The following is a 135,955-nucleotide window of genomic DNA, read 5'->3' as shown; positions in this document are numbered from 1 at the left end:
CATTGAAAGCTCACCACAAACATTTCCTTCTGCTGATTCTGCTAAACAAACATTGGGAGTCCTAGCTGGTGACACAGCATGATATTTAGCTATTGCAGAAACAAAACAGGTAAGCTTCTTTGTTGGCTCATTAAACAAGCAAACCTAGTTGCCTCATTGGATAGATCCTAGACCATTCACCAACTATCTGTGATTTCCTCAGGCTTCGGATGATTATTACCAAGCCCTGTATGTGATGACACTCCTCTCCATGTGGAGGCAATGCAGGGCTTTGTTTCCAACCTTTTCATGAGACGCTTTCCTTTTGACAAAGTAAACCCTGACAATCTCTATCAGAGCTACAGGGTTAGCGAGAGGACTGGCCATCAAGGAGTCAGGGAAAACGACCAATCCCAATGTCTTCCCAGTGGACCTGTTTCAAGCACCTTTGCAATTAGTTAATCCCACATTTTCTTGCACTGTTCAAGATCGCAGTGGCAGATTTTTGGCAATACTCCAACCTGCAAAAGGATGAGTCGGCAGTGATCCAAAAGCCCGGCAGGCTAATTGACTCCTGAGGCTCATACAGACCCAACTCCCTATTAAATATCAAAATTCTTACTAAGGTCCTGACAAACTGCCTTACTCTTGTGATTAGTCACCTTGTGCACACAGATCCAAATGGGTTCATGCTGAACCTGTCTACAAGGCATAACATTCATAATGTATTGGCACTGGCACACTGCTTCAATGGTACCTTGCTTAAGAAAGACTTTAGGGAAAGCTTTTTAACTCCAAAAACTGGGAGTTTCTCTTTGATATCCTTAAAAATATTAATTTCCGCCCAATCTTTATCCAGTACATCCAGCTCCTCTCCACCCAACTCACAAATGGAGTCTATATTAACAGAACACCATCCTCTCCTTTTCCAGTGGAGTGGGGGAATGAGGCAGGGATGTCTCTTATCCAAGCTCCTATTTGTCTTAGCCATATATCCTCTGAAGGAATTATTCCATCAAGGCGTCCAAATTATGGGCTTTGACTGGACCAGAGATGAGGAGGAGGGAGAACCGTTCTATACCCAGGTTCACATGTTTTTCCTCCCGTCCTCAAGTACTTAAAATGTTGCATATATGAGGCAATTTTTTGTACCTCTTGGTTAATACAGGCAAATTAATTTTCTACCTGAGCAAGGGCAATACAGTCATGGTGCTCTGGATTTCAGACCATAAAGCTGTGACTGATGGTTTTAGAGGTCTTGGCATCTATGTATTAAGAGATTAGATGAGTGGGTAACAGGAAAATGAGGCTTCGCCACTGGATGGTCTCCAAAAAGTCTTTCTATACTTATCTGCATTTGCCTATCTTTAATTTGGGGAGTACCTATAATTCAAATGATGCCACTCCCTCAAACACTGTACCAATACCACAATTACACCTGCTTTATCCTGTGACTTTTTTACATGGCGTAATGCCATGTAAAGGATTTTAAATGGGATGGGCGCTATCGCAGGATGGCCATGAGTAAATACATGAAGTCCCTGTATGATGGAGGCATGGTCATGGCTGACATGCTATTATATGGCCTCTGTTCCCAACTGCTGGTCTGTATATTCTGCCCCACCTTAGTCCCAACTTACATAACTGAGTGGTGGTCCATAGATGATTCATACCCACTGCATATTTTATACAAAGACAACCCCTCATTGAACTCCAAGACAATTTGGTTGTGGAATGATAGGCTAACCCACTTGAAGCCAAACTACTGACAGGTGCAGTAGGTTGGCATAGAATATCTCACCTATGCTAATCACTCATATTGAATACTCCCAATTAATTTTCCATGTCGTGGGAGGCCTAGAATAGAGACGGTAGCCCACTCAATTAAAACTTGTGATACGAATGTTGAGATCCTGTTATGCATGGCCCAGGGCTGCCCCAACAAGTCCAAGAAAATATGGGATACCTGTGAATTATTATTTCTGCGATTCCAGAGAAATCATACTGTGACATATCGCTCCCCAGCTCTGCGCTGTCATCAACAGTTCCTTCAACACTGCAACCTTCCCAGACGTTTGGAAGCACTCCGAAGTCAATGCGCTCCTCACAAAACCCAAAGCAGACCCGGAAGACCTCACGAACTACAGTCCCATCTCTCTTCTCCCCTTCCCCGCAAAGATCGCTGAGAAGATCGTCAATGCCCAACTGTCTCACTTCTTAGAAAAAAACAACATTCTTGACGCCTCCCAGTCAGGATTCCGCAAGAGCCACCGCACTGAGACCGCCCTCATTGCCTGCACAGACAACATCAGGACCAGAGTGGACAAGGGCGAGACCGTCGCCCTCATCCTCCTAGACCTCTCCGCAGCATTCAACACTGTATGCCACCAGACCCTCAGGGCATGCCTTTTTGACGCCGGAATTCGACACAAGGCCCTGGACTGGCTCACCCCCTTCCTCGCCGAAAGAACCCAAAGAGTTTGCCTTCCTCCCATCCGGTCTCCAGCCACCAAGATCATCTGCGGGGTCCCCCAAGGATCCTCCCTCAGCCCCACCCTCTTCAACATCTACATGGCCCCTCTCGCCAAAATCCTCTGCCCCCACGGAATCCCCATCAGCTCTTACACAGACGACACCCAGCTCATCATCTCCCTCACCAGGAACCCAGCCACCGCCAAGATAAACCTGCACGCCGGACTCCTCGACATCGCCAAATGGATGACAGCAAGCCACCTCAAACTTAACTCAAACAAAACAGAAATCATCATCTTCGGCCCCAACAAGACAGCATGGGATGTCTCCTGGTGGTCCACCACCCTCGGACCACCCCCAACACCCACCAGGAACGCAACCTTGGCATCGTTCTAGACTCATCTCTCTCCATGGCCCAGCAAATCAACACCATATCGTCCACCTGCTTCAACACCCTTTGCATGCTACGCAAGACTTTCAAATGGATTTATTTAGAAACAAGAAGAACGGTCACCCATGCCCTCATCAGCAGCAGACTGGACTACGGCAACGCCCTCTACACAGGGACCACAGCCAAGCTTCACAGAAAACTCCAGCGAATTCAAAACACAGCCGCACGTCTCATCCTCAACCTCCCTCGCCACGAACACATATCCACCCACCTCAGATCCCTACACTGGCTGCCCATCAGCAAAAGGATCATCTTCAAAGTCCTTGTCCACTCTCACAAAGCCCTCCATGACACTGGACGGGCCTAACTCAACGAACGAGTAAACTTCCACATACCAACTCAACAGCTCTTCTCCGCTGACCTCGCCCTCGCTCCAGTCACCCGCATCCAATGCACCACCTCCGGCGGCAGATCCTTCTGCCACCTCGCCGCCAAGACATGAAACTCCCTCCCCACCAACCTACGCAAGACCCAGGACCTCCTAACTTTCAGAAAGCATCTCAAGACATGGCTTTTTGAGCAGTAACTGGGAATTCCCCCCCCCCCCCCCCACACCGCCTTGAGACCCTAACGGGTGAGTAGTGCACTTAAGACATTTTTTGATTGATTGATTAATTGATGAGGAACCAACACTTGTGGGAAGGGCTTACTGAGAGGATGGCCAACAAAAAAGTATTTGTGACTGCCAATTGTTTTTGCGTTGCCACTATCAGCAGTGATTTGTCTACATCAAGCTTCTCCAACGAGTAGCTTGTGAGATACTGGTAGCTCTCCAGCTACGTGTGAGTAACTCTCCTGTGTGAAGCACAGCCTACTAAATTAGAAACTTTTGTTTGGTTGAGATAATAAGTGTATCCCATAATTGAAAATAAGAGCCCATTTGATATTAAAATATGGGATCCCATAATTTCCTAAATATATTTAAAGCTGATATGTAAATAATAAATCATGCAGCACTGGGAGAACTATTACTAATAATATCACCTTGATGCCAGAATGAATTGCTACTGTGGTTGGTGTGTAGTAACCTAAGTCAGATGCATTCCAAATTGAATGAGTCTTTTTTACATTACTGCTGGCAATCCTGCACTTAGGTGACCACAGCTGGTATCTTGCATAATGTTGCCACTAATGTAATTTTGTCTTATGTGTGCAACACTAATACTATTAGTAATTTGGGGTGATGTTTATTGAACATAAGCATCACTTGCTAATGAAAAGGTTTGAGACCCTTAATCTACATGTATACTCAGATGAAGAAGATAAACTGAGTGCTGATGCAAGGGCATGTGCTTCTTTCTAACAATGCTCCAATAAAGTTTATAGTTAAAAAAGAGTTTGTTCATACCTATCCATCCATACATGTAACTGTTCATGCACACACTCATATCTATCCATCCATGCACCCACCAAGATCCATCCATCCACCCAGACTCCTCAATCCATGAATACACCCTACTACCAATCCATGCACCAACCGGGATCCATCCACCCAAACAAATCAGTTCATCCATCTATCCATGCACCCTCTGTCCAGTCACCCATCCATCAACTCATCCATCAATGTGCCAATCCATCCAGCTATCATCCATGCTCCCACCCACATCAACATATCCACCCAGATTTATCCATCCATCCATCCATCTTTCTGACCAATGCAGCATCCATTCATCCATGAACCTATGTCCCCTCTCTCTTCATCCATCCATTTCTCCCTCTTCATTCATCCATTTGTCCATCTGTTCTCCCAACCGCCCATCGGTCTCACAGTCCAACATAAAGAATAACAATAGCATCCACATTATTAAATATGCTCAAGATAACTACAACAGTTGCTTAAAAACTTTGGGCCACTTTATAAGACAGGAATGTGGGAAATAATTATAATATATTTGAAAACCATAATGATAAAAAAACAACATGCACCAGCCCAGAGCTTTTCAAGTATTTCACAATGTTACTGAAACATTCTTCTCTGTTCTTTTAAGTGATTTTTAACTCATCAACATCTCTTACTGCACTTGAAGCCAGTTCTAATTTCTGTCCAGCAAAGCGGGTTAACATACCATCACTGCAGCTGTTAGCTGCACAGTGTGACACAAACCTGCAAAATGGAGTCCCTAAAATTACGGGCAAATGCGGTTATGACCTCAATAACGGACAACGGACACTGCCTTCAAAATACGGATAGTCCGTGCAATTAACGAACAGGTGGTCACCTCCAGTGGGTGACCACGACTATTGTCTGTAATGCATCGCATTCGGTCTCAGTGACAGGGGCCGCCAGCGGACAGTATCTGTTTCTGAAAAGGCCTAGGAGAGGGCCCAGTCCCGACATCATATTCTGCAGCCAGCCAAGGAAACAATTGAGCTGGCCCGACCAGCCTGTCAGGTTTGGCATGTTACCCGACTGAAAGAAAACATTGGGACACCCCACACCCCCACCGAAAGATACCCCACGGAACAGATGCACTCTGAAGAGTCTGACAAACACAAGCGTTACCTTCCTACTCTTTTGGTTTATAATACATGATAGTATCCAAATAGTTACTGAAATGGGTGTTTCTCAATTTAGCCCGTTCCCTGTAAACACTGAACAACTCTCTTATTGCTCTCCCCTCTCTTCCGAGTCATGTTTCTCACTCCCTTTTCCTCTCTCTCTCGCTCCCATCTACTCTCAAATACACACTTAACATTTTCTGTGTTTTTTTGTCTTTTTCTCTGTTATTTTTCCAACTTCTGGTTACTCTCTAACCAGTGAGTTAAATGCGATCAAACCTGTCAGTTTACCCAGTATTGGGACCTCTTCTTTTTGTACAAATCATCAGACATGACATAGAGTCCAAATAATATCCTCCCAGGCTCCCACCAGGCTAAAGGAAGCCAAATTCAATGAAATCGCTGCCCGTGAACATTTAAAGCATTTTCGCAAATCATCTTGTGCAATAGATACAAGATTCGCTATTGGCAATGCAACCCCTTGCTGACCTTCGCTTATTTCACGGAGAGGCAGAAGAGTAAAGGGTAGACGTGACACTTCAGTGCCTTTTGAGCAGTTTGTGCAGTATCTTTATTTCACTGGACGCCAACATATTGCTTTATTGTTTTCAGAACCACAGGACTGTTTTTTTTTTCTTTTCAGTAGAGCTGAGCATCTCCTGCCGTGGACACCGACTGAGACAATGCAAAACAAGCAGGTCAAGTTAAGAGCAAAATGCTGCTTTATGATGACCAGAATGCAGCTGACACTTTATATTCATTGCAAAATATAAACAACCACACCTCACTAATACAATAAATCAGCCATCTCCCTCTTACCCTTAAACCCCACACGCAAGTTGCACAAACCCCTAACAAAACATCCCAACATTCAGCACGATCCCCCTTTCATTTCATTCAACATTCTTTTATAACTGCCCCACGTGTCCCTCCCCTGTACTCCCTCTGCCACCCCCCCCCCCCACACCCCAGCAGGGGCCCAGCCCTTCTTACCTAACTCATGAGCCTTAAGCTTGCCTGCCACCTTTCCTAACAAGTGACAACTAAAGCTTAACCCCAGCCTGCATTACAGCCCTCTTAAACATGGGGCTGCTACAAATAAATGTGAGAGCACGGAATGCTGAGGCAGCCTAATCCTGAATCCATCTCGGGCCTCTTCAATCCGTTTAAAGCCACTCGCTGCCCCTTCAGCTCACTCTTGCAGTGTTAGAAATGGGGTCTTTGTTTGACAGTCAGGTTACCCTCTGTTCAAGCAAGGACTCTCACTATAGTCAGGGTAAAAGAGAATCACCCTCAGCTACCCCTGCTTACCCCCTTGGTAGCTAGGCAGAGCAGTAGTAGGCTTAACTTCAGAGTGCTGGGCCTAAAGTATTTGTACCAACACACACAGTAACTTAATGAAAACACTACAAAATGACACAACACCAGTTTAGAAAAATAGGAAATATTTATCCAAACAAAACAAGACCAAAATGACAAAAATCCACAATACACAAGTCAAGTTATCAATTAAAAATCAAAGAGTCTAAGTAGTTTCAAACACACACTAACGCTGTCAGCGTGAAAAAGTACCTTGGGTGCGTCAAAAATAACCCCGCACAGGCAAGTGCGCCTCAAAAAGGGCTTGCGATGCGTTGATTCCACTCACGAGCTGGACCTTGCGTCATTTCTCCTTTCGCCAGGTAGGGCAGGAGAGCGATGCGTCGCTCCGGTCCGCACTCTCGGGTCCGGGCAGGCCTTGTGTTGTTTTTCCATGCCAGGCAGTACTTGAGTCGGAAATCCAGCCGCACGATGATCCGAAAACCCCGCAGCACGGGTGGTGATCCCCCAGCCTCCGTCAGCGATGCTGCGCGTTCTTTCCCCTGCTCCGTGCGTCGATTCTTCAGTCGTGTTTCCTGCAAGCTTCGATTCTCAGCTGTGGAGCCGGTGGCACATCGTTTCTTCACCCACAGATCAGAGTTGCGTCGATCTTTTCCCCGCACGGCGCTCTGTGCGTGGATTTCCTTGTCTTTAGGCTACCAGCTTCTCCTTTCAGGGTCCCAGGAACTGGATGGGCACCACAGGGCAGAGTCTCTCTCTAGAGACTCCAGGTGCTGACAGAGAGAAGTCTTTGCTGTCCCTGAGACATCAAACAACAGGAGGCAAGCTCTAAATCAAGCCCTTGGAGATTTCTTCTCAAGATGGAAGGCACGCAAAGTCCAGTCTTTGCCCTCTTACTCTGGTAGAAGCAGCAACTGCAGGAGAGCTCCACAAAGCACAGTCACAGGCAGGGCAGCTCTTCTTCCTCAGCTCTTCAGCTCTTCTCCAGGCAGAGGTTCTTCTTGTTTCCAGAAGTGTTTCTAAAGTCTGTGGTTTTGGGTGCCCTTCTTATACCCAATTTCTCCTTTGAAGTAGGCCTACTTCGAAGTAAAGTCTCTTTTGAATGTGAAATCCTGCCTTGCCCAGGCCAGGCCCCAGACACTCACCAGGGGGTCGGAGACTGCATTGTGTGAGGACAGGCACAGCCCTTTCAGGTGTAAGTGACCACTCTTCCCCTCTCTCCTAGCACAGATGGCTCATCAGGAAATGCAGACTACACCTCAGCTCCCTTTGTGTCACTGTCTAGTGTGAGGTGCAACCAGCCTATCTGTCAAACTGACCCAGACAGGTAATCCACAGACAGGCAGAGTCACAGAAATTGTATAAGCAAGAACATGCTCACTTTCTAAAAGTGGCATTTTCAAACACACAATCTTAAAATCAACTTTACTAAAAGATGTATTTTTAAATTGTGAGCTCAGAGGCCCCAAACGCCACATGTTCATCCGCTCCCAAAGGGAATCTACACTTTAATCAGTTTTAAAGGTAGCCCCCATGTTAACCTATTAGAGGGATAGGCCTTGCAACAGTAAAAAACAAATTTAGCAATATTTCACTGTCAGGACATATAAAACACATTACTATGGGCCTGATTCTAACTTTGGAGGACGGTGTTAAACCGTCACAAAAGTGGCGGATATACCACCTACCGTATTACGAGTTCCATAGGATATAATGGACTCGTAATACGGTAGGTGGTATATCCGCCACTTTTGGGACGGTTTAACACCGTCCTCCAAAGTTAGAATCAGGCCCTATATGTCCTACCTTAACTGTACACTGCACCCTACCCTTGGGGCTACCTAGAGCCTACTTTAGGGGTGTCTGACATGTAAGAAAAGGGAAGGTTTAGGCCTGGCAAGTGGGTACACTTGCCAAGTAGAATTTACAGTTAAAACTGCACACACAGACACTGCAGTGGCAGGTCTGAGACATAATTACAGAGCTACTTATGTGAGTGGCGCAACCAGTGCTGCTGGCCCACTAGTAGCATTTGATTTACAGGCCCTGGGCACCTCTAGTGAACTTTACTAGGGACTTACTAGTAAATCAAATATGCCAATCATGGATAAACCAATCAACATACACATTTTGTAAAGGAGCCCTTGCACTTTAGCACTGGTTAGCAGTGGTAAAGTGCCCAGAGTAACAAAAACGGTAAAGACAGAGTCCAGCACACATCAACAACCTGGGGAACAGAGGCAAAAAGTTAAGGGAGACCACGCCAAGGATGAAAAGTCTAACAAGTGTCCCCCCCAGCTGAAAGTGGGGAGCAACTACCCAACCTCATGGTGGTTCTCATCACTAAGGCGGAAGAACCAGGACAGACCATCAGCATTGGTGTGCTGTGTACCAGGACGGTGTTCCAACATAAAGTTCTTCCCCTGTAGAGAAATGGACCACCTCAACAGTTTTGGATTCTCACCCCTCATTTGCATTAACCATCTGAGGGGCCTGTGGTCGGTCTGAACTCGGAAGTGAGTGCCAAACAAGTAGGATCTTAGCTTCTTCAGTGCCCAGACCACAGCAAATGCTTCACGTTCTATGGCACTCCAACTACGTTCCCTGGGTAGTAGCCTCCTGCTAATGAAGGCTACGGGTTGATCTAGGCCCTCTTCATTAAGCTTTGAGAGTACTGCTCCAATATGATGCTCTGAGGCGTCTGTTTGCACAACAAACTCCTTGGAGTAGTCCGGTGCCTTCAGCACAGGTGCTGTGCACATGACAGCCTTCAGGGCATCAAAAGCGTTCTGGCAAGCCTCTGTCCAGATCACTTGCCTGGGTTGCTTCTTAGAAGTCAACTCAGTTAAGGGGGTAGCAATGGTACCATATCCCTTAACAAACCTCCTGTAGTATCCTGTGGGACCTAAAAAGGCTCTCACTTCAGTCTGGGTCTTGAGATGGTCCCAAGCCACAATTGTATCAATCTTAGGCTGTAGGGGTGCCTCCTGGCCACTCCCCACCTGGTGTCCTAAGTACACCACAGAACCCTGCCCTATTTGGCCCTTCCTCGCCTTAATAGTGAGGCCTGCCTTCTCCAGGGCCTCTAACACTCTCCAAAGGTGTTGCAGGTGTTCCTCCCATGTGGAACTAAACACAGCAATGTTATCCAGGTAGGCAGCATTGAAATCATCCAGTCCTGCCAACACCTGGTTGACCAACCTCTGAAAGGTGGTAGGGGCATTTTTCATCCCAGATGGCATCACTTTAAATTGAAAGTGGCTATCTGGTGTAGAGAATGCTGACCTCTCCTTGCCCCCCTCAGTTCAATCTGCCAGTACCCAGATGTTAAATCAAACGTACTGAGGTACTTGGCAGCGCCTAACCGGTCAATGAGCTCATCAGTTCAGGGGATGGGGTGTGCGTCAGTCTTGCTGACTGCATTTAATCACCGGTAGTCCACACAGAACCTGAGTTCTGGAGTGCCACCAGGTGAGCAGCCTTTGGGACCAATACCACTAGGCTGGCCCAAGGACTACTGGAGATCTCAATAACCCCTAGGGCAGTGGTTCCCAACCTGTGGTCCGGGGACCCGTGGGGGTCCGCAAAGCCTCCTCAAGGGGTCCCCGACTGCTTAGAAAATTAAATAATATTAACAGATTAAGGGCCTGATTCCAACTTTGGAGGACGGTGTTAAACCGTCCCAAAAGTGACGGATATACCACCTACCGTATTACGAGTTCCATAGGATATAATGGACTCGTAATACGGTAGGTGGTATATCCGCCACTTTTGGGCCGGTTTAACACCGTCCTCCAAAGTTGGAATCAGGCCCTAAGTCTCAGCAGTCATTGTAGGGGGGTCCTCGGATTCTAATAATGATTCAACGGGGGTCCCCAGGTTCCAGTAATGATAAAGTGGGGGTCCACAGAAGTCAAAAGGTTGGGAACCACTGCCCTAGGGTAAGCATTTTGGATACCTCATCCTTAATGCATGCCCTGACCCTGTCAGTCACACTGTAAACCTTCTGTTTAATGGGTGTACTGTCCCCAGTGTCCACATCATGTGTGCACAAGTGTGTGACTCATGGGATCAGGGAAAACAGTGAGAAAAACTGTCCCAGCACGTGGCGACAGTCACTTTGCTGCTCCTCAGTCAGGGAGGGGGAGAGGATCACTCCCTCCACTGACCCATCTTTTTCTCCTGCAGACAGGAGGTCAGGAAGAGGCTCATTCTCCTCCTCTACCCCATCATCTGTTGCAAGGAGCATGGACAGTTCAGTCTGCTCAAAGTGAGGTTTGGGGCGGTTGACATGCAGGACCCTTAAAGTGTGCCTTGGAGACCGCAAGTCCACCAGGTAGGTGACTTCACTTTTGCGCTCCACCACCTCAAATGGCCCAGTTCACGTATTCTGGAGCGCCCTAGGCCCCACTTGTGCCATCACCCACACTTTTTGTCCAGGTTGAAACTCGACCAGAGTAGCATTCTGGTCATACCAGACTTTCATGTCCTCCTGGCTTGCTTCCAGGTTCTCCTGAGCGAGACTCCTGAAGTGCGCAGTCTGGTTTCTCAAAGCCAGCATGTAAGTGAATACATCCTGGGAGTGTTTACTAGGAGCTTTCTCCAAAGCTTCCTTAACCCGACTCAAAGGTCCCCTCACATGGTGGCCATAAATCAGCTCAAAGGTGAGATTCTGAACATTCCCTAAGGCTGTCAGTGTATCCCTCCCCTCTGCCTCAAAGTGCTTCCATAGACTCGCCACCCAATGAGCTTCAGGGCCAGAGTCATGTGGAGAGCAGACTCATACCCCTTGAAACACAAGTATATGTCATCTTCCCTCTTGTAATCATTCATAAGGTCTTTAGGAATGTGCACCCTCTTCTCAGGCTGCACTATAGGGTTGCTGCCACCATCTCTACTGGACTGGCTTCTATGATCCATCTCTCTCAAGCTAATCTCATGAGCCATCGCTAACTTCGCCTCCTTAAGGGCTAGCCTTCTCTGCTCCAATTGGTACTCCCTTTGTGCCTGTCTGTCCTGTAACTCCTCAGGTGTCAGACCCTTAGATGAGACACTGCTACCTGCCCTGGAGACTTTCTCCCTGGACATAACAGGCCCACCCACAATACCATTGTGTACGGAACACTCTTCCTCCTCCTCCTCATCTCCCTCATCCTCTGTGTGCCCTTCAGTGCTCTTGGCTGTCACCCAGGCCCTCAGCGCCTTTTGCAGCTCCTCCTTCCTGGATGAGCTCTTAATGGGACAGTCAAAACTTTTACAGAACTGCTTCAACTGAGCCTTGGTATAACTCTCCAATTTCTCAAGGTCAAAGTCAGCTCCAAGTGATGCACCTCCAGCTTGGGACATGATGAAGATTCAAAAACAAGTGCAAAGTTCCAAAGGCAGAAAAACAAGTTCCCAAATGAAGTTCCAAAGAAAGTCAATCAAGGAATCAGCGAAAAAATGGAAGTAAAACAAAAACAGTCCCAAAGAGAAAAAAATCAAAAGATGACCAAACAATTAGTATGTGGTCACGTGGTGGTCTGAACTCAAAATAGTAGTGTACACATAATCACTGTATGTCAAGTACAACTACAAGTCCAAATCCCAACCGCTGATCACCAATGTTAGAAATGAGGTCTTTGGTTGACAGTCAGGTTACCCCCTGTTCAAGCAAGGACCCTCACTTTAGTCAGGGTAAAAGAGAATCACCCTCAGCTAACCACTGCTTGCCCCCTTGGTAGCTTGGCAGAGCAGTAGGCTTAACTTCAGAGTGCTGGGTGTAAAGTATTTGTACCAACACACACAGTAACTTAATGAAAACACTACAAAATGACACAACACCAGTTTAGAAAAATAAATATTTATCTAAACAAAACAAGACCAAAACGACCAAAATCCATAATACACAAGTCATCAATTAAAAATCAAAAATAGTCTTTAAGTAGTTTCAAACACAAACTAACGCTGTCAGCGTGAAAAAGTACCTTGGATGCATCAAAAATAACCCCGCATGGGCGTGTGTGCGTCAAAAAGGGCTTGTGATGCGTTGATTCCACTCACGAGCGGGACCTTGCGTCGTTTCTCCTTTCGCCGGGTCCGGGCGCTTAATTTCTCCTCTCCGCAGGAGAGCGATGCGTCGATCCGGTCTGCACTCTCGGGTCCGGGCAGGCCTTGCGTTGTTTTTCCACGCCCAGCAGTACTTGAGTCGGAAATCCAGCCGCACGATGATCCGAAAACCCCGCAGCGCGGGTGGCGATCCCCCAGCTTCCGTCAGCGAAGATGCACGTTGCTCTGCTCCGCTGCTCCGTGCATCAATTCTTCGGTCGCATTTCCTGCGAGTGTAGATTCTCAGCTGTGGAGCCGGCAGCGCATCGTTTCTTCAACTGCATTAACAGAGTCACTTCGATCTTTTCCCCGCACGGCGCTCTGTGCGTGGATTTCCTTGTCTTTAGGCTACCCAAGTCCCTTTTGAGGCACCTCCCTGTAGGCGAACAAAAAGCAGGGCAAGAGGACGTCTCACTTCCGCCTCAAGGGCTCTGACAGGCCCATGATCATGCCTTTTAAGGTGCGGTTGAATCTCTCAACCAGACCGTTACTTTGGGGGTGGTAAGAGGTGGTGAACTTGTAGATTACCCCACACTCCTTCCACAGAAACTTCATATACGTGGATATGAAGTTGGTACCTCTATAAGACACCACTTCCTTGGGGAACCCCATGCGGGTAAAAACCCCCATCAAAGCATGACCCACCACAGGGGAAGTGATTGATCTCAATGGAATGGCTTCTGGGTACTGGGTGGCATGGTCCACCAAGACCAGGATAAACCTGTTGCCCATGGCTGTCTTGGGATCCAGAGGCCCCACGATGTCAATGCCTACCCTCTCAAAGGGAGTACTGACAACAGGCAAAGGATGGAGCGGAGCTCTACATTTCCTCCCACTCTTGCCACTTGCCTGACAATTTTGACAAGACCTGCAATGTGCACCTGAGTGCCTGCACATTAGGGCAGTGCTTAATTTGTGCTTGTTGTTTCCGGTGCGGAGCGCCAGCACTTATTTTTGCGGGCCAGAGCTTATTTTTCTGCCTCATGCATTTACTGCGAGCAAAAGACACAAATGGGAAAGATGGAGGAAGAGAAAAATGAAAAAGCGTCACAATGGGAGAAAGCAGAAAGCTGCAAGAGTGAGGTGAAGGGACAGAGAGTGCCTTTAAATGGATTGAGGAGGCCCGAGATGGCTTCAGAATAACTCGGCCTCCGTATTCCATGTTTGCACATTTAATTGCAGCAGCTGCGCTTTTAAGAGGTGGGGCTTTGAGCACCGGCACCTTTTTATTTACAAATTAAGCACTGCATTAGGGGCCAGTAAAAGTGGGTGACAAGCCTCTCAAAGGTCTTGTCCTGCCCCAAATGTCCAGCTGAAGGCACATCATGAGCCAACCCCAGTAGGAAGGCCCTGAAAGACTGGGGTACCACCAGCACACGGGCTGACCCAGGCTCAGGAACCCTAGGCTCGCTATACAGGAGGTCATCCTCCGAAGAGATAAGGTGTGATCCTGGCTCCTTGCTAGCCTCCTGGTCTGGAGCCTGCTGTCGCAAACTCTCCAAAGTAGAGCATGTCTTCTGTGCTGCACAGAATGCTTCCCTGGTGGGCCCCCCTTCCTGCTGCCACTGCAACAGCTCAGGGACCTCCCCCAGTTCAGCCACCTGTTCCCCTGTAGGCTCCGGGGCGTCACCCTCAGGTTCTGCTTCCTCACAGACCATGGGAACTTCTGGGGCCGGTTTCCCGCACCCCCTGCCCTTCCTCTTCTTGGCGGTCCCCTGGGCCACTGTTTCAGGTAGCTTGGCAGAGCAGTAGGCTTAACTTCAGAGTGCTGGGTGTAAAGTATTTGTACCAACACACACAGTAACTTAATGAAAACACTACAAAATTACACAACACCAGTTTAGAAAAATAAATATTTTTCTAAACAAAACAATACCAAAAAAACAAAAAATCCATAATACACAAGTCATCAATTAAAAATCAAAAAGAGTCTTTAAGTAGTTTCAAACACAAACTAACGCTGTCAGCGTGAAAAAGTACCTTGGATGCGTCAAAAATAACCCCGCACGAGCGAGTGTGTGTCAAAAAGGGCTTGTGATGCGTTGATTCCACTCACGAGCGGGACCTTGCATCATTTCTCCTTTCACCGGGTCCGGGCGCGTAATTTCTTCTCTCCGCAGGAGAGCGATGCGTCGATCCGGTCTGCACTCTCGGGTCCGGGCAGGCCTTGCGTTGTTTTTCCATGCCCAGCAGTACTTGAGTCGGAAATCCAGCCGCACGATGATCCAAAAACCCTGCAGCGTGGGTGGCAATCCCCCAGCTTCCGTCAGCGAAGATGCACGTTGTTTACTCTGCTCCATGCATTGATTCTTCCGTCGCATTTCCTGCGAGCGTCGATTCTCAGCTGTGGAGCCGGCGGCGCATCGTTTCTTCAGCTGCATATCAGAGTCACGTCGATCTTTTCCCCACACGGCGCTCTGTGCGTGGATTTCCTTGTCTTTAGGCTACCAGCTTCTCCTTTCAGGGTCCCAGGAACTGGATGGGCACCACATGGCAGAGTAGGAGTCTATCCAGAGACTCCAGGTGCTGGCAGAGAGAAGTCTTTGCTGTCCCTGAGACTTCAAACAACAGGAGGCAAGCTCTAAATCAAGCCCTTGGAGATTTCTTCTCAAGATGGAAGACACACAAAGTCCAGTCTTTGCCCTCTTACTCTGGTAGAAGCAGCAACTGCAGGATAGCTCCACAAAGCACCGTCACAGGCAGGGCAGCTCTTCTTCCTCAGCTCTTCAGCTCTTCTCCAGGCAGAGGTTCCTCTTGTTTCCAGAAGTGTTTCTAAAGTCTGTGGTTTTGGGTGCCATTCTTATTCCCAATTTCCCCTTTGAAGTAGGCCTACTTCAAAGTAAAGTCTCTTTAGAATGTGAAATCCTGCCTTGCCCAGGCCAGGCCCCAGACACTCACCAGGGGGTCAGAGACTGCATTGTGTGAGGACAGGCACAGCCCTTTCAGGTGTAAGTTACCACTCTTCCCCTCTCTCCTAGCACAGATGACTCATCAGGAAATGCAGACTACACCTCAGCTCCCTTTGTGTCACTGTCTAGTGTGAGGTGCAACCAGCCCAACTGTCAAACTGACCCAGACAGCGAATCCACAAACAGGCAGAGTCACAGAAATGGTACAAGCAAGAACATGCTCACTTTCTAAAAGTGGCATTTTCAAACACACAATCTTAAAACCAACTTTACTAAAGATGTATTTTTAAATTGTGAGCTCAGAGGCCCCAAACTCCACATGTTCATCCGCTCCCAAAGGGAATCTAAACTTTAATCAGTTTTAAAGGTAGCCCCCATGTTAACCTATGAGAGGGATAGGCCTTGCAACAGTAAAAAACGAATTTAGCAATATTTCACTGTCAGGACATATAAAACACATTACTATATGTCCTACCTTAACCATACACTGCACCCTACCCTTGGTTCTACCTAGAGCCTACTTTAGTGGTGTCTGACATGTAAGAAAAGGGAAGGTTTAGGCCTGGCAAGTGGGTACACTTGCCAAGTCAAATTTACAGTTAAAACTGCACACACGGATACTGCAGTGGCCGGTCTGAGACATGATTACAGAGCTACTTATGTAGGTGGCACAACCAGTGCTGCAGGCCCACTAGTAGCATTTAATTTACAGGCCCTGGGCACCTCTAGTGCACTTTACTAGGGACTGCCTAGTAAATCAAATATGCCAATCATGGATAAACCAATAAACATACACATTTTGTAAAGGAGCACTTGCACTTTAGCACTGGTTAGCAGTGGTAAAGTGCCCAGAGTAACAAAAACAGTAAAATCAGAGTCCAGCACACGTCAACAACCTGGGGAACAGAGGCTAAATTTTAAGGGAGACCACGCCAAGGATGAAAAGTCTAACATGCAGCTTTCTGCTTTCTCCCATTGTGATACTTTTTCGTGTTTCTCTTCCACCGTCTTTCCCATAAGTGTCTTTTGTGCCCAGTAAATGCTTGAGACAGAAAAATAAGTGCCGACCCTCAAAAATAAGTGCCAGCACTGCTTCATTACCAATAAAGTAGACACAGAAAGACCCTGGAAAAGAAACAATGAGCCACCATCTAGCCAGGAAAACATGAGTGGAGTACAGGAACAAAGGAGAAATTGCACCTACACTGCCTGCAGTATCACAGCATACCCTACAATGCGCTATACAGCTGTGAGCTGTGGGTATCCTTGACTACCACTAAACCCCACCCCTGCTCCCAAGTGGGAAATTGCTTACTACCCTGGGCCTGGACTACCCCACTCGCCCAAAGCATCCCAGGTATGGACACCCTGATAGGTGCCAATCCTGGGAGCTCACATTTGCCCAATTAAAATGCCAGGGTTAGCAGAAGTACAATTACTCACCCTTTGACACATCAGTGATGACACAGGGGTGCCGTGATTACTTTCTGTCCAGTTGCTTCCAACCAAACCACAAAGAACACTGATAACTAGGGCAGTAAGTCAAAGTCTGTCTACTACAACATGAACACAATGGGTAAATCTGTGGAGTTGATATATTCATACTACCCAAACCTGCCTACTGGCACTTTTAAATACATGCTGGTGGCAAAACTACCACAAAAACAGGTCACCACATAATCTGACAGAAGCTGGAAAAGTAAGACTATGCAAAGGCCTGGGTGGTCCTACACATATTATTCCTTTAAATAAATAATATCTGTGCTGCAGATTTAGTTTAGAAAGTCAAACCCTACTTTATGAGACAAAAATAGAAATCAGGTTGACCAAATTATACCTGAAAAGCCATTTTGCAATGACTCAGCTCATTCTCATTTCTTTTTGCTGCAATCCATCTAAATAGGACTTATTGTTTCCCTTTAACTAACACAGTATTATACTTACATTTGCGTGCAAAACCTTTAAGAGTTCTGGGGTGACAAAGCTGAGTTGTGATAAAGATATGCCTTTGAGTTTTTCTTTTATTGAATGACGTTTTCTGGCGTTCAAGTCGTCGAAGTACCTGAGAAAGAAATTTATTTTAGAGCTTTTCTATATGCAAATCTAAATTTTTATAAGTTTTATTTTAAATGATTCCAATTCAGAAAGTGTTGTGCCTAAGAGTTTTTATTTTACCCAAGAGTTCACGCTCCTAGTTCAATAAACAAACTATAGTTTTATTTTTCAGGAACATTAAAGCAGTTTAATCTCTAATGAAAAAGATCAGTAAATTGACTGCCAAAGAAATGCTATCATCCAAATCCGAATCTGACAAAGATAGTGTGTATTTAGTAATACTTTCACCTAATCCTACCTTAAAGCATTCTTTATAACGCTGCCATTTCACCCCTGCTGTTAAACCTCAAAATGAGGCCTTGTTGATCAATGTTAAGGTCATTATTAATAGCATAGCGGCCAACATTTCAGAACAGAGAAGAAGGGGATCTTGAGAAGAAAATATATTGACTTCTATTGAAGCAGAGGCAATTTCAGGCGGGAGCCACCAAAAATAAAGACATTTTTGGCTTACAAAATGAGTCTTCTACCTGAATCGGGTATCTTGGCACGTGATTAATATCATCTTATCAGGTACTTATTTTAGGATAGGTTCTTCCTAATTTGTATACATCGCTTGATGGCCAATTATGTAGCTGTATTCAATGCATGGTATTTGACTTGAAAAGTGGTAGAACATATACAAAATGAAATAACAGAGTCCTGTCACAAAGCTCAGAGAAGCACCATTAAATGTCAGCTGTGTGCCCATGCCAGTCAATTCCTATTATTTGGGAAAATGATTATTGTTATCCGGGGATACCAAGAGGAAGATTTTCAAAGTGTTCATGCAACATAGAGCAGCATGTGAAGTTGCTGCGGTGCATTGTGTGAATGGGAGAGAGCAGAACTGAGCCATATCTTCACAGAAATGGTGCAGTGCCGGCTTTCCATGCACTTTCTGCTGCTTAGCGTCAACCCAGGCACCCATGCACCATCGGTCAAGGGTGCCTGTGTTAAAGTCAGGATGGTTTCTCTGCAGGCTATTTTCTCTTTGTATGTGTGCTCCAGAATGCAAAAGAGGAAATAACAAGGAGAAATACAGATCTTTCTTGGTACACGATGCTCGGGCTAGATGCATCATTTTTACGCATGCCCATGTCTACAAGTCTTTGTAGATTTGGATTTGTTTCAAACTCCCTGGGTGGATTCACAGGAATGGCCATGCACACCCCATGAATACCTACCTGTCACAAAGTCAAATGACACAAAGATAAATCAACTCCAGTTACCATTTGCATTGCTTAGTAAATACCACAAATGATTTTATATTGGATCGGCATCAAAAAAAGCGACAAAAACTTGACAAAAAATCTCTAAAAATATTTCTACTGTGAAAGAGCAGAAAAATAATGGGCCAGATGTCAAAAGTATTTTGTGGTCACAAACTCTGCTAATCACAAAATCACAGGATTTTCAACAGCAATACATATTTGTGCAATGTACAAAAGCTCTTTTGTGAATTGGAAAAGTTTGGGTGGCATTTCTGTGTTAAACGAAGACTGAGGGGGTCATTCTGACCCTGGCGGCCGGTGACCGCCAGGGTCACCGACCACGGGAGCACCGCCAACAGGCTGGCGGTGCTCCCTCGAGCATTCGGACCGCGGCGGTTCAGCCGCGGTCAGAAACGGAAAGTCGGCGGTCTCCCGCCGACTTTCCGCTGCTCGGGGGAATCCTCCATGGCGGCGGAGCGCGCTCCGCCGCCATGGGGATTCTGACACCCCCTACCGCCATCCTGTTCCTGGTGGGTCTCCCGCCAGGAACAGGATGGCGGTAGGGGGTGCCTCGGGGCCCCTGGGGGCCCCTGCAGTGCCCATGCCAATGGCATGGGCACTGCAGGGGGCCCCCGTAAGAGGGCCCCGCAAAGTATTTCAGTGTCTGCAAAGCAGACACTGAAATACGCGACGGGTGCAACTGCACCCGTCGCACCTTCCCACTACGCCGGCTCCATTCGGAGCCGGCGTCCTCGTGGGAAGGTAGATTTGCCCTGGGCTGGCGGGCGGCCTTTTGGCGGCCGCCCGCCAGCCCAGGGCAAATCTCAAAATACCCTCAGCGGTCTTGTGACCGCGGAGCGGTATTTTGTCGGGGGAACATTGTCGGGCGGCCTCCGCCGCCCGCCAATCTTAGAATCACCCCCTGAGTGTCTAAAACTGCATCACCTCCTTGAATAAGTATTGGACTGATCTGCCTTGCTAGATTGAGAAAGTCAAGCAACAGAACACTTGCTTGCTGTCCCAGAACCCCCAGAACCCAGATCTTACTTTGGAGGCCATGGTGTTGAAATATTAAAAACACAGTTTAAGGAAACTCTGACACCATGTAATAACATGATTTATTATACAAAGGCTATATATAAAATAGCTGATGGCATTTTAGAACCGACTGCAGTGCAGGCATTGACAGTTGGGAGGCTGAGGAAGATGTGTGATGCTATTGGAATATAGCCTTATGACCATGAACGTCAATTCACCAAAATGCCAGGGGTAGCAAAAGTGACATTACACGCCATTTGACCTTTACTTTCACTCACACGCATGCCTGCCAAGGGTAGCGAAAGTGACATCACACTCCATTTGACCTTTTCTTTCACTCACACACATGCCTACACATACCCAGACATTCACACATACATACACTCTCTCACACAAACATATTCACACACCAACAAGCACTCAACATACATTTAAAACAATTTTACTTACCTCCGCTGCTAGGGAGGGTCATATTTCAGCTAAATGTACTCCATTCTTTAGTACACTAATAGTGAATAATATAATATTATTCCCTACTAGTGTGATTAAAAAAAATTGACAGAAACCAAAAAAGGGGAGCCCCCACTAAAGTCCATAAGGATGAACTGTCCCCGTGTTCCTGACACTTACTTTGCCAACTCTGAGGCCAGGGGTCGCAAAGGTAGTGTCAGAAGTAGGAAAAGGTTCAGCAGGGGTCACAGCTACCACCTTGGCCCTGTGATAATTTCTCGGAGCAATGCACTTTACACCTATGTATTTTGTGTGGTTTTTATTCAACATCGAGAAAAAACGTAATTAGATCTTTGCTAAAACATTTACATTGTACACAATGCAGGCTAGTCCTAGAGTTCTTCCCGCAGCTGTATTCCTATTGTATTTGTTTTCTGTAGCTAACTTTTTTTTTATGTGAAGTAAAACAATTAGAAGACACTTTGTGGAGGCCTAGATTGTTTTCATGTCATTTCATAGGTTAATGTATAGACTGAATATGTTTTAATTATATTTATATATTGTGCTACGAGTGTTAATATTTGGTAAAATGCGTTATATATTGATAATGGTATGACATGTTTTGGGTGAAGATTACATATTATCTATGACATGATCTGGCCAGAAGCAAGTGAGATGAAAATTAAATATTGCTCCCCTCCTTTAGTGTTCGGTATAGGCGATTATTAGAAATGGGGAATCTAGTTGGCAAAGGTATACACCTTTGTCCAAATAGGGGTCACAATCCTAGTCAGGGTAAGTCACACACAATCCAAATTTGATAATCACACGTTCTTAAAAGCAACAGTTGTCTCTTGCAAGCACAAAGTACCTGGTTTTCGTCAAAATTACATGCACGAGGATCGCAGAGGAGGAGATGCGTGAAAAAAGGTAGGTGTGCGTCGGATTTCCAGGCACACACAGACGATATGTTGATTCTTTTCCACATGGCGAGGGCTGTGCTTCAAATACCGGCATACAGGCTTCAATCCTCTTTTGCGAAGCAGGCTCTTTTGATGCCCAGGGACGATGCGTAGAAATCCTGGGTGTGTTGGGCAAAGTCACAGTTGCTGTGTCAATCCGGTGGGCGAAGCGTCAGAGTTTCTGTCGCATGGCAGGCGCTGCATCGATTCCTCACGCAGAAGTTGAGCTGCGTCGATTCGGTGGGCCTTGCGATGAATTTCCGGTTGCAACGCTGGCGCTGCGTCGATCTCCACTCAGTGACCCAGACTGAGTCATTCAGGTTCGGTGATGCAGTGACTTTCTCACCGCTTGGCAGGCTCTGTGTCGATTCCGGCAGGCTGTGCGTCAATTTTCACCGCACAAGGAGTTTCTTTGTAGAGACAAAGTCTTTTTGGCCCAGAGACCTCTGGAAACAGGAGGCAAACTCAATCCAAGCCCTTGGAGAGCACTTCTCAGCAGAGGCCAGCAAGGCAGCAGGGCAACATCAAGGCAGCAGTCCTTTACAGTAAAGCAGTCTAGGTGAGTCCTTTGGGCAGCCAGCTTCTCTTGGCAGGTTTCAGGTTCTGGTGCAGAGTGTCTGTCTCAAGAAGTGTCTAAATTGGTAGGGTCAGGGACCCAGTTTATATATCGAAAAGTGCCTTTGAAGTAGGGGAGACTTCAAAGAGTGGTTTTAAAGTGCACAAGGTCCCCTTTCAGTACAACCCTGTCTGCCAGGGCACCCAGTAGGGGGGTTTGGCAGTCCATTGTGTGAGGGCAGGCCACTGTCCTTTGAAATGTAAGTGTCAGGCCCTCCCCCCCTTCCAGCCCAGGAAGACCCATTCAGTATGCAGATGTGTGCAAGTGTCACTGAGCATCCTGTGTTTGTGGTTGTCTGAGTGAAATGCACAAGGAAGTTGTCAACCAGCCCAGCCCAGGTGTGGATTGGAGAAAGGCTGTACGACACAGAAGGATTTTAAGTGCAGAAAAATGCTCACTTTCAAAGTGGCATTTCTAAAATAGTAATATAAAATTCAACCTCACCAGTCAGCAGGATTTTGTATTACTATTCTGGCCATACTAAATATGAGCTGTCTACTCCTTTCTGATCAGAACCTACCACTCAAACAGTATATGAGGGTAGCCCTAACGTTAGTCTATGAAAGGAGCAGGCCTCACAGCAGTGGAAAACAAATCTAGGTTTTCCACTACCAAGACACATAAAACACATAGGTATATGTCCTGCCTTTTATCTACACAGCACCCAGTCCTATTGGTTACCAAGGGCCTACCTTAGGGTGACTTTTATGTAGAAAAAGGGGAGTTTAAGGCTTGGCAAGTACTTTTAAATACCAAGTCGAAGTGGCAGTGAAACTGCACACACAGACCTTGCATTGGCAGGCCTGAGACATGGTTAAGGGGCTACTTATGTGGGTGGCACAATCAGTACTGCAGGCCCACTAGTAGCAATTAATTTACAGGCCCTGAGCACATGCAGTGCACTTTACTAGGGACTTACAAGTAAATTAAATATGTCAAATGGGTAGGAGCCAATGTCACCATGTTTTAAGGGAGAGAGCATGTGCACTTTAGCACTGGTTAACAGTGGTAAAGTGTGCAGAGTCCTAAAACCATCAAAACAGTGTCAAAAACTGGAGGGAGGTAAGCAAAAAGTTGGGGGTGACCACCCTACGGCTCTCGGGTATTACAGGGATGTTTGATGTGAACCATGTATTTTGATTACTTGTCCTTATTGGTGTGTGATCTGACGTTTTTGACTTTTATAGCTTAAGTTAGTCCTAGAAAGTTTGTATTGATTTACTTGACATGCCTAACCCATCAACAGTCAAATACTTTAGATGCAACCAAGATGGGCAATGAAAGAAAGGCTGCCCAGAAGAAGACCCCTTGCTGGCACTTCGATAGCAAATGTGTTGACTTATAGGAACATACCAGAGATGATCCAGTGCAGCTAAGAATGGCGAAGAAGAAGGCAAGGACAGATGCTTATGGGACACTAGTGAAAGTGCCAGTGACACTGGCTTCAAACAGAGCGGAGAAGTTGAGCACCCTGAGGTACACTGTGCTTTGCAATGTGCATTCCAGATAGAGTAACAGGAGCCGTTAAATGATGTTGGAGAGTTCCAGGAAGAATTATGCAAGGTTTAGACAGAATGCTCTAACTTTGGGGTGCCTGGGAGGTAGGTAGGATTAGTCCGCAACAGCAGGAAAATTCAGTAAGTTCAATGTGGCTTAGGAAAATGTACTTTTACAAAGTGAGAACACCATTTTATGTAGGCAAGGCTATTAACAATAACAATTAATAATAGTTTTTTATAGCTGCTGTTAGAAATGAGGTCTCAAGCTAGCAGGGGCATGCCCTAATCCAAGTAGGGACCACCACTCTAGTCAGGGTAAGTCAGGGCAGGAGGCGTAGCATACATAGCCTGCTGCTAGCATTCTCTCACGACTCCTCCCCCTCGTGTGCTTCCCCGTCCGCTGTGTAGTGGAGCAGACACGCCGCATTAGAATGGCAGCAGAAATGTGGTTCTTCTTGGAGTCCAAAGGCAGACAGATGCAGGAGAAGTAGCAGCCGCATAGGTAACGCGGCCCCCAGCCGGCTTGTGCTGAAGCACAGATATTGACAGGCACTGGCTGGCACTCTGTGGTCGCTGCAGCCATTGTGGAGGAGGCATTCTCATTGGGAGCATTGACAGACAGAGAGATGGAGCTCCAAAGTAAAGTTCTGGCATCAGGCAGCAAAGCGGGCTCCAACAGTCAACCCGGTTTCCGGAGGTAAGTGAGCACCAGCCACGAGGAGCCGTGGAGGGGGGTTCCTTACAGGGATAAGCTGAACCTGGGTAATGCCTCTATGAACCACGCCAGATCAAACTTCCAAAGATATGGCAACACACTAAGGCTTCCGGAGCAGCCACTGCTCATAGTTCGCCTGCAGTGAGAAATAAGCAATGTGTGCTTCAGGGGTGCCTCGCTTGAACAACACGAAAAAATGGGTGCAGAGGAACACCATTACAGGAGATATGGCAGAGAAAGGTTTGTTACTCAGCCAAGAAGACCAGCAAGTACAAGGACAACTGCATCTGGCTGATACCATTGTCCCTCTTGAGGACACTGCTGGTCCTGCTGCCAGCAGTGCACCTGTGATTCAGGGCAGCCATTTTCAGGTGGGTGATACAAATTAAGGGTCATCGGTGCAGTCACACGTAAGCAAGGTTAGAGGATCAGGATTTACTGCTATGGCTAGTTTCAATACCAATATAGTTGTTAAAATTAAGGAATACCCCCTGTTTCATAAGTCCGTATCTAGTCGGCCTGATAAGGAGGGGCAATTGCTGCCGAAGCAAAATAATGGGTGACCTAATGGGACTTCTACCGACCTGCATGTAGAGAATACATCTATGAGGGAAGCACCAGCTCAGCCTTTGGAAGAGATAGTCATGGCAAGTCAAATGATAAATCCAGAGCCCAGAAACAGTTTACAGGAGGAGGTCACTAATCAAGAAAGCCCCCTCCCAGTTACAGGGCCAGCAAAGGGCACCAAAGGGAGCTATGATAATTGGACCTCTTCAGTGCAGCCAGAGATCCTTAAAACTTTGTTCAAGACAATTCTGTTGGAGATTAGAAAGTCGAAGCAACAACAAGTCAGTGAGATAGAATTGCTGGATCATAGGAAATTGAGTAGAGCCTGTCACAAATATCACAGAGACTGGGGGAGGCAGAGCAGAGAATTTCCGACCTACAGGATAAGTTGCTTTCTATAGACAAAGAGGATTCAACTAGCCAAAGGAAGGCACAACAACTAGAAACTAAGTTAGATAAAATGGAAAATTACGCAAGAAGCTCTAACCTCAGATTCACGGGCATTCCAGAAGGAAGAGAGGCACAGGGAGATGCCCAGAATGTAGTGCAATTAATGGACTGTCTGATTCATGAACATATTCTTCCAGATGCACCAGTCTATTTGACAATGAAGCGGGCACACAGAATCCCTGGTCATCGGCCTGCACATGAGCCCGACTGTAGACTGTAGATTAAGAGAATGGATACTGTCAGCAGCTATCCAAAAAAAGTTGTTTCTGTTGGCAGATAAATACCAGATGAGAGTTTTTTCTGATTTATCAGTTGCAGCTGCTCAAAGACAGAAAATCTTGCAAGGGATGATTCCGGAATTTAAATCAATAGGGGCTCAAGCCTCCTTGGTTCAGCAGTCAAAGCTAAAGGTTCTCGCTGACGGCTAGCTTAATTTGATTGTGGTAGTGGAAGAGGCGCAGGCCCTCCTGGCAAAAAAGTCTAAGCAGTCGCCAATGTCAAGGGTGTAATGAAGTTTGGATTTTGACTTTCATTTGATTGACGGAGTAGTTTTGTATTCCAGTGGGAGCTTCGAGGGGGGTGTGTTCACACAAGAGGCAGAGGGTGCAAAGAGATGGCATCTTTTGAGGGGGAACACCTTGGGGGGGATGGTGGGTAAATCCCATTACCAAGGTCTGGGAGGGAGTAGAGGGAAGCAGAGGGTGGAGGGTGAGGGGGTAGCTGAAGGGAATGGCAGGCATTAAAAATGTGCAGGATGTGGGGATGGGCTTTTTGTTTTTTTTCTTCTTCTGTTGTCACAAGCAGCAAGAAAAAGGTGGGTAGAAGTCTGAGTTCAAAAGGGAATGTATACCCATCAAGATGGATAAGATTTATCAGCAGAGATGCAGTCTCACCATATAGCTGAGCAAATGAACCAGCAAATTAAAATTATCATGTGTAACGTGAATGGGCTGTTAAATAAGCAGAAGGTTAGGGCTTTACTGAAATGGCTCACTTTATTCACCCTGAGGTGATCTATCTTCATGAAACACATTTCAAAAGCAACATGCCTAGACTGCATATTCCTAGGAAATACTCATTGGCCTTCTATGCCTTGGCAGGGGTGTCAATGCCTGGGGTGGTCATACTGTTTTCTAGTTCAATCGCCAGGGAGATTAAGTCAGTTTCGACGGATCATAAGAGCAGATGGATCTGGGTTAAACGGAGTGTGTTAGGTGAGGTTTTAAATTTCTGCAATTATTATGGCCCCCAAATTAGATGATACAATTGCAATTTGCAATTAAAAACCGAGGGTGCATTGGTAATGGGGGGGACTTCAATTTTATTCAAAACCTGAGTCTTGATACGCCTAATAGGGACAGGGGACAAATGAAACCAAAAACCGCCAAGATCCTTAGTTTAATTAAGCAGGGTCCTGCATTGGTGGATCCCTGACAACGGTCTATCCTAACTTTTCTCAATATATGTACTATTCTTCAAGATTTCAGTTGGCTTCAAGTTTAGATTTTTTTCTTGTAGCACCATTGTTAAGAAAGGGCATCATTGAGATAGGAGCCAATCCTTTTTCAGATCATTCAATAGTCTCCTTAACTATAAATTTAGGTATTAAGTAGAGGGTAAAGCCAAGATGGCAATTTGACAAGGTGCTGCTGACAGACCAAATCTGGGTGGAGGGTACTTGACAATTTATTCGTGAATTTATCACAATAAATATGAATTCTGCTCCACCTTTTAAAGTCTGGAAAGCTTCTAAAACCACATTTAGGGGACAGGTTATGTTCTATGAAGCCAAACTAAGTCAGGCTACGGCAGATAGGACCCAGGGGCTCCAGGCAGCATTCGAAGATGCCCATGGTCACCTATGAGGATCGATGGGGAGTCCCCCTCTTTCATTAAACTGCCAGGTTCTTCAGGATCAGATTCCAAGGCAGTGCAAGAACCAAGTGATTTTTTTCTTCAAAATAAACAACTGATAATAAAAATAGAAATCCCCCAACAAGTACTTTGGAGATGGAAAACAAAGAAATAGCTGAGGTCTTTTTTTTAAAACATTATAGATCTATTTATGAGGTTTCAGAATATGACATAGAACAGTACTTTGAAAGGCTGCATCTTCCGCAATGTTTGGATACTCATAGAGCTAGCCTAAATAGAGAAATAAAGTCCTGGGTTATTGCCACAGCCTTAAAGATTATGGCCAATGCAAAGGCTACCAGAGGAGATGGAATCCCTACAGAAGTGCATAAAATATTTTTAGAGGAACTTCTCCCATTTCTTTCAATTCTTTTTATTAGGAAAAACAGGAGATGCAATGCCAACAAATTTAACAGAATCAGTTGTGAATAGCTTTCTAAAGAAAGGTAAGGATCCCACAAATCCCAGTTCATACCGTTTCATAAGTTTACTGAATACGAACTACAAATAAAGGATGAAAATCTGGGCAGATAGGCTTGCTTCTTGCGCACAATCTTTCGTCCATTCAGATCGAAGCGGTTTTCTGCCTTGAAGGTCAAAGGCAACTAATACCCATTAATTGATGCAACCCATCAATTATTTTTCTGTTAATAAAGAAAAAAGCAGTTATTCTTCTGATGGACTTGGAAAAGGTATTTGACCTGGTTAATTGGTCAGCCCTTTTTTTTATTTTGGGTAGGTATGGCATCCCCCCATCTATTATAGATATGATTAGGTGGTTTTATCAGGGGGCTGAGGCTAAGATTATTATCAATACCCAGGAGTCGTAGTTATGAAGGTCAAACAGGGCACCCGTCAGGGTTGCCCTCTTTCACCACTTCTTTTTACTTTTCTTTTTAATAGAGCCCTTGGCTTCCAGGATTTGTTTTAATTAAACCATTTCACCACCAATTGAGGGGCTGGCTAAATTTAAGCTGTTTGCAGATATATGATTTTATATTGAAGGGCGGACAATACTAATATCTCGCAATCCATGAACTAAATTCACCATTTTACGCGAATAGGTGGCTATAAAGTTAACCACGCCAAGACTGAACTTTTGTTGTTTAATTTGCCTCGTTCTAAGCTTCCTCCTCTCTTGAGGAAGGTCTCACAGCATCCCATGAGATATTTAGGAATTTGTGTGATAAATCATTTTACACCATTATTTCCCTTAAATTTCCACGCAACTCTTGCCAAAACAAAAGAGTTATTGGAAAAGTGGGCTTTATTGCCCCTTTCTTTGGTTAGCAGAGTCGCGTTGATTGAAATGTTTATTCTCCCTCTGTTTATATTTCTCTGCTTAAATCTTCCTTTAAATATCCTGAGTGCCTACTTTAAAGAACTTGATGCTATAATCAGAAGTTTTGTTTGGATGAAGAAACAGCCCCAGGTTAGAATGCGTTTTTTCAAATGGACACTACTCAGGGAGACCTTGCCACATTTCAAAACATATTATCAACCACCCTTATTAGGTCTTGTGGTTGATTTGCTAGCAGATGCCTCAGTCCTGTGACAATTTCCTATTAGATTGCATGGCGGGAGATAGTCGGGTACGTTTACCTGTTTTTCTCCGAACCGCCAAACTACCCAAGAAACTGTTGTATAAAACACTGCTGCTTTTGTCTCCTCATTTACAGACTTTTTTTAAATCTTGGGAAATCCCTCAATGTCATGCATACATAGCGCTGCTGGACTGTGAAGTCTGGGGGGTGGTTTTATCTAAAAAGATGGCTCAGTCATGGCAAGCTTTAGATTTTCTACAGTTAGGGGATTTTTATAATGGGCCAAACTTGATTACATAGGAATTATTAATCCAACAATTCGGTAATCAGGATAGGGTTCATGATTTAGTTTTATTCAGATAATTACTTTTTTAAGAAAATAACTATGTTGTAATGAAGCAGGAGATGCGCTACATGGTTTCTCATTTATATGAAACCAGGTTTGGGGAGTAGATAATTGTTATCACCAACAAAGTAGAAAGGCTACACTTCCCAATCTTTTGCTTAAGGTCCATCAGATAACAAATTGTAGATATAATATCAAGGAGTGGCAGCCCCTCTCTGAGATAGGTTATAGATCTCTTTGGCAGCCTATTTTAAGAGAATGGAGTTTCTATTTTGATGGTCAGCATATTATACACCAGCAAGGCTGAATAAGATGATCCCTTCGCATCCAGACAAGTTCTAGATAAATGGGGGGGGGGGGTCCACAGAAGTCAAAAGGTTAGGAACCACTGATTTAAAACACAAAAATGATTTTGTTTCACTATATAGCTCTTTCTTTTGAAAGCCTGTGGGTTTGATTTTCTGATTAAGTACAAACTGTTGAAAATTAATTGATTTGATTCTTTTTACGCAATGTATTGTATGCTTTCTACATCCTGCTCCAATAAAAATATTTTTAAAAAATAGTAAGGGTAAGTCTGATGCACAATAAAAGCTAACCTGTGCTCACAATCTGGTCATTTAGCACAGCGCGTAGCGCTTTTCTAAAGAGGCAATGTGCAAAGTTTTTGTGCAACACACTCACACAGCAATGCAATAAAAACACCACAAAAAGAGATCAGGTTAGGAAAATAGATTATTATTTTATAAATAAATCAAGACTAGAACAACAAAAATCCTTTGAGTAGAAGTGAAGATATGGATGTTAGAAGAATAAAAGAGTTTTAGTGCTTAGAAGCATATATCGCTTTAGCGGTTCCTTGCGGTTGTGCTGGACCAGGGCAAAGTCAGATGTTCAGGCCCATCTTCAATGAAGCACAGGCCGGCTACTGGACACACGCAGGGTCCACTGAGCTTAATTCTGCGAGGATCTTCCTTCAAGAGTGGGGACGAGGTGATGGTTCCGATGCAGAATTGATGCGTTGGTTCCGAAGCCGATGCACAGGGTTTCTCCGCGCAGAGGAGAAATGCACTGACCTTCCTTCAGCAGTGGTGGGCAATGCAATGGTTCCAGTGTGGTGACAATGCGATGGCGCAGTGCTGGTTCAAAATGCGATGCACTGGTTCAGCTCCTGAACAGCAGCAAGGTGTTGGTTTTGCCTCTTGAAGTAGGCGGCGTGTCGATGCTTGCTGGAGCAAGTATCTTGGTCCACTTCCAGTGAACCAGGCACAGGAGCAGGGGTACAGACTTTGATATCCCTGAGTTTCATGCAGCAGGAGGCAAGCCAACAAACCTGTGGTTTTGCAAGGCAGAGTCCTTTTCTCCCTCAGCAGGATCAGAGAGCAGCAGGCAGCAGGACAGCACAACAGAAAAGCAGTCCTTCCTGGTCAGCAGTCCAGCAGAGTAACACTCCTTAATGTAGCAGAGCAGTTCTTCTGGCAGAGTCCAGTTGTAGGTCTAGAAGTGTCTGCTTTTGTGGGGTCATGGACCCAGTAATCATACCCAAATGTGCCTTTGAACTGGGGGTGACTTCAAATAAGGACCTTTGAAGTGTACAAGTATCCTTTCTTCCTCAGCACTGGCTCCAGACTTCAGTAGGAGGTAATCAGTCCTTTTTGTGGGGGAGCGGCACTACCTATTCAAATGAAAGTGTCAGCCTCTCCCGCCCTTCCTGCCCCAGAAGAGCCATCAGAATGGAGATGAGCACTCAGACACACCTAATTGTCCTACGTTTGTGGCTGTCTAGAGAGAATGCACAAAGTGTAGCTGTCACCCATCCCAGATGTGTATTGGAGACAAGCTGCAGGCACACAGATCTGTAAGAGCAGAGAAATGTCCACTTTCTAAAAGTGGCATTTCAAAAATAGTAATGTTAAATCCACCTTTACCTGTAATGAGGAAGGATCATTAGCATTCCAAAGATATGAAACATGACATAGCTGCTCGTTCTCAATCTGGAATTACATTTTAAAAGTGTATTAAGGAATTCCTAATGTTATCTCATCAGAGGGGTAGGCCTCACAGTAGTAAAAAATGACTTTGGGGTTTTTCACTACTAGAGCAAATAAAATGTAAAAGTACATGTCCTACCTTTTAGTTACATAGCACCCTGCCCTATGGGCTACTTAGGGCCTACCTTAGGGGTGACATATGTAATAAAAGGGGAGGTTATGGCTTGGCAAGGTGTTTTAAATGGCAAGTCGAAGTTGCAGTCAAACTGTTCACACAGGCACTAGCAGGCCTAAGACATGTGTAAAGGGCTACTTCAGTGGGGGACACAATTAGTGATGCAGGCACACTAGTAGCAATTAATTTGCAGGCTCTGGGTATATGGCGTACCACTTTACAAGGGACTTACAAGTAACTTAAATATGACAATAGGGCATACACCAATGTTGCCATGTTTATGGGAGAAGAACATGCATTTTAGCACTGGTGAACAGTGGTAAAGTGCTCAGAGTCCTAGGAATCAGCAAAAATATGAGGTGAGCAGGTAAAAAGTTTGGAGGAAAACCACCCTAAGGCTGATAGGTCTAACACCCACTTAAAGCGATACTAGAGCCTCTGTTTTATTGCACAATTACATGTATTTTAAATGCACTGCCACCTTGTTATCCAGTGTTGTACATTGCCCATTTAGTCGAACTGTTCAAGTAGGCATAGCCTTGTTCTGAAGCTGCCAGAACTGCATATTTAGTGAAGTCAGCTTTTTACTACAGATTGTATCTTTATTTCAATGCTTTCTCTCATTCTTCCCACAAGAGCCTGGACTAGCAAGCACCTGATCGTTAGTGTCTCTCTAAAGTTTCTGTTTGATGAAGTACCCTGTCCTCCACTTATTACATTGAGAACAAGTTGTATAAAGATGGTGCATACAATGGATAGAATCTAGCATTATGTGTTCTATCTGATCAGGCATAAAGTGCTGGTCATTTAAAATTGAAATCAAACAGAATAATTTGATGCTTGCTTTCTATTTTTGTTTTAAATATGTCTTAGAATTCTATGAGCTTCCCAAAAGCCGGATAATTTTCACATTAGTGAGCCCGCTGACCCAGTGCCAGAAGCCAGCAAGAAGCTGCTCATTCCTCAGCACACAGGATGCAGTTGACTCATTATCAGTAGCAACCCAAACATAAGGGTATTGGGATCTGCCATCCCTATTTGCTGCCTTCTCTTTTGTCAACATCATTCTGATAATGACAGATACTAGGATATGATTAAGATTGACAGTGCCTGGTGGGCTGTTAGTCTTGCACAGGAAGGGTCACATTGGCTGAAATATGTAATTGAACTGTCGGGATTAAATGAAATTACGTCCTACAAAGAATTAGGTTTTTATGTATAAACTAATGATCCACCTCTGGGCAAAGGATTAGTGATTTAGGACTGAGGACTCCCCCGTGAGAGGCCTCTTTTGATAAAAATGTGGATGTGTACTAAGGGCACGCTCTTTCTTTCACACAATGGGAGTAAATATAATTAGTTCATTCAGCTGATCCATGCAGAGGGCCCTTAATCAAAAGTTTCAATTTCCAAAGTTTAGTAATCATGGCAGTGTTTCTATCCAGGACTATACTAGACATTCCTTATTATTAGTTGAACAGGTGACAATGAATTCAAGTCAGTAGTGCATAGACTACAGTTTCCCTTCCCAAAAGGACCCTTAATGGCTGGCTGGGGGGCACAGAAGCATTTTACACTACACACTAAGGCCAAGTAGTATTTCTCTTAATTCAGAAGCTTTACCTTTTAATCTGACAGGAACACCCCACTTCACGGAGCCTCTGCTAGGGAACACTCTCCACAAATTAGGAACTGTAGACAATGAGGCCAAGCTTTCTTGGTCACCAATGTTTGGTTCTGCAATAAACTACCTTGAGTCATTCGTACTTTAAAAGGTCATCTACAGTTCTGCAAGACTACCAAGATTAATATCTACCGATACGACTATCTCACTACATGGTTTTTACTACCATTCACAATCATGTCAGTGAAACAGTATGTGGTCAAACAGTATCAACGTGACAAAAGTGTGTCTAAGATTTAATTAAGGAATTTAATAATGAAATGTAATTACCTAACAAAACCACGTGTTAAAAAAGTTAAACTTACGTCTTTGTCCACTTGAGCAGGTCATCGGGTTGAGCTTTAATTGCACAGCTACTAAACTTTTCAAGAAGCGCTGAAAGCTCTGGCGGAGCAGATATTCCCCTCCTTGCTTTTGCTCTTATTGATGTCTGCAGAAGGAAATAATATATCAGTAACATTTTTAAAAATACACAATTATTCAACGTAGTAGGTGATAACTGCTCTACAACAGGAAAACTTTTCATGCAGGATGATTTGAAAGAAGAAATATACCTTGTCAATGCAAGCCTTTTTAGAAATAGGTTTTGGTGACCTTCCAGTTTAGATTTAGGGCTTCATTTATAGGTGGAGTATTCACTGTAAATCGACAGATGTCCCACCTACTTCCTGCCTTCCCTCACTCATTATGAGGTGAGGAAACCACTATTGAGGTGAGGAAACCACTATTGAGGTGAGGAAACCACTATTTCTATTTGCTGTTGGCAATTCCTTTATAATAGGCTTCCTGCAAAACTTCTGGCTCAATGGCATCGGAAGATCTGTCCTTTTTAAGGTGGAGCACAGGTGCTGAAAGTAAGGGTGCAGCGGTGCTACAGCACCCCCAAAATAACCATGCTGGGGTTCTGAAGGTGAATGAGCATTAAAGGTTACTTTAAATTTTGTTTTTATCTTGTGACATTTGCTGTGAGTTCAGAGACAGAGGTCAAATTCATGCAAGTTTTCTGACAAATTGTTGCTTACTGTTGTAATATTGAGAAAGGTGTTTGCTTTTCTTTCTCTCACTGCAAAGTTTGACAATTCAAAATTAGAGCACTTTTGTAAGTTAACATATCCCACAACCTTGCTTGGGTACAGACAGTGTGAAATGAAAGGCTGTAGGATGTCAGTTTTACTAACAGACAACAACATTTACATACGTGCAAATTTACTGTGCAAATATTTCAAACTATATCAGCAGTAAAGAAAGCCCAAAAGAAGCACTTTTTCGTGTATTTCTAATGTGTGATGGGAACAAAGATTTTAATAGTATCAAAATGAATCAAGACACTTTACTTGGTGATGTGTGAATCTCTTTTTCCACACATTATTTGTGTGCTATAAAGTTTTATAATTAAAATTGTATGTCAGTGCGGACTTTGTGGCAATTTCAATGAAAAATATGCTGTCTGTAAATGACAGTGCCTTTGCGCACCATGTTTTAGTTATAGTTTTGCCACAGTGTCCTTTAACACTTACCACTCTGCTGCTTAATGGGCATGGATCATTTGCTAAGCGTGTTCTTTGTGTGGCACTTGAACCCCTATAACCTTAAAGATGTAACACTGAAGCAACACCTCCATTCTGAAAATTGTTTCAGCACCAGTGTATGGAGACAGAGGTGGACTTTGCTCAGAGAGAGCCCTGGGCGAAATCACATTTGGCACCCCCTCTAACTCCTAATTGTCAATTTACTGAAAATGTGGGAGAGTAGGAGTGCAAGGTGCCAAGATTTAAAAATAGCATTAAAAAAACAAAGAAAAGGCTGACAAGGATCCCAGCAGTGTTCAGAAAAAGTATTTAAACACATTTTCTTTGGAGCTAAGACACAAAAAGACTGCTGCAGGGAGCTCCAGTGCCTCTCTTGAGGTCAGCTCTTCAGGAGTGGGTCCAGCTCACACATGCAAAAGGCTGGCCCTGGATAGAGCCTCCGGTGCTATGTTTTTTTCATGCCCAGGTCTGCCAAAGATGGCATGGTGGACCCAGGCATGAAAAAACAATCACTGTCAACCCCATTGGCTGGGAGAAAACCTGTAAGGCGTCAGGAACGTTAAGTGATACATTTTCAAAAGTAAACTGCTACTTTGAGAGTTTGTTTTCGAAAAATATGAAAAATGCTCTCTGGTTTGTAATGCTGCTGTGATGATGCAGGCTGGTTGATAGTCACTGGGCAACTTTAACAAAGGTTATCCAGCAGTCTTGATGCATACAAATGGGGAATTCATCTTAAGGCTCTCCGGTCCCTGCAGGGCAAGCATTGTGAGCTTCCTGGTGGCCAGCACCCCTTAATATACATGTGCCCTGAGTTAGTGCCCAGCAAGACAATACAGACAGTGCTGCGATTATTATGAACATTATCACATCGAGGATAAGTTGTTAAGACCCACTGAAATGAAGTGCTGATCTAACCCAAACTATTGAAATAGATTGTCCAAGCTGGAAGAATATTCCATAGGAAGGTGGACAGCTTTCGGTTTTCAACTTAGCTTTCATATCATGAAAGAAATATGTGTATCCACATATCTCAACACATAAACACATGCTCTTTGATTAACAACAAAATTGATCATGGGTTAAACATTAATTCTGGAGCTGCCAATGTTTGGTTGCAGTACATATTAAATGAACAAATGATGTCTGGGCCAGTAAGCTATTGTTACTCACAGAAAACAACATTACTGCAACTAGTCCCCTTCTCAAAACTAACATCATAACAAATAATTAAAAGATAATCTTAGAGATAGGGATGAACACATTATTTCGAATTTGTGTTAGCAAACAAAAACAGAACTGATGGCCAGATGTATGAATATCTGGTCACAAAATACTTGTCGCAAGCTATATATTATAATGTCAGTTCTTAAAATACAAATTGTAGAGGTTTAAAATCTGATCTCGCACATGAATATTATTGAGATAGGTCACAAATTGTGACTCACCAATATTGGATGCCATCACAAGGATGTTGGCCAGCTGAGGTCAGCAGATCACCATGTATATATTTGCATTAAATAAAGTAAACTTTTTTCAGTACAGCCAGGTTTCCTTAAATGAAACTGGGCTGCATTTAATAAGAAAAGTTTCTTTTTTTAAATTTATTTAGGAGTTTGCAGGGGTCCCATTGACCACTGCTTTCTCCGAAACATGCCTTTAACATCCAGAAAGGGGAAGGGGTCCTCAAGAGACACCCCACCCTTGTGCGAAGGGGTTACCAGCCAAATCTGGGTGTTGTTAACTTTTCAATGGTTTACAACCGCTAATTTCATCCTAAACCTCTAATGCATAGAGATAAAGAATGGTGTTTGGAAGGGACACCTACAACAACCCCCCTCCAAATAGCAATTCCTTATCCATTTCTAAACCCACATTATGGGACTTCTTACGACTTTGTAGCTGTCCCTCTGTGGGCCCTATTATGAGTTACCCACTGGACCGGCAGGCGTAAACAGCATTTCTGCCCTCCGGCCCAGCGGGAAACTCATCACAACATTGACGCCAGCTCGTAATCAAGGCGGCGGCAATGTTGCGGTGCGTTGGGTGTGACAGCACCTGTCGTGCTTTTCACTGCCTGTAATGTGGGCAGTGAAAAGCGCAACAGGCTATCCATGGGGTTCCAAGTGCATGGGCAGTGTAGGCCTATCCATGTGGCCTCCGATACCACCTTCCGCCAGCCTTTGCATGGCGTCCCGAAAGGCAGAAAGGCTGGCAGAAAGGGGGCTCGTAATCCGGACGCGCTGCCCTAGTGGATTACAACCGCCGAGACCTGCCAGGCTGTTGACTGGCCGCAATATGGCGGTGCCGGCGGTCGGAGCATGGCGGCTCTGCCACAATCGTAATGTGGCAGTCAGACCACCACTATGGCTGCGGTCTGACAGCCACTGAGAGTGTTGCAGTCTTAAGACCACCACACTCGTAATGAGGGCCTAGGTGTCTGTATGCAAAAAGCTATTGACTCCTAAAATTAGTTTTGTACATTGCTAAAAGCAGTTTGATCTGATTGGCTGGTTCTAACCCTGAAGACAATGGTGCGGTCATCATTACAGGGCTTGTGGATTCATCCCTGTGTTTTGAAAAACTTTGTGAAAAAGGGCATAAGGGGCAGGGTAAGGAAACCACACCATACCTAACTATGACATCACTTTAACCTTTACTTTATTCTTTGAACTCCTGTGTTTTTTAACATGAGGGAAGAACCCAACTATAACATAATTTTAACCACTGTGTTTTTTCAGTGAATTTCTCTGGAAGGGAAGATGTTACTACCATATCGAACTATAACATCACCATAACCTTTGGTTTCTTTAGTGAATTTCTGTTTCTTTAACATAAAGGAAAGTCGTATTTCCACATCTAACCCTAAGGTAACTACAATTTGTGCCCTCACCACGCACAGTTTTCTCATCAATTATTTCATTGCAATGTCGCAGTGATATTATTTGTGATATCATAGAACATATCATGAGTGATGTAATATGTGCTGTAATTAGCAGTGCTTGGAATGGGCACAAGTTACAGTTAACCTAGAGCATGGGTTATAATTACATAAAATAAGTATAACCGGTGAATTTTAGTAGTTTTGACATTTTCATTTAACTAAACATATAAGATATTTTTACCATACCTAACTAAAATATCACTGTAACCTTTGTTTTTTTCAGTGAATTTCTAGGTTTTAAAAAAAAATGTAAAGTAATATGTAATCAGCATATATAGGGGGTCATTCCGACCCTGGTTGGAGGATGCACCGCCAACAGGCTGGCGGTGGATCAAGGGCAATTCTGACCGCGGCGGTAAAGCCGCGGTCAGAAAAGGGAAACCGGCGGTTTCCCGCCGGTTTTCCCCTGCCCCTGTGAATCCTCCATGGCGGCGCTGCAAGCAGCGCCGCCATGGGGATTCCGACCCCCTTCCCGCCAGCCTGGTTCTGGCGGTTTTCACCGCCAGAACCAGGCTGGCGGGAACGGGTGTCGTGGGGCCCCACATTGATTTTCAGTGTCCGCCTAGCAGACACTGAAAATCGCGACGGGTGCAACTGCACCCGTCGCACACCAGCAACTCCGCCGGCTCCATTCGGAGCCCGCTTCCTCGTTGCTGGTGCTTTCCCGCTGGGCGGGCGTGCGGCCTTTTGGCGGTCGCCCGCCAGCCCAGCGGGAAAGTCAGAATGACCGCCGCGGTCTTTTGACCGCGGTACGGTCTTCTGGCGGTTCCCGCCAGGCGGGCGGCTTCCGCCGCCGGTGGGGGTCAGAATGACCCCCATAATGCCAAGCCTATGCTGCAGCCAGGCTGGGCATCAAGCCCCGCAGGCAGCAAATTCCACGTTGCGTATGGCCTTTGGCCAGGCCAGCCCCAGTGCCCAACACCCTCTGCACACAAACTATTCACAGAGGATGGTGGGGCACAGGCCCTGGGTGTCCTTTTAAGTAAGACAGTCCTACTACCTTTGTCGCAGGGTCAAAACACCAAAATATGAAACATAGGCCTATTGGCTTTACGAAGGGGTCAGGATATCAAAACATATAAAGCACATGTATTGTCTTTGTTAAAAAAAAGGACTAATAATTATAATGAAATGCATTTTCATTCATTGACACAATGCAAGGTTTAAGAAAAATAATTGTCATTTAAAATTAGTACAGTTTTATTTAAAAAGGTATCAACCTCTGAGTTTTTGGTGGCATTTTTCAAGCTACAAAGCGCAGCCATAAAATCCACCACAAGGTGACTCTGCACTCCAGCTGAAGAGCACAGAGCTCCAGTGACGAGTGAAATAAAAAAATGCAAAAAGTTCTATTAATGACCCAGGAGACTTAGGCCCTCATTCTGACCCTGGCGGTCGGTGATAAAGCGGCGGCCAAGCCGCCAACAGGCCGGCGGTCTAAAATATGCAATTCTGACCCTGGCGGGAACCGCCAGCACAGCCCGCCAACTTAACACTCCGACCGCCACAGCGGTACAAACAAACAGCGCGGCGGTTCCCGCCAACAGCCCGGCGGCAGACAAAGTACCGCCCGCCCTATTACGACCCACCAATCTGCCACCTTTTCCGGGGCGGGAGCACCGCCGATAAGAACACGGCGGAAACAGACTACGAACGGGAAAACGCTCACCTCTACGCACTCCACGCGAGATTCCGGCAGTATGGAGCCGGAGTTGCAGGTCATTCCCGCACTCCTATTCCTGCTCATATACCAGGAGCACGCCCGGCGGCGCGGAAGACATCGGTGAGTACGGCACCTACGACACAGGGGAGGGAAAAGATTACCGGCACACACCCACCCACCCACACCCACTACAACACACACATCAATGCATTCCCACAGATCACTGTCACAACCCACAAACCACCCCCCTCCGAAATAATGCAAAGACCAAAAGAAGAGATCATAAACGGGCAGATATATTGAAATATGTACACCAGTAATCCCAATAAATAAATAAACTATGTACAAAATATATACAGCTACTAAATGTAGTCCAACCACTGTCCGTGGATCACAGGGGTCCTGTGCAAAGGGGCAAGGCCCAGTCCCACGACAAGAACTCCACGGAGAGAACACTGCAGGGGCATCAGAAAGAAAATAGGACAGGCACCTCAGGGGGAAGGGAAGGGGGGGCACCTCAGCCACTTGAGTACACGACGCCAGATCCACGAGGGGACTCCATGACCACTGGCCCATCCTGGGGAGAGCAAAGCCACAGTCCATACAGTCCATACAGTGGGTGGCCTGCCCACTGGGCCATCCTGGGGAGAGCAAAGCCACAGTCCAAACAGTCCATACAGTGGGTGGCCTGCCCACTGGGCCATCCTGGGGAGAGCAAAGCCACAGTCCATACAGTCCATACAGTGGGTGGCCTGCCCACTGGGCCATCCTGGGGAGAGCAAAGCCACAGTCCATACAGTCCATACAGTGGGTGGCCTGCCCACTGGGCCATCCTGGGGAGAGCAAAGCCACAGTCCATACAGTCCATACAGTGGGTGGCCTGCCCACTGGGCCATCCTGGGGAGAGCAAAGCCACAGTCCATACAGTCCATACAGTGGGTGGCCTGCCCACTGGGCCATCCTGGGGAGAGCAAAGCCACAGTCCATACAGTCCATACAGTGGGTGGCCTGCCCACTGGGCCATCCTGGGGAGAGCAAAGCCACAGTCCATACAGTCCATACAGTGGGTGGCCTGCCCACTGGGCCATCCTGGGGAGAGCAAAGCCACAGTCCATACAGTCCATAACAGACCCCACTGCCACTGGAGGAGGCAAGTTGGCCAGAGGACATCCTGCAGCCCTGCCCGAGATAGATCCTGCCCTGCCACGTCTGCCAAAGGGCCAGCGGTTCTTGCCCTGAAGGGCCCAGTTCAGCGGTTCTTGAGACGGCGGGGCCCAGTTCAGCGCTCCTTGCCTTGAAGGGCCCAGTTCAGCGGTTCTTGAGACGGCGGGGCCCAGTTCAGCGCTCCTTGCCTTGAAGGGCCCAGTTCAGCGGTTCTTGAGACGGCGGGGCCCAGTTCAGCGGTTCTTGAGACGGCGGGGCCCAGTTCAGCGCTCCTTGCCTTGAAGGGCCCAGTTCAGCGGTTCTTGAGACGGCGGGGCCCAGTTCAGCGGTTCTTGAGACGGCGGGGCCCAGTTCAGCGGTTCTTGCCCTGAAGGGCCCAGTTCAGCGGTTCTTGAGACGGCGGGGCCCAGTTCAGCGCTCCTTGCCTTGAAGGGCCCAGTTCAGCGGTTCTTGAGACGGCGGGTCCCAGTTCAGCGGTTCTTGAGACGGCGGGGCCCAGTTCAGCGGTTCTTGAGACGGCGGGGCCCAGTTCAGCGGTTCTTGCCCTGAAGGGCCCAGTTCAGCGGTTCTTGAGACGGCGGGGCCCAGTTCAGCGCTCCTTGCCTTGAAGGGCCCAGTTCAGCGGTTCTTGAGACGGCGGGGCCCAGTTCAGCGGTTCTTGAGACGGCGGGGCCCAGTTCAGCGGTTCTGGAGACGGCGGCCGGTCTATGGCCAACTGCTAATTGCCTGGTGGTGCCCTCCTGGGCAGCGGGGATGGTGCTCCTTCACTGCCCACCTGGGCTGTGGGTGGTGGGGCCCTCCTGGCCAGCTGGGCTGGGTCCTCCCTGGGCAGCGGCTATGGGGGTGGTGGGCTCTCCCGGGGCAGCTGTGCCGGTTCCTCCCGGGGCAGCGGCTATGGGGGTTGTGGGCTCCTCCTGGGCAGCAGGCCTGCTGCCTGACCTCTCCGACTTGCTGCCCTTGCCCTCCTTAGTCGTGGGCCTGTGGCCCTTTCCTCCCTTTGGAGCTGTGGCTGGTGACTGTCTCTGGGTGGTGTCCGGGGGGGATGTAGAAGGCGGGCTCCTGCGGCGACCCTTCCGCCTTCTGCTTCTCTTCCCAGGGGGTGGGCTGGCTGTCCCCTTGCTGCTGGGCGAAGATCCAGACATGCGGGCTGGCGGGCTCCAATACCCCTGCACCCTTGTCAAGGGGGCTGCAGGGCTGGTGGTGGCTGAGGTGCTCTTCTTACCCCGACGAGAAGGAGGGGGGGGCTCAGGGTCAGGAAAGAAGTTAGTAGTGGCGAGGAAGAGCTTCTTGGGACAATGGAGAGTGGTAGGTACAGTGGGAATGGGAGTGGAGGGAGAGGATGTGGTTGTAGGTGAGTCACGTTTGCTGTCTTTGGGTGCAGGTGCAGGAGGGATAGGCTGTCGTGAGGTGGATGGCTGTTGGGTGGGTGGGTGGCTGCGTTTGTGTGGTGTGGAAGAGGGGGTGACAGACACAGTGGGAGAGGACACAGGGGACGTGTAAATGGCAGTGGGGGTGGTGACTGCACGTGTGCGGACTGGAGTGGAGGGTGTGCTGGTGATGGAAACATTGGCTGATGGTGAGGTGAATGGAGGTGTGAGTGTAGACGTCACAGGGAGGGAGGAGGGAGACGAGGAGGTGGGGGTCACAGAGGTGGTAGTGACTGTTGGCATGTCTGCATCGGAATGTTGCGTGTGTGAATGTCTGCGTGATCTGTGGTGCTTATGTTTGCATGAGCTTCTCTTGGGTGTTGAGGTGTGTGCAGGCTGGTCTGATGGTGTGGGTGGGACAGGCAGAGGAACAGGAGACTGGGAGGAGGGAGTTAGTAGAGGCAGGCAGGAGACAGGGACAATGGCTGCCGTCAGTGCTGAGGCCAGAGCCTGGAACGATCGCTGATGGGCAGCCTGACCCGAATGAATGCCCTCCAGGTACGCATTGCTGCGATGAACCTCCCTCTCCACCCCCTGGATGGCATTCAAAAGGGTAGTCTGCCCAACAATGAGCGTTCGGAGGAGGTCAATGACCTCCTCACTGAGGGCAGCGGGGGTAACAGGGGCAGGGCCTGAGGTGCCTGGGGCGAAGGAGATGCCCGGCTTCCTGGCAGAGCGGGCACGGGGCGAACGCTGAGGGGCTGCTGGGAGGGCGGAGATGGTGCGCTGGGTGGCGGCTGTACCTGTAATGGCGGGGGGCACGGATGGTGCCACCCCCGCAAGGGAGCCCCCTTCCGAGGACGTGTCCGTGTCGCTGCAGGGTCCAGTCGTCCCCGTCGTGGAGCTCCCCTCGCCCTCCGTCTCACTGGTCCAGTCTGACTCTGTGGCATGGCCCTCCTGGGCCATGTGAGATGCAGCTCCCTCCTGCCCCGATGCCACTTCTCCTCCGCCTGATGATGCTGATGCACACAAGCACAGAAAGACAAACAAAAAGGGGGGGGGAGAGAGAAATAAAGGGATATTGAGTACATGGATCTCCGGTACAGTTAGCGGACATGACAGACACAGATGCCCCCTGCACTAACTTGCGCACTTGGGGTACGCTACGCATTCCGTGGAACATGCCCTACACGCCTAGAGTTGACAACTGCACCCATGGATGACACGGCCCAGGGATGGCTGTACTGACAAACTACTGAGGGTGGTGGCTGGGGACACAGGGGCTTACGGGGGTGCCCAGCCTACAGATATCGCCCTGGCCTAGGGGGACCCCCAGCCCTCCTCCCCCACCCAGACACCTCCACTGCGCGACAACAGAGTAGATAATGCTTGTACTCACCCCCTTGTGTCTGCTGTGCTGCCCTCACGCGCCCATCCAATTCAGGGTAGGCCACCGCCAGGATCCGGAACATCAGGGGGCTCAGTTGACGGCAGGCACCCCGCCTACGTTGGGAGGCCATCCCCAGCAGAGACTCGGCGGTCTTCTTGGTCCCGCGGCGGATGTCCTCCCACCTCTTGCGGCAGTGGGTGCCCCGTCGATGGTGGACCCCCAGGGCCCGGACTTCCTTGGCGATGGCACGCCAAATCCCGATCTTCTCATGGGCGCGGACCTATGTGACACGTACAGGGAGGGAGAAATACCACGTTCAAGTTTCTCAGCATTTTCCTTTCCTGTGGCCCAACGCCCCCCATCCCCGCCAGGCCCCCGCCATGCCCCCCGCCATGCCCAACATGCCCCCCATCCCCGCCATGCCCCCCGCCATGCCCAACATGCCCCCCATCCCCGCCAGGCCCCCCGCCATGCCCCCCGCCATGCCCAACATGCCCCCCATCCCCGCCATGCCCCCCGCCATGCCCAACATGCCCCCCATCCCCGCCAGGCCCCCCGCCATGCCCCCCGCCATGCCCAACATGCCCCCCATCCCCGCCATGCCCCCGCCATGCCCAACATGCCCCCCATCCCCGCCAGGCCCCCCGCCATGCCCAACATGCCCCCCATCCCCGCCAGGCCCCCCGCCATGCCCAACATGCCCCCCATCCCCGCCATGCCCCCCGCCATGCCCAACATGCCCCCCATCCCCGCCAGGCCCCCCGCCATGCCCAACATGGCCCCCATCCCCGCCAGGCCCCCCGCCAGCCCCAACATGCCCCCCATCCCCGCCAGGCCCCCAAGCCAGCCAGTGGCCCCAAATCCATATTGAATTAAACTCACTTGTTGGTCTGGAGGACCGTAGAGTAGCGCATACTGGGGGAGGACCCCATCCACAAGTTTCTCCAACTCCTCTCCAGTGAAGGCAGGGGCCCTTTCCCCAGTCGCAGCAGCCATTGTCCCTTCCAGACCGAGGTCACAGCAACACTTGCAGTATAGGTCCTCTCCTGTGAAAGTTCAAGTCGCAAGTGGATAAGTAGATAGAAAATGGCGGTCACGTCCGCGGCGGTGCGTACCGCGGCGGTGCGTCCCGCCACCGCCGGCGCCCTTCGCCATTGGCTCCTGAAACCCATAGGCTTCAATGTTAACCAATGCGGCTTCGCGCCGCGGTCTTCGCCCGCCGCCCGCCGCGGTGTGCCACGCCAGCGCATTGACCTCACATCCCATTGTCACACTTCACAGGTCAGGCAGCCGCCATTTCCAGGGCCCACATGGCTCAATTTCAACTGCGTCACACAGGCCTAGGCCTTGCATAGCCACTCAGACACGCCATTCACTGCATAGAGAATCGTTTACTGTGCTAGCTGTGAGTACGTACCTGTGGGTTGCTTGACTGTGTGCTCCATGTTGTCCTTCCTAGGCACCGTCCGCTGGGTTGGGCGAGGAGACGGATGAATCCTCCCGTGTACCGACCGCTGGTGGACCTGTCGACAATGGAAGAACGCCACATTATCCTGACCTACCGTCTTAACCGTGCCACTATCCATGAACTGTGTGCCCAGCTGGAGCCCGACCTGATGTCCCCCATCCGCCAACCCACAGGGATTCCCCCTCTGGTGCAGGTCATGTCAGTACTACATTTCTTGGCAAGTGGGTCATTTCAGACAACCGTGGGAATTGCTTCCGGGATGTCTCAGCCCATGTTTTCGAAGGTGTTATCCAGAGTGTTGTCTGCCCTGATGAAATCCGTGAGGAACTACATCATTTTCCCTGAGGTGGGCGAATTGGCTACAGTGAAGGGTGATTTCTACGCCCTTGGACATATTCCCAACGTAATTGGTGCCATTGATGGGACCCATGTGGCTTTGGTTCCCCCAAGAGACAGGGAGCAGGTGTACAGGAACAGAAAAAATTACCATTCAATGAACATCCAGGTGGTGTGTTTGGCTGACCAGTACATCTCGCATGTAAATGCCAAATTCCCAGGGTCAGTGCATGACGCCTACATCCTCAGGAATAGCAGCATCCCTTACGTGATGGAACAGCTACAGAGACACCGTGTATGGCTAGTGGGGGACTCTGGGTACCCCAACCTGTCGTGGCTACTGACCCCAGTAAGGAATCCCCGGACCAGGGCAGAGGAACGGTACAATGAGGCCCATGGGCGTACTAGGAGGGTGATCGAACGCACCTTTGGCCTCCTAAAGGCCAGGTTTCGCTGCCTGCATATGACAGGTGGATCCCTAATGTACTCACCTAAGAAGGTGTGTCACATCATCGTGGCCTGCTGCATGCTTCACAACCTGGCTTTGCGCCGCCAGGTGCCTTTCCTGCAGGAGGATGGTCGAGACGGTGGTGTTGTGGCAGCGGTGGAACCTGAGGAGAGTGACGAGGAGGAAGACGACGGGACTGAAACAGACAACAGGGACAGAATCATTGAACAGTACTTCCAATAGGACACAGGTAACATTTCAAAGATAATTTAGTAAATGTTAACTACTCTCCAGCATCTCTGCTGCCTGTCTATTTGCCCCAGTGTATGATGACTGAGTTTTGGCTTTTCCCTCCCTATTTCAGATCTGGGGTCCCCACTACGAGTCCTGTGCTTCGTTTCCCCATGGACTACAGCTTTGTGGCAGCTGTTTGTTGACTTCACCATGTACAAGGACATATTTGCACTGTCATGTCAATTACAATCTATTGAAATCACAGCCAGACTCCTGATATTTTGGTGCAAAATAGGTGTTTATTTCAGTGCTCAAAATGGGATGGGTGCTTTCAAGTGGGTGGGGGCTATGGTGAAGGAATGTCCATGGCAGAGTCCAGAGTAACAGTCACACAGGTGCATTGTCCAGAGGCCTGTGGAGAGATGGAGCATGGGCAGTTCAAGGATGGACAGGGTGACAATGTGGGACAGTGGGATGACATCAGGTGGTATCCTTTGCTGGCGGGGGTCTTGACATCCTACTCTGTCTTCTTGCGAGATCTCAGGGCCCTCTTGCGGGGTGGTTCTTCTCCTGCAGGAGGTGGGGGTCTGGTGGGCTGCTGCTGTGCGGGGGCCTCCTGTCCACTAGCGCCGGCGGAGGTGGATGGCTGTTCTTGGTCCAGGCTAGTGGCAGGGGCCCTTGGGTGTTGTTCAGTGTCCGCCCTGCTGTTTACGAGGTCCTGCAGCAGCCCTACCATGGTAACCAGGGTGGTGTTGATGGCTCTGATGTCCTCCCTGTACCCCCGATAGTGTTCCTCCTGCAGCACCTGGATCTCCTGGAACCGGGCCAGTACCGTCGCCATCGTCTCCTGGGAGCGGTTGTATGCTCCCATGATGGTGGTGAGGACCTCGTGGAGAGTGGGTTCCCTGGGCCTCTCCTCCCCCCCCTGTCGCACAGCTGCCCGCCGAGTTCCCCTGTTTCCCTGGGCCTCTGCCCCCTGGCCGGTTTGCCCACTACCACTGCCCCCAGGTCCCTGTTGTTGTTGGGGTGGTGGGTTATCCTGGGTGCCCTGTAGTGGTAGACACACCGCAGATTGACGCGCCCTGGAGACAGAGGCATGGGCCCGCTGGGTGGGAGCTGTGCTGGTGTTCCCAGAGGGGTTTGGGTCTGTAGTGGCCTGGGCCTGTGTGAGGGGAACCGACTGTCCAGAGGTCCCCGATGGTCCGGGCTGGTCATCGGTGTCCAGGTCGACGGAGCTGCTGTCATCGCTGACGGCCTCTTGGGTGGGGGGTGTGGAGAATTCTGGCCCCTCCGCCGCGGTGTGTTGACGGTCGGGTCCTGCAGGGGTATAGAGGTATGGTTATAGTTTAAATGTGTCGCATATGGGTGTATCTGTGGGTTCTCGTGTCCCCAAGTGCTGGCATTCGTGTGTGGGGGCTTTGGTGAGGGTGGCTTGTGGGGGGGATGTGTATATGCATTGGGCATGCTTTGGTGATGGGTGTCCATGCTTAGTGGACGCATGCAGGCCTAGGTTTTGGGATGTGTGGGTTGTGATGGTGAGACATTGGCGGGGAATAGGTGTGCTGGGGGTGGGGGTGAGGATGGTGGTGGGGGTGAGGATGGTGGTGGGGGTGAGGGTGGGGGTGAGGATGGGGGTGGGGGTGAGGGTGGGGTTCGAGGATGGGGGTGAGGGTTGGGGTCTGATTTGGCATGCAGGTGGGGGGGAAGCAGTATTGAAGCTTCAACTTACCAGTATCCATTCCTCCGCCGACTCCTGCGAGGCCGTCAGGATGCAGGATGTTCAAGACTTCCTCCTCCCATGATGTGAATTGTGGGGGTTGAGGTGGGGGTCCTCCGCCAGTCTTCTGCACGGCGATGTTGTGCCTGGATACCATGGAACGCACCTTCCCCCGTAGGTCGTTCCATCGCTTCCTGATGTCTTCCCGATTTCTGGGGTGCTGTCCCACTGCGTTCACCCTGTCGACAATCCTCTGCCATAGCTCCGTCCTCCGGGCAATGCTGGTGTATTGTATCTGTGTGCCGAACAGCTGGGGCTCTACCCGAACGATTTCCTCCACCATGACCCTGAGTTCTTCGTCTGTGAAGCGGGGTTGTCTTTGGGGTGCCATGGGGTGGTGTGTATGATGTGTGGGGTGGAGTATGTGTATTTAAGTGAGTTGAGTGTGGTGGTGTGTGTTGTTTTGTGTGTGGATAGTGTGTGGGTGATGGTGTTGAGTGGCTGTGGCTGTTATTTTTTGGATGCTGGTGTCTCGCTCTTGCCTTCTTTCCGAATTTTTTAGCGTAGGGGTTTGTGGGTGATGTGGGTGTGTGTTTTATATTGTATTGTGTGTGTGGGAGTGGTGTGTGTATGTGTATCAGGTGTGTGGGATTCAAATCGTCCAATGTGGCTGAGTTTTGTTCGTTTGTGTGTATTCTGACCGCGGCGGTGTGTCCCGCCAATGGAATACCGCGTTTGAATGACCGCCGCGTGGATTCGTGGGTCGTAATGGGATGGGCGTATTTCTGTTGGCGTGGCGGTGGAGGTTTGGTCACCTCCACCTTTCCGCCGACCGCTGGTCTGGCGGTCTGTTGTGGCGGTCGGATTTTCGGAGGTTTGCCTTCTGCGGGTCAGAATGACCGTGGCGGGTTTCCGCGACCGCGGCGGGATTATGGAGGATTTCTGACCGGCGGTAGGCGCCTTTTACCGCCGAGGTCAGAATGACCACCTTACTGTTTTATTTATTAATGTTGTTGGGGGGCTGGTGCGGTCCCTCCTTGGTGGTGCCCTTGCCTCTTCCAGAGGCAACACTAGTAACAAATTATATTCTTTCAAAATGTCCTGAGGCATTTTGGGGTGCTCTTTGGTAGGAATGACCCCTCATTTATTATTCACTTTTTCGTTTTAAAAAAAAAGAAAAGGTTTTTGGGTGTCTCTGTTCCAACGGGGACACTTGCAGATTTATTTTTGGTTGGGGCTGCAGGGGAGCCCCAGGACCCCTGTGGCCCCACAAGCTCCTTGTAAGCGACCCCATTTGAAAAGGTAGCGCAGAAGCCAGCAATTTAAAATAAGAAATAATCTAGGGTGCCGGTTCCCAGTGAAGGCATCCCATAGCATATTCAATATTGGGAGCTGCGTGGGAGACCCAAGGTCCCTGCAGCCCCTCTGGCTCCCCCGCTTGCACCCATCCCGGGTGCGGCAGAAGCCAGCATTGCTCTCACCCCATGGAAGCAGCTTTCGTTTGTTCCCACCAGGTTTTTTTCCCTACCCATGAGTGAGGATAGGGAAACAAATGTCTGTTCCTGCCAGGTGGCAGCACATTACACTTTCCCTGCCCGGGCCCTCGGGTAGGTAAAAGACAGTGTTCCTGGAACTGGGGCTCCTGGAACACCGTCATGGAGCCAACTCCGGTGGATGGGGTCCCTGGGACCACAGAATGGCTCTGGTAGGGAGCTGCGAACTTCTTCCCCTTTCATTAAAATATTGGTCCCGAGGATAGGGTCCCCAGGACCTTAAGAGGCTCGAGGAAGGTGGCTGCATGCCCCTCCACTTTATTTAATCTATTGCCCCAGTGAATGAGGTCCCTTGGGCCTCCGTGAGGTTCAAGGAGGGGAGCCATAAGCCTCTCTTCCCTTTATTTGCGTATCGTCCCTGGGGATGGGATACTGAGGGCCTGAGAAAGGTGTGTGCCCCCTCCCCTAAAAATTATTTGCACCCCCTCCCAGCCCTGGCACACCCCAGGAGGTTGTTTTTTTTACAAGCACGGGAGCCCGTGCTTTTAAAAAAAAGATTTACCATGGATTCACGGATCTGCCACAAATTGGCAGCAAATTATTATTTTATTTTTAAAAACGTTTTTGGCCCCAGTGGGGATGGTCACTCTGGGACCAGAGGAGCATGGTATCCATACCCTGCTCTATTTTATCTATTTTTTAAAACATTTTCCTAGGACTCAGGACTGAGTCTCAGGTCCTAAGATGGCAGCTGCCACATCGCAGCCAGTCAGATCTCATCATGAAATCTGTTGGCTCTTTAGATCCTCAGAGGCTTAAGATATACAAAGTATTTGAGGCTTAATTTCTCAAAAAATACTGCCGGATTTACACCAAATTACAAAAGCACACTTTTGTCTCCAAAATCTAGCATTCTACCACATTTGGTGTAAATCCATTCAGCTTTTTGCTGAAAAGTGAATGGGGGAAATGTGTTTTGGGACAGTCACATTTTATCAGCCCCCATTTGACTGATCATCCCGAAACTTTCCAGGAAGGAGCAGAGATGGAAGAAATTAGTTGTTGGAAAGTTTTGTGAAGATTTGTCAAATGGCACCAAAGATATTAGGAAAACAAAAAATGTTTTTCTATGAAAACACGATCCTAACTATAACTTCCCAGGATGGGAGACTGGGTAAGATAGTGTAAAGAACTTCACTTCAATCTGTGGTTTATGAATTGTGAGTTTTGATCCTTGGCCTTACCCCAAGGAAGGCCCAGGTATTATTATTGTTTATTTATGTCATGAACGTCTGTGAGTTAATTATGTTTTTATAAACCTGCATAGGTTAAAGAAGCATAGTCGAGCCTCTGTAGTTAATGTTTGCAGCTCACTTTATGGGGAATTTGGTTTTGGTATCCTTTATGACTTTTCTTTCACTTGACTAATTTGCATCAGTCTCGGAGTAAAGAAAGTATGCAGGAGCATCTGAGACTGTGACGAATTGGTGTAGATGAGACAAACAATTCAAAAGTTGAAAGGGGTAAGCACTCAAATTCGATTTTCACTTGGCTTTAAAATGAATTTCGTCTGCATGTACCTCCAAAACCATAGAATGAATGGTCAACAAATTTTCTCGGAAAAGCGGCCTTTTGGTATGTGGTGCACTCCCTTGGTTTGATGGAAATCCATTCAGCCATTTTAGAGGTGTAAGGAAAAATGTGTGTGTCCAGAGTGGTTCTCAAGCTATCACTATATTGGAAAAGGTTTGCCAACATCCAAACAATCATGCATGGCCAATAAACATAAAGCACACATTCACACAACATTATAGATGCACACTGGACACACAAAAGTGTTCTACTCCCAATTTTCACAAACATTGGTAGAAGAATAATATAAAAGAAAAGGACAGGACGAGAGAACCTATGCTGCATTATTCTTAAGGGTCCAGATAACCACATTCACTTCTGAGTATCTCCTCTGGGCCTATTTGACAATTAGAGGACGACAAGTTAGAAAACTAGGAGTCCATCATTTGAACAACTTCTTTAAGAGTTTAAGCTACATAATTTGCAGTTCTTTAGATACGTACAACTTCGACATGCCATGGATGAGTTAAAGGCAGACTCAGACACGGTCCCCGCTTGAGTCTAAACTGGTCTTTGGAAGAATAGAAAATAAGGCCATTTCCTGTGTCTACAAGGAGCTAGTGATAAACACACACGAACAACTTCAGTCCCTTAGAGAGAAGTGGGAGTTCGACATGGGTCACCTTGATGATGATGATTGGGCAGAGCCTAGGATAGTTCCCCAGGCAGATGGTCATAACCACCCGGTTATGTCTCTAACACTTTCAGTATTTCCACAGCATATTCTATACACTTTAAAGGTTTAATGAAATGGGGAAAAGTAAAGACTACTTATGTCTGAGATGCTGGCTGTCCGTGGGTACATTGTTTCATATGGTATAGAACTGCCCTGTGACTCAACTATACTGGTCAGTAATTCATACTTTAGTTACATAAATCGGGGGAGGTTGCTGATGCCCGTTCGTCTTCCTGCCTGGTATAATGACTGGTGAAGATCCAGAGTGGGCTGGAGGAGACTACAGGTTACTGGCCGCTTGCTTGCTAAAAGGGATATAGCAAGAGCTCCCACCGCCCTGCCTAAGGCAGAGTGTTATAGTGGTATGGATATGTGTGCAGGCACGGAGGAGGCAGTGTGCAAAGCAAGAGGATGTCCCCATAAATATAAAAATATCTGGGGTGGTTGGCCGAACCAGCTCCACTCCACCACTGTGATGGCATAGGTTTGTGAAGGCGAGAATTTTGACTGGGTTGACACCCACCTACCACAGTGCTTGTACATTAGTATTAAACTGTCCGGTGCAATGAAATGTTATTTCTTCTTCTATGGAAAGAGCTGCGAAATTATGTGGCCAAGTTACCTATTTGTGGTATTACTACATCTAAAAACACAAAAAAAAAATATATATATTTTTTTTTAAAAGACGCCTATTGCCTTTAACCCTGCCAGACTAGTTAGAACCAAGGGCATAAACTCGCTTGCCTCCTTGCCCAATGCAAAGGGAGATCATTAACTCTCTCTCCAGTCTTGCCTAAGAGATCAGGAGAGAATTAAGGGTATGCCTTCCCGCCTTTACAAAAAGTTGTGTTTTCTCATTTTAGCTCTCATAAGATATTTTGCCCATGACTACATCAAAAAATGCTGAAATGACTGACATCAAACGTATGTATGCAAAAAAGTATATAAAAAGTATACAAAAAAGTGATTAATAGAATGCTTGAAATAACCTCAGCCACTGGCAATTATTCGGGGTCACATCGCAGTCCACCATTATTTTGCACACCATGCACCTTACTTTAGGCCCAGCCATACGCAAATCAGTCTTGTCCATGCTTCAATGGAACAGTTCAGCCTGAACTACCAGGCCAGGTCCACTCTGAACTGGAACACAAGCATCCCAGGCCCAGTTTTGCCTTATTTAGAGGTCATCAGTCAGGTATAGCTTGGTTCCAGTGGCATAGTAAGCATGCGACCTGTTGAGTTCTGAGCTCTTGCTCCAAACACTTCCTTTCTGGACAGCTTTTTCTCACCATCGCTACACTGGCAGGTGTACTTGGCCCAGTTTACAGAGCCATAGTAAGGCGGACCCCAATCCACCAGAGGCAAATTACCCCACAACCACAGTTGTGGCCCAGTAGCTCTTGTCTACCTTGTGGCCTGGATCTGGGGCTGGCAAGCATCATTATCAAAGGGTTCAAAAGTTATAAGGGTTCCCCAAATCAGTGAACTTTCAAAATAACATGAAAATTGACAAAGGGGACAACTGTCTTTAACAATTCTAAAACATCTGAATGACAGGACATGACTAAAAGCTGATTAAGATGTCCACCCAAATGTCTGAGGTCTGGTGCTCCATGAAAAAGGTATCCCATTTTCACCCCTAATTAGTAGTCTTCCAGAGTGAGACAATGGTGAGCAGAGAGCACACTCAATCCTACCCCTGGCGGTGCTATGCATGAAGAGAGGCACGCTCTTGTGCAAAATTCTTTGTCCAAGCAGAACTAATGGCTGTGTTGGAGTCCCGTTGGTGTGGGCAACAAGATGATCATGACAGGATGAGTAAAGGAAGATGATTTGTTTGGGACATACATGAGATTGGCAGAGGTGAGAGGTGACTAAACCATAGCCACCCTCTAGGTCAGTAGTCCTAAACCTTTCTTTTCTGTGAACTCCCAATAAAACATTACTGGGATCCGGGGACCCGTACCGAATCATTACTGAAATCCGGAGACCACCACTGAGTCATTGTTGAATCTGGAGAGGCTGGTCAAAGCAAATTCGATGATTTGAACCACAAAATAATGTACAAAAATATTGCAACAAGCATTCATAAAACAAACACACAAACAATGTAATATTTTATTTAATTTACAAACAAATATAAAAAAAATTAAAATGTTAATGGAAAAGTTGAAGCTTTTCTAAATTCAATTTAGGTCACCCATCATCCATACTATATTCTCTTTGATACACTTACACTGCTCTAATAAATCAACATGAAGATATCAACTCAATTTTTAGCCTCCAATTTCAGATTCCTTCACATTTACAGAACATTTAAAATTTTTCATTTGTAAATATTGCTTTGTTATATATGTACATCTTAGTAGTGTAATATTTCATTTTCCAAGCAGTAGCAGACCCCCTGAGTAGGCATCGCAGACCCCAAGTAGTCCACCGGACAACACCATTCTAGATCAAGCTCTAAAAGGAGCTGTTGGACCCACCTCACTGGATCGAAACTGAGGGATCCAAAAAAGCATCTAAAGGCATAAATATGAGAGGCCTACCTGTGCTCAGGCGGACCTCCGCGAAGTGGGAGTGAATTTGATTTCTGGAGGCTGATGACTACACAGAGAAACATACCAGTAAGTGAACTAGTGAGAATGGCAGTACAATACTCAGGAGGCAGATTTACTCGTTTTTTACACAGCTTCAGAGATGGTAAAGGAGGTATTTTGTGCCTGTACTTATGCATCTGCATGAGCTGACCAGGTCTGATGGGAAGATGGGTCCCTAGAAGGAATGGATGCCCAACATCAGTGGGAGGTGCAGATATGGTGGCACTTGGGAACCCTCCCACACACACTTATGCAATCACAGATACATTTTGCAGGACATGTTCTCAGAATGCTGCATGGGAGACACTTGATCACAGGAAGTATGGGTACAATGAAACCACGCAGATAGATGGAACCCTGTTGCCACTCATCGGAACCAGGTCAGGGAACACCTCAGCAGAAAAAAAAATCCAGCAGAGATCCTCTTCCCACGTTAAAAGCCTGAGGATGCCTTACTCGGTTTGACAAAGGGAGAGGAGCTTTGTTACCTCCTTTGGGAAAGTCTGCACTTAAATAAATGCAATGGAACTGAGAACTGTGGACTTCGAGATCACGCTCAACCAAATCACGTTATGCCTGACACAAATTAAGAAATGAGCCACCCCTGCAGAAGGAAAAATTAAAACAACAGTGAAGAAAGTATGACAGATACACAATGAATGCTGGTGACGCCTGTATTCCAGAGCTGTGCCTTAACCTCAGTGGTCCATCTGGAAGATCATCTGGAGCAGATGGAGAACCTGTGTAGATTTAGAACAATCAGTATACTATGATAGCCCCCAGTCAATGGTAACTCTGGTGTTGTGACTGTGCTCAAGACTTCCTTTCATTTTGAGATGATTACCAATTCTAAGGAGGTATCCAGTGGCCTGACGAAGGTGACATGGCTTCCTGATATGGGCTGTGTGAATGGCACAATCCTTGCAGTGGACCAAGATGAAGATTCTCGCAAAATGAAAGTGGTAGCAGTGAAGGGGTTCCAGGACGTGAGCCATATAGTTATGACAAGGAGACAGAAAAAGCAAGAGCTAAGGAAAAATAGAAGATAGGCCCAAGTCCTGAACCCTGCCTAAGGGGAGATAGTGACAGGAGATGACATTTCAGCATTTAACCAGGTGAAAGGAGTAGAAGTCTAAGTGAAAAACCTGAGCAAGAAGTGCGCAAAAGGTCGGTTGCAAAGCTCTGACTGAATAATGAAACACTGCTTCAATATTTTGTTAATAACCCCCTTTTTTCCAATCCTCTCTGGTTTTCAGATTTAGCGATCTTTATGTTTTAGAGTCACAGACCTCTCTGTCCATTGTCATTTAAATAGATTGTATCTCCATCTGTTTTTCTCATTTTAGGAACACTATTTAACCACCTCTATATCTGGACTTTCTGCACCAGTCCCCTCTTAGGCTTCCACTTTTCATTCTTCATCCCCTCTAATCAAACTTCGAAGCCATTGTGATATGTATATATGTATATATATACAGGGCAGGAGTCCCCTTGTGACCCAGAACGTCAAAGTCAAAGATGTGGCCAAACTTCACCATTAAGGGTGGACTATTGTAGAGGTTTACATGTTCATACCAATAATGTTCCCAATATTTCTCAATGGTTGTTTTCATGTCAATTACAATGTGGTAATATTATATTTTAAACATCCTGATATGTGACATTTGGGAAATAGAAATAAAGTTTAAACAAGTATTGGCAAAGCCAATAGGTCACACATTTGGTGTAAATCATCCCCGATGTTATAAATCTAAAAGCTAAGGAGGAGGTATTAAAAATAGCCCATGATGCAGCATGTTACTCAATCTTAGTAGACATGCACACCACGCAGGAGCTCACCTACAAATTAACACAGACACTTTTTTTCCTTTTATTTATCATTTGGGGAAAGAATTTTTTAATTTGGGTGGGGGAAGCAACACTGATGGAGTGGGTGGGGGAAGCAACACAGAGGGCATGAGGTAGAAGTAACATGGAGGGTGGGGGTACATGATAAGGGCGCGAGAGAACGACGTGAAGCACAAGGTGAAGCACAAGTGTGAGAAATCAAACAGGGGAGAAATACACGAAGGTGAGCAGGGGAGAAACACATAGCCAAGAGAGAATATCAGAGGGGGGAAGAGAAGTACTTGAGGGAGACATCTGCAAAACACATGCACTCTAATGATGTGCTTAACCAAAAAGTAAATAAGTTGTGCCTGAAAATTCAGCAGTTGAAGGGCACAAGTAACGAGACCATGCTCGTGAAAAGGGACCAACACAAGATGAGGAAGAAAAGCCCACACAAACTAATTAATACAATTCAGGCCGATAAGAGTGACAGTAAAGTGAAGCAATGGTAACAATGGGTGGGCTCTAAGCCCAATGTAAGCTGGCAATAGGTCTTTTTGAAAACAGAGAGCTTGTGCTGTCTGGTAGATGAGACCTAAAAATACTGAATAAATGTCCACCTACTTTAGCAGACATGTTCTGTTTGGCTCCATATGGTACATTTGTTAGGCTCGGTTCATTTTTGTCTACCCATTTCTGACTTTTTAATCAAAGACTGAGGGCCTCATTATGAGTCTGGCGGTCTTCAGACCGTTAGACCCACGGTGGCAGTCGGGCTGCTGTGGTTATGGCGGTCCAATCGCCAAATTATGACCGTGGCGGAGCTGCCACAGTACGACCGCTGACACCACCAGCCTGCTGCCAGCCTGCTGTCTGGAGGTCCCAGCAGATGTAATCCACCAGGGCAGCGCTGCCCTGGGGATTACGAGTCCCCATACCGCCACCCTTTCCATGGCAAAGGCTGGCAGAATGAGGGCATCGGGGGGCCCCTGCACTGCCCATGCACTTGGCATGGACAGTGCACGGGCCCCCATGCACAGCCCCGTCGCGCATTCCACTGTCAGAATTACGGGCAGTGGAATGCGCAACGGGTGCTGCTGCACCCGCTGCACCGCCACATTGGCGCTGGCTCCGTCAGGAGCCGGCATCAATGTTAAGGCCCTGTTCACTGCAGGGCTGGCGGGTGGAAAACCTGTTTCTGCCCGCTGGCCCTGTGGTGAACTCTTAATAGGACCGGCGGTGTTCAGGCCGCACAGGTGGCCTGATGGAGGAATGAGTTTTCAAACTCGTAATGAGGCCCAAAGTGTCCAGTGTGCATATGCTAATGCTCTATTTGTCCATCAATGTTCACAATTGCTGGAACATCTGGATAATCCTTTGCGAACAAAGGAAATTGATTACATTGCATATGCCTTTTTAGACCCATACGCAGAAGAACACTTACACTCAGCCAATGCTTGTATATATGTATGTATTTGTATTTATAAAGCACATTCGGGCCATGGCATCGAAGTGCTAGGCAACAATGAGTACAGTGTCCAAGAGAAAACGAAAAGAAAGAATAAGACTACTGAGGAAAAAGCCAGGTCTTTACCTGCTTCCTGAAGGCCATGAAACTGTATTCCTTCCTCATTGTCAAAGGGAGCGAATTCCAGTGTTTAGCAGCAGCCACTATAAATGCTTTGTCGCCCCATCTAGCCTTACGAGTGCGAGGGACGTGCACCAAATAGGAACCTATTGATCTGAGCTGATGACTTGGAGTGTACCAGCGTGACCGAGACAACAGGTATTCCGATCCGTGCATATGCAAGGACTTGTGCGTTAGACATAATATCTCAAAAATAATGCGCTTCCTGACAGGTAGCCAGTGTAACTGCCTCAGACTACCGCTGGCCGAAGTTGAGCGGGGAAGATCTAATATTAGTCGGGCAGCTGTGTTCTGAACTAGTTGAAGTTTATTAAGCAAAGTTTTGTCTATATTAAGCATTAAAGCATTACAATAGTCTATTTTGGAAATTACCAAAGCGAGAGATACTGTAATTCTAAGCTCCTTTTGTAAATATGGGAACATTTTTTTCAAAATTCCAAGCGTCCAGAAGCAGGCCTAGTGATGAAATTTACTTGAGACTTAAAAGATAGGCCATTGTCAAAAATAATCCTCAGATTCTTAGCAGAACTGATTGGGGTAGGAAGATCTCCACATGTAGATGGCCACCAACGTGGGCTCCACAGGTCCCTACTAGAGCCAAAAAAGCAAGATCTCTGTTTTGTCACCATTCATCTTAAGCCAGTTCAGGCCAATCCATCTGTTGATCTCACGCATACAGAGATGAAATCGATTGGCGTCTTCCTCCCAAATCCTATGAACAGGGATGATTAATTGAGTATCATCCGCATAGGAGGTGTCAAGAAAACCGAAAGATCGAATGAGTCTGGCCAATGGTGCTACATATAAATTGAATAGGCGTAGGGCTAAGCGAGGAGCCTTGAGGGACCCCCACATGGTAGTTGATAGGCAGGTGCTCTGAAGTCTCCACAACTTACTATTGTAGATCTGTCCTCTAAAAAAGATTTCAGAGTGTTCAGCGCTATGCCTCTAACACCTGCTTGATGAAGTCGATGTGCCATAATATGTGGAGAGATGGTATCAAAAGCCGCTGATAAATCTAACAGCACCAAAATGGCTCCCGACCCCTCATCAATTAATCTCCGGATAGTATCTGATGTAGTGATGAGGGCGGATTCCGTGCTGTGGGCTTTCCTGAAACCATGTTGAGTGGAGTCTAAACCACCAGAGTCTTGAAGAAACTTGGCGAGTTCTTCATTTATATGTTTTTCAAAGATTTTAGTTTGAAAAGGAAGCAAGGCGATAGGCCGAAGATTCTTGAGGTCATTTGCCGCTCCATCCAATTTCTTTTTCAAAGGCATCACCATTGCTTCCTTCCACAGAGGGGGAAAAAGTCCTTTAAGCAGGACCTCCTAATATGTTGGATCAAGAGTTGTGGAAACTAAGTCAGGAACCAACTGTAATATGTAAGGCGGACAGGGGTCCCGGGGCGAGCCAGATTTAATGCCCATCATAAGCTCTTTGATTTTCTCCTGCTGCAGCGGCTGAAAATTAGTCAACATAGGACTATCCTCATCTATCGAGCCGTTAAGATCCTCATAAGAATCTGATCCCTCTGCAGATTGAGTAAAGTTTGCTTGTATTTGCAAAACTTTATTTTAAAAAAAAGAGGCAACCTTGTTACAAAATTCCTGGGAGTTATCTAGCTCTGGGGGAGTAGTAGGAATCGAGAGGGAACGTACTACTTTAAAGAGTTCTCTAGGAGCATTGGATGCTTCCTAATTTTCTGTGAATAAAATTCAGTTTTGGCTTGATTGATCATGTCTTTGTAGACACTAAGGCCCATATTTATACTTTTTTAGCGCCACATATGCGTCATTTTTTTACGCTAAAGCAGCGCAAACTTACAAAATACAAACGGCGCCAATGTTATTAGCAAAACCAAAAATAATTTGTCTATGGGAAAAGTTGATCCTTACTATAACTACCTACTGGCTATCGCCAGTAGGTAAAATATATATATATATACATATTTATATATATATATATATATATATATATATATATATATATATATATATATATATACACACATATATATATATATATATATATATATATACATATACATATATGCATACACTTACATATATATATATGCATACATGCATACACTTACATATACATATATACATATATGCATACATGCACAAACACACACACAAAATTTCTACTTACGTGGGGAGCACAGTGCACCCAGTCAAAAAAGTAAATTGGAGCATGCTAGAGCAATAATGAATCATGATGAAAAGTACCCGGTTGCAAGACATTTTGAGACACATCATTCCAGGGATCGGAATTTATTAAAGTATACAGGAATTGAACATATTCCACCAATACCCAGAGGGGGAGACCGGGTGGTCTTGCTATGTAAGACTGAATCAAGATGGATTATTAGACTCAATACAAAAGTCCCAAATGGGCTGAACACAGATGAGGAGTTACACGTGCACCTAGAATAAAGAACAGCAGGTACTCTGGTAGGAAGGAAAGGATGAGGCACAGGGGGAATTTATCATTGTATAATTGTGTAATGAACAAATAGAGTGATTTATAACAGTTGATTTTAGATACCCTCTCAATTAGTCAATGTAACCAGTATTCGTTTTAGGAAAGGAAGGGTCTCTCCCCTAGGAAGCTGGGTTCAAGAGATGGCTCCAGGCACTTTACCCTCATCTTCTGGCACTTGGAGTACGAGGGTGATGGTTTTCCTTTTTTATTTTCTTTGTATTATAAGATACAGGACTAGGTACATTGGCTTTCAAATGGTTAAAATATGACCCACCTAGTATTGTTGTGTGTTAATTTGATTTTAGTAATACATTGGGGCTATGGTTAAAATCCACATATATGTTTTGGCAGCTCGTGATAATCTTGAATTTCTATTATCATTTATGATTTAGTTTAGAACCTGTTATTTCTGACATGATAATTTTAAAATGTGACAATTGGATGTGGAGTACAGAATGATAGTATCATATGCCTATGGTATGCCCGCTTGGGTTTAATTGCTGTAGCAGTATATAATCTGTTTATTGTTTACGCTTGGTGAATTACCTGCCTTATATTTGGGAAACTGATGATCAATGGTAATAATCATCTATGACTATAGCTTGCCTTAACTAATTTTTATGGCATGACCAATACACAATGGACTATGGGAGCTATAGACTGATTAATGATGTTCACAATTAATTAATGTTGAATTATTGATTAGATATTTTAATATGATATATATTTTTGTGCGACAGACACATGATTGGCTCTCGGTGTGCAGAGAGACATGCCCTCACTGACTGTTATGCCAACATCACTACCACAACTCTGGGAATGGGACGGGACAGTACAATCCTGGGCGTCCCCAGGGAGGACAAGGCCTGCTAAGGCCGCAATGGGGCTAAGGAACTGTGGGAAAAAGCTCTTACTCCAGTTAACATCAAGAGCCTGCAGTTCTGGTTAGCGAGGTATGACAACAGAGGTGACACAAAAGTTTTGACACAAGGATTCAATGGGGAATTTAAGTTGGGATACACAGGACCGAGACGATGGGCTGAGAACTTGAGATCAGTGAGAGGGAAAGGAGAGGTGGTGAGGATGAAACTTGAGAAAGAGATGGTGGAAGGTCGTATGGCAGGCCGTTTATGGAATGGCCGATGGAGAACCTTCTTGTGTCACCGATTGGGGTGGTGCCTAAAAAAGAGACAGGACAGTACTGACTTATACACCATTTATCTTGGCCGGAGGGGTCATCGGTGAATGATTTCATTCCAGAGGCGTTGACAAAAGTTTCTTTTGTGTCTGTGGATGTGGCCATTGACATGGTGGAGGCCCAAAGCCCGCGCGCCTTGATGGCCGAGACGGATATAAAATCAGCTTTCAGGCTGTTGCCGGTGGACCCAAGTGACTTTGAGCTTTTGGGAATTCAATTTCAAGGGCGGTGGTATGTAGACAAGGCTTTGCCCATGGGTTACTCGATTTCTTGCGCTTTATTTGGGTGCTTTAGCACATGTTTGCAATGGATATTCGCAACAATCACAGGGCATAAGGAGGTAACGCATTACTTGGACAAATTGTTCTTTGCTGCACCAGCAGGGTCTGACAGGTGTGCAGAGGTTCTGTGGCAGTTTCAGGACATCATTGGGGACCTGGGAGTGCCCCATGCCCCCGAAAAGACGGTGGGGCCCAGTTCGGCTTTATCTTTCCTAGGAATTGAGTTAGACACTGAGGCTATGATGGCTCGATTACCTGGCAAAAAACAGGAGGGCATGATTCAAACAATTCAAGACATGCTGCGCAGACCTAAGGTTACAGTAAGGGACATACAGGTGCTCCTGGGCCACCTTACTTTTGCGTGCAGTGAGGTGAGAGCAGAGAGGACATTTTGTAGGCGACTGGGGATGGCTTTGTTGTGGCACTCGTTGACTCATCATCGTGTGCGGCTCAACACTGGGGTGAAGGAGGAATTGAGATTGTGGTGCATTTTTTTGGAATCTTTCAATGGCATGCCATTGCAGTGATGGAAGGACTGGGCCTGGGATGTTCAAATATTTTCAGATGCAGCAGGAGCGTCAGGCTTTGGGATATATTGGCAGGGCAGGTGGTGAGCAGAGGAATGGGCCGAAGAATGGGTGAATGTGGGGCAGAGCATAGCATTTCTGGAATTGTTCCCGCTGGTGGTGGCAGTATGCGTGAGGGGACACATGTTGGAACATAAGAAAGTGTTGTTCAGAGTCGACAATTTGGCAGTGGTACAGGTTGTGAATAGACTGTCGGACAGGGATTTACAAGTGCTACAGCTGTTGAGGATGTTTGTGGCGGAATGCTTAAGACGTGACATACTGTTTCGGGCAAGACACTTCCCAGGAGTGAACAATGACATAGCGGATGCGTTGTCTCGTTCGCAGTGGGAGAGGTTCCTTGGGCTAGTCTCGGAGGCGGACCTGTGCAGGACGAGAATGCTGGAGGTGCCATGGACCGTAGGTAACAGAGGATGCATCGCTTGGTGGTGAACTCACTGGCGTATTGCACACAAAAGGCATATGCAATGGCATGGTAGGGGTTTTTGAGGTATGGGGCGCGCGTGAGGGACTCAGCGAAGGAAAGGGTGGAAGACGTGGTGCAATCCATTATGGACCTGGTGGAGGGAGGGCAGTCTAAAATAACGATTGCAGGGAAGTTAGCGGGGCATTCTTTATAGGAAAACTGTTGTGGGGTTACACCACGTCCACTATGGGAATTGGGTCAGAGGCTTCTGGATGGTTGGGCCGAAGAAGGGGGTAGGAGGGGTAGGGTTAGGCAGCCAATGTTGTTGAGACTGCTAAAAGAGGTAACACACACTTAACGGTCGTATGTGTGGATGAGGAAGAAGGCTTACTGTTTCGAACCCTAATGTCTTGGATGTTTTTCAGAGCATTCCGAGTATCAGAACTGCTGAGGTCAAAGTGGAGAGTGGGTATAACGTGAAATGAAGTGTAATTTAGTACACACGGCGTCTCTATTGTGCTGAAGAGCTCAAAAAAATGGATCCGATGGTCAAAGGTCGTCAACGTGTTTCTCCGGCAATATCCAATGTCTAGGATCTGCCCCATATCACTGGGGAAACAGCTGTGGGCTCTCACTACGGATCAAGTGGGGAGGGTGTTACAGCATGGAGATGGGAAGAGGGTTACTGCATACCAGTTGTTGGCAATTATGAGGAAAAGCCTGACTCTAGTGGGCCAAGACGCAACAAAGTTTGGGACACATTCTTTTAGGATCAGGGTAGCAACAGAGGCAGGAAGACGGGGTTGGCACAGTGACGAACTAATGGGACTAGGGAGGTGGAAATCAGACACCTATAAGAAATATGTGAGAAGTGGAGGAAGGAAGGAGGAGGGGGTCCGCTCCTAATGATTTGTTTCTCCTTCCACAGGTGTCACGCCAGATCCGGAGGTGAGTTTCCTCTCTATATGGGTCGTGGGGCATTCGTTCATAAAGTGGGCCCAGAGGCAAGCGAGGAGAATGACAATGGGTGACAACCTAGGCCTGGTCGGGGAGCAGTACAAAGTGTGCTGGGATGGGAAAGGGGGGATAAAGTGGCATAAGTTGCTAGGGCGATTGCAGAAGTTAAAAGCCAGAGGCCATTGCCCAGATGTCCTGTTAATATATGTTGGTGAAAATGACTTAGTAGAAAAGACAGGTTTGGATATAATGAAGAACATGAAAAAAGATTTGCAGGAGATTATACAACAGTAGAAGAGGTGTCATGTGGTTTGGATAGCCTTTGTCCCGTGGCAGGTATGGAGAGGGCCCAAAAACCCAGGGGCGACTGAGCGTGCGAAGAGGAAAATCAATAATGAAAGGCTTTTGTGCGGCAAAGGGAGTTACCTATTTAGAACATAATGACCTTAGGTTCGAGGACAAAGAATTTTTCAGGGGTGACGGGGTACACTTGTCCTTCACGGGCATGGAGTTGTACCTGCTTCACATGAAGAAGGCACTGAAGAACCTGTTACAGGAGCAATTAAAAAAAATTTAAAAAAAGAGGAAGTGAGTGGCTGTGGGGGGGTGGTGAGGGCGGCAGAAAAAGTCAGATGATTGCCTTTTTCTGGTGGCGGAGGCAGAGAGAGTTCACATGCCAACGAAAATAGGTACAGACAGCAAAACTGGCAGGACACTTTCAGAACTGAAGAGGGGTGGACAAAAGCAGGACAGGACGGACAGGAAGGAAACTTGGCATTAGGAGTTATGCCAGTTGCAAGTTCAATTGTTAGGTGGCATCAGGAGCTGGTTAAGGTGATAAAAACAGATTTGACAAGGAAAACAGTATTAAAGGAAGAATGTATTAAGAGATGGCAAGGTTAAGGGTAAAAGGAGGGGGGAGGACAGGGTAGGGGAGGGGGACAGCTCGGTTAGGTGAAAATTGGCTGTATAGTGAGGTTTTTAGTTTTGTGAGGCAAAGGCCAAGGTTGATAATTGTAAGTGCACCTGTTTCCAATAAAGTGGCCTTTTTCACACAAGGCAAATGTGTCCTGGTGTTGTCCCTCTTCCCCAAGAGGGTCCCGGGGGGCTGCAGAGCAAAGAGAGGTCTCCCCCCCAGGAATTTGGGGAAGGTGGTGCGGCCCTGGGTGGCATTTGGGCTATATTTGGGCATAAAAGCTTGGGCTGGGAGGCTAGGTATTTGAAGGGGACATTTTGTGGGAGGGCCACCATTTTGTCATAGGTGACATGGTGGCAGGTAGTTAGAGGGGAGAGGAATTTTGCCCCTCCCTTCATTCCTATATAATGGAAATAAGGATATTCGAAAAAATATAAAGGGTGAGGATTATGAGGCTTTCTTTTAGGACATCGGGTGCACGGGGGTGACAGTTGTTGTAAGTTGTAGCTTGGGACAGGTGTAGGCAGAGAGAGTTTACATGCCAATGAAACACTTTCAGAACTGAAGGGGGGTGGGCAACAGCAGGACAGACAGGAGGGAAACATGGCATTAGAAATTATGCTAGTTGCAAGCTCAATTGTTTGGTGGCATCAGGAGCCGGTTAAGGTGATAAAAACTGATTTGACAAGGAAAACAGTATTAAAGGAAGAATGTATTAAGAGATGGCAAGGTTAAGGGTAAAGGGAGGGGAAGGACAGGGTAGTGGAGGGGGGAGAGCTTGGTTAGGTGAAAATTGTCTGTATAGTGAGGTTTTTAGTTTTGTGAGGCAAAGGCCAACGTTGATAATTGTAAGTGCACCTGTTTCCAATAAAACAGCCTTTTTCACACACAGCAAATGTGTTATGGTGCTGTCCCTCTTCCCCAAAATCTACGCCTAATAGAACGTTAAAAATGTTCGACGCTAGAGAAAATGGAGCATCTAAATTGGTCTCCGTAAGATAACTTTAGCTTCGTAAATCATATGGAGGGCAGGGACATAATAGGAGAGTGTATCAAAACAATGATGAAACTGGAGTTCATGGAAGAAATGACAGGGTGTGAAGGTCACAAGGGACTTACCAGCACCCAGGAAGTCAAATCAGAAAAAAACTAACCACGTCAACCCCAGGGAGCAGAAAGGAAAAGAGACAAAAGACATTTCTTATCATTAACATGATGAGGTCATTTTCTTTTTTTAGTATACAGGATTTCGTTATTTCCTGTGTCTGGGAGACATTGGTTATGTGTTGTTTAAAGAAATTTAACCTCTTCTTTCTCCCTATACTAGCTGCCATTACTTTTTTCAGGGCAGAGATTACCTTCTATCCCCGGAACACACGGCCTAAAATTTGTTTCACATTTTCTTTCCCAATTTTATTAATTTGTTATTCTTGTATTATATCAAAGAGTAAGCCCAAGGCAGAAGGTAGATGAGATTAAAATGCAGCAGGAGGCAGCATCCAAAATAAAAGTAATTCAGTATCGCAAGGAAAAAGACTGAACACAAAAAACAATTTTGCATCTCAATTTTTAAAGAGAAGAACTTGAAAGAATGATCAAGGAGCAGCTTAAAGAGTAAAACAAGGTAGAAAATGTGGTCTAGTCGCTGAAACAAACTGCAATAAAAAAGAAACAAATTGTAAACTTTAGAACAAAAACATAGGGACAACATGCACCTCAGTACAACAAAGGGACAGGCCAGAAAATGAAATTGAACAAATAAATTAAATAAAGAGAACCTTCCCACCGAGGTATCCTACTGTATATGCTCAGAGTTATTTCCAACATAGACAAACCTCAGCAAAGTAGTAAGGAACTTAGGCCCACATTATGACATTGGCGGTATAAACCGCCTACCGCTGCGGTGACGTCCGCCAGATTATGACCACGGCCGGACTTCCGCTACAGGAAGGGCGGAAATACGGCCCTGGCCATACTGGCGGATGGTGTTAAGATCGTGCTACTACCACCTGCACCACCACACCAGTAGACCGCCGGCAGCCATATCATGGCATATGATACAGCCTAGCGGTGTTCTGCTGGCGGGCGCTGCTGGTGGTAGCAGCGCCCCATCCTGTTCCCTGACAGAAGACCAGCTAGAAGAAGGTAAGTTGGGCTTTCGACAGGGCAGGGGGTGTTGTGTGTGTGGGGTTGTGTGCATGAATGTGTGAGTGTGTGCGTGTATGCGTCTGTGTGTAGTGTTGTTTGCGTGGGTGTATGCAAGTGTGTGGATGCATGTCAGAGTGGAAATGTGAATGTGTGTCTGCATGTCAGTATGAATGTTTGTACAGATGTGTGCGAGCATGGCTGGATGTATGCGTGTATGGATGTGTGTATGCCAGTGTGAGTGAGTGGGTGTATGTGTGGTGCGTGTCTGTGGGTGTGTGCATGTATGGGGGGAATCGGAAGGGGGGAAGCGTGGATGGAGCGGGTGGTGGGGGGCGTCCGGGGAATGTTTCAGAGGGTGGGTGAGCCTCCTACCAGTGACGGGGAGGGAATTCCCTGTCACTGGCAGGGCCTACCGCCATGGTTTTCTTGGCATTGCGAATGCCACGAAAACCATGGTGGTAGGCTGGCTCATACTTCCGCCGGAGGTACTATAGCGGCCCACGGGCTGGAGATTGAGATCTCTGGCCCAGCGGCTGCTACCGCCATGGCGGTAGGAATGGTAAATTGGCGGGTTGGCTGTGCCCAACCCGCCAATGTCATAATGTGGCGGTACGTACAGCCAGCCTTCTGGCAGTACTACTGCCACATTATCACCTACCACTGGGGTCATAATGACCCCCTTAGTGCCTCACTTACAAGGAACTGGCTCATCGGCTCCAATGTGCCAGTTTCCTTGTGTCGCCCTGTGCCCCCCCTAATGACATCATGATACCACTGTATTTATAATACAGTCCACCATGGTGCTCGTTAGCACAACATTTTTGACACAGTTGTGGCGCTTTGCTGGACTAGCATAAAAAATGTTGATGCTAGTCCAGGAAAGCTTGTGGAGGCCCATTGAAAAAAGCGTAGTGTCAATTTAACGCCCGCCCTGGGCAGGCATTAAAAAATGACATTAGAATGGCGCAGTGAAATCTTGTAGATGGTAGGGGGCAGGGAGGCACGGAGTCTTGAGCAGAATTAATTGATTGCCAGTATTGAGATCCGAAAATATTACAATGCCCTTGGCTCAGCACCTCCATTTTGTAAAGGAGGTTATTGCACAGCGGGTTGGAGGGGGCATAGTCCCTCTCACGCCCAACGCACTATCTCCACCGTGTTTATGTCTGCTCTCGGTGCCTTGTGTGGCCCTTAAAGTGCAGTGGGAAGGGGCCATGGAGCTGCATGATCCTTTTCTATAGCATCCTGAGGTTGGAATGGTGTAGTATGTATCCCGTAATGTAGATAGAGGGCCTGAGTACACAGGGCATATAATTGCAGATCGGGTGCCCGAGTCCCCCTGGGTTAGCAGGAGTGTCAGAAGTTCCCACTTCACTTGCGGCTGTTAACCGGCCCATATTAGAGTTGTCATAGCTGACCGCAAGCATTGGAAGAATAAGGCAGTCAGGAGGATAGGGATGTTAAGGAATAAGTAGAGGAATTTGGGCAGGACCACCATCTTAGCTTTTGCTGTTCGGCCTGCAAAGGATGGAGGAACTTTAGTCCACAGTGGCAGTCTGTCTTCTAGCCAAGTAATAGTACGGCCATAGTTTGCTCACCAAATCTTGCTGGGAACTTTGCTGAGTCAGATGCCCAAATAATACATTGCGTCCTATGCCCAGGAGATCGGGAATTCAGTTTTGCAAGGAAGCATGCTGTCAATGAGAAGGAACAGTATAGATTTGGACCAGCTTATCTGAATGCCCAAAAGTCAACCAAAGCGTATCACCTCTCATGTGATTGGGCCCAGGTTTTCACATGGATTACAGACATATAGGATGATGTCATCTGCGTACATTGAAACTACCAGCCCTCTAGAGGTAAAGACAATACCATGATTTGCATGATGCTGTCGAAAGTGTGCCACCAGGGGCTCCATGGCCATCACAAACAAAATTGACGATAGGGGCATCCCTGTCTCGTACTTCATGTAATCCAGAAAGGGTCAAATAGCACTCTGTTCACCCACATCCACGCAGTGGGGAGGGTGAGGAGAAGCTATATTTGGTGGACTAAGCATGATCTGATGCCAATGCGTGAAAGCAATGAGAACAGATAAGGCCCTTCCAGTGTATTGAATGCCTTTGTGGCATCCAGAAGGGCAGAGACAGCTGCAAACTGTGGGTCAAGATGGTAGTGCAGGCAAAGATGATGTGAAGATTGTGTGAAGTTGAGCATCCGGGGATAAAGCCAGATTGATCGGGTCAGGAGTGGCAGTAGCCAGTTAGCAAGTATCTTTGCAAAGATTTTATTGTCAACGTTTATCAGGGAAAGTGGCCTATAGAAGTTGCACAAAGAGGCCGGTTTGTATGGTTTAAGCAGAGTAATAATGACCACCTCTCTGACTGATGGAGGAAGTGAACCAGTCTAAAAAGCCTTTTTACAAACAAAAGGAGTACAGGACAAAATTAAAAATGCAAGAATGGCCTACAAATTGCTGACAAAAACAAAAAATAAGAGGCCATGAGGTAAAAATTAGTAGCCTTGGAATAAGATGCACTGGAAAATGATCTGCCAACCTCTTGGTGAAAAATTGGGGAGAGTCTATTTCATTTGCAAGACATGGGCAGATCACAGCAGCTAACAGCTGTCATAGTGCTTCCTTTGTGAATGTGGAAGGAAGCACTGGGGCATCTGTAAGCTGCCTAAGCATGTTATTTTCTCAGTACTGTCATGGCTTAATCAGTTTCCCTTTAATTTCCAGTATGGCATCTCCACATCCTTGACATTGTAAGCCCCAACAAATAGCCTCAAAAACATTATATCGTCCTGGTGATACCCTAAACCTAAAAACAAAATGCCACTGGATGCTATATTTGAGGTGGGCTCCCACAGGATTTGGCAGTACACTTTCAGCTTACTCACTTCCTTGCTACCACAAGTGGGAGTGAACTCTCCCAAGACTGCATCTCAAAGGTCTCTTGAGAGTTTCAACCCTCACAGTCTTAGAGATTCTGATATTATGGGAGAATATGTCAGCCATCTTGGGCACAGGAACATTTAGCTTCCCTACCCCTAGGCTGCCATCTCTTAACTTGATTATCATGATAGCTCATAGCTTACCCTCTTGTGTTCCTGGTCCTGTGCCTGATGGTGCTGCTCCAACCTGGCACCTCTCCTGAGGTCAAGTTCTCCACTGGACCGTCTAGCAAGACTCCCTACTCGTCTAGCAAAGTTCCTTGTGACCTGTAGAACAAGAAAGGCAACAGACAGATATAATGTCAGTGCATTTTGTGAGCACCAATGCATGAGCATCAAAACACGTAGACTCAATCTCAAGATGCTAGATGAACATACCTCCTTTTGGGCAACAGTAATTAGGTACTTAGAGGTAACTTGAACTCAGGCCCATGCTCACAATTGTGAGTTATTTGATCTCCTCTTGCTGTGAAAGTAACAGCAAGCTTGTTTCATCATAAATCCCTCTTGATTGTATAGGATACATTTTCAGATTTCTGGACTTCAGAAATGGTCCAAAATACATATGTGACATTACTGTACTTTAAGCACATGCTCCCACCTCTCTTCAGCAGTTGTTATTCCAGGTGTAGTGAGATTGTAAATTGTACCTTGTGTGAGAACACTTTTTTAGATAAGAAGTATTAATGATATTTTTGACCTTTAATTCTCCTAGAGCCTTTCCTCAGGAGTGCACCTGAGCATAACATACAAGAGAACCAAGATTCCTGTGTGGTGCCAAAATAGTGTTATCAGATATTGTCCGACATAAATATTATGTACTAAACATTTTCTACTGAAAATCAGCCTATTGGTGGTAATTACAGGACACTTGCCCCAATTGGACTACATTTTTATGAATGAATTTTAGAAAACAATATTTATGTCAGAGGACATTACCTGGGTCTCACTCTTGATTGAACATGAGCTCACTGCTCCACTATCAAGAAGTTCTCTAATAAATGTACCTTCCACCTTTGTCTAGTTAAGTTGTTCTGGACAACCACAGTGGGACTGTGTTCCATACTGGCAACAAACTTGGACCAGAAGTTAGTAGTGTTTAGTCCGGAAGAGTCCTCCCACCATTGGCAAGGCAGGTGTCGGTACAAATGAATGGCTTATAAAGTCTCTTTATCCCCTTTGACAACCTGGAGAAAGAAATACATTGTTGCTCTTGAGCAGTTCTGGGGGATGGTAATAAATACTCCTGACACTGGGCATGATGAAGGCTAACAAACACTCCCACCACTCCCCATGGAATTATTTTAATCCCTCTCTGTATTCACAAACACCAGGAGAATTTTTCTTTTAACAATTGTGTTGCATTATATATGCTGAAGCCTGCCATGTTCATTGGTGGCTAGTATTTTATTGTCTCTCATGGGGTTTGACAAGTGAGAGAGATTTTTTTATATATTTTTTTAAATAATTAAAATTAAAGCATAGGCTCTGGGCCCTCTTTCATGCTCGATTGGTTCCTCCTTCTTTGTCCAAGTGCAGTGTAGCTATATCGTGCCCTCTCCTCCACAAGCACGGTGAAGGTTTGTTTGCCCTGCCACATCTTGTTCAACAGGAGCACTTAAGAAATGCATCTAAAAAGAGGCTGGCAGCTAACAATTAGCCTGGTGTCATTTTTACAATTGGAAAGATGGCACCAGAACATCTGTCAGCTGCCATAGTCCTCCTTGGCCCAAAAAACTGTGGAGGCCAGGGAGTCCTGAGGCGGATGAAAACTGCTCTGTCTGTAGCAATCCCTTCATGCTGATCTCTGTTCCTCACCTGTCTGGGTGACAGGAGGAGGAAATGTGTTGTTTTCCTCTGCCTTGCCCAAGAGTTAGGCAAATTGGTTTCCCCTATTTGCTCAGTGGTGGTAGAACTGTTATAAATCCTGGTGGGAGAGATTGATGTCCCCCTCGTAATTCTGCCTTTGCAAATGGTTGGGGAAAATTCATGCTACTGTCATTGCCCATGCTTTGCTCAAAGTTGAGATAAATTATGCCCACTTCATACCCGCTGCTTTGCCTGTTGAGAACGTGATCTTTGAGCCAGTGGCCATGTTTAAGTTTAGGGGTAGGAAATTGTGATCTTCCACTCCTTGGGGACACATGGAGAAGGATGTTTCATGATAACCTACAAATCTTTTGTGTAGGGTGAGTTAATCACTGCATCTCCATGGGAAAGGGGGAAAATCATACCTCTTTCTCCCCCTCTCCTTGGTGCCGAGCAGGAACCATATCTCATGTTGTCCCACCTTACCCTTTTGTGGAGGGGATTTCATGACCTCACGTCTTTCCAAGGGCAAGTAAATGCTTTTAGTCCCCTCACAGCCTCCTACACAAAGGTATTGTGGCTAGTGTAAAAGAAAAACTAAAATATAATGCAGTGCTGACAGCTGCCCCAATGCCCCTGTGAATGGGCTCCAAAGCAGCTGTGGAACGTCCCAGTGTCAGGTCTAAGGAGGCCCATAGGGAAGTGACCAAACACATGATGTTTTTGAACATCGTACATGTTTAAAGAAAACGTGAAACCACATAATGCTACATTATGTTCACTATGAGAGCCGATAATCTATGGAAATCAGTGAAATCCCCTGATGAACTAAAGATAACGTTGCCAGGGACAAAACATAAAAAGATAGAGGTCAACACTCTTACAGGCTGAAGCGCTGGATCAGTAAGATAAATGCCCAAATCGTGCCCCATCCGTTAAACCCTATTCGAGTTCATGGGTTGGAAATATGCATAATGATGGCTTACTGGTGGAGTGAAATGCACTGGTGAGAAGATTCTTTGTAACTGATACTTTGGCAGGAGCATGGATTGCTGAGACTTAGGCTCATTTAGGGAGGTCTCCGTAAGGATATGACAAATCATCTGAAGGTAATTGGGGGCACTACAGGTCTTAACACAATATTCAGCTGGAATCTTCCTGAAAAGGAATACAGTAAGTGCAGATTAAAACACCCTCCCATCAGAGGCTGCAGGTCCACAACTAGGGGTACCCCTGAAACAGACCTGGCCAATGAGCAGAGTGGAGAATGACTTGGGAAAGGGCATAATACAGCAAAATGATAGTTTACTGGTACATAACTCTGATTTACTTGATTGTTGTTTCTTGGTCAAGACAGGTCATTAAACGTCTGAGTTAACTCTTGCGGTCATTGACAAAAGTGGGGAAGAGCTTGTGATAGAATAATAAATATAAATGCAAGACTGTGGCTGCTTATTCCAACAATTGTCTTATCATATGCCTATAATAAAGCCCTTTCTCTTTTATTTAATTTGTAATATGCAACTTGTGTGCCCAAACCAAAAAAACACTAAGGGTCTCTTTACGAGTCTGGCGCTCCATGGACTGCCAGACTCGCGGTAGCGCTCGGACCGCCACCAAATGGGGCGGTACAACCTCCGGCACTGCCAGGTTGCTGACAGCCTGGCGGTACAGGTGGTCTCAATCCGCCAGGGCAGCGCTGCTTGCAGTGCTGCCGTGGGGATTACAAGTCTCCTTTCCCCCAGCCTTTGTATGGTGGTAGCCCCGCCATGCAAAGGCTGGCAGAAGGGGCTGCTTGGGCCCCATGAGGGCCCCTGCACTGCCCATGCACTTGGCATGGGCAGTGCAGGGGCCACCATGGACAATCCCGTCCCGCTTTTCACAGCCCAAATTACGGGCAGTGAAAAGCACGACGGGTGTTGTCGCACCTGACACACTGCCACATTGCCACTGGCTCAATTATGAGCTGGCGTCAATGTTAAGGTCCTGTTCCCTGCTGGGCCAGTGGCCAGAAACGCTGTTTCCGCCTGCCGGTCCAGCAGGCAACTCTTAATAGGGCCGGCCGGCGGAAGACCGGCGTGGCGGTCTTCCCTGCAAATGAGTTTGGCGGGCAGCCTCCGCCGCCCGCCAAACTCATAATGAGGGCCTAAGTGTAAGACATACTGGCAAAATTGCAGAAGAGTGTTACTTTTCATATAAGTACTCATGTAAGCAAGAGCTACACCAAAGATTTTGTATGGAACATTGATGCACATTCCAAAACTAAAACAAAACTGACTGCCCAGGTAAAAGGGGCCACATGTTTTAATTCGGCTGACACATGTATACAATAGCTACTACTATTCATTGTCAGTGGAAGAATGAACTGCAACATTATGGATTCTTATTTTATGGCAAGATATTCAGGAGGCTCCCTGTGACTACTTTTCCATTACCATATTACAGCACAATAAGGAAACTCAGATCTTGTTCCTGATTTGTGAGTAACTCGAGCATCTGAACAATTCCCTTTGGGTCCACACCTTTGGTTAAAGAAACATTTTCATCATCTTGGAAGTAGCCAGATAAGACTAATGTACACTTATACATAGGCTGACCCATACTGGCAATAACAAATTTGAAGTAAGCCATGTCACAGTAAGTTAGTCACAAATGGAGTGATATGATTAGTTAAAAACGCTTATCCCACTTCTATTGCCTCTTAGGATAAATGAGTAGACATTGACCTGGGTTTCTACAGGTTGTTAGTGGAACAACCCTCAGTGATATCAATGCTCTTGCTACTAGGTAGCCTCAGGCAATGGTGTTAGCTAGAAGATATTAATACAGCTCTTTACTACAATTAATGAAGCATTAAAATGTGCTAAATTTAGACTATGGAAGTATCAATCCCTATGACAGTTATATTATAAACCGAATAAGATGATTAAAGGCCTGAGCAATTCATCTACCTGCTCAAAATGTAATACAAAGGACAGCTTAAACCCTTTGCTGGCCAACTGCTTAATGTTAGGTGCCAGGTAAGGCCCCTATTTGAAACTATTATAAACATATTTTAACATTGTTGACCATCGTCCCACAAACTATAATCTTTAATCTTGATGAGTCTGGTATGGACATATGATTTCCATCTGTACACCTTCTACACCATTGATAATTTTGTAAATAAAATATATAATTGGCATTTAAAAGCATTAAACGTCTGTGAAAACTACAACAATTTAGGTGACACTACAGCCTCAGGAAAACAGTCCACTGAACCACACATTTGGGTCAATATGGGATATGTAATTGTAATTGCATTTATATAGCCCTTACCACCTTTGCACAGCGTTGAAGCACTTTATGCTGGGCAGCACACTGCTCCAGAACCCAAGGTTAGTGTTTGGTCCAGTTTTTTATTGTTAGTTATTGTAATTATTCCTGTACGCTCAGCAAATCAATCCCTGCGTTTATTCTAGTTTCTCTGTGATTACATTAAGATGAGTTATGTGTGATCATTAGTAGGGGATTGAGTTCGTGCACATGGTTGGTGCAGTTAGTAAATGGTGGTAAAGAGGCGGTAAAACCGCCAATAGGTCGGCGGTAAAAAAAAATGGAATTATGACCGTGGCGGAAACCACCAACATAGACAGTCACTTTCACACTCCGACCACCACGGCGGTACAAACAAACAGCATGGCGGTCACCGCCAACAGACAGGCGGAAGGCAATGTACCCCCCACACTATTATGACAGGCCAATCCGCCACCTTTTCCGGGGCGGATTCAACGTGAACAAAAACACAGCAGAAACAGGACTTGGAAGGGGAAACACTCACCTCTACACAACCCACGAGGAACCAGGACGCCATGCAGCCTGAATTCCAAATACTCCCTGCGATTGTCTTCCTGAACCTCTACCAGGAGCATGACCGACGGCGGCGACGACCACAGTGAGTACTGCACCTACGACACAGGGGAGGGGGGAGGGAAAAGAGAGTGACACACACATGCAACACGCAACACCCCCACCCCCACCCCCACCCACAACAACACACACACCAATATATGCTGAAACATTACATTTACACCCCCCAACCCCCCCTGGAAGAACGCAAGGACAAAAGGGAATGAGTTGAACGATTGTAATCATGTAAAATCCATTAATCAAAAAATTATATTCACTATAAACAAATATGTACACCAAGAATTAAAGTCCAGGTACTGCACCAATATAGTCCGTGGACCACTGGGCCCAAAATGCATGGGCGAGGCCCACACAAGATACCCGATCAAAACGGAGAGAACACTGCAGGTGCATCAGATCCAAAAAAACACAGGCACCTGAGGGGGAAGGGAAGGGGGGGCACCTCAGCCGGATGAGTGCACGACGCCAGCTCCACGAGGGGGCTCCATGCCCATTGATGTATCCTGGGGAGTGCAAAGCCGCAGTCTCTCAAGTCTCTCCAGTGGGTGGTTTGCCCACTGTTTTATCCTGGGGAGTGCAAAGCCACAGTCTCTCATGTCTCTCCAGTGGGTGGGTTGCCCACTGCTTTATCCTGGGGAGTGCAAAGCCACAGTCTCTCAAGTCTCTCCAGTGGGTGGTTTGCCCACTGCTTTATCCTGGGGAGTGAAAAGCCACAGTCTCTCAAGTCTCTCCAGGGGGTGGGTTGCCCACTGCTTTTCCTGGGGAGTGCAAAGCCACAGTCTCTCAAGTCTCTCCAGTGGGTGGTTTGCCCACTGCTGCATCCTGGGGAGTGCAAAGCCACAGTCTCTCAAGTCCCTTCAGTGGGTGGTTTACCCACTGCTTTATCTTGGGTAGTGCAAAGCCACAGTCTCTCAAGTCTCTCCAGTGGGTGGTTTGCCCACTGCCTTATCCTGGGGAGTGCAAAGCCATAGTCTCTCAAGTCTTTCCAGTGGGTGGTTTACCCACTGCTTTATCTTGGGGAGTGCAAAGCCACAGTCTCTCAAGTCTCTCCAGTGGGTAGTTTGCCCACTGCCTTATCCTGGGGAGTGCAAAGCCATAGTCTCACAAGTCTTTCCAGTGGGTGGTTTGCCCACTGCTTTATCCTGGGGAGTGCACAGCCACAGTCTCTCAAGTGGATAACAGTCTCCACTGGTTCTGGAGGGGGCTTTGTGCCCAGAGTGCTTCATCCTGCCAAGGACAGAGGTAGTGGATGCCTTTCTCTACTGGTTCTGGAGGGGGATTTGTGCCCAGAGTGCTTCATCCTGCCAAGGACAGAGGTATTGGATGTGATACTCCACTGGTTCTGGAGGGGGCTTTGTGCCCAGAGTGCTTCATCCTGCCAAGGACAGAGGTAGTGGATGCCTTTCTCCACTGGTTCTGGATGGGGCTTTGTGCCCAGAGTGCTTCATCCTGCCAAGGACTGAGGTGGTGGATGTGACACTCCAATGACGGTGGTGCAACATGCAAGCTGGCCAGGCCCCTGGAACTGACCACCAGCCTCGTACGAATGACCACTGGGGATAGCAGCCATGTCTGCGGTGGTGCCACTGGCTCAGGATGTGGCGTGGCCGCTGGCGGTGCTGGCGGCGGGCTCAGTAGCGGCGATGCTTGCGGCGTTCATTGGGCAGCGATGCTGGTGGGGGGCTCACTGACCTTGGTGCTGGCGGTGGTGTCCTGAGCGGCGGTGCTGGTGGGGGGCTCACTGACCTTGGTGCTGGCGGCGGTGTTCTGAGCGGCGGTGCTCGTGGGGGGGTCACTGACTTTGGTACTGGCGGCGGTGTCCTGAGCGGCGGTGCTGGTGGCGGGCTCACTGACCTTGGTGCTGCTGAAGGGCACAGTGTCTGCGGTGCAGGTGAAGGGCTCAGTATCTTGGGTGCTGGAGGCGGTGCCGGTGGCGGCGGTGCATGTGGCGGTGCCGGTCTTGTCCGCCGTGCAGGTTGGCGGCAACGTTGACTTGCCTTTCTTTTTCAGGCCCTTCCCCACCTTGGATGGTGGCGCAGCTGTCTTGTCACTCCCAACTGTTGTCCTGGCTGAGCCCTTGGTGGCAGGTGTTTTGGCCTTCTCCCTCTGGGATGTGGGCAACTTCTTCTGTTTTGGAGGTATGGGAATGTCCTTGGCCTCGCTCCTTGGGACACTGGCAGCCCTGCTGCTTGGCGCACTCTAGAATCCGGTTACTGCTGGCACCTCTGTGCCCGGTGATGTGGTGGCTGAGGTGCTGGGTTGGGACCTGGAAAGGCGGGCCCTAGGGGACGGAAGGGGTAGGAGAGGTAAAGGGAAGAGGTCAAGGTTTGGCAGGAAAAGTTTTTTAGACACACTGGGACGGGTAGATGGAGGGGGTTTGGGAGTGGAGGAAGAGGTAGTAGTTGTAGGAAGTGTTCGTTTGCTGACTTTGGGTGAAGGTGCATGGGCTGGAGGCTGTCGTGAGGTGGATGGCTGTTGGGTGGGTGTGTGACTGGGTTTGTGTACTTTGGCAGGAGGGCTCACAGACACACTGGTAGAGGACACAGGGGATGTGTGAATGGTAGTGGGGGTGGTGATTGCACGTGAGCGGTGTGTGGTGATGGGCGTGCTGGTGATGGAGGTAGTGGCTGAGGATGTAGTGCATGCAGGTGTGAGTGGAGACGTGACAGGGAGGGAGAGGGGAGACGTGAAGGAGGGGAACACAGTGGAGGCAGTGGATGTTGGTATGTGTGCACGGGTATGATGCTTGTGTGAGCGCCTGTGGGATGTGTGGTGCTTATGTTTGCCAGAGCTACCCTTGTGTGTTGAGGTGTGTGCATGCTGGTCTGATGGTGTGCTTGGGATAGGCTGAGGTACTGGGGATTGGGTCTGGGTGGAGGAAGTTGGAGAGGGGAGGTTGGACACAGGGACAATGGCTGCCATCAGTTCTGAGGCCAGAGTCTGAAATGCTCGCTGTTGGGTTGCCTGGCCAGAATGAATGCATTTACAGGTATGCATTTGTCTGTTGCAACTGCCTCTCTACACCCTGGATGGCATTCAGAATGGTATACTGCCCAACAGTGAGGGATCTCAGGAGATCAATGGCCTCCTCACTGAGGGCAGCCGGGCTGACTGGGGCAAGGGCTGAGGTCCTGGGTGAGCGGCCACGGGGCACACGCTGGGGGGCTGCTGGGAGGGAGGTGCTGGTAGGGGGGGTGGCGGCTGTACCTGTAGATGGCACAGAGGTGCCCGCCACTGCAAGGGAGCTCCCATCAGAGGAGGAGTCGTGTCGCTGGTCTCTGCACCAGTCCCTGTCGTGGAGCTCCCCCCACCCTCTATCCCACTGGTGAATTCTGACTCCGTAGTGTCGCCCTCCAGGGCCATGTGGGATGCAGCCACCTCCTGCTCCGGTGGCACAGCTCCTCCGCCTGATGATGCTAATGCACACAAAAACAGGGAGACCACAAAAAGTGGGGGGAAAGAAAGTAGAAAGACATGTTCAGTACATGCAATACCACTACCGTTGGCGGACACTACAGACACAGCAGCCCTCTGCACAACGCCATGCACTTAGAGTTCCCTAATTCCTCACAGGGACATGGGGTACATGGCCTATGCCTGATTGCTGCACACATGGAAGTCACAGGAGCCTGACTAGGTGTAGATGGCTCTTACTACTAGTGGGGTTAAGGTGCTACTTAGCCTGCCTCACAAAGGGTCCTTGCCTACAAGCCTCACCCTAGCCTAGGGGAACCCACAGCCCACCTACCACACCCAGACACCTCCAATGCGCGCAGAGTCAGATGGATGTGACTGTACTCACCCCCTTGAGGCAGCTGTGATGCCCTCAAGTGCCCATCCAACTCCGGATACGCCACCGTCAGGATCTGGAACATCAGGGGGGTCATGGTGCGACGGGCACCCCTCCCACGTTGGGAGGCCATCCCCAGCTGGGCCTCCGCCATCTTCTTGCTCCAGCGGCGAATGTCCTCCCATCTTTTACGGCAGTGGGTGCTCCGTCTGTGGTGGACCCCCAGGGTCCGGACGTCCTTGGCGATGGCACGCCAAATATCCTTCTTCTGGTGGGCGCTGACCTACAGGAATAGTACAGGGGAAAAGGTACAACATTAATCGTCCGGACCATCACAGTCATTGGCCCACGTACCCACCCTTGCCCTGATGCACATACACTCACCGTCGGATCATGCACGCCTCATCACCCCCCACTATCTCCCATCCACACCACTCCAAACAGGCATTGCCCATACAGCATGCTTACAGTGTACTCACCTGTTTGTCTCGAGGACCGTAGAGTAGCGTGTACTGGGGGAGGACCCCATCCACTAGTTTATCCAACTCCTCCGATGTGAAGGCAGGGGCCCTTTCCCCAGACACATGAGCCATCGTCGCTTTCAGACTGAGGTCACAGCAGCACTTGCAGTGTAGTTGAAGATCAGGTATCAAGTGAGCGAACAGAGAGAAGAAAATGGCAGTCACATCCGCGGCAGTGCATACCGTCACCGCCGGCGTACATCGTCATGGGCTCCTGGGACCCATAGGGTCCAATGTTAACCAATGCAGGATTGCGCCGCGGTCTTCGACCGCCTACTGCGACCGTGTACAACGCCAGCGCAGTTACCTCATATCCCCTTGTCCCACATTACAGGTCAGGCAGCCGCCATTTCAGGGGGCCACATGGCATTATTTTTAAATGCGTCACACATATCTAGGCCTTGCATACACACTAAGACAGGCACATGGCGGATTGACAAATGTGTGCAATAAAGTTGTTGTTTTAATACCTCAGTGTTGGCTGACCCTCTGCTCGCTGTTCTCATTCATAGAGCACGTCCGCTGGGGCAGGTGATGAGATGACGGCATCCTCCGGTGTACAGGCCGCTGGTGGACCTGTCGACAATGGAAGAGTGACATGTAATTGTCACCTACAGACTTGATCGTGCCACAATCCAGGAACTGTGTGCCCAGTTGGAGCCAGACCTGATGTCAGCTATCCGCCATCCCACAGGAATCCCCCCTCTAGTGCGGGTCCTGTCAGTACTCCATTTCCTGGCAAGTGGGTCTTTTCAAACAACAGTGGCCATAGCATCAGGGATGTCCCAGCCTATGTTCTCAAACGTGTTGTCCAGAGTGTTGTCAGCCCTTCTGAAACACATGCGCAGCTACATCGTTTACCCTCAGGTGGAGGATTTGCCTACAGTGAAAGGTGGCTTCTATGCCCTGGGACATATCCTCAACATCATAGGTGCCATTGATGGGACATATGTGGCCTTGGTGCCCCCCGCAGGAGTGAACAGGTGTACAGAAACTGGAAGAGCTACCATTCGATGAATGTGCACATGGTGTGTTTGGCCAACCAGTACATCTCCCATGTGAATGCCAAATTTCCTGGCTCAGTGCATGACGCTTTCATTCTGAGGAATAGCAGCATCCCTTATGTGATGGGGCAACTCCAGAGGCACCGTGTGTGGCTATTAGGTGAGGACAAGGACCCTATACAGTGTGAATAGTTGCCTGGGTCTGGGGTTGTCCCTAATGGTTAGTGTGTGTCTAACAGTTGTCCCTCGACATTTGCAGGTGACTCTGGCTACCCCAACCAGTCATGGCTACTGACCCCAGTGAGGAATCCCAGGACAAGGGCAGAGGAACGCTACAATGAGGCACATGGGTGAACTAGGAGGGTTATAGAGAGGGCCTTCTGCCTCCTGAAGTCCAGGTTCTGGTGCCTCCATATGACAAGTGGTTCCCTATACTACTCACCAAAGAAGGTGTGCCAGATCATCGTGGCCTGCTGTATGCTGCACAACTTGGCTTTGCGACAACAGGTGCCTTTTCTGCAGAAGGATGGTCCAGAAGGAGGTCTTGTGGCAGCTGTGGAGCCTGTGGACAGTGAAGAAGAGGACGCAGAAGAAGAGGACATTGACAACAGAAACACTGTGATTCAGCAATACTTCCAGTGAGACACAGGTAAGAATACATCACTGCCTGTCATCTGTCTTTCACGTTCACCCAGTGTGGGGACCCTAATTTCCCTTTCGATTTCACAGATGTGGGTCCCACTGTGTGACCCCTGCTACGTTGCCTCATGGACTAGAGCTATGTGATATAGGTATGTTGACAATACAATGGACATTGCTATTTCCCTCAGTTATTGCAAATACACACTTGTGAAAGCACAGACTGACTCCAGATTGTTTTGTGATTCAAGGGTGTTTATTTAAGTGCAAAATAGTGGAGGGGGTTGTAAAATGGGCAGGGGTGATGGTGGAGGAATGTCCATGGCAGAGTCCAGTTACTAGTCTCACAGGTGCATTGTCCAAAGAGGCATAGAAAGTGGAGCTAGGGCAGTTTAAGGATGGACAGGGTGACAAAGTGGGACAGAAGGATGACATTCAGGGTGGTCTCATTTCTTGGCCGGGGTCTTGGCATTGTTCGCTGTCTTTGTCCTGGATCTCAGGGACCGCTTGCGGGGTGGTTCTCCATCTGCAGGGGGTGGGGTGCTGGTGTTGTGGTCCTATGGCGGTGCCTCCTGTCCACTAGCGCCAGTAGAGGTGGTGGGCAGTTCATCGTCTAGGCTAGTGTCAAGGGACACTTGTTGTGTCACAGTGTCCCTCCTGGTGTTCACGAGGTCCTTCAGCACCCCTACAATGGTGCCCAGGGTGGTATTGATGGACTTGAGTTCCTCCCTGAACCCCAAATACTCTTCCTCCTGCAGCCGCTGGGTCTCCTGAAATTTGGCCAGTACCGTTGCCATCATCTCCTGGGAATGACGGTATGCTCCCATGATGTTGGAGAGGGCCTTGTGGAGAGTGGGTTCCCTGGGCCTGTCCTCCCCCTGTCGCACAGCAGACCTCCCAGTTCCCCGGTTTTCCTGGGCCCCTGTCCCCTGAACCGTGTGCCCACTGCCACTGCCCCCAGGTCCCTGCTGTTATTGGGGTGGTGGGTTAGCCTGGGTTCCCTGTAGTGGTGGACACACTGCTGCTTGACGTGTCCTGGGGACAGAGGTATAGGCCCGCTGGATGGGTGCTGTGCTGGTGGTTCCTGAGGGGGGAGTCTCTGTGGTGGCCTGTGACTGTGTGAGGGGAACCGACTGTCCTGAGGTCCCAGATGGGCCGGGCTGGTCATCTTAATCCAGTTGGACAGAGCTGCTGTCATCACTGTGGGCCTCTTCTGTGGGGGGAGTGGACATGTCTGGAACCTCCTGTCCGGTGACGTTGGGTAGGGGTCCTGCAGGGGCGTAAAGGCATGATTATTGCATCTGTGTGTGCCATGGTGTGCAATGGGTGGGTGACACTGTACCTCAGTGCTTACATTCTTGTGTAGGACCTTGTGTGATAATTGTTTAGGGGTCTGTGTGGGTCTCTGTAGTGGACATGCATTGGTGATGGGTGTCCATGCTTTGTTGTTGCATGCAGGGCTTGGTGTTGGGATGTGTGGTTTGTGATAGTGGGACATATGTGAGGAGTTGGAGTGATGGGGTGAGGGCGAGGGTGGGGGTATGTGATAGCATGCAGGTAGGGTGGGGGATGAAGTAGTGAAAGATTTGACTTACCAGAGTCCATTCCTCCAGCTACTCCTGTGAGGCCCTCAGGATGCAGTATAGCCAAGACCTGCTCCTCCCATGTTGTTAGTTGTAGGGGAGGAGGAGGGGGTCCGCCGGCAGTCCTCTGAATCGCAATGTGGTGTCTTGAGACCACGGGACGCACCTTCCCCCGTAGGTCGTTCCACCTCTTCCTGATGTCATCCCGTGTTCTTGGGTGCTGTGCCACTGCGTTGACCCTAACCACGATTCTGCGCCATAGCTCCATCTTCCTAGCTATGGAGGTGTGCTGCACCTGTGATCCGAATAGCAGTGGCTCTACCCGGATGATTTCCTCCACCATGACCCTGAGCTCCTCCTCAGAAAACCTGGGGTGTCTTTGCGGTGCCATGGGGTGGTGTGAGTGATGTGTGAGGTGGTGTGTGTTGTGAGGTGTGGGGTGATGTTTAGGGGTGTGTGTTGTTTTGTGCGTGGATGTGTATGAGTGATGGTGTTGTGTGCCCCTGTATTCTGGTGTGGTCTTTGCTTTGCTGTCTCTCTGCTTCTTCCAAATTGTTCATTGTAAGGGTTTGTAGGTAATGTGGGTGTGTGTTTTATATTAATTGGGTGTGTGGGAGTGGTGTGTGTATGTGTGTCAGGTGTGTGTATTTGGAATGGTCCAATGTGGTTGTGTTTTGTAAATGTGTGTGTATTTTGAGCACGGCGGTGTGTACCGCCAATGGAATACCGCGGTTGAAAGACCGCCGTGTTGATTTGTGGGTCGTGATAGTGTGGGCGTATTCCTTTTGGCGTGACGGTGGAGGTTTTGTTATCGCCAGTTTATCACTGACCTTTGGTGTGGCGGACTTGTGTGGGTGTCTAGATTTTGGCGGATTCTGAGCTGTGGGTTGTAATAGCTGTGGCGGGATTCCGCGGCCGCGGCGGTGTGTTGGCGGTCTTCTGCATGGCGGTAAGCGGGATTTACCGCCAATGTTGTAATGAGGGCCTCAGTACTGTTATGATGCAGGGGTTTGACTTTCAAGAAAGGAGAGGTTATGATCTTTCTTATTAATTGTGGGCAGTTTTCAGAAATACAATCATAGAGATTAAGGCAAGCATGCATTTGACTTTGAGAAAGAGGAGGCATGCAGTTGATGGAAGAGAAGGAGAGGGTCGTTTGAAAGAGAATAGGAGAGGCAACAAACAGAAATTTTAAGTAAAGATTAGTTTTATACCGGTTTTAGAAATATTGAAGTTGATTTTGGGAGAGCATGCAATTTGAGGAAGCAAGATTGTAGAAAGCATCAGTATAATTTGTATGCAAAGATAGTGATTTATTATGACCTTCTGATAGGCTCCAGAATCAGACAAACAGTCCATGCACTGCATGGCTTCCTCTAGACCACTGCCAAAACAAAGTCAGCTGATCATCGCAGGGGGTCGAAGGATAAATTAATGGTGGGAAACATGTACTAGGAAATATCAGGAGCTTTAGCCTGTGTGCTTGACTGTTTTTCTTCTCACCTTTGTTAATTACTTAACTGGTTTAGAGGGCTGGGTTGATCACTTATCACATAGGCACTTCTTTAGGAAGGTGGGGTGTTTGAGTTAATGGAGTTCAGTTTTTAGGCTTACCGCTGCTGCCTTTGTCACTCCCTCTTGCTCCCTGGGGTTGATGGCAGCGGGCACAACAGGGACGAGAAGACAGATGGAAGGGGGCAAAGGCGGAAGAGAGAGAGAAAGACAAAAACAAACAAAGCTGTAATGAACATGTTTGTCAGGGCTCTTAGGTTCCTAGCCCGTTCCTGGTGGTATATCTGCCATACAATACTCCATTTTCAGGGGCAGCTCCTCCATGAAGGCGGAGGAGCATCCCCCCCCGCCAGCAGCGAAAGCTGCAAAACGTTTACCAAACAATGATAATAAAGTGGGTTTATTGTTATTGTTTGGTAAAAGTGTTGGGCCATGGGGGTGACAAGCAGTGAGGGGAAGTGCACAGCACTCCCCCTCAAAGCGCATGTGTGTTTGGCCAGCCATCTCGGGCCGGCCAAACATACATGGGCTGTAGGCTCACTCCAGCCCAGGAGCCTGCACAGGCTCCCAGTCTGCCTGGGAGTGCCATGGCCGGGCGCTCCCAGTCAATCCTGATGCTGCATTGAGCAGAGTCAGGATTGGCCGCAGGGCAGGCTATGAGCCTATGCCTGCAGTCGTCAAGGGACAGGGGAGCGGCGCGTGACGGTGGAGGTGTTTGTTTTTTATTTATTTTTATTTTTTATTTTATTTTAATTCCCCCCCCACTCCCTTCTCCCACGTGCTGTCACACTCCTTCACCTTGCCGCAAGCCGCTCCTGTCCATTTTGCTTCTAGACTTGTTTAGTTCATCAGAGTGATCCTAATATATCTGTGAACGTCATTAATTCACAAAGACATATCAAGCTTTCATTTGGTTTAGAATTCAGTGCTAACCATTTTCCAATTTTTGTACTGATATTCCTATATTTTACCTGCTCAAACATTTTAAAATAAGACAAGGTGCAGCACAGTGGACATCTGTTGACAAAGTTTAAAAAATCCTGGAAACTCTTGATAAAACACAAAAGGGTGTGTGTGTGTGTGTAAGCTCCTCTGTCATTATTTTAGAGACACCCTAAAGGACAGGAAATGCAATTTTCATGACTTTCACCTCTTTGATGAATATGCACCCTATGTGGCAGAAGTCTGGATCTCAAGTTCAAGTTTGGCATGATGTGTTGAGAAGGGTCACAATCTATTGGGGGAATATCCCTAAAGGGGGCTAGGATTTTTGCATGTAAATGTTTGATCTTTCTTAAAGCAAAAATGTACACCAACCTTTGTATAACAATGGGACGTCTTTTCGACCACATCCTTTTTAAGATTTGGGGTTAGACCAGCGCTGATGTTTTTGTATTGTTAAAGAAATAAAAGATCTAAATCAGCACAGTGATACATAATACTAGTGTTACATCTGTGAACAGGGTCGTGAAGTTTGGTTTGGTGGTATCTCTTGAACTGCAAATTTACAAGGCAATTTTGTGAAGAGTGCCTCATCTAGCTGGCCAAGGATTTTAATCCCCGTCCGCAATTATACAATTTTAAACCAGAATCAGGTTCATGAACCATGAATTGCAGAAACATTTGGAGACCACTGGCCGGAACAAGCTACTCATAGCTTCGCCCCAGTTGGTGGGTGGAGGCACACCCCACAGTGGTGGAAATACCATCATCCAACCAAAATCTAATCTCAGTAGTCTAAGGTTCATGAACCACAAGTGCCAGTTCACAAACCCTTGGCATTGTTATAATGGTCACAATGAATTTCCATTAACCTTAGTTCATGATGCAACAGATCACAGGATCATTGTCAACTGTGACCAAATTAGTAGAAATTACAATTGAAAACCTACAGACATTCAGTGAAAAAATACTGTGAGAGATTTTATAGTTTAAACGAAAACCTTAAATGTCCCATTACAGCGTTAAGGTTATTAGCATCGCTGAAAATATAAGAAATATAACCCAGTCAAGGTAAAGGTCTGAAGGGATTAAAATAGATTTGAAGTAGATAAGGGTGAAGGTGGTGAAGAAAGTGGGTGGAAAACATAACTGGCCAAGGCCAATTTCAACAGTATTTAGTTCTTATGCCTCAACCATGCCATGTGTCAATATAAGCTTTTACACTGATTCTTCTCTCTTTCACACACAAAGTTTAGATCAAAGAGAAATGAACATTATTCTTGTAGTACAGCAGATTAATAATACATTCTTTTGTATGATATGTTTGTAATCTGGTTGCCCAATCAGATGTACAGTATTGATATACAATGGATTCTGAAGTAGGACAAAAAAGAATAGGAAAGTATAGATCCATACAACTAATTTACTTATCTGAGGCTCACTGTTCATCCTTGCCCATCCTTCCAGAGGAAAAAGAGACTTCTAAATGGCCCAATTAAAGTGTCAGTCAGTTACTTGTATTGTCTAACATGTTATTAATTATAATAATGCCTATGCCTCTTTGTTACCCTACAACAATTACGGTAGAACTAGAAACCAAAAACAAACCTGGAATCTTTAACACAAACGTTAAATTGCAGTGAGAGGGCGTATTGTGCAAACTGCTACATTAATCTATAACCAAAGGCTTGGTGAGGTTCCTAGCAAAGGAACATTTCAGGAAAAATGGGGCCCGAGATTGCATTTTATATGACAATTTTTTGGTTAAAAAGCAATTGGCTGTACAGTAATTTGAAGGGGGCACATATGAAATGTTTTTACATTTTCATGGTGTACTAAAGAAGTCTGATCCTCCTCCAGGAGTTTGCAGGCAGAGCGATGCCATCCCATAGAAAGCTTCAAAGGCAGCAGGTGGGTTTTTAAAGTGGTTGCGCACAAATAGCAGCTCTGCATTTCACAAGGAAGCAACGCAAGTCTAAAGTCTTCATGTGGGTTCAAGTGTATGTGGAGATTTATCCTTTTTAGCATTTTTACAATAAGGGTGCTCAAAAAATATTCTAATGGTTTCAAGTAAACAAAGAAGTCTGAGCATGCCTAGAGGCCACTGTTGGAAGAGGGAGGATACAGTATATAACTACCTACCCTCAGAAAACCTTGTTAAAAAGCAAGTTACAAAACAACGTACTCTTCAGTCTGAATTCCCTAAAAGTTGAAAAAAAAAACACCATAGGTGTTATTATAGCTCCAAATAATCTGGGCATGCAATCTGTCATGGATTCCATCCATTTTTTGAAGATATCCAGTGCCTTGAGAATGGCTACATGTTTACTTTGCCATTCTGCTGGGCTAGTGCCTCAGAGTTTCTTGCATTTATATGAGGAGGTGTTTCCATTCATGAACACATCATATGTTACACTGTTATAGAAAACAAATACTGTCAAAGGAATATGCATTACAAACATAAATTTGAAATATAATTAGAGCAGTCACAACCCCCTTGTTAATACTTGGTGGAAGCACATTCAGCAGCAATTACAGTCTCATGTCAACCGGCACACCTACATTTGGTAATATTTGGCAACTGTTCTTTAAAAAACTGATTCAAGTTCTGGGATGTTCCTTAGGAGGATTGAGAACACGAACCATCAAGTGATACCATGAATTGTATTTCCCCTGCCTATGCTAGACCAAAGCAATCTTTGGGATTCTGTAACATTGTTATATGCTAGGTCTCAAGGTTGCTTTTGGTGGCTCAGACAGGAGTAGTCTATCAAAGAAATTAACAATTTGGGACATCCTTCAACTCTATTAAAGAGCTATATTATCACTGTATTCTAACACTTTGGTGCATGTTTAGTAGGTGGCATTAAGATACGTTTTACACGAACAGAGGATTCTAGCACAGGTTCTTGTTCGCACCCCTGCTTTTTAACCTCCATGTCGTAAATATGGGGAGTAACCTGCAACATTTGAGATCTTGTCATTTCAAATTAGGTGCCTGATACTGAAAAACCAATGTTAAACTGACTTTAGTATTGGGTAATTGTACTTTATCATTTCAAAATGTTTGTGGCAACTTCCCAGGCAGTGAGGCCATGGGATGAACTTTTGGGCTAGACCAATGGCAAAGACATAACTGGGTTTGTGGTCCTCCCTAATGCAAGTGTCACAGCAGATGAAAAATGTATGTACTTGTAATCCTGGTTCTCCATCTTAAGTATATCTGCCAGTTTCACAAAAGTAGATATCTCCGCCCCTGAGTGGGATCAAGGAACACTTGTTTTTAAGAAGACAAAGTATATTTTTATATATTAGCAACTAAATAGGCATTTTGTTTCATTTCACTAGAGCAAAGAATATTGCATTCCTATAATGACAACTATTTAATTTTCTATAAGATTAAAAGGCCTTTCAAAAGTCCTACAATTGAGGACTTTGGAGATTAATAGCAGTGAATCGTTTAATGTTGTGAATCGCTTAATGTTGACTTTTTGGATATGGGAAAGTTATACTGATGAGTAGATGGTTGTAGTGTCTTTGATATCATGCGCACTAGGACCCCCGTGGTCCTGGGTGGTCTCTAGACAGGAATTACGGAATTGAATGGGAGGTGTTAAGGTGTGGTTATGCAAGTTGTGATGCAATGCGAGCAGAATGTGAAAGTATGTTGAAGAATAAAGACGTCAGCTATAGAGCACTGTGTGTGGCGTATACATTGACATGGCCCTGTGCTGGAGATGGTGCTACAACTGGCAATGACTACGGGATATGTGCCCCGAAGAAACAGAGCTGCTCTCTGAAGAGTTTGCAAAGGTGCAACAAACTGCTTGTGCAAGCCATGTGTGCCCCAAGGCAATGCAAAGCAGTCTGCAGTTGGCATATGTGGAGTCAAAGTCCTACTCCAGCCCATATACAATCATTGAAGAAGTTGATGGCCTTGCAGAGGAGCACATTTGAAAAGCCCACCAAAATCTGCTGATAAGGCTGAAAGAAGATTGTGCTGTGCCATATCACAGAACCATCATCAATACGAAGCAAACGCTAAAGGCAGTGACAACCAGGTACGAAAACAGAAACTTACTTACCAACACAGGCAACTAAAGTGCCACATAACCTCGAATCGGACATGACAACCAGACCCAAGCAACAGGGTGATGCATGGAGAGGCTGCTGGTCCTGCAGTGCAAGACGAACACTACCTGAACAGCACGTGCTCTCAGTGGAGGCAGAAGGAAGTGCAAAGAACAAATTGACTACATTCCTTAAGTCACCCTCATTGTTTGATACAGCGAACAAACAGAACATTGGTGCCAAGTGGACTGCACAGATAGAACGGTTCGAGGACTTCATAGATGCATCAGGAGAAAAAGACAAAAAGAAAATCATTAAATATTTTGAAAACCTTGCCATAGATGGAGTGAAAGAAGTGTTAAAGAAAGTCTCACAAGATTATGCAACATCATACCAAAAGATAAAAGAAGCTTCGGATGCCAAATTCAATCTGATGCCAAATGGCGACTATGAGAGGTACATATTCAACCAAGCATGACAACAAGCTGGTGAAATGATGGACGAATTTGTTGAGAGACTTGATGCACTTCTAAAACATTGTAAGTTCTGTCACTTTAATGATGAAGAAGCCATGTGTCTCAGAGTCATTGATGGCTGCGTTTCAGATTCCTTCAAAAGACACATATTGAGAGAGCTACTCAGTTTAGAGAAAATGCTAATGGCTCAGAGGGCAGAAGAACAAGCAGATCGATAAGCTGCTGACATAGAAGCAGGAACAGCACATAATGAATCAGCGTAGATCAAGAAAAGCTAGTATAGATGCTCACAAGTCGATGTCTCCGCTAGTTTTAATTTCTCCATGAAGGTAGATGTCCAGCCAGAGGCTAAGGAACGACAGACACTTGTAGGATTGGCTGCTTGCACAGAAGATCAAATGTCAAAAAACGAATCACCAAACAAAGTGACAAAATTCATTTGGATGCTGTCCTAAAATTACAGTAATGGTGACCAGTCATCACATAATCTTCATTATAGCCAATGATGCGTAGATTAACATCATGCCAGTAAAAAAATTCAACGGCCTATCTTCTGTGCCATGCCTTAATCCTTCAAGCATGAAGGTATACATGTGGGCTGCTTCTCAGTTAGAGTCAGGAGTCATTTACAGCAGCATTGTGACATAAAACAGCATCAGTGCAAGCATTAATTCATGTCCTTCAGGGAACTTCATCTAGTGCATGCCTACTTAGCTGTGTCACTGCTGCTGACATGGGACTAATAGTTCCTCTCGCAGGCTGAAATTGTGAGGCTTAGTGAGCTGACACAGCGAGCGGGTGAAGCGGAAGCGAGCGACTGACCCAGAAGCTGTCTATCGGAGGAGTCTCAGAGCGGCGGCGTGCAAGCGCAGGCGGCTCCATCGGCCCACCGGAGGGCCAGAGAGAAGCGACCCGGAACCAGAGCAGGAGCCGTGGCGGAGGGAGAAGCCGCACCATGGCACCCATGAGTTAGAGGTGCTGGAGGTGCAGTAGGAGCTGGTAGAGCCGTGTGCCAGTTGCCGGGTGCTGGTTGAGCAGCGGCGTTGACATCACGAGCGGAGTTGAGTGTGGCCCGGCTCCTTGAGGCTCCTTGAGGGTCCCTGAGGTCTGAGGCTCCCTTTGTCTTGTGTAAAGCCCTGTGCCCAGGAAGGGTGAAAGATGTGGTGAGACACATGAAGACACCCTAAAGTACTAAAGCATCAAGCGCATCGAAACGCGGAAAAAAGTCTACTTATTGCCTGTCTCTGCCTGCCTGCCTGCTCGCCTGCCTGTTCATTTGCTCATTTGTTCTGCCTGCCTTATAGATGCTCCTAGGAAAAAAAAGGAGGTAAAGAGGAGGAAAAAGTTAGAAAAGCTGCTGACAGCGCAAGAAAGTCACCGGGGGAAGGAGAGGCAGGTCGAATTGGTACCCTACAAGGACAGCCCTAAATATTGGGATATAATTAAATACTCAAGCGTCCAGGCAGCATAAGTCTGTCTAATAGCTCTCTGAGGAGCTCTGGTTGTATTAGTCCTGCAATCTTTAAGTGTTTAAAGCGTTAGAGAGGAGGGAGGCCCTGAAGAGAGATAGCTGTGGGCAGCTACAGCTGCAGCTCCCCCTGGTGGTGGGGCGGAGGCGGCTGGTACTAGACCAGTGCGGCTTGTCCCCAATAGGGATTTGCCCCCCCCCTCTTTTACGTGAGTAACCTAAGAACTAAGAACCAAGATCTTGGAAATCCTTTACAGTTGGTCTTTGGAGTGGAGTAGATGGTGTCTCTACCAAGAATTACCAAGAATTAAGATAATAACCTCTTCATGGACTCCTGAAAAGTTAAATTAAGTACCAAATAGCCCGGCAGATCGAGCCTAGTGTGTGGAGTGTGCTTTTGTGGGTAGTACTACCCTAAGGAGAGTCACATAATATATACTATATTGATACATATTTATTTATAATCTATATACACATAATACCTTGTTTATAATATATATAGTATACAGCGTGCCGGGGTGCAAGGCTCGATCTCGAGGCGGTGCGAAAAAGGGATTAAAAGCACGCCACAAGGCAAAGGAGTTTACTGAGGAACATCCGTCTTGAGGGCTATTGTTTGAAAATCAAGAAGAAGGAGGCGGGGAAAAAGTACTTCAGCCTTCTGGACAGGAGGACATTTTGGCCCATATTTATACTTTTTTAGCATTGCATTTGCGTCATTTTTTTATGCAAAATCGGCGCAAACTTACAAAATACAATTGTATTTTGTAAGTTTGTGCTGCTTTTACGTCAAAAAGTGACGCAAATGCTGCGCTAAAAAAGTATAAATATGATCCTTTGAGAGATAATAGAACTGATAGGGATAATCATGAGAGATCTTCAGGAACCCTTCTTGGAGTATCAATTAGAGAATTTGTGGGGAGATTTTTTTTAAAACTCATCACACATCACAGTTGTCAGAGGGGAGTAATATGTTGGAATCCAATCAGAGTGAAATTGAACGATCTAGGAGAAATGAGTTCCCGTTCTCAGACTCATTACAAATGGAGGACTTGTGTCTGGAGAGGAGGTCGGAGGAGGTTACTGGGCGTAAGGGTTTGTTAGGCAATCTTCATCCCCCTGCTTTTCATCCCAGGTAAGGCATAATACAAGATCTGAGGAGATGTTCCCGTCGGTTCTGGAAAGGAGGGAGGCTTTTGTTGGGGGGGGGTTTGGGGGAGTGTTGCTAAAGGTAACAAATAGCTGGATACATTTCTGACGTCACCTCTTTCGGGCAGACATTCTGCATCTGTTTTGGAAACTACTGCCGCACCAGCTGAGTCACTACTAAATGTAATGTTCCTAATGCAAAAGACTTTGCAGGCAATTTTAGAAGTACAGAGTGCAAATAATAGTCTGAAGAAAGCACATAAAAATCAATTACAAGAGAAAACAGAGGAGTTAAAATGTATTAATAGTAGTATGCCAACATTAGTACGACCTGTGCTGGAAAAAATGGATGAAGAAACAGATACCCATGATACCCATGATACCCATGACACCCTTGAACATAATAAAGAAGGAGGGGAAACTGATATAATACAGACATTAAATCAACCGTCAGTATATGTTTCCAAACAGCCAATGCTGGTGATAAAGAGGAATCATAGAAAGGGGAGAAAGGGATATGGGTTCAACAATTGCTACTATAAATTCCAATGTAGGAAGCAAAGTAAGCAAAGAAACATTGGGAGTAAAACATCAGTAGGGAGAGAGAAAGATAGCTCAGGTAGGCCAGGCCACCACCCCTAGGACAGCCCGAGGCCAAGGGTGGGAAGTAGTAACCTTAGAGCAAACTGCCACGTCACAAAAAGTACCTATCATACCCTATAGAGAAGTTAGCCAGCGAGGAAAAAGAAAGAAAGTTACCCAAGGAGTGGCAGTGGAGACAGAAGTAATGGAAAAAATAGAAGAAAGAGAGAATAGTAGTGGTTTAGAGGGAGAGAAAAATACTAAGAGATTAGCAAGAAGTAGGAAATTAGTCAACCCAATTTGCCCAGTAAAGAGCAGAGTCTCGTTTTCACCTAAAGGTCTTGGGAAAAAGAGGGAGTGGGAGAGCCTTAGCGGAAGTAAATGGAGGTGGATTTATCTAGAACAGTGGGGAAGAGAGATTGGGAGGAAACGGCATAGAAGTTCAAACCTTTGAATCGCACCCGCCTTTTATAAGTTATGGCTCGGTGTTCCAAGTCTAAGTGAAATCGAGTCAGAAGATATAAAGCAAATAGGATTTATATTAAGCTCGAGGGAGATGAGGTGACTAAAGCACTCTTCTACTCTGAATGTATTAGACATCTGGTATTGCAAGCAGAGGCGGAGCTAAGGAAGGAGGGTATGAGATTAATACAGCAATGTGAGTTAGTAGGTGAGACTCAAGATGGGAGTGTCCTTACGTGCCATGCAGGTCTGTTCCCTAACCAAGTGCAGTGTAATTTGCTATATAATAAAAATCAAAGAAGGTGTGTGGAAGGAAATAAGGGTAGTCTAAGTGTAACTGTAGTTACCGAATATAACGATCCGCAGTGGAGGAATCGTTTTGAGCCCCTTGTAAACTCCTGTGACAACCATAGGAGGGGCGAACTGAGTGATGTGGACTAGGAATAAAGGGCCAGATGTATGAAGAAAGCCCTCTGCGAATCGCAAATACCGATTTTTAAGAAATCAATATTTCTGAGTCGCAATATGCTATGTAACATATTTGCGATTCGGAAATAGTGATTTCTTAAAAATCGCTATTTTAGGTTTGCGAGGCCCAAATACCGAATCGCAAAAAATTTGTGATTCGGTAATTGAAAATCGCAAATTGCGAGAACGCACACGTGGCAGAGCCTGATGACATCACAAGCAGGAAGTGAGTCATCCAAGGCAGTTTGCAGGTGCCACACCCAAAGGAGCACTGAGAGAGACACAGCCCAGCCACAGGGAGCAAGTCTGTGAACAAGGCAGGACTGCACATCACCATGGACACCTCTGCACAGGGTAAGGAGAAGGGAGAGAGGAAAAGAAAACTCAAGTTTAGTGAGCAGGAACTGCAGGTGCTCACTGAGGAGGTGGTGAGGAGCCATGACCGTCTGTTTGGAAAGAGCTCACTTCAGGTCCCTGAGAGTGAGAAGCGCAGACTCTGGGCGGACATTCAAACAAAAATCTGCGCGGCGCTCAGTCGAGGAGATCAAAAAGAGGCGGTACGACCTGCGTTTCCGTGCCAAGGAGATGGTGACAAGATCACTTCAGGAGGCAAGGAGCACAGGAGGCGGTCCATCCACCGAGACACCCTCCACCCCGATGGAAGACCTGGTGGAGTCGACACTCCTCCCAGAAGCTGTCAGTGGGGTCACTGACATCGACACATCCGGCACACCAAGCACCAGTAAAGGTAAGTGCAGTATTGAAATGTAACCCCATATGTGTATGTTCAAATGCCCCTTAGGAATTAGCAAGTAGTGCAAAGCAGTGTGAGAAGTAGTCCATTCCACATCTTAGAAGCGGCACAACAATGCCTTATGGGAGTGGTAGTCCACAACCCAGAGCTGAAAGTAGCATCATAGAATGTAATTAGGCAGAGCGACACATAGAAGAACACAACACCCACTACATAGTGATGATGGCCACACACCTTCCCCAGACGGCAGATCCACTGTTATGCAGGAGTCCCAGCCCCAGCGAAACTCAACACCCCGCAGGAGGCCTCAGTATGCAGGCGCACAGCACATGGAAGCAGGAGAGGGCCCATCAGTCTTCGGTGGCCTGGAATACGCTATGCTGAAACTGCAGCGCCTGCAAAACAGGAAAATTTCAGCAATACAAAGGCAGATGCAGGCACAGAATGCCAACATGGGGGGGCTGCATCGGCCGTTGGAGTACCTTAATTCCAACATCACAAAACTGCATGAGGGACAGATCACAGCTTCTGAGAACACCAGGGAGCTGACAATTGCAGTGAGGGAACTGTGCACAGAGCTGCGGCACGACAGAGTCAGCCACCGGAGGCAGGAGAAGCGTTTTATGGGCATGTTTGGTGCATTCTGTCGCTCGGTCAATCGCCTCGCTACTTCAACAGCCCTCATATTGCGGCATGCTGTGGCCGCACAGGTGGATGCAGCGCACAGCAGTAGGAATGTGGAACAGGGACTGGTTCAGATCACTAATGTGCTGGATAATATGCTGGGTAACCGGTCTGCTACACCCAGTGAACTGGGACTAGCGGAGACTGAGGACACATCTAGCCTCAGCAGCATAGCAGTGCCCACCACTGATGCTAGGCGTCGCAGGCACAGCACTGCCACTGAGGCCGATAACAGAGGTGCCAGTGAGGCCACTGCACACTCGAGTGGCTTGCGTGGCCGTAGAAAGTGACTGTAATGGCCACAGGGGACTGTTTGCTTATTGTGTGATACAGTAAACTATGATTCAATAGTGAGATACTGTTATCTGCTTATTTTAAGACACATATTATTTCATTTTTTCTGCTAGTGAAACTTATGTTACCTGACGCTAAGGTAATAAATGTTCTAACTACCAGTACACATGTCAGTGAAGTTGTGTTGTTATTACTTACATCTGAAATGGTTGTGCGTGATGTCTGCACGCATTTGCCTGCCCCCTGCTGCACTGGTCCTCTCTGCTGGCTGTAGGGGGGGTATGGGATCATCATCCTCATCAGAGTCTGAATCAGATATTTCCACAGGTATGCCCCTGGTGGTAGCTATATTGTGCAGGATTGCACATGTGACCACTATTCTACATGTCGTCTCCGGGCTGTACTGTAGTGCCCCTCCACTTTTGTGGATGCACCGGAAGCGACCCAAAGGTGCGCTCCACCACATTGCGGGTTGCCCTGTGTGCTGCATTGTATCTCCGTTCTGCTGGTGTTGTAGGATTGAGGTAGGGCGTCATTATGTAGGTGTGCACTGCGTAGGCACTGTCTCCTGGAATGAACAGAGGGTATAACGAGTAAGTGAGCCATCTGACGTCACAACGCCATCAATGCGCCAGTGTACAGAGGGACAATACCTAGTAGATATCCTTCACCAAACTGCCCAGCTAGCAGTCTTGTGTGAACGCCGCTGTGGCGAAAGATGTATGAATCATGTGTGCTCCCTGGGTACCCGGCCACGAGATCAGTTATGATGTAGGAGGCATTGCATATCACCTGTATATTCATTGAATGTTGGTATTTACGGTTGCGGTACACATACTCTGTGGGCGATGGTGGACAGATTGCAACATGTGTCCCATCTATGGCACCTAGCACGTGGGGGAACTGTGCTATCTGGTAGAAATCTATTTTTGTCTGCTGTATTTCCTGTGGGGTTTGGGGGAATCTGATGTACTGGTGTATCCTACTCAGCATGGCGTTGATAGATGCATTGAAAAATCTAGAGAGGGCACTCTGTTATACTCCTCCAGCTGCTGCTATGACCCCTTGATAGCTCCCTGAGGCAAGTAGGTGCAGGGAGCATAATACCTGCACATGGGTGGGTATGCTATGAGTCCTATGTGTTGTGTGCTGCAGTATGGGTTGTAGCTCAGCTATCAGGTCCAGTATCATTGCTGAGCTCAACCTGTACTTCTCATATATCTCCTCCTCAGTCTGGTCAAAAAGGGTAGTGCGCACTCTGAAAATGCGCTCCTGTCTCCTCCTCCCTCTCCTCAAACCTGCCAAAATCCTCATTCTCCTCGCCGTGACGTAGAGTGCAGCCATTGTGGAAAAGAGTCTGAGGCATTCTGGGCCTCTTTATATAGGTTGCACCTGGTTACCACCTGGTTTCACTTAGTGGTAATTTGCATGTGCAAAAGGCCATTCTGCGAAAATTCGCAATTAGCGATTTTTTGATGCATCGAATTGCAACTTGGTTTTGCGTGTCGCATTTTGCGTCTCGCAATTTCCGACTTGAGATACCGAATTGCTAATTGCGATTCGGTATTTCATGTCACAAATTGCGACACGCAAATTACGACACGCAAAACCAAGTTGCAATGCAAAAAATTGCAGTTTTTGAGATTCCTTATGTTTGGTCTGCAAATGCCTTTCATGCATCGCAGACCACGTTTTTGCATTCGCAAATGGCCAAATTTAGCGATTCGCACCGTTTGCGAATGCAAATTCGTTTGATACATATGGCCCAAAATCCGTTGCACAGCCATTTAGTTTTTTCCTGGAATTTGGGAGGTTATAAAAAACATTTAAAACACGATCTTTTTAAAGGAGAGTTTGAAAAGTATGATATAATGTGCTTCCAGGAAACTTGGTTGTGCGACGAACCTGAACCAGTAGATGGTTTTATGAGACTCTTTAGGGGAGCAATACGGCAAGGGTTAGGACACCCATCAGGGGGCCTAATAACCTTAGCTTCAACTAGAATAGCGAATAAGTTCATAGAAATAAAAACTAAATGCTGTTGGTTATTGGCAGGCCAGGTAGATCTCTATAATACAATTGGAAGTGCTAAACAGCTAATAATAATTAATGAATATATACAACCAGGGAATATATATGATTATGACATTCAGAGGGGTCTGTTTGAGGAAGATCTGGAATTATTATGCATTGGTAAATCAGGATATTTGATTCTAATGTTGGGAGATTTTAATCACAAACTTGATCCCAATAGTTTAGTTTAAGTTTAAAGGATTTATAAAGCGCGTAGTTACCCTAAGGCATCCCAGCGCTAACATAACATGACCAGTGCCGGCAACAGGAGAATTCAGAGAGTTACCTACAGAAAAGAATAGTCTTAAGTTTTTTTCTAAAAAGCTGCTCTGAGGGTTCATAGCGAAGCTCAGAGGGAAGATCGTTCCAGAGGCGAGCGGCCTTGGTGGAAAAAGAATTGGCTCCCCAAGCTCTCTTAGACCGCAAGATGATGACATGTCGGGAGGAGGAGGACCTCAGACTTCGAGAAGGGGCATAGAGATACAGCCGCTTTCTAAAGAACATCGGGCCCTTATCTTGAAGAGCTCTGTGGACAATGCACAGGGCTTTAAAGTGGGTGCGCTGCTTAATGGGGAGCCAGTGAAGTGTTGAGAGAGCAGGCTTTGCGGATAAATGTCTAGGAAGATTAATAAGAAGCCTGGCTGCTGCATTCTGGACTGTCTGTAGTTTTTTTATGACATAGGCCGGGGAGCTGAGAAACAGCGAGTTCCCATAGTCCAGGCGGGAAAGGATCAAAGTTTGAACGAGGATTCTTCTGGCCGTAGGGGGAAGAAGATTAAACATTTTCCTGAGTACTCTTAAAATGCCAAAACATGTAGAGGAGACTCTTTTTGCTTGATAATCCATAGTCAGGCGAGAATCCAACCAAAAACCAAGGCTTTTTACCTGGGTCTTGGGAGGAGGAAGGTTGTTGAAAGCCTCCGAGTGCAGTGAGAGGGGAGAGGCTGGGGAGCCATTGCCTAATACAATGACTTCTGACTTTCCATCATTAAATTTAAGCTTAGACTGGGTCATCCAATCTCCAATGTCTTTCATACAACATGAAAGATTGGCTGCAGACGAGTCCCCAGAACTACATAGTGATACCACAAGCTGAGTGTCGTCGGCATAGGTGACCAAGGATAGATTATAGGGAGCGATCACTTTAGCCAGCGGGGATAGATAAACATTAAAAAGAGTTGGACTCAGGGAGGAGCCTTGAGGGACTCCACAAGTCAATGGAAAGATATCAGAAAAGAAGGCTCGATCCAAGACTTGAAAAGATCTTCCTTTGACAAAAGGGAACAGCCAGGACAATGCTAAACCTCCTATCCCTAATTCAGAGAGCCTACAACAGAGCAGGTTGTGGTCCACCGTATCAAAAGGTGCGCTAAGATCAAGTAAAATCACGTCTACAGTAGTGACAAAATGTATCAGGAGCTACTGGTTGTTGCACAAATCCCAAATAGTATCTTCCCAAACGTAGAATGCTCTGCCCATGATTTGTCCTTAATAAGAACCTTAGAATCCCTAGGTATGTTCTGCCTCAATGGACATATGAAGAAGGATCGTCCGGCAAAACAGACTTTTTGAATAGGTAACCAGGTATGCCCCATTGATTATGCTTTTGTAAATACCTGGTCCTTTGGAGAAGTGCAGGACTTTGAAGTTGAGCATATAGAGGGCAGCAATCATTGGCCACTCCGATTAACAATACGGTCAGCCGATAAAAATCAAAGAGAAAAGGCATTGATAGCGCTAGTTGAGTACCCTCGTAGGATAACAACCCGCCTTACAGAAAGTAGTTTAGAAGCATTCAGTGAATTGATAGTAAATTATCCAAACCTTACAATGGAGGAAGATCCAGAAGACATGTTTAAAGGTTATAATAGGGGAATTGCGCTAATGGTGGACTGCCTAAAAACTAAATTAAAAATACCGCAAGAGGGAAAGATGAAGGGAGAATTATATAAGATTAATAATAGCGCATTATGGTATAATTGGGAATGTAGGTGTAAAAAGCAAAAGATGCTAAGATTAGAAAGGGAATATAAGAAAAGACCCTCTACTGATACAGAAGTGAAGCTCTGTCAGGCAAAACGAAGTTATAAAACTTTCATAAGGCAGAGGAAACGGGAATTTATTAGCAAAAATTGGGATACAATGATTGAAGTGAGAAGAACACGGAATATTAGGGGCTTCTGGCAGTTGGTAAAGGAGGGGAAAATGTCAGAAACCATGCAGTGTTTGGTTGGAGAAGAGGATTGGTATGAATATTTGTCTATTGTATATAAAGGCACTGATGCTGAGGAAGGATGTGGTGGCACTAGGAAGACTGGTGAAAACACGAGATTAGCTTTTGCCCCACAAAAAATAAAAGAAACTATCGTAGCACTTAAATTAACTAAAGCGGATGGCCCAGACAATCTCTCAGCAGTAATAATTAAAAAAACATTGATTGGTGGACTTTATTTTTCCATGATACATTTTGTAAAATCCTTGATTGTGGCTGTTTCCGAGAGAACTGGAAGGGTGCCATGATAAGACCGATTCCTAAAAAGGAGGACCCAATACAACCAAAAAATTATCGGCTGATAAGCCTATTAGACGTAGCTGAAAAGGTATTCACAAAGATACTGCTGGGGCTAATCAAAGAATGGGCGGAGGAAAATTATATGATACCAGTATAACAAGGCGGATTTAAGGAAGGGCACTCGACAATTGACCACTGCTTTAGTCTGTGGTCATTAGCAAAAGAATCAATTGAAATGCGAGGAAGCCTGTTTTGCTGCTTTGTGGACTTTTGTGCCGCATTTGATTTAGTAGATAGGAAATTGCTATGGGACATACGAAGACAGTTAGGGCTCGATTTAGACTTATTATTTCTCCTTCAGGGTCTGCATTCACAAAATTGGGCCCAAGTAATTTTAGACACAAGTGGTTCACTTTCAAAAAAGATCCCCAGAAAGAATGGTCTGCGCCAAGGTTGTGTGTTGGCACAAATATTATTTACATTATTTCTGTCAGACTTGCCTGGGGTGTTGCAGGGAGTTAAAGGCTTAAGTCCAAAAATGGATGGCGTACATGGTTCCTGCCTATTACATGCTGACGATCTAGTGATAATGGATATGACGGAGTTAGGGCTACAAAGGAAATTAGAGGTGTTCCACTCCTATTGCCAAAGAAAAGAAATGGTAGTAAATATGGATAAAACGAAAATAATGCCTATAGGGAAAGAGAAGAGCAAATTTACTTATCTGTTAGGAGGAGAAAAAATAGAGAAGGTAAAAAAGTATAAATATCTAGGCATGTGGTTTGATTCACATTTGAGATGGAAAGATCATATTGAAGCCCTAAAAAATAAAGCTTTATCATCAGTCTGGGGATTGAAACAATTTAGGAGCAAATATGGGGGTCCTTCCCTCCAGCCGGTTATTTCTGCTTTTAATGCCATGGTACGTCCCCCCAGTTTCAAAACGGAGTGGAAGTTCTAACACTCTCAGGGAGACTAAATTGGGAGACAGAAGAAAGCATTTGCGTAGAGCGTCTGCTATTGTTACCTCCCTCAAGTATGTTACAAGCTATAAGAGCAGAATATCAAATGACGGCATGGACTTACCAGGGACTGCAAGCTGAGATGTCGTTTTGGTTAAGCATAAGAGACAAGGGGACTTGTAAGATCGTGAGATTGTGTAAAAAAGAAATAATAACAAGCGACTTGTATTGGGCGTTAAAAGTGAAAGGACGGTTAGAGAAGATCTGCGTTCTCTTAGACCTACCCAGTAATCAGTGGCATGGTGTACAAATTCCGAAACTAAATTTACGAATAATAGTGAAGGCAAGAGAAATAGATCTGAAGTATTTGGAGAGTAAAATTTCAACTCAGGCTATGGTAGGGGGATGGAGGAACCCGGAAAATGTCCCCTATTTAGAGGCTCTACTGTAGGAAAGTACCATCTTGCCTGGCATGTTACCCCCATATTTCACTGTATATATGTTGTTTTAGTCTATGTGTCACTGGGACCCTGCCAGGCAGGGCCCCAGTGCTCATAAGTGTGCCCTGTATGTGTTCCCTGTGTGATGCCTAACTGTCTCACTGAGGGTCTGCTAACCAGAACCTCAGTGGTTATGCTCTCTCTGCCTTCCAAATTTGTCACTAACAGGCTAGTGACTAAATTTACCAATTCACATTAGCATACTGGTGCACCCATATAATTCCCTAGTATATGGTACTGAGGTACCCAGGGTATTGGGGTTCCAGGAGATCCCTATGGGCTGCAGCATTTCTTTTGCCACCCATAGGGAGCTCTGACAATTCTTACACAGGCCTGCCAGTGCAGCCTGAGTGAAATAACGTCCACGTTATTTCACAGCCATTTACCACTGCACTTAAGTAACTTATAAGTCACCTATATGTCTAACCTTCACCTAGTGAAGGTTGGGTGCAAAGTTACTTAGTGTGTGGGCACCCTGGCACTAGCCAAGGTGCCCTCACATCGTTCAGGGCAAAGTCCCCAGACTTTGTGAGTGCGGGGACACCATTACACGTGTGCACTGTACATAGGTCACTACCTATGTACAGCGTCACAATGGTAACTCCGAACATGGCCATGTAACATGTCTAAGATCATGGAATTGTCACCCCAATGCCATTCTGACATTGGGGGGACAATTCTATGATCCCCCGGGTCTCTAGCACAGAACCCGGGTACTGCCAAACTGCCTTTTCCGGGGTCCCCACTGCAGCTGCTGCTGCTGCCAACCCCTCAGACAGGGTTCTGCCCTCCTGGGGTCCAGGCAGCCCTGGCCCAGGAAGGCAGAACAAAGGATTTCCTCTGAGAGAGGGTGTAACACCCTCTCCCTTTGGAAATAGGTTTGAAGGCTGGGGAGGAGTAGCCTCCCCCAGCCTCTTGAAATGCTTTGATGGGCACAGATGGTGCCCATCTCTGCATAAGCCAGTCTACACCGGTTCAGGGATCCCCCAGCACTGATCTGGCACGAAACTGGACAAAGGAAAGGGAAGTGACCACTCCCCTGACCTGCACCTCCCAGGGGAGGTGCCCAGAGCTCCTCCAGTGTGTCCCAGACCTCTGCCATCTTGGAAACAGAGGTGTCTGTGGCACACTGGACTGCTCTGAGTGGCCAGTGCCAGCAGGGGATGTCAGAGGCTCCTTCTGATAGGCTCTTACCTCTATTGGTAGCCAATCCTCCTTCCTAGGTAGCCAAACCTCCTTTTCTGGCTATTTAGGCTCTCTGCTTTGGGGATCTCACCAGATAACGAATGCAAGAGCTCACCAGAGTTCCTCTGCATCTCCCTCTTCACCTTCTGCCAAAGGATCGACCGCTGACTGCTCAGGACGCCTGCAAAATCGCAACAAAGTAGAAAGACGACTACTAGCAACCTTGTATCGCTTCATCCTGCTGGCTTTCTCGACTGTTTCCAGGTGGTGCATGCTCTGGGCGTAGCCTGCCTCCTCTCTGCACCAGGAGCTCTGAAGAAATCTCCCGTGGGTCGACGGAATCTTCCCCCTGCAACCGCAGGCAACAAAAGATTGCATCACCGGTCCTCTGGGTCCCCTCTCAGCACGACGAGCGTGGTCCCTGGAACTCAGCAACTCTGTCCAAGTGACTCACACAGTCCCATGACTCTTCAGTCCAAGTTTGGTGGAGGTAAGTCCTTGCCTCCCCACGCTAGACTGCATTGCTGGGTACCGCGTGATTTGCAGCTGCTCCGGCTCCTGTATACTCTTCCAGGATTTCCTTCATGCACAGCCAAGCCTGGGTCCCCGACACTCTAACCTGCAGTGCACAACCTTCTGAGTTGTCCTCCGGCGTCGTGGGACTCCCTTTTGTGACTTCGGGTGGACTCCGGTTCACTTTTCTTCCAAGTACCTGCGGGTGCTGCCTGCTTCTGTGACGGCTCCCTACGTTGCTGGGCGCCCCCTCTGTCTCCTCATCCAAGTGGCGACATCCTGGTTCCTCCTGGGCCACAGCAGCACCCAAAAACCCTAACCGCGACCCTTGCAGCTAGCAAGGCTTGTTTGCAGTCTTTCTGCGTGGGAACACCTCTGCAAGCTTCTTCATGACGTAGGACATCCATCCTCCAAAGGGTAAGTTCCTAGTCCTCTTCTTTCTTGCAAAACTCCAAGCTTCTTCCAACCGGTGGCAGCTTCCTTGCACCCTCAACTGGCATTTCCTGGGCTCCTGCCCACTCTTGACACTTTCGCGACTATTGGACTTGGCCCCCTTGTCTTACAGGTACTCAGGTCCGGAAATCCACTGTTGTTGCATTGCTGGTGGTTGTACTTCCTGCAGAATCCCCCTATCACGACTTCTGTGCTCTCTGGGGGTAGTAGGTGCACTTTACACCTACCTTTCAGGGTCTTGGGGTGGGCTATTTTACTACCCCTCACTGTTTTCTTACAGTCCCAGCGACCCTCTCCAAGCTCACATAGGTTTGGGGTCCATTCGTGGTTCGCATTCCACTTTTGAAGTATATGGTTTGTGTTGCCCCCATACCTATGTGCACCTATTGCAATCTACTGTAACTTTACATTGCTTGCATTACTTCCTTTTGCTATTATCTGCATAATTTTGGTTTGTGTACATATATCTTGTGTATATAACTTATCCTCATATTGAGGGTACTCACTGATATACTTTTGGCATATTGTCATAAAAATAAAGTACCTTTATTTTTAGTAATTCTGTGTATTGTGTATTCTTATGATATTGTGCATATGACACCAGTGGTATAGTAGGAGCTTTACATGTCTCCTAGTTCAGCCTAAGCTGCTTTGCCATAGCTACCTTCTATCAACCTAAGCTGCTAGAAACACCTCTTCTACACTAATAAGGGATAACTGGACCTGGCACAAGGTGTAAGTACCTTTGGTACCCACTACAAGCCAGGCCAGCCTCCTACATCTACCTAACCAAAGACTAAGGGACACAGTGTTACAGTTCCGAATTGGGTTGAAACCAGGCTATAAGGATCCCAAAGCAAAAGCAATTCTCAAGGATACCCAGGGCCTATGTACATGTGGCTTACAACAGAAATTTAGCACGCAACACCTACTTTTGGATTGTTATTGGTTTTTAGAGGTGCGCATGAAGGTTTTAAAACCAATTTTTAAGGAATATATTATTAATACTCGGGATCAAGCGCTTAGGTTACCAAGAGATATGAGATTTTTTAATGTAACCTGTGCGCTAGGCCGATTTATAATAGGTTTAAGAGGGGTTTTAATTGAATTTATAGGGCATGGTGTAATGTAGGGAGTAAAGGCCAATGAAGAGTTTGAAATGGTTAAAACTGATTATTTTAAAATTACATTGGTTGATGGTAATATTGAAAATTTGCCACATTTTAAAGAGGCGTGAAGCAAAATGTAGAGCACTTTATATCGGATATTGCACTTTATGTCATTGTAAGGATCTGAGTCTCATTAGAATTGTATGTGGGATAATTTGGTTGGCACACTGCACTTGGATTGGTAGGACATTAAATTGGTGAATAGTTGAAATAATTTAATGAATTATGTAAGTAGATTTGGTTAATAAGAATCAGAATGTATTATGAATTTTGTATGTGAATTCACTATGTAATGGGGAATTCATTTTAAATGAATCTTGTATAATTGATCATTTATGTATGGGATTTTGTATAATGCACTTGTATATTTTATTGTTTTATACTTTTATGGTTTAAGCCAAATAAAAGAATTTACTACTGACTGACTGACTGAGTCAGTTCCCATCATTGTTTCCTGGCTTAGGATAATTCAAGATGATGAAAGTGACCCTTCCTATTAATGAGGACATTCGCCCTGTTGCCCAAAGGCACCTCAGAGTTGCTTTTCACTTGCAAGCAGCCATTGGGAAAGAATTAGAAACACTGTTGAAACATGACATAATGGAATGATCCACCAGTCCTATGCTGTGCCAAAAAAGGACAGTGGAGGTGCAATGCACATTTGGGTTGATATGCGCCAGGCCAACAAAGCAATCAAGGGAGAGAGACATCCTAGTCCCGTCATAGCAGACATGATCATGCAGCTGAACGGAGCTAAAATCTACTCCAATCTTGACCTGAACAAAGGATATCATCAACCTGAGCTGGAAGAGAACTGTAGGTAAATTACTACTTTTTCGACTCATGTTGGTTCGTTCACATACAAAAGGCTGAGTTATGGAGTATCTTTGGTTCGCCAAATTATTCAACCTGTTCTGCATGCTTTGAATTACAGTGATGACATGCTGGTATTTGTGGCACACAAAAGGAGCATGGCAAGGCGCTTACACAAGTTTGCCTATTACTTGCTGATGCGTGTCTCACCCTGAATGCAGCATGGTGTGAGTTTCACAAAAATAAACTGACATTTTTTGGGCATATAGTTTCTGATGGAGGAATTACTTCTGACCCGGATAAGGTGCAAGCACTGTCAGCTACCTGCCCCCCACAAGATCTAACCATGTTACAACCCTTCTTAGGCATGGCTAGTGATTGTTCAGGGTACATTTGTGACTGCTACAGTGAGTGCCCGATTGAGAGACTTGGCAAAGAGGAATGTTCCATTTCAGTGGTCTCCTGAATGTGACTGCCTTTTCAAAGAGATAGAACATATGACTGAGAATGCAACGGAAATGACCTATTTAGACTCCAAGTTACAAACTGAGATCACAGTAGATACGAGTCCGGTTGGGCTGGGGGCGATCCTGGCTCAACACAATGGTCATTGTAATGCCCAGAGACACATTGTGGCTTATGCCAGTAGAAGCCTGTCTGAAACAGATCATGCCTACACTCAGCTGTAAAGGAGAGTCTGGCCATGGTGTGGGTCTGTGAACATTTTCATGTGTTTTTAAATGGGAAATGTTTGACTATCATCACAGACCACCAAGCGTTGGTCACTATCTTTGGAAACCGGAAAGTTAAATGCCCCCTCGCATCTCTAGGTGGGCATTGCAACTGCAAGAGTATGATTGTACACAAGGCGGGGAAAGACAAGAACCCTGCAAGTTACTTTTCACAAGTGCTGCTACATTGCCACAGTTTGACATCCAAATCTGCTGAAGACTATATCAACATCATTGTGAGGTCCAGCATACCAACAGCTCTATCCATTGAACAGATTATTGCTGCTACCAAATCAGGCAAAGACATGCTCATTCTCAAAGACCTTATTACAACACAATCTTGGAAAGCAAATATTTGACATTTTGCTGATAACATTGAATTCCAAAAATTCTAAAATGTGCTGGATGATGGTATCATATTGAGAGGCTCAAGAATCGTCATACCTGAGAGTCTGAGACAGCAAGTCATTGAGCTAGCCCATGAAGGACATCGTGGCACTGTAGCCACCAAAAGAGCCCTAAGAGACCGAGTGTGGTCCCTCGCTTGGATGAACAAGTTGAGAAAGAGCTAAAAGTATGCCACCTTTGCAGCTGTTTATCCCTCAAGGAGACACAACATCTAATGACGAGGTCTGACCTTCCTGCGCATGCCTCGGAGAGAGTTGCAGTTGATTTCTTTGGGCTCCAGAAAATGGACATCATCTCATGGTAGTCACTGATGAATACTCGCATTTTCCTCTAGTGGAAGACTTATCATCACCAATCCATGATAAACGCATTGAGCGGCTTAATTACATCTTTGCAGCATGGGGCAACCACGCTATTCCCAAATCTGAAAATGTCCCGCCTTTCAATCGCAAAGAATTCAAGGAATTTCTTGTTCAACTCGATGTCAAGCTTTAAAAGAGTACACCTCTCTGGCCACAAGCCAATGGTGTTGTTGAACGATTTATGGGCACCCTCAAGAGGGTAATTCAGTGAGCGGCGATGGAGGGAATCAAGTTAAATCAAGCCCTGTGCCCAGCTCTTCATGCTAATCAATCAATTCTTGACTTCACAACTGGTGAAAGCCCTGCCACCTTGCTATTTGGGAGAGCCATCAGAACCAAACTACCACAATGGACACTGGACCGATCGATGAATGCAGATGAGGTTTGTGTTACAAATACTTCTCAAAAGTGCAAAATGAATCACATGCTGATCAGTGGCAATGTGCCAAGAAACAGTCTTTGAGAAAGGGGGCTTGGTACTGGTCAATCAGAAATGAAAAGAAGAAAACAGACACTCCATTTGCTGTAGACTCTTTGAGGGTCGTGACGTTCAAAGGACACATGGTGACAGCACATCATCCCAGAAAGTCCATCACACAGAATTCGTCACGCTTTAAACTCCTACGTCAATGTTCATCAGATCCTGAGATCACAAGCGAGGCAACCCTGCCCGAACATCCACATCGCACATCTCAGCCTGTGTCACAGATGCATAAAGACGGTGCATCTCAACTCCCTCATACCACCCGATCTGGCAGATCACTGCAAGCGCCTCAGCTACTCATTGACAAAATATGATGCTGATGTGGTTTGTACTTTTTATTTGCCAAAGGGGAGATGTAGTGTCTTTGATACCATGCACATTAGGACCCTTGCGGACCTGGGTGGACTCTAGACAGGAATTATGTAATTGTATGGGAGGTGTTAAAATGTGGTTATGAAAGTTATGACGCAATGGGAGCAGAAAGGGAAAGTATGTAGGAAAATAAAGACGTCTGCTATAGAGATCCATGTGTACCATTTTCGATTACATGCCCTGAGCTGGTGGGATGCTACAGTGGTGAATCAGAGTCTTATGCAGATAAATGTCTTGCGATAAGTCCTACTTTTTCTATGTGGTTTATTTAAAAAAAGGCCTGAACCATAAAGTCCTTGAAAAAGATTATAAAATCAGAACCATTTTTTTGTAAACAGGAAAACTAAAGAAAAGTAGTCAGCTGGATGTAGAGAGCCTTTAGACTGAATCAGAGTAGAAACCTGTGCAGTGTTTATATGAACACTGACTGACTCAAGTATCCCATGTGGCAGAGCCACTGGCAGCAGAAAGAAGAGTTTATCCCGTAGCTCCAGTATCAGACGTCTATATTTATTACAAACTTAATTTTCTACAGATTCCATCCCTCAATTTAAAGAGAGGAGTCAGGTTATAAATTAATTCATCAAAGATGCCTTAGATGAAGAGCCATGATTAAAAGTAAATTTCTTCTTCAATGTAAGATGAGTGTTGGGATTCAAGAACACTGAAGAAAATAGCAAAATGAACCCTTAATGTATGCACCATAGTTAGTCAGATTAAGAAGGAACATGACCTGAAAACTTGGTAAACTATCAGAATAAGATGTACAAGGACATTGCTTTATCTTGTGCACTCATTCTAGGACCAGAGTCTAGGCAACAATCCTTCGCAAACATATATCCCTATCTCTGTGTAGTTACTTCGCATATTTTTTATGGTTGGCACATTTGTTAACAGAGCTCCAGGAGCAATTTTTCTCTTTGAATAAGGTGCTTTTTTGTTTCCTCTGCATAGACCTGCTGGCTTTCTGATAGCACAGTAGTATACAGGATACTATCAATCTAGAAATGGATTATTTCTAGATGTTGTTTATCAGCCTAGCTAATAGTTTGTTTAGCTTTCACAGTGGGGAATTTATCCTAGATTAGTATCTTTCTCGCCTTGACTTGTCCGTTTAATGATGACCTTTGAGAGAATTGGACTCGATGAATGAGAGTAGGGAAACACTAATCAGAAATACATTCCGCACTGACCCATAAGGATGCAAAGCTTTAGCAATTTACAGTTGTCACCACTGCAAAGAGATCCATTTGGGATAACTCAACTCTCCAAAAACTAATGTTATTCTCAGTCATTTAGAATCCATATATGGTCTTCTCAGATTAATCTGCTGCCTTTAGAGCCCTGAAATGGCGATAGCCATCAACCTGATGCTTATGCCTATCATTAAGCATCATAGTTTTTGAGCCTCCCCGTAGAGTGTCCTTAACCTTTTTTCTTTCTGTTGATGAGGTAATTTACCTGGGTCATATTGTCAGGAGATACCACAGCCACTGGAATTAAGCAGCCACTCATTTGAAGGAGGCGTGCTTTTAATAAAAAAGACAACCCTTTTATCAACACTATTTGGTTTGCCTTGTGTTAGGCCTCATTCCTCTTACTAGTGTTATGTCCATGAGGAAAAGCTGTCATTTAAAGAGAAGACGGGAGCAGAGGAAGAAAGGTTTCCAATCTCAGAGGTATTAAAAATGAAGGTCAGCAAAATGCAAATGTTCATTGGTTATGACGATGCAGATGAAATCAAATACTTCCTAACAAGATAATACACATTTTGTTGTGGATAAAAAGGAGATACTTGTCAATCCAACAGCTCGTATTACCTAGACCACGCAACTCACCAATGCAATCAGCAAGGGAAGGTCAAGCCAGAGTACCCTCAAGTGTGTAATTGTGATAGCAAATCATTGCTACCATAGGGCTCATATAAATGCATATCAGCAAGGACAAGCTCTGATATAGTATAGTATATCAGTTTCTGGATTAACAAGCATTGATCCATGCTCCTCACTTGTTAGAGATTTATGGTGAAGCAATCTAAAAGGTGGCGCTCCCTCCCATCATCAGAGAATCACTAGCCATCATGTTGCTTAAATTGGGGAAGCCTGCTAATGACTACGTCCCCTACTGCCCATTTTCCACCATCAACAAAGACAACAAAATACTGACAAAAATATTGGTGCCATGACTCTTACTGTTGCTGCACCGTCTGGTCCTTCCGAAGCCACTTCAAGGCAGACAATGTTCGCACACTCTTCACAGTGTTACATCAGATTAACTCGGAGAGGAAGTCTGTGGAGTTGTTTCTCAACACCACAAATGCATTTGACTGGATAGAATGGCCATATTTACTGGTTGTCCTGAGTAGTATGGTTTGGTAAAGGCGACACTCAAGTGAATAGGCCTGCTCTTTAGTAAACCGACAATCCGAATATAAGTAAATGACCAAGAGTCTAACCCAAGAACCATACAGCACAAGACTAGACAGGGATGACCCCTCTCTCTCCTATTATATGCACCCTAGCAATAGAACCACGTGTGAGCTACTTGAGGTAAGAACACTACAGTAGAGGCACCCAGTTCTGGGTCTGAAGAATCCTGGCCTCCCCCCTTGCAGACAACATCCTGCTCTTGGATAAAGGCCAAAATGAATCCCATAGTAGTGGAAATTATCCACTTTGGTAAATGGTCATGGTTTACAATAAACTGGTCCAAATCACAGGTGATACCCCTTACCTTGGTCACTGACAGTCCGCATTAGACTACCCTCTGCAGTGGCAGGAGGAGCGGATTAGTTACCTAGGCATACATAGTCCAGAGATGTAGATGTTTGCATGAGTTAAATCTATGGCAGAACAAAGTTTAAGATAGACACCAATATAAACAAATAGATCTGACTCTTCTGTGCATTAATCAAAAATGGTAATACTCCTGCAGTTACTCTACTTTTTTCAAAATACTACGGTTCCTCTATCCCGCAGTTTCTTTGGCTCAGCTCCGCATACTACTTATAAAACTAACATAGCCAACAACTGCAGAGACAATATAAAGGGGCTTCGCAGCACTGTATTTTGAATTAAATTACTACATTGCACAGGCCCACTATGCCCCACGTGAGTTCCACAACTGTAGGTATGTCCCTCATCATCGTTTAGAGATGGGTCTATTGGACCCGTGGGACCTAAACACAGCAGTAATGAAATCTACTACCTGTCCTTGGGAGATTCATAAACTGGACTATTCCATGTGGACCCCTTCACACTTGGTGTGACTATTTGAAACTGATATAATGTATTTGCCACTTGTCAAATTGATACATCACTCAAAGCTGTGCATTACCATCTAACCGACAATTATAAGATCCCTATAAAATAGACAACTTGTCACACTTGGAGACCACTACACAAACAATACATTTATTTGACTAGATACCTAATGCCACAGTGGAATGGCCACTCCCCTAGATTGTGTGGCTGACAGAATCATTAGAGAGCCCTTCCCAATATACCTACATGAGCCCACAGAATTATGACCACTTAGCTTCGTTATCCTCAGTCCAGTTGCTAATCAAATCATAACTATGATCTATATGTGACTATCACTGAAATGCTGAAGGTAGAGCTTTAATCCCAGGAACACTGAAACAGAGACTTGATGACTACAATCACTGACACACAGTGGGTAAACTGCTGCCAGCATACCAAAGAAGCATCAATAAATATGAGATACTGCTTTATACATTACAGCCACCCTGCAGTCATCAGGCATACATTTGATCTAGTCACACATTCCGCAAAGTTGAGGCTGCCGCATTATTGAGGTATTACCTTAGGTGCAAGAGGAGGAATCACAGCCTTTCAAGGTCACCTGACTACAGGTGAGATTCCACCTTGTAGTGACTGATGAAATGAATCCCTGATGACTGCAGGGTGACTCAAGAAGGAGTAGGTAAGAATTAGTCTTACCTTTATGCATGTTTTTCAATATGTTGGACAGACGGTAGACACCTATTTGATGAACTGCCCTGACGAACCCCAGGGACCCATGTTTTGGAAGGTTACATTTTGTGTTATATTCAAGGCAGGTATTCTTACTGGAAGGCCGAAACATTTTGACATTAATAGATGTGTGGGTGTGGTCAATCCTTAGAAATCCCTAACACCCGCCTTCCCTTTGGTTGCTCCTGAGATTTGGAGCAGCACATTTTAAATCCGATCGTGGCAATCCAAACAAAAAAGGAGATATCCTGGATGTGCACAGAGGCAGTTTTATTCTATTAAGAGCTGGTTCCCTACATTACCAGGACATACTTTTTTCTGAGCTCCCTTTCCCAAGAAAATATATTTTTGGGGGTTAAGGTCGAGACCACTGGGTAAGTACTATCTTAACTCGATGGGGCAGACTGGCCAAGGATGAAGCATGCCACAATTACATGAGTGAAGCCTCTCCGTCCATAAATAATATATGTCTGAGTGAGGGGTGACAGTCATGAGTCCATAGACAGGGGATCGCCTATCTTAGGATTCAGGGGTGTGAATCATAAGCCTCCCCTACCTTTTGTGTGCAACTAAAGTAGCAAATTAGGAGATTGTGGAATCACAGCACGTTTATTTCTCCTACCTCTATTTTTGTGAATTTATATTGCCCAGCTACTGCCTGCTACTGGCACAAACTGGTTCGAATGCTGAATGATATTACAGTGCTGACTGTACCGGTGGACCCAATGTTGGTTCTGCTTGGCTACATAAAGCCAGTGCCCAAAAATACCAGATAACTGGTAGGCTAGGCCTTATTTCTGATCAGCAGATGAGAGGAAATGTGCTTGGTGGAGGGATATCCCCTAAGGCGGCAGACTGGCTTAGCTACCTAGCGTGGTGCAATACACTCACAGACCTCTACTGCACCCTACACCCATGACATCCCAGCGCAGGGATCTCTGGGATCCTGTGCAAGCCCAGCTTGCAAATCATACCTCTGATGCTGCCTCTGACTTAGAGGTGACCCGATGGACAGATTCCAAGATTACTGTCATATTGGCATATGTTGAATACTAAAATTAATATGGGGCCTCGATACATATGGGGGATACATGCAACAGTACAATATGATGACCTGTTTGAATACTGTTAAACTGTAATGATAACACAACATGTAAATGTGGTGTGTTGATTTTTACCAATGTGAGAAAAACTCCATAAATAAAGTTTTTAAAAATTCATGATTCTTACTTCTTAGCCATTCGCTCACTGAAAGCAAAGTAGACCTCCAATACCTTGCCAGAGCTCCCTTGGCCAGCAGGGAACCCAGAATGAACAATGTTTTACTGTAAAAGAGCATTAACTTTGTAGTTTGTATCCAGCACGAGTGATGTATCTACTACCAACTTGATCCAGAAACAACATGTTAGTCAGCAGTAGATCCAAGGACAGTGGAATGGGAATAGAGAGAGAAAAAAATGATACCACACTGATCTGTTTTCCTGGGTATGACCTTCAATTGATCATTGCAGTTATTTAAAATACATAAGACCATTAGTGCCTATGAATTATACTCAGTGGCGGCTGCCAATGAACGGGGGTGGCGGCTGCCACTGAACGGGGGTGGCGTGTGGAACGGGACAGGGGAGGTTAAAACAAATAATAAACATTTTTAAAAAACACTTACCTTCTTCAGGAGATGCGTTTGCCTTCCCTCTGTCCTCGCCCTCTTTCTGGCAGCACACACGCTCCCAGCCAATCACAACACTGCTGTCACCAGCATGACAGCAGCATCATGATTGGTCTGAGCAGCCTGATTCCCCTCTCAGACTGGGAGTGGGAGCCTGTGCATGTTCTTCACTCGGCTATGCAATACAGCTGGGTAGAGAACATGCAAAGTGTGCATGTCTGTTTGGTCGGCCCAACACGGCTGGCCAAACAGAAATGCACACTTTATAGTGCTCATACCCCTCCTCCATCCCCCCACAGCCCCTCCGGACTAGCCCTACCCTGCCCCCTTACTCTCAGGAAAAATAAAGTGCTAATGACAGCATTATTATCAATTTATTTTTCTGTTTACGAAAAATCCAGCAGGACGACGCTCCTCCACCTTAGCGGAAGAGCCACCCATGATTATACTGCATCTAATTCTGAACATATACATAGTCACCAATATGCCTTAAGATTATCTCCTTAGTTTTCACTCTCTTCTGAAACCTGAGAACATAAGTAAGAGTTCATGTCCAAAGTATATTGTAACATGTCATTGTATCACTTCAAATATAATAATGGTCACCATAAATGTAGTTACACTTGCAACTTTTTATGAATGTAACGTGAGTTTCCATTTCGACTTTTGTAAACTGAAATATACATCGTAAATCAGTATTGCATTACTTTGCTGACAGCAATTACCCTACCTTAACTATCACTACCCTAAACACCATTTGCACAATTGTAAACATGATGAACATCTTGAAAATCCTATCCATTAGCTTCAATAATATAGGTCCAAATGCATTGAGAAACAATAATTCAGAAATCCCTTTAAACCGTAGTCAGTGTTTTGTTTCTAGTTCATGAATTTATCAAAATGGATTACTCTGTGAATATAAATGTTCAAGGTCATTTAGTTAATTCAATTTCAACTTCTGAACAAAGTGACTGGCTCAGGGAAAAATGTATCTGTGGAAACAACTGTCTTCGAAATGTCTTTAGTTTCAGATAGCAAGATCCACTGCCTAGCAACGACAATGTGAACCACTGGGAGATTTATACTCAGCTTCAAACATGGCCACCTCTATTCCCAAACAAAGTTCAGGATAGCATGGTTCCCAAGGCATTTGACAGGTCCTAAACAGAGAACTTTGTGTCCAATAATGTCCTTTCAGATTCATTGAATCTGTAAAGCGAAATGTATCTTATGAATTCATGGACATACTCTCCCCTCCCTATCATGGCACATAATTGTGAGCAATAAACTATAACAATGAAGGCTAGTTGAATGAGGGTCTCCAAGTATAGTACCCCATGGTCATCCCTTACTTGTGCCACTAGCCAGTCATGTACCTCCCCGGTGAATAGCCATTTATCCAGCTTGTCCGTTAGCTCATATAACCTGTTTTCTGCTGCTTTTCAGGTTTGTGTGGTAGTCTTTCTACCTATTTGTTTCAAAGACATGCAATTGATTTCTAGTTAGCAAAACAGATTTTCCTGGCCTGCGTTGATGTATTTGAACTTCTGCTGATGCAGCTCTGCCTTTAATTTGGCAGTGACACCTTGCCTCTCCCTATATTTATTTTTCCAGTACATCATCATGCTGCCTTGGATCACTACCTAGAAGGCTTTCATTAAAAGATGCATCTGAGCTAGACGTAGTCTTCATTTTACTAAAAATATCTTTCGACTTCCTCTTGGAAGAATTCAACACAGTGGATATCTTTGAGCCACTAAATGCATCCAGCTGTTTTTCTCGTGCTGCTTTTTGACTGTGAAGTTGTACAGACTCCTGCTAAACAGACCCTAGCACCAGTGCTCTAGGGGTACGTCTGATTGGTTCACCCACAATTGGTATAAGTTAACATACTTGGGAGGCACTAGCATATGGTACCAGGGGTACAAGGGCCTGTAGGTTAAAGTGTCTCTTGTGGGTAGCAGCACTTATTGTGACACCAAGAGTGAGACAAAGCAGAAGTGTGACTCCCGGGCCATTGTTGGCAGTTTTAGACTGCTAAATCAATTTTGCCTCTTAAAGCAAACGAAAAGCCCAACCTTCTTTTTTAATATGTATAAGTCACCCCTAAGGCAGGCCTACTGAACCCTAAAGGCACGGTGCATTATTTTAAAAAGTAAACATGTTTCGTAGCTTACATGTCCTGACAGTAAAAACCCAGTGTTGTTGTCTTTACTGTGGAAAAGCAAGTAGCTCCATTGGCAAGTACAGATTTACTTGCTGACAGCTCAGCAGTGCTAAATTCTGATTGGTACTACTAAACATGATACTTCAAAGTATCAAAAGAAGTGTTGCATTCAATCCAACTAGATGATCAAGTCGAATTTAATGTGGCTTTTGCACAAATGACAACTTTAATACAGAGCCACTTTGTTTCCAAAAGTTTTCAGGTGACCGTTTACAGTTGTTGGACACAAGACAATCTTCTGTCCTCCCGGCAGGAAGTATGAATGGCACTTAGGAAAAACAAAGGACATTGGAAGAGGTTGACCTCTCCTTGGCAGAAAGGCCAAAATAGGGTGTGAGCCCAAAATATAAGTTGAAGCCACCTTTGATTGCCAAATGTTGGACACACAGGAGAAGGGCTGCTCTTCTGTTTGTGGACAGAGAAGGGGAAGCTGTTCCCAGACCGGTTTTCCATGGTGTGTAGCCCCCTAGTAGACACATCTCTCTCTAGGGTAGGCTACAGAGCTCCACACACGAAGACAGTAGCCAGAATGGTGCATTCTGGGCTAGCTAGATCATGGGAAGTTGTCACTAGGCAGGAAGGGTCCTGGTAACCTATTGTATTGTAGTCGTCACATCCCCCAAGGGTGTAAACTAGATGTAAAAGTGGAACCCCTGGACCCAGGCTTCAGACAGTGAAGAATGGACTGAAGAAGGGCTGACCTGATATTGCTGGCCCCAGGAAGGGGAGGCTGCACCAAAACTGGACTGCACCTGCTGCTCTATGGGCTATCAAAGAGAGAACTGTGCCTGTGGTGCTCTGCTTGGGTAAAAGCCATCCCTGGGCATCAGACAGAAGAAATGGCTTCAACAATCAGATGACTGACTATGTGTTATAGCTAGAAGGGCATTAAAGCTGAAAAAGCCTTCCTTGGCGAATTGGTAGCCAAGAAGCCTGACCACCACTGGGACCGCCAACGTGCAGAATGGGAGACAGAATCCCAACTCTCAAAAGTTGCACCTGAGTCTGCTGGACCTGGGGGAATTGTTGGGTTGCAGTTTGATCACCCAAGAAAAAAGTTATTACCAGTTAGGTAACAACCGGAGACCTTTAGCAACTGTTTTTTTGCAGGACTTCAACTGGACTTTGAGCGGCATCAACTCCTGTGGCCAAAGTCACCCCACCATGACCGTGGATTGAGGAGTAGCCCCAAGAATTCATTGGTCTCCAGATTAGCATGCTTAGTATCCTTCAGCATCCTCAGCATCCTGTATCCCTTGCATCAGGACAACTCCATTGAAGTCTGTGGCCATTCACCTATAGAGCCTGGAACTGGACTGGAAACTTCTAAGACTAAGAGGTAACTGTTAAACTAAGCCTCTTTGGCCCCTGTGACATGCTATCTACTAGAGTTAGTCAACCAACGTGGGCCAGAGTTGTATTGTACAACTTTATATAGTTTTTTTTTTTAAGTTTGCAAAGTTGACGACAAGCGTCGTCCATTACAATTATTTATTGCATTGAATGAAAAAGCAATGATTTATTGTTCACTTAAAAATTCATATCTACGGACCCCTACAGTGGGTTTATGTTCTTGAGGTGTCTATTTGAAGGCAGAAACAAACCCTATTTTTATAAATTAATGTTGGATATTTATTGCGTCTGTTTTTTTTCTTATTTGACTGTTTTAGTACATCTTAATGCTTTACACTTGCTCCTCTGATAAAACCTGACTGCTCAAAGCCACAGCTACCCAGGGTTGAGTTTTTCAAATGAATATGACTGAATCCAGTGTAGGTAGTGAGTTTATTATACGTTGAGGTCACCTAACCATACCATATAATAAACCGCTTTCCTCACAACATAGGACTACTGTAAATATTCTGGGTTGTTGAAATAAAGCAATGGAGTCAGGATACACATTTTTGGTGGATATATATTACTATACACATCTTATGCAGCACTCAGAGAAGCCAACCTGTACCAGCAACGAACTGGTGCTGACCCTACTTATGAGCACACACTCAGCCTACCTGCATGGTTCATATCGTGAACTGCATGAAACATCCATGACCTTAATCAACCGAGTGCAGTTCAGCATTCATGTCCCTGCAACAAGACCAGATGGACAGCATGCTGTGCTACAGGCAAGGAGTAACAAGACCGGTATCATACAGGACCTTCCCAGTGGCTTGAAGGGCATAAATGCTGAAGAAAGGCAACTGCTGCCAATACCTGCTCTCCTCTTTGTTCCCACCCGCAAGACCTGAGAAGTGGAGCTGCTCCGCATGATCATGTGCCCTCTGCTAATGTTGATGTTGCGATCGCAAACAGTGCACAATAAATCTCTAGGTCGATCCACATCTCATAGAACATGTAACACAGGCCTAAACTCAAAGCCTGGGAAGCTGTATCTTGAACTTTTTTTAAAAACAATTTCTCATTGGCATTTCCAATGTAACATACAGTTATGCATTACAAGATAGTTGAGAGACTCCCACATGCAATCAGTAATTTAGATGTTAGTTTAGCAAACATTCACAAACTTTGATGCCCACAAGTGCGATGGCAAGTCTTCTACCCCACTTGGGTTTATGCACTGAAGGATCCTAACCCTCAGCGTTGGTTGTGCTGGCAGATCTATATGCAATGCATACCTGGGCAAGTGATACTTACCTTTTCAACTTCATAACTAACTGATAACCAACACCCTCAACATTCTAGAGACTGACCAATAACCAACCTTGTGATACATTCAGTCAGTGGTGAAGAAAGCATGAGGACGAATGGGAGTGGGAACGGGCAGAAGAACTTGCATGGTCATGACTGCAAGTCTGTAAATAGAAAAATTGAGGAGGGCATACCGTAGGCAAAGGGGCGAGGGAGGCAGCAGGTAGGCACCTATCACTTTGATCTCCTGTACAGGTGAGCAATGATGTCACAAACAGTTAGTGCATGAGGTGGGAGGGCCAATATTATGCAAGCTGGAGGGTAGACATTTACTACCCAGATGTGTTAGAAATATTCTTGACTAAGAGAACCACACATGTAGGGACTCAAGTTAGCCTCTACATTATCTTGAACTCTTAAAGGTGAGACTGTTTGTTAAGAGAATAGCATGCATACATGCTGGTGTGAACTTTTTAAATCAAGATCTAAACAAATTGACCTCTGGTTTACCCAAACTGGTAACTACCTGCACAGCCTGGTAGTAAGCTTGCATGTGTGCTGATTCTGTCTATGACCTTTTCTATCTGCTAGACATTGTAGACATTGTGGCCTCCATAGGAAATATAATAGGTCACCGTAGGTGGTGTGAGGAATGCCATAATTGATTAGAGTCCCATACATTTGATTGTAGATCCCTGTTGCTAAATCCACATTCGTGTTTGTAGTATTTCATTATGCTGTGATATTAAAGTGCTTCTCTTGTTATAAAGACAAGCACTAGGCTGAACGGTGAACAACTTAGTCTGTTGTTTGGCTGCTTCAGTTTTCAGTCTCTGCCTGACACTGCCTCCTTGAGAAGCCTTTGAATGTTTACCCTCCCTACCCTGAGAGTCAAATGGGGAAAGTGTATACTTGGGTAAGTTTGCAGAGGCATCGCAGGACAGGTCCAAGATACCAGAGGCAAACGACACCAACCCCCGAGCACATGGTCCAGTGGACCTTGCCTGCCTTGTGCCTCAATATGTGTACAAAGTGATGTCTCTTAAGAAAGAGTTAACACTGAATGAAAATATGCTAGAAGAAATTGGGGTGATACACAGAGGCATTCATTCTCCATTCAGAGGTCTACGCAGTACAAAATGCCATCGTTTGTGTTTATTAGTTAAAATCTTACAAAATGTTTGAAGTGGAAAAGCAAGATTCCACTTTTGAACTAGAAACGTGGCAAACATGCTGTTTTGCAGTGTAGAAAAACTGTTTCTCCATGTTATCCCTGCTAAGAGATGCATTACTTGGAACTTAGTAATAAGCCACGGGGAGATACCAAACCTTTTGGTATTAATAATTCCCCAGGACGAAATTGCCAGCCACAAATGAAGGTGTCCATGAAGTGACCCTCAGAAAATGTCTTGAATAAGCCCCTCATTCTGAGGGGCCGTTAATATGGGAGGTACTATCACACCCAGTAATTACTGATTTCTTCAACTGTATTACCTGTACATTCCGAATTCCAAATCTCACAATTGGAGATGAGATGGTATTGATACCGCATGCTTTCACCATTCGGCGGTAGAAAAACTAAAATCTTGAAGATAGTTCCTGCACCAAAATTTGCCAAACGTGTGTGGTCTTAGACATTGTAATCCCTCTCAGGGCGCAGACTCCAGTTTGCACCCGGGCCTGAAGAGAGAGGGCTTAAGAGAATTTACAAAAACATGAAGCTAGCCACCGAAGAGCCAAGTTAACCATACTCCATGAAAAAAGAGTGAAAGAAATAAGTTCACCATCATTTTTCATGATATAATTATTTTACCTAATTTATGACATTAGTATACCTTAATTACAAAGTTATGAGCCTTATCATATACCGTTAGCAGCAACGTACTGTAAAGGCTGACTTCTGGAGTTTTTTACACCGAGGGCTTTCTGTAAATCGTCTATCCATCCCGGTTTCCTCGATGTTGTAAACAAAAGATCTTTTTTCCTGCCACTTGAGCTCCTGAAATATAAATGATAAACAGTCATCAAAATCTTTGCGTGTGATTGGTCATTCATTGCCATATATTTAAGCTTCGACAAAGGGATTTCTACCTGCAGATGTATTTTGATTCCTAGACATGGTGGGCCCAATTCATGATAAAACGAAAAGGATATGCAGATATTTACATTGCCATCTGAATGTACTTTTATGGGTTTTGTTAAAAAATCAGAAGCATTCTCAGTAATAAAACAGGAAAGGCGTGACCTGTGCAGGTTTATGGGACTGCTACTGGGAATGTCAACTGAGATTTAAGCACGGAGGAAGGAGCCTGTTGTGTAAATGCACGTTTTTTTCTCTTTTCCTCTTTCATCCACACTAAATATGGAGGTGACCCATTCTCCTTTCCATCCTGGAAATACATTTCCTGCCATTTCCAGGACGTAAAGGAACCAGGCATAAATGTTTGTGGGCTTTTACTGGGTTATATAGCAAACCTCACCTTGTGATACCAAATTTCCCAACCTTTATGTGGGATTTACTGCTGCAGATTTCTCCACACTTATGGCAGAGAAATTTACAACAGTAAATCCATTTTCACCCGCCAGGTACACCATAGTGACTTTCTACAAGGTGTGAATGTAAGCATTTACTGCCATAATATAGCTTAGTGAATCAGACTCTTTATTGGTAAAGGATATTTATCCAATTTATTGATCAGCAAATGTTAGATTTCGTTAGATTAATAAAGAAAGTTGTGGGATTCATAGGTCAATCAAAGAGATATATTTCGGTTCCAAAAACCTTCAATGCCTTAATAAGACCACATTTCACTCATAATATAAACTCATAACTCGTAAAACAGAATAAAGGAAACTAAACCTAAAGTAGTAATAATAGGAAAAGCAGAAATAGCAGAAGCACCATATCTATTGAGTAGGACAGATGGATTTCCATCACATTCAGCATAACTTCCACCTCCTCCTATTAACCTGAGTCCTAGGGGTGCAGCTTTCAGGGCTGTACCTGGTGCAGTGATACAGGGGTGCCACAGGGTGAAGGGGGGATGGGACATCCTGCCCTGCACCCTTTGCAGTTAGATTAGAGGTCACCTGCTTTGAATGATTTAAACACAGATTTTACCCGAGTCTAGGCACTGTTTACCCTGGGGAGAGGTAGTGCGGTAGAGGGATTAGGGAGGAGGGTATAGAGGATAAGGGAAGAGGAAAATATATGGGCTAGAAATAAGGACATCAGGAAAAGACTAGGAGGAAGCAGATGGAAGATGGAGAAGCAAAGACAAGATGTAGGAAGGAAGGAAGGACGGGCGGGCGGGGGGACAGGTAGATTAAGGAGGGGTAGGGGAGGCAAGGGTGGGTGCAGTATCCCAGTGTGTGTGTGTGTGTGTGTGTATTGATATATTATAGTGTCTTTGTAAGAAGAGCTTAACATGGCAAGTAACAATAGTACACTGCAAGCAGAATTAAGGTCAAATATAGTGGACTAATGGTCTTCAGTACTTTCCTGAATACGGAAATAATCAGAGCAGAAGAGACAGACAATGGGATGTTATTCCAGTGACAAAAAGTGAGGAGTGTGAAGGAACAAAACCGTGGAAAGCAAACGGACTTTGGGATGCAGAGAGGACAAATTGGGAGCCAATGAAAAGTGAATGACTGGGGAGCAGAAAGAGAGAAAAGAACAAGGGGAAGGTGCAGCAAGAAAGCATGAGAACTTAAAAACTATGTAAACTTAATGGAAGCTGAGCTGAGCCTTTTGGGGAGGAATATAGGTATGATAATCAAGAGAAAAGAGAAGCCTGACATAGGAGTTTTGTACAGAGTGGAGAAGAAGGGGTGGATTTTTTAGTAGGGCAACATATAGTGAGGAACGGTAGTTTGTGCAAGAATAAATAATGGTTCAACTTCTTCAGCAAAGTGAAAGACAAACAATATTTACTTTTTCATATGTTATGAATGTCAAGTAATAGTTATTGGAAACTGCTGAAAGTTAGATGAAAAAACTCAATGAGGAGTCAAAGATGATTCCTAGATTCCTAGCTGAAGAAGAAAACATAAATGGGCAAGAGGAAAAGCGAATGGGAGAAGGAGTCATTATAGTTGGTGGAACAAGAAAAAAGAGCATTTCAGTTTTCATGAGGGTGAGGCTTGGGAAATGCAACCATATCCAGTATACAATGGCAAGTAGGCAAGCAGTGATCTGGTTTCAGAGAGAATCAGTGAAAAAAGAAATTCAAAAATATATCTGAGTCAACAGCATAAGAGTGTAAATTAAAGTCAAAAGAAGAAATAATTAAGGTTGAGGGAAGAGTGCCCAGAGAAAAACGCAGTGGGCCAAGGCCAAGAACTGAACCTTGAGGAACAACATAGAGTACAGGGAAGTATAGGAATACAGCCCATCGTTAGGAAACTGTAAATGAGAAACCCACTAATAATATGGAAATATTTAAGAACAGTTCTGGAATTATGACGTTTAGACAAAGAATATATAACAATAGACTGGTCTTCCATGTGTAAAGCAGCAGTGAAATAAAAAAAACGAGGCCAGAAGATTGTTTACTGTTTTGATGTTATGGAGACATCTACATGAGATTTATGTGCAAGGGATCAAAACCAAAAACACATAGCACACAAAGTGAAACTCCAAAACAGTGATGTGTTTTGCAAGGGCTACAGAATGACACTTAAACGAGATTGGGTGCTACTAAATATAAAACTTATCAGTCTTGTAGTAATTTAGTCCTCTATTGCTTTCTTGACTTACTACTTGAATTGTATGTCTTCTACAGCAAGAATTATATAAGTAGATGGAATAAGAGAATTCATGAGGTTTCTTTGATGGTATCTAAGAGATGGCGATTGACTTGTCAACAGCCCTTCTGAAACAATCCAGTATTGGCCACCAGCTGGGAAGAGCATTTTTTGACTTGTGTTCGATGACCAATGTCACTATGTGCATTTTGTATTTGTTGGAGATACCTTACCATGTCTAGAATAATTTCTGTGTAGGGTCGAGCGGTACAACTAATTTGATGAATAGCCAATGGCTGAATAGTTACCTGTCAGGATTTATGGGTATAATGTAATCCCTAAGAGACGTATAGCAGACAGTCCAATACCCCACCTGTTCCAACCAAGGTACTGAAAGGTAATCACAATATGTAGGTTAGGAATCTGTAGAAAAAAGGAAGAAGAGAAATGACACTGGAGGCACTGGTGCAGAATACCTCCCACAGCAAGCAAAATCACCTCAGAACTACTGCTCAGACATCTTGAATAAAAGAAGCACAAAATACATTATGAGATGTATACAATACAAAATGTACAATCTATAGCGTACGCAACACTGAATGGCTAAGCCTGTGACTAGCCCTAGTTCTACCTGGAATCAGGCCTAAAGCTGGAGAGCCAGAAGAGGCTACAGAATCGATTAGATGAATGAAGGCAGCTCACAGAAGGAACAAACAAGTTATACAACATAGTTGCTGAAAGATGTAACATACCACTATATAGGGTACAAGGATGGTGAGCAATAGCTTCTGCAGCAGTGCAGTGATCACAAGAAGAATGGAACAAGGAAAAGAAGGATTCAGAAAGTGACAAACATAGCAGAACTAGTGCTGTGACGGCCAGCCATTCACTCACAGCACGCCCTGTTTCAATAATATCTGCTGGACATAGCGGCATATTTATACTCCGTCTGCGCCGAATGTGCGTCAAAAATGTTGACGCACATTCAGCGTAAACCTTGCCCCGTATTTAAACTTTGACGCCCGAGCCCGCGGTTGACAAAATTCCGCCAACGTCATTTTTTGGATGCGGCAACCCGCCTTGCGTTAATGATATGCAAGGTAGGCGTTCCCGTCCAAAAAATGACTTAAACGGCCGTACGTGGTATTTAAGCTTTCTTGCAAAAATGACGCACGGCCGGGAGGCGGAGCTGGAAAATGACGCACAGCCCGATTTGCGTAAAAAGTTAATGCCTGGGTCAGGGCAGGCGTTAAAATGGGGCAAACACACCTGTATTTAATCAGAACACACAGAAGCAACAGCAGAGCAACAGAGCAGCAAAAGGGAGACATGGAGGTGATTCTTGTCCAGTGTGCACACAGACGCAGAGCCCAGCAGCTACAACAGCAGCTACCACAACACCAGCAGGGACCCCAAAGGCAGCGCAGAAGGCAGGAGAGGATATTCTGCCCCAGAACAACCCTTCATGGCCTCAGGGAACACAACATCATCCAGAGGTACAGGTTGAACTGGCAGGCCATTCAGCAGCTGCTGCGCAACATTGAGCCGCAGTTGGCACCCACTTTGCTGACACCCTGCACCATCCCAACAGAAACCAAGCTGTTTGCCGTACTTCACATGCTGTCAAGTAGCTCTTTTCAAACAACTGGTGCCCTGGTTGCCGGAATATCACAGCCATCATTCTCTGCCTTTTTGCCCAAAGTACTGGATGCCATCATTGGACTTACACCCCGCCACATCTGCTTCCCTAACACACTGCAGAGGCAGCAGGAAACAAAACAGGGGTTTTACCTCATTAGTGGCTTCCCACACGTCCTCGGTGCAATCGACTGCACACATGTACGCCTTGTGCCACCTGCTGCAACTGAACACCTCTACCGCACCAGGAAGCACACACATTCCATCAATGTGCAGGCCATTGTCGATCACCAGGGATTGATCACCAACATCGTGGCTAAATATCCTGGGAGTGTCCATGACTCATTCATCTTCCGTCACAGCACCATCAATCAACACTTCCAGAATGGATGGTATGGCAATGGACTACTTGTTGGTAAGTACAAAAACCTACTTATATACACACTGCATAGCAACCCTCTAGGACACACAACACATTCACCACAACAGCAACATGTTGACAGGAACACACTGAGGTTGTGACACCGCTAGCCATGTTTCTTAGGTCACCATTGAACCTGTCACACATCAGAAATTACTGTACAGTCTAATGTTAAGACGTCAAAGATCACAACGTTTGCAGTGGGTTGCCTAAATGTCACCTTGCAAATTGTAAGTGTCTCAATTATGTTTACATTAATCCATTGCATAAGTCTAAAGGTATGGGATGTCCAGGGTACATTGATATGAACGTGTTAACAACACTGTCAATCTTAACCTGAGTATGGAACTATCCTCTCACCCCCAGTGAAGACACAGGGACACCTGTGTCACAAGTCACAATGCTAGGGAGGGCACACTGTACTGCAAATCCCAAAACTTACTGCTGACAACCGGTTAGCAGGCAAAACCTTGTTCAGCCAAGGAAACAACACAATGCAGATGGTACATCCTTCAAGCCTAGGATGCGACATAATAACACAAAAGAGTCACAGACAACACAAGACAACTACTGCCATGAAAGGTGATTTCAATGGGGCTAGCTACATCAACATGATCCCATTCATTTTCTTTTGCAGCTGATCAGGGGTATGGCATCCAGCCATGGATAATGACACCTATTGGCAACCCGAGTACTGCAGCAGAGCGTGCCTACAATGACGCACATAGGAGGACACGCACCATAGTCGAGAGGACCTTCAGCATCCTCAAGTCAAGGTTCCGGTGCCTCGACATCACTGGTGGTAGTCTCCTATATTCCCCGGAGATGGTCTGTAAGATCATCCTAACATGTGCTATTCCGCACAACATTTGCATAAAAAGGAACATTCCCCTCCTGGAACCCGAGCCACACATGCCTGAAGAGGAGGATGGTGTCCTGCAACATGAGGGGGAACTACAGAACACGGCCGCTGGTTTACGCAGGAGGCAACATATCGTGAACAATTTCTTTTAAATATAATCACCATCACCACTTTATGAACTAATTTAAATAAACAGCTATAATAATCACCATATCATCGTTTGGCTATTCATTTTTGCACACCTTCATCTCTAACTATCAGAATAAGAGTGTTGCCTCATGGAGCATTGCTGATATACCGATTAGGACACTGAAAATCCCAGAGCAAATGTGATGCGTATCATACAATGGTCACATACACACACACTGTAAATGACATATATCCTGTATATTTCACCTCTGAAGGGCAATAGCAGAGGACCACACCTATTTCATACATACATGTTGAAATCATGGTTCATCGCAGCATATGGCTCACAACTAAGACACCATCACTCAATAAGGGGAAAACAAGCATCATACATGAGGCAGTGGATGTGCTTTTGCATCAGTAACAGGAATGTATGACCAGACCCTTGACAGCAGTAAGTCCAACTGCATCCAATATTTGCAAGGACTATCTGTGACCAGAGTTCCGTAGAAGGAGTACATAGACAGCACAAGTGCCACACATATGAGCAGCATTGCGCATATGACATTCCATGTACATGTCAGCCCATTTCCTAACTCCTGACACACCCATGCACCTGGTCACAACCCACCTGTCTGAAGAGGTCCCTGGAATAGTAAGATGTGTACCCTGATATTCCCTCCTCCACACACACAGCTTGTCAATAGCAATCCAGTGTGCTACACCCTTTCCTATGGTATACCATTGTCATAGAACATCTGACTGCATGGACGTCAGGTCAATTAATACACTGGCTTCTAGTTTCCAAGCCCTGTTAGCACCTGTAGATTGCTTCCCGTGTGAAAATGTCTGTTGGCCATTATAATGCAAATCTCACCTGCAGGACTTGTGAGAAACTGATGCAGCCCACACCTGTGATCACCTCCATGCACATCACCCATTTCAACAAGCAATGCCCCTGCTGATGACTGGAACAGCATAGGAGTTGCCATTTTGTCAAATACACCATTAAGCATTGATGCTAATTAAGCCGTGTAACACAGCCCTTGGGTTTATTTGTCACCTTCAAAAACACAGGAGATACACAGTTTGACATGTCAACTGTCTAGTTCGTCCTCCAAACAGTCTTAGTCAGACCACTGATTATGTAACTTGTCAAATTGCTGGATCCTAATTCACCCTGCATCCTGTCAGCCTGACTGGCATCTGTCTGTGCGTCACCCTAAAGTATCCCTGTGGCTACATATGTACCACACTTGCGTTAGCAAACCTCTCATTCATCAGAAGGTATTTGGGCATGTGCTTCTTCAACGCATACCCAAATACATTGTATAGCATCATCTGCCTTTTAACTGTACCATATGAGTTAAATCCTCTGTGAAAACCAAAATTCATGGTCCATCCCTTGTCTGGGTCTCATTTATGCATGAATGACAAAGTGTGACAGTGTCCCAGGGCCGTATGCAGGGATTGGGTACGGGGCCTTCAGCAGAACCAGCAACCTCTGATAATGTCCATGAAAAATCCACACATGTCAGGACCCTGACAGTTCACACACAGAATTACATTGCTCACAACATTTTGATGGGCAGTGTGTGGTGAATAGCTGCGAGAATAATCAGCACAGAGGCTATGATGTTCCCAGACGCAGTGGAAATTGCAGAGGCTAACCTGTGTACAAATGTTGTAATTACATCTGCCGGAACATGACACCTGAGACATTATCTCACTCAGCACACCAAGTTTGCCCTGTTGACTGTCTCATTACACGTCTTTAGTGACAGGGTGGGACCATCCCCATGTAGGTTCTCATGTCCACATCCACTTTACTCACATTGATCAACAAAGGATACTCAGTAGATACAGGAATAGCTGCCACTGACTCATGATGAGTCCTGGACCTAACTGTGACAAATTACACCCCAAAAAATATACAGGCTCAAAATTGGACCACACACACATGAACAAGACACCTATGTGCAATTGATCACTGGAAATATGTGAACACGTGCTGCCTCATCTGCTGGTCCACCACAGCCACTTGAGAGTTGTGGCTCAGTTATATGACCTCAACTGTGGCGTCATCATACATTTGTGGTTCACCTTTGCCTGTCTGGGCAAACAACATGGTACCCACTTCCTCAATGCATGTGTATGACTCACTGTGGGATTCACCAACAAGTGCCTAGGAAGCTGTTACCAAAAATCTATGACATAGGATGTTGAAAATGTGGACCATTGACATGAACAAGCGTCTGCCATCTATCTGGTGCATGCTTTGTCATATGTGGTGTCTACGCTACCCTAAATCTTGGAAGTGCACATAATGGATGTTGCTACATGTATGACTAACACATGTCCTCTCTCAGTTCCACAATGACTTGCATCTAAGGTTTGGACACATGGACTTCACATTCATACAGGCATATGTTCAATAATGCATCATGTGATGCACACACACTTGGTCAACAAATACATTAGTTGCCACAGCACACACATTGAGCCATAGGCATTTAGGTATTGTACATTTGTACGTCACATTGCTATCCTCTCCTGATGCCAAACATGCCCAATTTGTGCAATACACATATGTAGGCCACACATATGGCCATCTAGTGCGTCAGCCAACCGACAAAATACTGTGAAGGAAGTAGCGGGTCATGGTCCGCTGCAGTATGATGTCACACAAGTGAACATACACCATCAACACCATAGTGGGTGCCATCAGCCTATCTATGATGTCTCCCAAATGAAACATAACATAAAAACTGAAAAAATGCCCAAAACCAGTTCATGCACTGAAATTTTGACGTTGCTAGCGTTATGCGTAATTTTTTATACACCAATACAGAATTTGCATCATTTTTTTCTACGCACAGGAGAGAAAATTAGGCCGCATCCAGATAATTGTACAGACTTTACTATTATTTGGATGCTGGCTCATTTTCCCTCCTGTGTGTCGAAAATTATGACGCACAAACTGTATGCGTGAAAAAAATATGACGCATAACGCGAAAAAGGGTGAACATTTTATTCAGGAAGTGATGTAATAGGATATCCTGTTTACAGATCATGTACTTTCACTTTCACTTTGCAGTCTGTGATTCTTCTAGACTGTGTGGCTGTGTTGAGAGTGGTGTCCATTGATTTTGTGCTTTTGTGTCCTGTGTGCTGTCTCTATTGTCAATTTGTGAAATAAATATTGTTGGTGTATACTGTCCTACTGTTTTTTGTGTACATTTGTCCAGTTTTCTAGTGTTTTTGTTGTTTGTGGGAGTCTGTTGTGGGTAGTGCTAGTTTGGGGATAGTTGGGCTCTTTTAATGGTTAAGTTTACTTTTCTCCTTTTTTGTACCCCTACTTTCACCCTTTTCCCCTTTCTATTTCTTTAACCCCTATTCCCTTTCTCATTTGTACAATGTCTGGTAGGCCACGTCTTGGCAGGATGGGTGAAGAGGAGTTGGGGGGCTTCCTATGGCTTGTGTTCCATTTCTTGCCACTGATGATCGAGGCAGGGTGATACAGGCGTATCACACTGAGGCGCGCAGAATCCGGTGGGGAAAGGTGCTGCATCACCCGCAGCGTGTGTATGCCAGCCAGAGGAGTGACCACCAGCTGAAGCGCTGGTGGGCTGACCTCATCACCAGGGAGCAGGATCTCTTGGACCACCTGGGAATCATGATTGGTGGCCCTGTTGGTGAGTACTAATCATGTAAATGTGCACGATGAAATGCTCTGTAGTGACATCAGATGATTTGTACAACATCTGCCAGCTAACTTGCTGACTGTGTGTAATGTTGGGGAAACATACAGGGTAATTGATGCACTATGGGAAGGATCACAATTGCTAGCTGTCAAGTAGCACGTGCTCTGCAAACTTACCGGATTCTTTTCCGTTAAGTAAATTGGTGCTGCCTTTGTGTCAGACAACCAAACAAAATAGGAGCCAATCATGTCTATATAGGCCACATTTGCCAGAGAAGTAAAGATGTACTAACATATTGGCTAACTTTGTTGACGCAATAGCTAGACTGACTTTAGATTCACTACATGATGCAGGAAATGAGTGCTGGCTTCACGTCAATTGATGATAGCAAAGTGGCCCAGACATATGTCTCATGTGAGTCTGGTGAGTGTGGAAGGAAAGCGTTCACGGAAGTTCTATGAATGTTAGGGATTATTGTGGTCCTTCATCTTTTTGGATACATGTCAGACCTGTATTTGAAAACATCGTGAAAAGGTGTACGGTGTCCTCAGCTAACATCTTAGAATGGTTTTTGGAGTTAGTTGTGCCACATTCCAATTAGGGATGGCAGTCCAAAGGTATGCACATGGGTTCACATCTCCATGGTTGGTGCAAATCACCATAGCTGGCCCACATCAAATGAAGAAACAGTAACAACATGAGGGCTTATAAAAGTCCCTGTCCCTCTGTACATTGTACCTATGTGTAATAAATGTGTCATGGCCACATAGGCTGTTTGACTGGTAATGCAGTCCTCAAGTAACCAGGCTCTGGATGTCTCTCTTTGATGCACATGATGAGACGATTACACTCCATATTTTTTTCTGGTCACTAATGACGGGGCATGTTTGCCACCACATGATAGTTAGGGCCACTGCATGTGTGCAGATATGTGTGAAACTGTCACAGGAGACCCATGCTATGTACAAGTTGGCCGTGATATATCAGATGCAGTATCATCATGTCTGAATGGCTGCCATTTCCTTATTCAGCCTACACATTGTATATGTCTTTGAAATTGTTGGTCAGTGCACAGATTTTGAGCACATTTCTTACTTCCATGCCTTACAGGTGGACCAGCACTCTACACTGTGGGATAGGTGGCTACATTTGAGGAACCTGACCACTCCAATAAGTGTTGATATGTCTGTTATGTGTTGTGTTTGCTGGTTATGTGTGATAGACTCCTGTGTGTTGAACGCATAGCAAGGTGTGATGCATTGGCCAATCATTTGTCTTGTTCCATGAGTGGGATTTCAGTTTCTCAAATGTTTTGAGTTGGCCAATGCATATCCTATTGTATTATCTAGGGATTGTAGGCCATTCCTGTAGGCACCACATTGAGTACTGGGGTGAGTCATGAGGATGTCACTTGTATCAACAAGAGTCGCACTGGAAGTCAGCTCAGATTTAGTCAGCCTGTCAGACCCACATTCTCCCAGATCGGTACAGCAAAACGCTTTCCAACAGACTTCTGCTTCCCTATTTACCAAGGTACTTATTAAACTGTAGGTAGAACTTCCTAGCAGCATGTACTTCCACATGTAGTGCTACAAGTATGTGGAACTTGAGTGCAATGGCCTAGGTGTGCATGCTAATCATGATCATGGGTGTTCTTGCAACTCTGTGTCTGATGTAAGTCATGCCTTACTGGAAGTATGTGTTGTGTACCAAGCTCTGCATTTCCTGGCATGTGTGGCGCTATGATTGGTCTAGGGTTTGCAGACTCCTAATTGTTGATAGACCTTACCTGTGGCGTGTGTGTAGAGCCAAACACGTGTGGAGTTTTCTATACACTCCTCTGTTTCCATGTTGTTTGGAATTCTTAGTTGTTTATCCACCCCCCCCCCTCAAACACAGGCATGGGTTTGTGAATAGGGTACCTAGGACTGATGCTACCAGTATGTTACACATACATGTGAATAAGTGACTGTTTGGTCGGAACCTAGTATACACACTCAGGTATGGCACATGGGTACTATACTGGCAAGTCCTGTTACAAGTTGCAGACCATGTGGCTTTAGTTTTTGCATTCCGTACACTGACATTTGTAGCCCAGGTATTGGCGGAGGATATGCAGCATGATTGTTAGCTGATAACTGGCAGAACTCAGATGGCAAGTGAATGCCAGTTGTTACCCATCTTGTAGGTTTTGGGTGTGTTATGTGTGATGTGACCTTTGTAGGCTGGCCTGCCATGTACTTACTCAGGGACATTCAATGATCTGTATTGTGATATGAGATGTTACAAGTACTGTAGATGTACTGTCTGATTGACTTCTTGTGCCATTTCACACAATACTAATGTAGATCATTTGCATTTGTCTTCACAGCTGCAAACATGACTCCAGACCAAGGTCCGTGAGTTCCAACGGCAGGCCATGAGATACCAGCACATCCTGCTGGTAGAGTCGGGGTTCAGGAGGATGGCCCGTCAATACCGCCATGAACGGGCCTCCGGGGCATGGAGGGCCTTCCCACAGGGTGGCCCTACTTTGCCCACCACAGCCACCACCAGCACAACCACCACTTCAAGCCAGGTGGCCCCACCCACAGCTGGGACTGTTGTCCCTACATCTACCATATTTTCTGGCCCCAGCATTGCTACAGGTGCAGGCCAGCCCACTGGCCTTGGCACCACACACGCACAGACCTCCTCCACCGGTACCCAGACTGCCCCAGCTCCATCAGTTGACCCAGCAGCATTCCACAACATGGAACGGAAGATAGACCGTGTGTTGCGAAAGTTAAGCCATCTGAGCCAGGATGTTCGCCACATAAACAGGCGTGTGAAGTCCATCAAGAGGACCCTCCGGAGGGCCAACCTCTAGACTTTTGGATATGGACATGATTCCCTCCCCTCCCTCCTCTTTCCTTGTTCTCATACTTAGTGGGCTTAGGGGGCTTAGTGTTAGATTAGTATAGGCTGTTAGTTTAGTTAGTGTTAGTGGGTGGGGGGTGGGGGGTCCTGATTCTTTCTATTTTTACTTATTAAGTGTGGGGGTGGGTGGGTGGGGGGCTATGTTGGGGTTCCTGTGTGTTTAGTAAAAAAAATAAAAACAAAAAAACAAAAATTTAAAAATTTAAAAATATACATATTTGTTTGGGATAGTATAGTATGTGTTTAGGTTAGTATGTGTTGTCCTCCATGTGTCCCGTCTCATTAGGGGGGTGGATGTTTAGAACGTTTCGTTACATGTGATAAGTAAGTTTAGCTTAGGGTAGTCAGGGACAGTTGTGGGTAATGAATAGTCAGGGTAGATCAGGGTAGGTAAGACTTTTCCCTCAGTTTCCTCTTCTGTGATTAGCATTTAATAAATATATAGTTAACCCTTAACAGTATGTGTTAAATGCTACTTGATCATGGCCTTGGAATTAGTGTACATGAATGTTGTTCTATTACATTTGTGTCCTATGCTAAAAACAAATCCCAACTGAGCTGTAAGATTTGCAGCTACCCGAGAGCTACCTTGCAAAGTTTTCACCATTCATTGCAACCACCAATCACAGTTAATATGGATCCCAACGTGTTTCTGTCGATAATTATGTTTTATGTTTTATAAGTCACAAACAGTGCTTCCAGACTTGGTATTGGGGCAACAGTTTTAGGTCTGACTGCAGTGTGATGATCAAGGACACCCTTATAAGAAGAGTTCTCGTAAGCACTCTTGTATTCTTGTCTTCATGACTCACTTACGTCTTTTGTGACACAGTTCTGCATGATTACCTATTTGTATGTAAACTCAGACAGCTTCATTCATGCAGTTTTTGTAGTGTCAGCTTAGATTTGTGTGCACTTTTATATGTGTTAATATTGCATGGTGACAACATTTTGCTGACACTATTTGATGACTTAGATATCCCTTGAGGAAGCATTATTCTGTCCAACACAGCATGATGGTGTATGGTTTCTCACTTCATCAGATATGTCCCTCAGGAAGGGCAGAGTATGATGCAATCATGGGCACTGGGCAGAATTATCTGACTACATAATATCAGGACAGTTGTACTGACAAGCTATGTAATTTGACAGTAGGCATATTTCAGTTCTACTGCATAGTTGATATGTCACATTACCCAGAGACGGATTTGTTGTGTAAGTGCTATTTATTGAAAAGTGCTGTAGTGCTATATGTACATTGTCCATGATTGTGAGTCTATTATAGTGACACCTTTAATTGTGATCCTACACAAGGGGTTAAGGAAATGCTTTTGACATGCTGGGGTGATTTTTCAGACAGTGCAGAGGGACAGGATTTGCCAATGAGTAAGAGAGAGACAATCACTGGGCTGGCTGACAAGCTATACAGTGGTAAGTGGAACAGTCATTAAGTAGAGTTGTTGTAAGACTGGCATGTTACAAAGCGCAGGACCTTGGTAATAGTTGGCCATGTGGCAGGGACTAGTGCTTCCGGGTACTTTTCCGTGTGAAAGTGATCTGTTCCATATCTTCTTCCTCTGATGTGTGTGTTGCCTCCTCTGTCCTTGTTGGTGGTGGTTGTGAAGGGGCAACACACACATCAGTGTTTTAAGACGTGGAGTCAGACATCCCGGTCGCTGCTACCTGTGAAGGTCTTAAGGGCAGTACTGCAGCAAGGAGGATCTGCTGGTTCTTGAGAATAGCAGCCACATCACGATGGTCGGCAGCCAGGTCGGCCCTGAGGGGTTTAATGTTGCATTTGTGCACGCGTTGACAGGATTGCTGTTGTAGGTGTTGGGTCAACTGTATCACAGCTGTGCTGATTTCCTTCAGGCTTTTTTGCTGTTCCTGCAAGATAGATGTTAGCGCTTGCATAGTTGCTGCCTGATCTGCAGATGACATCATGCACGAGCGCACCCCCTCAAGGCTGGCTGCCATAGCTTGCATCCCTACCCGCCCCTCCTCGGCCAGCTCCCGCTGTACTCCGACTACAGTTCTCTCAAAGCTGGTGCCTGTGTCGTCTGAGTCCTCAGCTGTATTGGAGCTGGCAGGTCTTACAATTGGGGTGGTGGGTGGGTCCTCTGCGATGGCTGCTTGTTCTGTGCTCCTCCTTGTGACTGAACGTGGGGTCTGGAGGGGTCCAAGGACCTCTTGGATGGTCTCCAGGGGAATGTTTATCAGCTCGTCATCCATGTCATCAGGGTATTCTGGGACAGGCATATCCGCAGAAGATCCATTGTCCTCTGTAATGAAACGGGGTACAATTAGTGTGTCTGTGTTGTGGCATTAGTCATGTGACATGCCTGCCTTGTGATGAATTGACATTGTGATTTTGTTTTGTGTTTATTGCTCCAATCTTTCAGATGGGCATTCTCCCAGGCCTATGACCGACCTGCATGTCACAGGTATAGTATTGAGTTATTGGACTTCTCTGAATAATCTCCTCTAGTCTTGTTTTAGGCCAAATAGTGATTTGCCACCTTCTTGTCCTACTCAACCCTCCGTCTACTTCCATTCTCATGGTGAGACCTTTCACGGGCTGTGGGTGTTCTGATGGCACTGGCAGCACACTTAACAATCTGGACCTGCCCCAGTCTCTGATCTTTCACATCCACTTAAATGTAGTTGACATGTCCTATGCATAGCAATGTTATGGCACAATATGGATGTTGGCATTGGTAATGTGTACAGCTGATGTTGGGGAATGTGTGGTACATTGGATTGCCCTGATAATTGTATCAGTGTCCTATTTCCTCCTCTGACTGTGCAGGTGTATTTTAGTGACCAGTTACATGTGCCCTCCCCCTCAATGCTGTTGTCTGAGCAGTATGACATTTGGGATGTTACACTGTGACCCAGGCACAGGATGGACCCTGACATATGCAGCATGGGTATGTCCTTAGTGCTGTGTAGCTCCTATTGTTGATGACATTGGCTGATGTTTGCAACAACTGTGGGCATTGACATTTGACAGTACTGGGGCCTTTGTCTTTTTTCTGGGGATTGTTGAAGTTGTCATCCTCAACCCTCTAATTTAGGTGTGTATGATCCATGGGGAGGTTACTGCCATTGGCTACTTGAGCTGCACACACAGCAGAGGTGGTAGTGGCAACTGTTGTCGCAGTTACATTCCAGTTGTCAGTATGGCTAGAGGTTGTTAATAGGGCCCTAGTTAATGTAGGGGGTATGGTGGCTGACGTGTGCCGGGATGTCAGTTTGACGTTGTGTCCTTCCCTCC

General features: G+C 45.9%; 1 long non-coding RNA gene across 1 annotated transcript; it reads right to left on the bottom strand.

Annotated features, from left to right (window-relative positions):
- Positions 1–17,661: 17,661 nt before the first annotated feature.
- On the bottom strand, positions 17,662–69,326 carry LOC138285106 (uncharacterized). The gene is made up of 3 exons (XR_011201520.1): positions 69,204–69,326; positions 33,282–33,406; positions 17,662–17,779 (listed from the first exon to the last, which is right to left on the bottom strand). It is a non-coding gene; the product is annotated as an uncharacterized lncRNA (long non-coding RNA).
- Positions 69,327–135,955: the final 66,629 nt, after the last annotated feature.

The sequence above is a fragment of the Pleurodeles waltl genome, chromosome 3_1 (assembly GCF_031143425.1).
Source record: "Pleurodeles waltl isolate 20211129_DDA chromosome 3_1, aPleWal1.hap1.20221129, whole genome shotgun sequence".
Taxonomy (NCBI): domain Eukaryota; kingdom Metazoa; phylum Chordata; class Amphibia; order Caudata; family Salamandridae; genus Pleurodeles; species Pleurodeles waltl.
The sequence above is the reverse complement of the archived record's forward strand: the minus strand, read 5'-3'. Positions and strand labels throughout refer to the sequence as shown.